General features: G+C 57.9%; 2 protein-coding genes and 3 long non-coding RNA genes across 10 annotated transcripts; 3 read left to right on the top strand and 2 right to left on the bottom strand.

Moving 5' to 3' along the window:
* Positions 1 to 9,330: 9,330 nt before the first annotated feature.
* Positions 9,331 to 16,411, bottom strand: LOC123381297. The gene is made up of 3 exons (XR_006588138.1): positions 12,928 to 16,411; positions 11,982 to 12,031; positions 9,331 to 10,079 (listed from the first exon to the last, which is right to left on the bottom strand). It is a non-coding gene; the product is annotated as an uncharacterized LOC123381297 (long non-coding RNA).
* Positions 16,412 to 20,346: 3,935 nt separating this feature from the next.
* Positions 20,347 to 27,049, top strand: LOC109493139. 2 transcript variants are annotated; one of them, XR_002147205.3, is made up of 3 exons: positions 20,347 to 21,022; positions 21,255 to 21,536; positions 24,899 to 27,049. It is a non-coding gene; the product is annotated as an uncharacterized LOC109493139 (long non-coding RNA). The 2 variants fall into 2 exon arrangements; XR_006588137.1 differs by having other exon boundaries at positions 21,251 to 21,536.
* A 19,328-nt stretch (positions 27,050 to 46,377) lies between these two features.
* Positions 46,378 to 130,762, bottom strand: SCARB1 (scavenger receptor class B member 1). 5 transcript variants are annotated; one of them, XM_023241289.2, is made up of 13 exons: positions 130,503 to 130,762; positions 96,487 to 96,644; positions 94,690 to 94,831; positions 92,282 to 92,485; positions 90,288 to 90,383; positions 88,706 to 88,821; positions 86,200 to 86,366; positions 80,858 to 80,976; positions 77,605 to 77,678; positions 74,494 to 74,545; positions 73,298 to 73,444; positions 70,234 to 70,362; positions 65,395 to 66,382 (listed from the first exon to the last, which is right to left on the bottom strand). In XM_023241289.2, the coding sequence occupies exons 1-12, from the start codon at positions 130,626 to 130,628 to the stop codon at positions 70,234 to 70,236; spliced, it is 1,530 nt and encodes a 509-aa protein (XP_023097057.1). In that variant the 5' UTR covers positions 130,629 to 130,762; the 3' UTR covers positions 65,395 to 66,382. The 5 variants fall into 5 exon arrangements, with proteins under 5 accessions (XP_023097054.1, XP_023097057.1, XP_023097053.1 ...); XM_023241286.2 differs by lacking the exons at positions 65,395 to 66,382; positions 70,234 to 70,362 and adding an exon at positions 46,378 to 46,576; XM_023241285.2 differs by lacking the exon at positions 70,234 to 70,362.
* LOC102902437 lies at positions 122,543 to 126,977 on the top strand. The gene is made up of 2 exons (XM_045041875.1): positions 122,543 to 123,916; positions 124,558 to 126,977. Exons 1-2 carry the CDS (start codon positions 123,586 to 123,588, stop codon positions 124,965 to 124,967), a joined length of 741 nt encoding a protein of 246 aa, XP_044897810.1. The 5' UTR covers positions 122,543 to 123,585; the 3' UTR covers positions 124,968 to 126,977.
* A 115-nt stretch (positions 130,763 to 130,877) lies between the features above and the next one.
* On the top strand, positions 130,878 to 134,364 carry LOC105261046. The gene is made up of 2 exons (XR_890889.3): positions 130,878 to 131,959; positions 133,004 to 134,364. It is a non-coding gene; the product is annotated as an uncharacterized LOC105261046 (long non-coding RNA).
* The last annotated feature ends 1,414 nt before the right edge of the window (positions 134,365 to 135,778 follow it).

Raw genomic sequence — 135,778 nt, 5'->3', positions numbered from 1 at the left:
ACCTTGGAAGTTTAGGTCAGGTCACTAGCGCCTTTGGAGTCCCTAGGACCCGGCACATGGCCCCATAAACAGTGGGCATTCTAGGGATTTTGCGAGTGACCGTGGTGACGGTGACGGTGATGACGATGATGGAGAAAATGTCATTTGAGACCAGCCAGGTCTCCTCAGTTCCGCTTCCAATTTCATCTCAGCTAACGTGTCTCCAGAAGTGTTTTCAAATCCTCTTTTGCCAGGATGTGGGTCTAAACAGATTCATAAACCCCGGGATCTGCTATGCGCCCAGCTCTGTGTCAGGTAAGCCTCTTTTTTGCCAATCTATAATGGCATCTTGCCTTTAACAGTGAAGTTTTCATTCGAGCAGGGTTTCGTCACCTGCAGGATGATTTGGAGGGCACACACAGCTGAACGCTTTTTAAAAAAAAAAAAAAAAGAATCATTTGTGGGGTGCCTGGGTGGCTCAGTGGGTTAAGCATCCTACTTCGGCTCAGGCCACGATCTCCCGGTTGGTGGGTTCGAGCCCCACGTCGGGCTCTGTGCTGACGGCTCGGAGCCTGGAGCCCGCTTCCGATTCTGCGTCCCCCTCTTTCTCTGCCCCTCCCCCACTCACGTTCTGTCTCTGTCTCTCAAAAATGAATAAACGTTAAAAAAATTAAAAGAATCAGGAATATTTTTAAGCCTATTTATTTCTGAGAGAGAGGAGAGGAAATGAGTGGTGGAAGGGCAGAGAGAGAGGGAGACACCGAATCCAAAGCGGGCTCCAGGCTCCGAGCCGTCAGCACAGAGTCCCACGCGGGGCTCAAACCCACCAACCGTGAGATCGTGACCTGAGCCGAAGTCAGACAGGTGCCCCTAAAGTCTTTCATTCTAATGGTCACCTGTGGTCACAAAGTGGCTGCTCCACCTCCAGCATTGCATCTTAATTCCAGGCAGAAAGACGGAAAAGAACAAAGGGCAAAAGGTCTGTACCAGGTCCTGCTGCTCCCCACCCCCACTCTCCACTTTTTAAAGAGTTTTCACCGAAGTGCCACATCTCACTGGCCGGGACTGCCTCATGGGCAACCCCTATGTGCAGAGGAAGCTGGAAAGGTGGAGTTTAAACTGGGCACACTGCTGTCCCATACAAAATTATTGTTTTATTAGTACCAAAAAGAGAGAGAGAGAATAGATACTCGGAAGGCAACCACCAGTGCGACTCAGGCACACCAAACCTATGATTGGCAGGAACTATTAAGGTCGCGGTTCTTGGCTCGGGCAGGAGTCGAGAAAGTCCCCTGCAGGGATCTGGGGAAACTCAGGTAGCTGGGTGGAGCCTGAGACTCTGCATTTCTTTTTTCTTTTTCAACGTTTTTTTTTTTTTTTTTTTTTTTTTTGGGACAGAGAGAGACATAGCCTGAACGGGGGAGGGGCAGAGAGAGAGGGAGACACAGAATCGGAAACAGGCTCCAGGCTCTGAGCCATCAGCCCAGAGCCCGACGCGGGGCTCGAACTCACGGACCGCGAGATCGTGACCTGGCTGAAGTCGGACGCTTAACCGACTGCGCCACCCAGGCGCCCCAAGACTCTGCATTTCTAATAAGCTCCCAGGCCATCCCGGGGCTGCCGGTCCAACACCACACTTTGAGAACTGCTGAGAACTGCCCTACTTGCGGTAGGAAAGTCGGTACTTGAGCGAAAACACATGAACTTATTTTGAAAGGATAATCCTTAGGACGTAATGGCTTAGGTATGTTATCAGTTAAGATCCCCATAAGAGACAGAGGGCACCCTCAGATGGGAAATCAAGAAAAGCTAGCAAAGGGACTACTTGCAAAAGTATGGGCAGGGCAGGGTAAAGCCCCTCCCCCTCTCTCCCCCCGCCCCCCTCGTCCCCCCCCTCCACGGCAGCAAGGTGACAAGCTTTTGCTGCCCCGGGGAAGGGTGAGCATTACTGGAGCCGGAAGTGGGGCTCTAGGAGAGGACCACCACGGAGGAGGAGGAGGAGGGGCACAGTCAACCTGAGACAGGCAGGCAGAGAGCTGGGGAGTAAATACCCTGGCCTCTCTCTCCGCCCGCCTCCAGCCTCCAGCTGGCGCCTCCCATTGGCTGACTCCCCCTGGACGCCAGAGGGCTGAGGAGCCCAGGGGCCGCGGCCCACACGGGTCAGCCTGTACCGGTCAGAATGGCAAAGAGGTGGAGAGAGACCTAGAGAGCCAAACAGAAGATGTCCAGCACAGACAGAGAAAATACCATGACATCATGATACCCAGGGGCAACCGAGTCTGGCCAGACACCGTTTAAAGTAAGCAACCCCCCCCCCCCCCCGCCCCAGCTCATTCATTTGTTCAATTATTCATTGAGCACCTGCTGTGTCCCAGGCACTGTGCCAGGAGCCAGGGACTTAGAGCTGAATTAATCATGACCCCCGCCCAGAGAAGATGCCATGTGATGGGGTGTGAGGCAGGGGGGCGGGGTCCTCTCCCCCCTCAGCTCCCCCCGCCCCACCTCACAGCCCACCCAGCCAGACTCACCGTGCCTTCTACTGATCTCATGTGCTTGTCACCCGCGAGAATTCCGGCGTGATTTAAGCTTTCATTAAAGTTTAACTACAGGGGAAAGACTGCAAAAAAAAAAAAGTCACCTGCTCTGTCACAAATCACAATGTTATTATGTGCTGAAATAGGGGACTGCGGGAATATGCCAAGGGGATTTGGCCGGGATTAGGGATAAAATGTATTTAAACCGCTGGGTGCCCGCACGCCCCGCGAGAGCGCCCCATAAACCTTTGTGCATATAGATTTATATCTGACGAACTGTTGATTATGATTTTTTTTTTCCCGGCTGCAAACAAAACCCCAGCCTTCACCAGCCCCCACGTCAGCCTCACACAAAATGTCTGTCTCCACGCTCAATAGCCAACAACAAAAATGATGGAGAATCTGAAGCCGACGTGGATAATTGCTCTGGCTTCCTCCCGAGAATTTAAATAGCTTTCTTGAATTATTGCCATTGACACGATCAATAAAATTGAGCTACTGCTGTATCAGGCCTTTCGGCAAGTACACGGGAAACCACGCTCCCTGGGGCTGGCATTTCAGCCCCCCCACGCCCCTGGCGGGCAGGGCAGGGGCCTGGAGAGGGTTGATGGAGTGAGGACAGGTATGGGCCGGACTGGCCAGCAGCCGAAACAGGCAAAGCAGGTGGACTGCAACATTCCGCCTCCCGGGTGCCCTCCCTTTTTCTAGATTTCTTTCCCAGAAACAGTTAAACAAGCGAAACTTACCTGTCTGGCACTCCACACCCCCCCCCCGCCCCCCGTGCTGGGGGCAGTGACAGGTGGCCCAGGGCACAGCCCAACCCCCGCTCCCGCGTTAGCTGGGAACCCTCTGCCCACCTCCCAGGAGACGTACTTGTGTTTCAACTGGGGGCCTCCTGGACACCGCGTCTCCAACAAAAGGACCCCAGTGGTGGCCTTCACGAGACCTCAAGAGCAAAGGCGAACTCGAGGGGTGAGATTTTAGTTAAAGGAAAAATACGAAGACAGGAAAAAAAAAAATTCTCGGTAAAACTCACGTACGATTCAGCGTGTTCAGGTGCACACTTCAGGGGCAGGAGCGCATCCGCGGCCCCCACCTCTGCCCCAGGACGGTTCGTCACCCCGGAGGAGACCTCGTGGCCGCTCGCAGGGACTCCTGTCGCCCCTCTCCCAGCCTGGCCCCTGCCGCTCTGGGCCGTCTCCACAGATCTGCCCAGATAGTCCCCTGTGCTCCCGGCATGGGCTGGTCGGATCCGTCTGCCTGGAAGGGGGTTCTAGAAACAAGTGGCCCCCAGGAGGGAGCTCGCAAGCCGGAAGCTTCTCCCTCGGGTTAAGTGCTTGGAAGGCCAGACGCCGCAGAGATTCCAACAGAGCCAGAAAGCTCCAGAGTCCGGCTGACCGGAGCCCCGATCGCAGCTTCGTTGTTCTTCCAGCCGCGTGGCCGCGGCCACTTGTCGCTTGACCGCTCAGAGCCTCCGCTTCCTCAACCGTGCAATGGGAACGTTAGCTGTGCCCGCATCCGTGGGCTGCCGTGGGGGGCAACACAGGAAGCCCAGCCCAGTGCAGGCCCGCGGAGAGCAGACTGGGTTGAATAGTAAACGCGCCCCCTCCCCCCCAAATCAGTGTCCACCCAGGACCTGTGCGTGTGGTCTTACTTGGAAACAGGGTGTTACAGGTGGATGGTGTGAAGTCTGGTCGAGATCCTGCTGGCTCAGGGCAGGCCCCGAATCCCTCCGACGACGGGTGAATTTGTAAGAAGGCCGCACGGAGACAAAGAGACCCGGAGAGAAGACAGCCAGCCACGTAGCCACAAGGCAAGGGTGCCACGGGCTGCTGGGAGCCTCCAAAGCCAGGCAGAGGCAAGGGAAGATTGTCCCCTGGAGCCCTCAGCGAGTGGGACCCTGGCTGCCACATGGATTTCGGGTTCGCCACGTGGGGGTTCTGTGACAGCAGCTGTACTCATCCATCACCTCGCTGCGGGGTGACGCTGGCATGGCTCAGGGGACCCAAGCAGGGCTGAGGGGCCACGGGGACACTTGGGGCAGTCCCCAGGAGAGCCAACCTTCACCTCCAGCTGCCCAGGCCTCACGGGAGGGTAACGTTAGGCTTAAGGATGGGTTTTGGTGGGTTCGGGCCAGTCCGAGCCTCGGTTGACTTTTGGGGTTTTTTTTTGTTTTTTTTTTTAATGATATTTTGGATGTTTAGTTACTTATTTTGAGGAGGGGGAGGGGAGAGAGAATCCCAAGCAGGCCCCACACTGTCAGCACAGAGCTCGACACGGGGCTCGAACTCACGAACCGTGAGATCATGACCCGAGCCGAAATCAGGAGTCTGACGCTTAACCGACTGAGCCACCCGGGCGCCCCGAGAATTCTTGATTAGAGAAAGCCTTTTGGGGGGGGCATTGGGAGGGGTGGTGATGATGCTGTCACGTCTCAGGGCTTGCAGAGAACGGCACATGATTCTTCCGTCTCAGCCCGAATTTTACACGGTCTCCAAGTCTCCGGCCACCTGACGGCTGGGCGACGAGCAGGCAGGGTGGGTAACCTCGTCCTTGGCCGAGCTCGGCGGTGCCCAAGCCAGTCACTCGGCCGCGCCCCCCGGACGGCTCGGGCTGGACACACGTTTCTGCAGAGCTGCTCCCGGACCAGGGGAGACACCAGCCCGGCGATGCTCGAGGCCGGAGCGCTCTGGGAAAAAAACGGAAAAAAAACGCAGGCTGGAATTTCTGAAGCCAAACGAAACACTGGCTCGAAAAAGCTTTCTTATTATCTCATTCCCCGAATATGGAACAGTCACCCCATTGAGAAGCCATGAGCCCGCCCAAGTTTTAAATTAAACCTCTTGAGTTTTCCCTCTGAGAGCAGATAACATCCTTCCAGCTTATGTTTTGAGGAAAGAATGTGGGGTGTGTGTGTGTGTGTGTGTGTGTGTGTGTGTGTGTGTGTTTCCCCTAAAACTCATCTTCTTTCGTTGGATTCCTTGAAGCTATGTTTGAATATTTCACTTAAGAAAATAATTACATCTGATGAAGGTGGAAATACCCTCCCAGGAGCGACCCCTCCATGCCGCCCGGACTCCAGAATGAAGTTCTTTCTGAACAAGAAGTGAGGCCCCTTTCTAGGAGGTGAGCCACTCAGAGTGGCCTTGAAGGGCCTTGCCGAGCGGTGACAAGAGACATCTACTCCCCACCCATCTGTTTAGTCACTGGGAGTCAACCAGAGGCGCTGAAACTCGGCTGTGTGAGAAAACAGCTCCGGGTGCATGCTGGAGAGGAAACGCGGGAGGGAGAGGAAGCCGCCTTCCGCGTCTGGCCCCAGCCCCAGCGGCTGGTCAACCCGGCCGCCGTCCTCGCCTCTCAGATGCCCCCTCCCAAAACGAAGGATAACGATAAGAGCTTTGGAGGAATTCGCAGCAGCAAATGTATGGAAAGACGCTGCCGGGACGCTGGTCTTCATTCAACGAGCATTTGCTGAGCACCTACTGTGCGCCAGAGAATGTTCTAGATGGGGGGAGCCGGCGGGGAATAAGACAGCCGACAGCCCTGCCCTCTTGGAGCTGACGCTCGAGAAGGTGGGAGAACTCATCTCGTTTAGACTCTAGGAGTCACTCGTGGGGGCGCCTGGGTGGCTCGGTCGGTTGGGCGTCCGACTCTTGATTTCGGCTCAGGTCCTGATCTCGCGGTTCGTGGGACTGAGCCCCACGTCTGGCTCCACGCTGACAGTGCAGGGCCTGCTTGGGATTCTCTCTCCCCCCCTCTCTCTGCCTCTCCCCTGTTTATGCTCTCTCAATCAATCAGTCAAACTTCAATCAATCAATCAATCGAACTTAAAGACTGAAACATTTCTCTCGAAAAGGAGTAACTTCTGATCTCATTCTGGAAGCTACACAGGGCCTTGTGTGGGGCCTGTACGTAGTGAGTGGTCAATACTTTTTCTTTGGTTAGAAATGAGTGGTAAATACCCAAACACCGCAGGGAAGGGCCAGCGGCAGTGTCCGTGTAAGGGAGAGTGGGTGGTGATTCTGCATCTGGAGGGTGTAGACTGTACCTTGTCAGTCCTGGGGACATCAGGGGCGCTGCCAAAGATTCTCAGTCCGGCCCTGACCACGGCCCCGGGGCATCCAGCCGCCGCGCCCACTGTGACCCACGGAAGGGCTTTATTTACCTCGCAACGCGCGCACGACGCTGACCGATGGCGATATTGCACGCACGGATCCAGACGTCTGGCTTCTCTTGAGACATGAGAAATCCCGCCAGGCTGGGCCACGTTCCTGCCTGGCCATGCCGGGCTGGGACCTCTGCTCAGGTCCCCCCATCCTCTCCTTTGTGTCCCCCTGTGGGCAACTGAGTTTTTAATCCCCCCTCGACGTGGAGCGGGCAGGAATTCTGACCAGGATGTAGGTGGCATTTTAAGTAAAAAGAAGCTTTCGGGGCGCCTGGGGGGCTCAGTCGGTTGAGCGTCCGACTTCGACTCGGGTCACGATCTCGCGGTTCGTGGGTTCGAGCCCCGCGTCGGCTCTGTGCTGACAGCTGGGAGCCTGGAGCCTGCTTCGGATCCTGTGTCTCCCTCTTTCTCTGCCCTTCCCCTGCTCACACTCTCTCTCTCTCTGTGTCTCTCAAAAATAAATAAATATTTTACAAAGTTAAATAAAAAAAGAAAGGAGAAGTTTTTCTCCATCCTTGTTGGTGCAGGCTTGGGATGCAGCGAAGGGACCCCGTGTCCCGGAACCAGATCGTCAGTGGTCCAAATCCCCGCTCTGCCACATGCTTCCTGTGTGATATTGGAAAGGATGTTTTCTCGTCTTAAAAATGTGGATGTCTGTCCCACCAGGTTGCTTCGAGGGTTGACAGTCCGAGGCCAGGACACGAGGAGTCGACAAGGGGTTGGAACACGCAACTTAGGAAGGTCAGACGAGCAATGTCAACTGGCCAGGCAGCTTGGCTGTGGGCGATAGGGGCTGGTAGGGAGTGGGGCAAAGTGCACCCGCCCTGTTTAAAGGCCAGTTCCCGCCAACCGTCCTCATGAAGGGACGTAGGCCCTAAGGTTACCAAATCTGTTCTTTTCCTTTTGTTTTAACGGAGGCCAAAAATCCAGATTTTCATGTGAAATCTAACTTGAGTTTTTTTTAATGTTTATTTATTTTTGAGAGAGAGAGAGAGAGAGAGCATGAGCAGGGAGGGGCAGAGAGAGAGGGAGACACAGAATCCGAAGCAGGTTCCAGGCTCCGAGCCGTCAGCACGGAGCCCGGCGCGGGGCTCGAACCCACGAACCGCGAGGTCGTGACCCGAGCCGAAGTCAGAGGCTTAACCGACTGAGCCCCCCGCGTGCCCCCAAACCTCCTACCTTTAAAATGGTGCCAATCAATTTGTTAAGAGTGCTAAAACTCTGTGTGAGGGCAGCTGAACGCGTTTGTGGAGCAGAGGGCGGCTCTGGGTGACAAACGTGGGCTTCCTCCTCCTCTAGTCAACCTCGCAGGCAGCCAGGCGGGGGCCGGGGGGAGCTGGGTGTGACGAGATAAGGTCACAATTCGGAATTCCTGTCTGTGGTTGAGTCGACCGAAGGGAAGAACCCAGAGCCGGGAGAGCAGACTCCAGGGAGAAGGGGAGGTTCCCCGAGGAGGAAGAGACTCGGCCCCTGGGCTCCTGGCGCCAAGGGGGAGCAGGCAGGAGGCAGCGAAAGGGCGGGCCCAGCGGACAAAGGGCACAGCGCGGACAAAGGCTTGGCAGTGAGACTTTGCTCTGTCCATCTGGGGATCTGAAAGGCATCCGGAGCGGCACAGAGACTCTGCCCACACAGTTGTTACATCGCTCACCCAAGTGGAGGAAAGGGGCAGCGGCCCTTCTAGAAAAGTCCGCCAGGCACAGAAACCACCCACCAGAATGCCAGCGGGTGGAGGAATAGGGCGTTCTGGAGAACCCCCCTCCCCACAGACTGGCTGGACACTGGACGTGGGGGGACCCTCCTATGGGGGCCGCTCCGTGCCTCCCAGGCCCAACCCGCTCTTGTCTGAAGGAGAGAACCCAGAAGCACACTTCAGATTCCTCCCGGATTCTGTGCTATTTGGGTGAGGCCTGGCACATTCCAGAACAAATGGATTAGCAGGTGGGCGGGACAGCCTCAGCAGGGAGCGTGGGGAGGGGGTACAGATGGAAACCCACCTGCCCAGCTATCACTCCTCTCTGTGGGGCTGGGGGCTGTCACTCCTCTCTCTGGGGCTGGGTCCGGCTTTGACCTTCCCCTCCCTTCCTCTCTTGCCCCCACCTGCTTCAGTTTGCTACGAGGTCCTGGAGAGGTGTGATTTGTCCTCAGGAGATTCTTCAGGGTCAAGCTCAAGATCAAACTGAGTTGCTCGTGAGCACTTACTTCGGTAGTCCCGGGGTTATAATTGGAGGTGGGGCCACAAGGAGGCAAAGTTAAGGGGACCCTCAGGGTCCCTACATCCTTCACAGCAACTATTCCAGAGACGCCCAGAAGCTTTTCTTCTTTCAGCCCTCCATGGGAACGTCAACATCCGGGGCTGTGCATACAGCCAGCGCTCGATAAATGCACACCCAAAGCAGGGTTATCTGCTAAGGAACAGGACGCGTCTGTCTGCCTTCTGAGAACACAGTCCACAGCACGTGGGAACGCGCACACTCTCAGCCGATCTCTCTCCAAAGACGACCGGGAAGGAAAAATATTAATATGTCCAACCCTAATCAAATCTGGATAATTTCACTAGAAACCTTTCCATAATTTCATCAGCGTTAAAGGATTACAATAGCAACAAATTAAACCAACAGGCATGAATTTAGTTGCTCAAGAGGAAAATGTAGCTTGATTTAGAAACGGATGTTACAGTTTATTAACCAATCTAAATTAATTTGATTTTGAGCCACTGTTAAATATACATTAGGATGTATCGCCCAATAGCATGGCTGGCAGGGGAAGAGGGGGAGAGGGGAGAGGAAGGGAAGCAAGGGAGGCTGACGGGAATTTGGCGCGTTCGTTCTGCAGTCTCGAGCTGGGTGTTCAAGATCGGAGAAGGGAGGACCGGTCAGGGCTCCGGGTCACGAGAACCACAAACTCAGTGTGAGGTGGCTCAAGCCAGAAGGGGGATTTATGATCTCAGCGTCTGAAAACGTCAGGACCTATTCGCTAGCTTCAGGTACAGCTGGATCCAGGTCTCAAGGTCGATAGCGATCGGCCCTTCTCTGGTTCTTAGTCTGCTTTCTTCTGCGCGGACTTTACTCTCAAGCAAGGTCCTCGTCCTTGGCGGAAGGAGGCCCGCCAGCCGCTCCAGAGTTTCATTCCATTGGTGTCGCCACCTCGCAGGAAAAGAGCCCTCCCCAAATCCTAGGCCAAGCTCTTCTCGTTGGCCTGGCCAAGGTCACGAGCCACTCTGATGAGCCAGGCTTGAGCGCCTCCAACTCATCCTCGAGGGGGAGAGGACAGGAGAATGCTCAGATCCGCAAGAAGTGCGTGGACGAAGACAGGAGAGGGGCGGCTCCCCCCAAACACGGACGAGCCAGTCCTAAAGGCGGAGGAAGAGCAGTGGTCGAAGGAACGCAGGCCTCCTCTAGAAGCTAGAAGACACAAGGAATGGCGGCTTCCAGAAGGAGCCAGCCCTGTGGACCCCATGATGTTAGACCCGTAAGGCTCCCTTCGGACTTCTGACCTCCAGAAGTACACGGGGAGCCCCCGGGTGCTCCCGCCCACGACCCAGCATGGAAGCGAAACGACGCAGGCCCCTTCTGCTAGGACGAGGGTCACCCCTGATGGCGCCTCTCGGCTCCGGCTGAACATCCGCCTGAACAACACTCCCTCGCGGCCGTGCAGAGCCCCTGCTACCCAACCTTTCTTCCGCGTCTTGATCCTCCACAGAGGTGAGGCCGGCATCTCAGCCTGAGGCCCTCCTGCCTCCTCCTCCCCCCCTTCTCCCCTCAGAGCTATTGCCCTCAAACTCTCACACATCTGGTCTCCCCTTGGAGCACCCAACCTGGTCCAGCACCACCGCGAGAGTTAGAAAATGGAGCTCCTCTGGGTGGGTGCGTTACGACAGGTGGTGGGTACTCCTTCCAGGACCAGCAGCCGAGCAAGCCAAGCGCGGCCTGAAATCACCCCTGATGACCTCTTCCTGGGCGCCCTCGTGCAGTGCGCAACATATACACTGTGCATGGCCGGGCTGCTACAGACCCGTTGGCTGTAAGGAGATCTTGGAGGGAACACTGATGTAGGCAGTCCAGGAAGATCCCACCTCACTACTCAGGGGACGACGAGGAGAAGCCAGTGCCTACCCTGCTGGGCCCTACACTCGCCCCTCCGCATCCGGCCTCTGGGCCGCCCACCCCGGGCGCTGCGATATCCGATATCCGAGTGCAGACATTGTTCCCGGCAAGGACCTCTTTGTTTGGCCTATACTGGGCTCTCTAGAACTTGGACTTATTATGTGGCGTTCCTTACAAATGTGGATTTCAGCTTCTCTTGGAAACTCAGCTGACTTGGTCACACAGGCCCCCTGTCCCCCGCGTGGGTATGGTCCAGTGGGGCCTCACGGTGACCACACTCCCTGGCCAGGCCTTGGGTATCCCGGTATGCCACCATCCCCCACCTGGCTCATCCCCCCCCCCCACCCGCCGGGGTCCTGGGGCCCTGGCGGTCCCACCAACTCGCTGTGTGACCTTGGCCGGGCCACTGCCCCTCTCTGAATCCCCTCCTCCTGTTCTTGAAACTGGGGCGGGGGAGGGGGGAGGCAGTCTCCTCTCTCTCTCTCTCTCTCTCTCTCTCTCTCTCTCTCTCTCTCTCGGAGGGCCCTCCAGGCTCAGGAAGATGGAAAGGGAGATCAAGAGAAAATAGTTCTGCTTAATTGCCTCATTAAGCCCTCCTTGTTGGAAAGCCAGAGGGGGAGCAGCTTCCTCTGTTTTTCCGGGCCTGCGCCCTCCCCAGCTGAATTAAGCCGCTGAATGCTGGGAGGGGGTGTGGAGGGGGTGGGGGGGGCTGGAGATAGAGGACGATCCTTGGAAGGGGCAGGCTTCCGGCCGGCCTCAGGCACAAAGCCATGCATATCCCTGGCAGGCACTTACTCGGGTCTCACAGAACAGACCCGCCCCCCAGAAGCGACTTCTGTTTCTCCCGTGGAAGAACAACAGTGACAACTGGTGACTGAGGTGTCCGCGGTGCGCAGGTGCACAGAACCTTCTAAGCCCGCCGCACAGACCGACTCCCGCGAACCCTATGACCCGGGGCGGAGAGTGCCCCCCCCCGAATTTATGTCTGCCTAGAACCTGCGGATATGACCTTACAGGAGCGTGACCCCTCGGGGAGCCCCGTGTCAGTGCGATCACACAGCACGTGTCCTTTTGCGACCCGCTTCTGTCACTCAGCGCCACGTCCCCCAGGCTCATCCGTGCCGGAGCAGGTGTCAGGCCCTCCTTCCTTTTCAGGGCTGAGTAATACTCCGCCGCACGGATGGACCACATGGTACTTACCCATCTCTCCGTTGGCGGCCGGCTTCCTCGTTTCACTCTCGGGAGTAACGCTGCGAAGAAAACATTTTAGCGGTGATGTCATTCATTAGCAGCCTCGGCGCTGGATGTTCTCCGTTTGCCCCGGACACCCACACGCCCCTGGGCTCTAGGCACCGGGAGGCTGACCCGGGCTCCCTCTGGCTTCCAGCCGGGCTTCCCAGCGGGCGGAGGAGAGAGCGACTTGAACCCAGGCGGTCTGCTTCTAGAGTCCACCCTCTACGACCAGGGGGTCCGCAAACTACAGCCCTCGGGCCAGATCTGGCCCGCTGCTTGTTTTTGTCAATAAAGGTTTATCGGCACGCGGCCGGCCAGGCGCGATCGTTTACATATCGTCTGTGGCTCCTTTCATGCTAGGCCGGTAAAAGTTGAGAAGTTGCAGCCCGAGCCAGCGGTGGCCCACAAATCCAAAGATATTTACATCTGTCCCTTTACAGGAAAAGTTTGTCAGCCTCTGCTCTTAACTCGCTAAGTTACGCTGCCTCCTGGGGGGGGGGGCGGTGGGGTTGGAGCCTTCAAAGCCTCGCTCAGGAATCATTATTATTCTTTTCTGCTTTGACGACCCGAAAAGCTACGCTCTAATGTGGGGCTGCAAAACCACGTGCCTAACCTGGACCTAGCAGGTGCCAGATCGGTCACTCAACAAAGATTTCTGAGCGCTTGACTCTGTGTCAGGCACGGATCCAGGCTCCCCTCCTGGAGCTGACAGTCTCACGAGAGACAGTGAGCGTCCAGCCACAGGGACGGGAGATCCACAGGGCACGGTGGAGGCTGCGGAGCGCTGGAGGGCTCAGGCTCTGGCTCCAGACTCCCGGGCCACAGAAAGTTCTTACCGTCCGAGGATGCCGGGAGGAGGGGGAAGGAGGGGTGCGGCTGCTGGAGAAGCAACCCCCAGCCGGCTTCTGCTTACCTCTCACGAGCCGGAAGTGAGCCCCACGGCCACGGTTGCTGCCCGGAGGTCTGGAAAGGGGAACTTTTCGCTTTCCAGCGCTTGATAGGGGAAAGCAAGAGAGAGAGGATTGGAATAGGTTGTGCGAACGGACAACAGCGGGCCAGTGTTGGAGATCTGCCCGGGATAATCTCCCGAGTCCCCAGTGCATCCTCCTGGCCACCCCCTGGGCACACCCCACTTTGGTAACCGGGGCTGTAAGGGCTCCCAAAGCTCCAGAAAGTGACTCGGAGGCTATCCCGGCCATACGCCTTCCCTGAGGCAAAAGGCTTAAATGAGAGTCTGATAGACTAAGGAAGGGGGAAAAAGCCAGAGGACTGTCCCCGGGACCCCACCAAACCAAGAGACAGACGCCAGCTGGGACAGACGGCAGTCATTTCAAACAGAGCTGCAGGGGAGGGGGGGGGGTGGCCTGGGTGGCTCAGTCAGTTGAGCGTCCGACCTGGGCTCGGGCCACGATCTCTCGGTTTGTGAATCTGGGCCCCGGATCGTTGGGCTCGCCGCTGAGCCGGCTTCCGATTCCCTGTCCCCCTCTCGCTGTCCCTCCCCGGCTCACGCGTGCACGCGCGCTCTCCGTCTCTCAAAAATACATATCGTTTTAAAAAGATGAATCAACAAATACATTTAATTACATAAAAGACGAGGTTTCAAGGAGGCAGCAAAGCTCTTATGTGACACGGCTAAACGAAGAAACCAAATAAAACGCATAATACACCGTATGATTATTACCAGGCTAAAAAGAAACGTAGCAATTAGAGAGAGAGAGAGAAGTCTAGAAGGAAAAATCCCCACGGGTTACCACAGGTTAAGGGCACTGATTGCCTTTGGATGGTGAAACTTGGGGTAAAGCTTCTAGATTTCCACGTTTCAATTTTCTCCTTTCTGTTTAATATAATGACTACTTACTATTGTGACTCAGGTGTAAAAAAAAAAAAATTCTTTTGTTTCTATTGGAAAATCCCTGCATCAGCTCCATCCGCCCGGGGTCACCGAGCAAAACCCAACCGAAGGACTTAGCAAAGCACCGTGTGGCGGGCAAGGCAGGGTCGCCACGATGGCGCTCTGTGGCTACGGCCCCCAGGTCCTCACCTGAGCTCCGGGAGTGGAGGAAGCAGGGACACGGCCTCGGGCCCGGACCTTTCCTCCACCCCCCACAGCCCCGTGGCAAAGACTTCTCGAGTTGTTCCCCCGTACCTAATGGCCCCTCTTCCTCAGTAACAGAAACCCTGATTTTTAGCTGGGCACACAGCTGGCGAGAATGGGTGACATTTTCCAGGCTCCCTTGCAGACAGGTGTGGCTAAACCACGCGGCACGGGCTGCTGTAAATGGAAGTCGTTTATTCCTCCTTTCTGCTGGTTGGAAGGCAGATGAGATGGCCGGAGCCCCGGCAGCCTCTTAGACCACAAGATGAAAGCCAGGAGTCCCTCCTCACTTTGTTTACCTCTGAGAAGTCAACCTTTGGTTTTTTTTAAGCCCCATTACTGGGGTTCTCTGTCAAATATTTTCCTTACTCCTAACGGCAGTAAAGGGCCTGAGTAGTCACAGGTTTCCAAGGGAGGTTGGGAGAGCCTCCAGGTGGCCTTGTTTTGGTTGAGAGGAGGTGATCTTTTTTGAGGGTGTTCCCGAGGCCTTAGCGCTGATCACAGAGGTGACAGACAGAGCCTGCTACGCTTGTACGGTATATTTTGAACTCACGCGTACAGACGATGTGATTCAGACCCTTCTAACATGTCCAGCATGCCCCGCGTGGGGAAACATATTTCAAATAACAAACCAGACTCCCACAGTTATTACACCATCCCCGTTCCAAACTCACTTTCTCAATATCTTGAAAACCGCAAACTATTTCAAACAATCAAAGGGCAAAGTTAATAATGTAACAGATTGTGTATCCAACCGGCTCGGGTGACACACGTATTCACATTTTGCCAAATGTGCGTCAGATCTCTCTTTTTACAGAAATAAAAGGTTGCAGATCCAGCTAAAATCCTCCTTCTCCCACTGGTCCTCCCTCCCCTCTCAGCCTCTGAACCTTGGGGGGGGGGGGGGTTGGTGGTGAGTGTCTTAACACCTTCTCTTACACAGAAGGTCTCCATAAACAAGAGGCAGTCATAAAAACCACTTTCGTATTCTAACTAAATTCATTCCTCTGAATATTTGCTCGCACGGAGCTGAAGCCATCACTTGACGAGAATTCATGGATGACTGCTGGACCCACGGGGAGTATGCAGGTCTCTGGGGACACTTTTTTCCCACCACGATTGCCCAGAGACATACGTGCTATTTTATTTTTCTCGAGTACACATTACGATACACGTGTAACTATTCAACAACAACAACAAAAAATCTTTTTTTTTCAAAAAGCTGAACTGTGTCCCAGCCAAAATCGTGCTGTGTTTGCCTAAAGGTGTGCTACCAGTTGGGAACCCGCTCTAACACAGTCCCACGAGGACCGGGCTCTGTGACCCCCGCTCTCCTCGAAGGCCCGCCAAACCAGAGTGCTCCGGACACTTCTGATCATACCCCGTGACAACGAAAATAAGTTTTGAGCACCAGACCCCATGATGCGTTCCAGACACTTCTGGAAGACAATAAAAATAAGTTTTGAGCACCAGACCCCATGATATGAATAGTTCCTAGCTTGTAAATTCTGCACATGCCCTTCTGTATTACTCAGCTGTCTTCTCGCGGCTCCCCCGCACTCATGTTACTAGAATTATCTTCCGCCTGCCACTTCTCTGCAGGAAGACTGTTAAGCCACTTGTCCGTTTCGTGAGGGTTCCTTCAGTTAGTACCAAATATCCTCATCCTTAAAACTGCGGGCCTGGGCTCACGCAGAACGCGCTCGTGAGACTGGGAGCACCAACCCCAGGTGCTCCTGAAAGAAATGCAAACAAGCATTTATTGAGCGTTTACTGGGCGCCCGGCAGCGCCCCAGACTCAGGGGCTCCGCGGGCGCCTGCTCCTTCCGGCCCTGGTGTGTAAACCGTATTTGCCGGGCTGTCCAATCAGCGGGCTTCCACCCAGGGCCAGCCAATGGGAGGTGCCGGTTGGAATCCGAGGGTGGGAGGAAGGGAGCGCCCGGGGTGTTTCCCCAGCTCTTTCTCCCGAGGTCTTTTCTCTGGGTCTCTGACTCTCCTGCGTCTGCGGCTTCCGCTGAAACACTCTGCTGAGGCTCGGGGAGCCCTCACCTCTCGTTCTGGTACCACGGCCTCCTCCATTCGTCCCTCCAGCCTAGCGACGGCAGTGACTTCCTGCCTTTGCAGGTCACTGGGCTGACTCCTGGCTTCTCAGCTCCTCCGTCTCCTGTGCAACCAATTCCCTGCATTAAGTCCCTTTTGTTGGAACACCTACAGTGGCTTCTGTTTTCCTGATTGGACCCGGACGGATACACATTTTAACCATGTTTCAGTACCATGTTACATCAAAAATATGTAATGGGGCGCCTGGGTGGCTCAGTTGGTTAAGCATCTGACCCTCGATCTCAGCTCAGGTTTTGATCTCAGGCTCGTGAGTTCAAGCCCTGTATTGGACTCTGCGCTGGGCATGAAGCCTACTTAAAAATAAATAAAATGAGGGGCGCCTGGGTGGCGCAGTCGGTTAAGCGTCCGACTTCAGCCAGGTCACGATCTCGCGGTCTGTGAGTTCGAGCCCTGCGTCAGGCTCTGGGCTGATGGCTCGGAGCCTGGAGCCTGGTTCCGATTCTGTGTCTCCCTCTCTCTCTGCCCCTCCCCCGTTCATGCTCTGTCTCTCTCTGTCCCAAAAATAAATAAAAAACGTTGAAAAAAAAATTTTTTTTAATAAAATAAATAAAATGAAGTATAAAATAAAATATAAAATAAAATAAAAATAAATAGATGGGCACAAGGGAAATCAGCACCAACTACGGAAACCGCAGAAGTAGGTCTGCCCCTCAGCCCCGCTCGTTATGCGAGATGGCCTGGACGTTGAAATTTCTCTCTCCAGCTGCACAGCGGAATTAGCAGGAACGAGCACCCATTGACGAGTCCGCTCCATACCGTAAAGGGACCAAGTGTCTCAGCAAGCACTGGGGAGTGTGGCAGCCCTGGATTCATGTCCCCCCTCTGCCCCTTCATAGGCCCTGTGACCGTGGGGCATTCACTGCACATCCCCGGCCTCAGTGTGCCCTTCTGTGAAATAGGTATAATCGCCGAGCCGCCGTCGCAGACTTAGGGCAAGAATTCTGGGAGATCGCGTGCAGAACGTGCACACTCCTGGGCTCCTGACACTCACTTTCTAGGGGGAGAGCCAGACATCAGGGTGGTGAGTCCTCGAGAGGCCAAAGAGGCAGGTGAGGGGTGGGAGGTGCAGGGACACCCTTGGCGCCCCATCCCCGGGTCCCTTTCCCGGCCGGGGCTCCCTTTCCCCGGCTGCCGTGAGCATTGTCTGTGAGGGGCTCAGCCGCGGCCTTTTCCGGGGACTGGCCTCCACCCTGGCTGCTCACTCAGGTGTCCCCCGCCCTTCAGGGGGCCCATAACTGACCGATGTGGTGGATGGGGGGGGACAAAAGCCCGGGCCCCCTAACCCGGGACACGCACAGATACCTGCATGCCTCTGTTCATGGCACCACCATCCACAGCAGCCAAAAGGCTAGAGCAACCCGTGTCCATCAGGGGAACAACGGATGAACGAGACATGGCTTATATATACAGTAGACTACTGTTTGGCCATAAAAAGGAGTGCAGGTGCTGGGAACCTAAAACCAAAAATTCAAGTCTATTTAAAATATATAGGAAGGGGGGTGCCTGGGAGGCTCAGTGGGTGAAGCACCCAACTCTCGGTTTCGGCTCAGGTCACGATCTCACGGTTCGTGAGTTCGAGCCCCGCGTCGGGCTCTGTGCGGACCGCTCGGAGCCTGGAGCCTGCTTCGGATCCTGTGTCTCCCTCTCTCTCTGCCCCTCCCCCGCTCATGCTCTGTCTCTCTCTCTCTCTCTCTCTCTCTCTCAAGAATAAACATTAAAAAAATACTAAACAAAAGATTTAAAAAAATATATGGCAGAGTAAGCCAGACACAAAAGGACAAATACAGTGTAATTCCAACATATGGGTTTTGCAGGGGAAACAGTCTACGGCATGTATATTTTACCACAATAAAAAATAAAGCAAAAGGCCCACTATCGCACCCACACACACACACACACACAGACACTGACCCATTGGTTGAAGACGGTGGGTCCCTGGTGTAGCCTCTCCCTCCCGAGTCCAGGGCCCGTGTGTCCCCGGGCTGAGGCTGGTCATCAGCTGAGACCACTTGCTAACTTGACTTTTCCTGGCCTCAATCCTGCCTCTTCTTCCCCAACAAATCATCCCTCTCAGGATCCCTGTCTCAGCCGCTGCTTCTGGGAAAGTTGATCTAAGTCAGGAGGGCTGCAATTAAAAAAAAAAATGTTTTTTAACGCTTATTTATTTTTGAGAGAGAGAGAGAGAATGGGGGAGGGGGAGACACAGAGTCGGAAGCAGGTTCCAGGCTCCCAGCTGCCAGCACAGGGCCCCACGCGGGGCTCGAACCCGCGACCCGTGAGATCACGACCTGAACCGAAGCCGGACGCCCAACCGACCGGGCCACCCAGGCATCGCTGCGACTTGAAAAGAAACTGATCGGGGGCGCCTGGGTGGCTCGGTCGGTCGAGCGTCCGACTTCAGCCAGGTCACGATCTCGCGGTCCGTGAGTTCGAGCCCCGCGTCGGGCTCTGGGCTGACAGCTCAGAGCCTGGAGCCTGTTTCGGATTCTATGTCTCCCTCTCTCTGACCCTCCCCCATTCGTGCTCTGTCTCTCTCTCTATCTCAAAGATAAATAAACGTTAAAAAAATAAAAATTAAAAAAAATTTTTTTTGGTGGGGGGCGCCTGGGTGGCTCAGTCGGTTGGGCGTCCGACTTCAGCTCGGGTCATGATCTCACGGTCCGTGAGTTTGAGCCCCGCGTCGGGCTCTGTGCGGACCGCTCGGAGCCTGGAGCCTGCTTCGGATCCTGTGTCTCCCTCTCTCTCTGCCCCTCCCCTGTTCGTGCTCTGTCTCTCTCTGTCTCAAAAATAAATAAACGTTAAAAAAAATTTTTTTGAAAAGAAACTGATCGGAAGTCCTCGCTGCGAGGTGAGCCCTGGACGGGAGCCCGTGGGCACCAGCAGCTTTGACGAGCAGTCACCAGATCTCTTCTTTCAGAGGAGCGGGAACTCGGTGCACAAGGGCCGAGGTTACCCCCGAGGGAGGAGGGCACAGGGGGCCCCCACGGGGGGGCCCAGACCCACAGCCCGTGGCATCCTGCCTGGCCTAGCCAGCTAGGTGAGAGGTGAGGCTGCCAGCAGTGCTTCAGAAGCTTCTGGAAAATCTGGTTTGACAGCAATGGCCAGGGAACAGGAGGTGGCCCCTCACCTCCGGCCCAGCTCGGAGGAAGCCCTGAACCCATCGTTATGCGTGCCCGACCCAGACTCTGACCTGCGAGCCCTGAAAGCCACCAGGCTCTGAGCGCGCAGCCGGAAGCGGGACAGGAGCAAAGGGCCCGGCTTCGTGGGACCACTTCTCCGTGGCAAAGGCTGAGCAGACGCGGCCCAGAGACACGCGCAGCCCAGGTTTCTTCTCGGCCCTCTGCTGAAACAGTCACTGTGCACAAACGCGAACTACTGGGTCCCCGGACAGCATTAATTGTGTCTTCAGGTGACAGGGAATCGCACGCAGATAAGTATGGCTTTTGCACGTGAAAGGGGAGGGGGGAGGGGGCAGATCTCATTTGACTCTTTGCGGTAAATAGCAGGAGCCAAGTCAGACGGGGAGAACCTTCCAGATTTTCACATTGGGAGCCTCGTCGGGCTGTGGAGTGGCTTCTGCCGGAGCCACGCTTCTTCACCCCGGGGACAGGAGTCTCTGCCATAGCAGGTTGTGAGAAGCGACAGGCCCCGTTTGGCCAAAGGCAGCCGTGGGGTGGCTGCTGGGTCCGGGGTGACCCGTCGTGACAGTCCACCGCGGCCCGTGTGAAGGTTGCCGAGCCGTCCCGATATGGGCCTCCGTGACCCACCACTGTTGCGAGGAAGAAGCAGGGAGGAGGGAGCATGACCGAACACCTGTGTGACAGACACGGCGCTGAGTGCCTTATTCCGATGCCTGTCATCGCTCTCTGACTGTGTGTTCAAACACTCAACCAATATTCATTCGTTGAGCACCTACTATAAGCTTCATAACAAACAGCCACGGCAGCCCCGGGCGTCAAGGACCAGCGCCGCGTGAGCCCGTGTGTCTGCAAGGTGGCAGGACCAGCTGCGCGGGCTGGCTCTGTGGACACCACCTGGCCGGGCCTGGGGAGCCGCAGCTTGGCTGGGGGTGGGGGTGGGGGGGCCGCGGCTCGGCCTCACGCCTCCGTCTTCCTCCCTCTGGGACCGGCCGCAGCTCGGCGGCCCTCCTCGTGGCCGCGGACGAGCACCGAACCTCGAGCAGGGTCTCCGGGGACCCCGGCAGGCCTGGCACCGGGTCGAAGCCCAAGCCGAAGGCCGGGGAAGCAGCCCCGCCCCCGCGAGTGGGGGGAGCAGGGAAGGCGTGAAGACGGGGAGGGTGAAGGACGGAGCTGATCTGGCGCAGCCTGCGCCAGACGGTGCTATTTGCTTCAAGAAGCCATTGTTTACTAGACAGCGAGTGTGGGCTGCTTGCTCGTACATTCCGCAAATATTTACTGAGTGCCTGCCAGCCGGCGCTGTGCAACCGCACAGTGCGCGCTGCAGAAACAATCGGGAACAAAGGCAGAGAAGTCGCCGCCCCCGTAGACGGCGCGGGGCGTGGAGGGGGAGGGCGCGAAACGAGGCACTGCGCGCGATGTCAGCCGTGATTAGTGTTCCAAGCGAGAGGCGCTTTGTTGCGGGGGTCCCCCCCCCCCGTCATAAGGGAGCTGATCTAGCCTGGGGCGGGGGGGGGGGGTGAGGAAGGCTCCCCGCGGGCAAAGAATGTGGGAGCTGAAATGTGACGGATGGCAGTAATCGCGTCCCGGCGAAGAGGGAAGGGAAAAGCATCTTGGGAGGAGGGCTCAGCAGGTGCAAAGCCCTTACAACGAAGGTGGGGACTGCTGGCCGAAGGGGAGAGGCCTGGGGAGGCTGGCGGGGGAGGCACGGGGTCGGGGAGAGGCAGGGGGAGACGGAGGGGGGCCGGGCAGGCGGCTCGCGGGACCCCAGCCTCGGGGTCCGGGCCGCCCCGGGCCCCGCGGGCCTGGCCGTCAGCGCCTGCCAGCTGCAGGGGCCGGTGACGACGTCTGAGGCCCTCAAAACGGCATGTGCTGCCTCCGAGGTAGAGAAGCCGGTGGTAAAAATCGAAGCGAGTAGCTGTCGACCTGGATCCCGACAGAAGGTTAACCAGTCAACCGCCGCTCGGAGCGACTCAGGGGTTCCTGTGCCTCCGGGAAGGTGGAGGGGATTCACCGTGCCTTCTTCCTCGCACCAGTTCAGCGGAACGAGGTGACGCTGAACGCCTACCTACCCTCGACCGGGAGCAGGTGCCGCGCCAAGGCCGTTGCGCTCATGGCAGAGCAAGGCGGTGGGCGGGGGACGATCCATGGGGCGCCGCCGCTCCGCAGGTGAGGAAACAGAGGCCCCGGTCACGTGGGTTAGAACACTGGGGACCCATCTGCCTTCTCCCGACTCCGTCACTGGCCGGTGCGCACCAGGCTGCCTTTCTGCTGTGATCCCAGAGAGCCCACAGTAAATGCTGAACTGCCCTTTGGATGCACAAACGCGGTAAAAGTTTAGTGAGCACCTACTATGTACCGGGAGCTCTTCTAGGTAGAAGGGATACAGCTGTGAGCAGGATGGAAGGAATCCCCTTCCTATAGATGCCCGCATTCGAGTAACAGGGGGAGACGGGCAATTTCAACAATATATCCATAAACCTATATATGATGGATGATCTATATCAGACACCGGTAAGTGCTAAGGACAGAAAATAAACCAGGGCAGGGACAGGGAATGCCAGGGGGTACAAGTTTCTAAAAGAGGCGAGAGTGGGGCGCCTGGGTGGCCCCGTCGGTTGAGCATCCGACTTCGGCTCAGGTCACGATCTCATGGTTGGTGAGTTCGAGCCCCGCGTCGGGCTCTGGGCTGACAGCTCAGAGCCCGGAGCCTGCTTTGGACTCTGTGACCCCCTCTCTCTGCCCCCCTGCCCGCTCGTGCTCTGTCTCTCAAAAATAAATAAATGTAAAAAAAAATCTTTTTTTAACTAAAAGAGGTGAGAGAGTGAGCCACAAGAATCTGAGGGAGGAGGGCACAGCCCGTGCCAAGGCCAGGAGGCTGGCATGTATCCGACACATGTCAGGAACAGTAAGGAGGCCGGTGTGTCTGATGCTGAGTGAGCAGACAGGGCGACACTGGGAGGTGAGGGTAGAAAGGGAAGGGGGGTAGGGCACGCGGGCCTCTGGGGTCACAGTGAGGACTTTCATTCTTATCCTGAGGGAGGTGGGAGCCATGAGAGGCTTTTGAGCACAGGAGTGGCCAGCCATAACTAGGGTTTTCATAGGACCCCTCTGGCTGCCACGTGGGCATTAGACTCGGTGGGGCCAAGGTGTCCGCCCAGATTCCGGGAAGGAGACTACTGCACCAGTCCAAGCAAGAGACGACGGTGGGCAGGGGCGGGGGGGGGAGGGGGGCGAGCGGTGGAGGCGATGAAAGTGATTGGACTCTGGATCTGTTTTGAAGATAGAAACAACAGGGTGTCCCAGTGAAATGGCTATAGCGGCCGCGAGTACGAGAGGGGTCAGGGACGACTCCGAGGTTGCCGGGCTGGCGGCTAGCGTTCCTGGAGATGGGGAGATGGCTGCAGGGACAGGTCTGGGGTCGATTGTAAACGCAGTCTGCTCGGGATGTGCCCGTGAACCGTCTGCAGCCCCGCCGGGTTTTTCTCTAAGGACACAGCCGCAGGAAAATGTAACGCACTGTCTGGGTTGAGCTTCTGAAAATCTTCCCTTCTCAGGTTTGTTCCCCTCTGGGGATAAAACAAACCGACCAGATCCTTCTCTGCCGCCTCCCTGAGCGCGGCGAGCCTCCAACTGGGTCGGCCTCAACTGGCGGGGAAGCTGGCGCCATAAATCACCGAGCGATGATACCGGGGCCCTCAGAGGATGTCTCCCCGTATGAGGCTCAGACAATAGACCGGGATTCAGATGAGCTCATACAGCGGCGGGCACATTACATTTGCCATAAATTATTACAAAGTAACAGGAAATCGCAGTGATCTCAGCTGAGCTGCGGAGAGGAACAGGGGGACGCTGGAAGGGCCCTCACGCAGCCCAGCGTGCTCCAAACCACCGCCCACAGCGCAGCCTGTGTGTGTGTGTGTGTGTGTGTGTGTGTCCCCGAGTAGCCACTGAGCAGACCTGGAATGAGTGAGAAACGTGGCAGTTTTATCAAGGCCACGGGATGATGTCCTTGCTCAGCTGCTTAAAAGCTGTGTGTCCTTGAGCGAGTTGCCTCATGTCTCTGAGCCTCAATCTTCCCATCTGAGAAAGGTGGCTACAAATAACAGCTGTGGAGGGTTCAGGACAGTGATTAGCTGGCTCCCTAAGCCCGCGGCCCGCTTTCCGGTTCTGGCCCCGGGCGCACAGTGGGGTTGCAGTTCCCCACCCCCGTGGCACTCAGTGGAAGGGACATGTGTCCCTTTAAGAGCCTGTGCCTCACGCACCACGATTCGATTCGCTACATTCGCTTCCCTTCAAATGCTGACTGTCTCCCCAGGGTGCAGCTCTCTGCTCTGACCTACGGGGCGGGGTCATGGTGAAGCTGGGATTTAGGGGTCATTTGTTACTGCCAGGACTCAAGGAGTCATCGGAACACTGCCTAGGACGCAGCGGGCAGCACAGAACGTTAACTGTTGTTATTACTTGAACAATCTCTAAGGGTAATAAGCAAATCTGGACAGCAAGGGTAGCCGGCCGCTCTCGGGTGGCCCCTGTGGCCCTCCCCTCCCCCCAACACACACACCCTCCTCCCAGAGTGGGCACCGGGACCTGCGGCTTGTTGCTGGCCTTGACAAAGCACGTGACCCTATGTGTCTGGGGGGGCCCCGATGGTAGAGCAAAGGGCAGATTCCAGCCAACACCCGGCCAAGACCTCACAGCAGGCTCTGGAGGGCGGTCAGCAACAGCCAGGAGCCCTCAGCCCAGCAGCTGGGGTGGCCAACACTTTCCGATTTGCCCCCCACCCTTGGAAACCCCTCGCTTGCCCAGGACTATCCTGGTTTTAAAACTGGAGGTCCTGGGGCGCCTGGGTGGCTCGGTCGGTTAAGCGTCCGACTTCGGCTCAGGTCACGATCTCGTGGTCCGTGGGTTCGAGCCCCGCGTTGGGCTCTGTGCTGACCGCTCAGAGCCTGGAGCCTGTTTCAGATTCTGTGTCTCCCTCTCTCTCTGCTCCTCCCCTGTTCATGCTCTGTCTCTCTCTGTCTCAAAAATAAACGTTAAAAAAAATTAAAAATAAAATAAAATAAAATAAAATAAAACTGGAGGTCTGGTCTTCTTGCAAACTGGGACGGTCAGCACCAGTCGGCGCGGGCTATCGATCGTGACAAGTACCACAGACTAGAGAGGCTTAAGTAAACCAGTAAACGTTATTTCTCCGTTCTGGAGGCTGAAGGTGCACGATCGCGGTGATGGCAGGGTTAGTTTCTCCCGGGGCCTCTCTCCTTGGCGTGGAGACGGCCGTCTTCTCCCTCTGTCCTCACGGGCCTTTCCTCTGTGCGTGTCTGTGTCCTGATCTCCTCTTCTTGTAGGGACACCCGCCCTATGGGCTTAGCACCCACCCTAGTGGCCTCATTTTAACCAAATCCCCTCTTCAAAGACCCCGTGTCCGATTCCAGTCCCCTTCCGTGGTATCGAGGGTTACGACTCGAACGTATGAATTTGGGGGGGGGGACGCAATTCTGCCCGTAACTATCGGTTACGCTCTTCGGCAGGTTACAACCACCTGAATCGTGCCAAGGACCACGTGAGTGCGCAAGCAGACCCGTCCCCAGTCGGGCATCCGGATGAGCCAGCGCTTCACGGCAGCCTCGCCGAGGCACCAGCTGAGCCACATCCACACTCCTGAGCCGCTGAAACCTGGTGTGTCAGTTTAGGCTGCTCATTTGGTGGTACTTTGTTACACAACAACGACTAACGGATACATCGAGTCGTATCGGCAGGCTTGTCCGACTCCGCGGCTTTCCAGCACAGAACCCTCTGTTTCCAAATTCTCTGGATGTTCTTCTAGAAGAGCTTCAAGGACCCGTGTTGCTCTCCAAGTTCCCCTTCTGCTTCACCTGATAACTCATTCTAGGCGGTATAGAGTCTCGTCTTGGCAAAGTGTTTTCACATGCTCTGTTAGCCGAGCCACTCGCTTGCTTGCTGAGTTTTTACCTTCTTTCCAGCCACACCAGACGGCTGTTCTCTCCTAACTGCAGCTTGAGGGTGAGGGTCAGAGAGGTGACGTAATCAGTGCAGTAGACCCCATCCTGCGAATGCCTTCACGGCCCTCATCTTGAACCCAGAGTGAAGCAGACTCACTGAAGCACAGCGACGCCTCTGAGAAAGGGATTTCATGGAAAACTGCGTGTTCTCATCCCTGCTTAGAGAAGCACACTGGGCCTATTAAAAGCACTGATAAGTCCTGCATTGGGCGGGGGGGATGGAGAAACCACCTTGATGTCTCTTGAGGAACGTTGTTCTGATGCACACCCTAATGCTACAGGGTAAGTAAAATGATCTCCATTTTCCAGATGAGGATGTCGAGGCTTGTTCTCACGCCTTGCCCAAGGACACCCACTCTGACCCAGCCAGCCTGGGATTCAGACCCGGCTGGGGGACACCAAGGCCTGGAACGTCACTGACCCATAGGACCTCTCAAACCAAGCGAGGAAGTGAGTGAGATTTTGTTGGGTCTCAAGGGGCCGGTTAATGTCGAGAAGTCGCTAGAACGAGGGCAGGGGCCGACACGGGGGGCCTCGTTGATGTCGTTCTGCTAGAAACACGTGACATTCCAGCACCTCCTTTCTCCTTTGAGAACCACAGGTGCAGACACATTTTAATGTGCCGTTTTCTGTAAAATTATGGCACGAGGTGAAGGAACCAGCTGTCTGGGCCCCGGTGCCTCCTGGAACAGCACGAGCCCCGGCGTTTCTTCCCCTGAGACCTCGCTGGGGGTGGTGACACTGTTACTGAAAATGGCTCACGCGCCTTGCGTCCCACGGACGCGCGAGGTGCGCGCTGTGCTGAGCACGGCCTGGAGAATCCTGGCGGGGGCCCTGCTCACGCTCCACTCTGCCAGTGAGGAACCCGGGACAGACACAGCTTGACCAGGTAATGCTGGGCCAGAAGCAGGAGCCAAATGGTCTTCAGATATGTCGGGAGGGATTTCGGGAGATGCTGTAGAGACTTGCCAAGCGTGTGAGAGAGGGGTCACCGACAGCGCCAGCAGGGACACGGTCCGCCAGGTTTTTGTGCGCCCGGCGCTCTCCGAACGGCTCCGCTAGTCCCCGTGACAACTCTGAGATGCTGTCGCCATCCCCGTTTTCTAGGCGAGAAAACTGAGGCACGGGAAGGTGCAGTGACGTGCCCAGGGCCCCGCGGCCAAGCGGTGGCGGAGCCGGGACTCGAGCCCGGAGCCCTGTGCTCCCACCCCCTGCCCTCCGCGGCCTCTCCAGGCCTCGCCGAGAGCCGGGCCCTGGCATCGGCCCCCTCCTCCCCGCGCCAGCCCGTGGTGCCGAGGCAGCCACAGCCTCCGCGGGGCGCCGCGGGCCGCGCAGAAGAGCCACACGGCCGACCCGCAGCCCGTGTTCTAACCACCAGGCTGCCCGCCCTGCCCCTGGGGCACCTGGCGCCAGGCGGCGGACGAACGAACGGGTCTTGCCTTCGGAGGGCCGCGCCCAGCTTGGCAGGGCAGGCCCCGACGGACCCCAGCCGCCACCCCCCGGGCCCGTGGCCGCCCCTACGCCGACGTAACGTGGGCCCGAGAGGCCGGGGGCAGAAGACGGCTTGGTGCTCTCCTCGTCTGCCGTCTGCCGCTCGCTCCTCATTCTTGCTGAACTTTAACAAAATAAATAAAAATCCCAGAGAATGCCGGAACCAGAGCTTAGCTTGCTTAAAACGAAGAGAAGGAGGAGGGGGAGGGAGGAGGGAAGAGGAGGAGGGAGGAAGAGAAGGAGGAGGGAGGAGGGAGGAGGAGGGAGGAGGGAGGAGGAGGGAGGAGGGAGGAGGACGGAGGAGGAGGGAGGAGGAGGGAGGAGGGAGGAGGAGGGAGGAGGAGGGAGGAGGAGGGAGGAGGGAGGAGGAGGGAGGAGGGAGGAGGAGGGAGGAGGAGGGAGGAGGAGGGAGGAGGAGGAGGAGGGAGGAGGAGGGAGGAGGAGGAGGAGGGAGGAGGAGGGAGGAGGAGGGAGGAGGAGGGAGGGGGGAGGAGGGGGGGAGGAGGGGGGAGGAGGAGGGAGGAGGAGGAGGAGGGAGGAGGGAGGAGGAGGAGGGAGGAAGAGGAGGGAGGAGGAGGGAGGACGGAGGAAGAGGAGGAGAGAGGAGGGAAGAGGAGGGAGGAGAGAGGAGGAGGGAGGAGGAGGGAGGAGGAGGGAGGAAGAGGAGGAGGGAGGAGGAGGGAGGAAGAGGAGGAGGGAGGAGGAGGGAGGAGGGGGAGGAGGAGGGAGGAGGGAGGAGGAGGGAGGAAGAGGAGGAGGGAGGAAGAGGAGGAGGGAGGAGGAGGGGGGAGGACGGGGAGGAGGGGGAGGAGGAGGGAGGAGGGGGGAGGAGGAGGGGGGAAGAGGGGGAGGAGGGAGGAGGAGGGAGGAGGAGGAGGAGGGAGGAAGAGGAGGAGGGAAGAGGAGGAGGGAGGAGGGAGGAGGGAGGAGGGGGGAGGAGGGGGGAGGAGGAGGGAGGAGGAGGAGGAGGAGGGAGGAGGAGGGAGGAAGAGGGAGGAGGAGGAGGAGGGAGGAGGAGGGAGGAAGAGGGAGGAGGAGGGAGGAGGGAGGTGGAGGGGGAGGGAGGATGGAGGAGGAGGAGGGAGGAAGAGGGAGGGGGAGGGGGAGGAGGGAGGAAGAGGGAGGAGGAGGGAGGAGGGGGAGGGGGGAGGAGGAGGGAGGAGGGGGGGAAGAGGGAGGAGGGAGGAGGAGGGAGGAGGGAGGAGGAGGGAGGAGGGAGGAGGAGGGAGGAGGGAGGAGGAGGGAGGAGGGAGGAGGGAAGAGGAGGAGGGAGGAAGAGGAGGGAGGAGGAGGGAGGACGGAGGAAGAGGAGGAGAGAGGAGGGAAGAGGAGGGAGGAGAGAGGAGGAGGGAGGAGGAGGGAGGAGGAGGAGGGAGGAAGAGGAGGAGGGAGGAGGAGGGAGGAAGAGGAGGAGGGAGGAGGAGGGAGGAGGGGGAGGAGGAGGGAGGAGGGAGGAGGAGGGAGGAAGAGGAGGAGGGAGGAAGAGGAGGAGGGAGGAGGAGGGGGGGAGGACGGGGAGGAGGGGGAGGAGGAGGGAGGAGGGGGGAGGAGGAGGGGGAAGAGGGGGAGGAGGGAGGAGGAGGGAGGAGGAGGGGGAAGAGGGGGAGGAGGGAGGAAGAGGGAGGAGGAGGAAGGGGGAGGGGGAGGAGGAGGGAGGAGGAGGAAGAGGGAGGAGGAGGAAGGGGGAGGGGGAGGAGGAGGGAGGAGGAAGAGGAGGAGGAGAAAAGAAAAAAGTGGGGCTGGGGCGCCTGGGTGGCGCAGTCGGTTAAGCGTCCGACTTCAGCCAGGTCACGATCTCGCGGTCTGTGAGTTCGAGCCCCGCGTCGGGCTCTGGGCTGATGGCTCAGAGCCTGGAGCCTGTTTCCGATTCTGTGTCTCCCTCTCTCTCTGCCCCTCCCCCGTTCATGGTCTGTCTCTCTCTGTCCCAAAAATAAATAAACATTGAAAAAAAAAATTTAAAAAAAAGAAAAAAGTGGGGAACAAAAGAAAAAAAACTGATAACGTCAGGAATCTTTCTTGCAAGCCAGTGCGAATCAAACTGGCTTAAGCAAAAAGGGGATTTTTTAGCTCAAGTAACTAACATTCTAATAATAGTACAGCTTCAGGCAAAGCTGGATCCAGGGGCTTAGGTAATATCATCAGGCCTGAGTCTGTCCCTCCCCCTCTCTCTCTGGTCTGTTCTCTCCTCCACGTTGGTTTTATTCACAGAGGCTGCCCGTTGGCAAGATGGCTGCCAGGGGTTTTCTGCCACGTCCCGTCATTGTCCCTGGAGGTGACGGTGTGGCTACACTACACCGAGAAATGGAACAGCCCTCTGTCCCAGCTCTTTCTGTTTGCCCACCTCTCTCCTTCCGCCCCGGCTCTCTGCCCTGAGGCTGACCCACGCCATCCACAGCCTGCCACTGTCCACCTTCTGGATGGACTCCCCCAAGGGGAGCCCCTGCAGGGCCCTGGAGGCGAGTGCGGTCAAGGGGTCCCTGGGGCTGTTTCCCTCCCCCCCCCCGCACCCCTCCTCCTACATCCTCTCTCCTGCTGGGTTTCTGGAACTCTCCCTCCCCTCCCCTCTTCCAGCCCAGGGTGGGAACGTTTCCATTTCTAGCCCAGGATTTCCCCACACGCCTGCCCACATCTTTGCAAATAGCCTCTTTATAAGGCCTCCTGGAATTACCCTTACGTGACCGATGTGACATTTCCCGAGGTCTTGCCCCCAGAGAGATGCGGAGAGGAAACCCAGTCCGGGCTGAGACACTCGCCTTCTCCCATGACCCTCCGGCACCCGCCTGGCCCGCCTTGCCCTTCCCCGAGTCTGAGAGCCCATGAGTGGGGGAAGGATGGTCGCACCGTAATGTGAATGTGCTTACTACCACTGACCTGTGCATTTGAAAATGATGTAAAGGGGGCGCCTGGGGGGCTCAGTCGGCTAAGCGTCCGACTTTCGGCTCAGCTCATGATCTCGCGGTGCGTGGGTTCGAGCCCCGCGTGGGGCTCCTTGCTGACAGTTCAGAGCCTGGAGCCTGCTTCGGATTCTGTGTCTCCCTCTCTCTCTGCGCCCCCCCCCCCACCTTGTGCTCTGTCTCTCAAAAATAAATAAACATTAAAGAAGGTTTTTAAAAAATACAAACGATGAAAAGGGTAAATTTTACGTTACGGTTTCTTTCTCCCCATGATATTTTTTAATGTTGAAAAAAAAACCAAACCCAACAAGACCCACTGTGCCCCAAACCTCCTCCAAGCAGCGGCCCATCTCTGACCCCGCTCCCCCCACCCCGGGGTCTGGACCCTGCGGCTCAGAGGCACTTGGTAAGGAAGGCAGGCTTCTCTGGATCAATGCCGTATTGATTCGTGTTTCGCGGGGAGAACAAGGCACAGGCTGATCTCCTTCCAGCACATCTGAACTTCAGATGCCCTCGGGCCTCGGATACATAATGATACAAACCATTCCCAGGCCGGCCGGGGGCGGGCGGGGGAGAAAGGCGCTTGGCACACTCATGACCTGGGCAAGAGCAGACGCCCGAGGTCCCCCTCCCGGGGCAGGAACTGAGTCATCCTGCCCGGGCCCTCCCGGCAACTGGCATACCTCCCGTGTGGGTGGGAATGCCCCGGTTCCGTGCACAGAAGCCCACGCTCAGCAGATCGAGGATGATCCCTTCGACCGGCGGCCCCGGCGGGCCAGCTTCTAGGAGCCGTCGATGAAGTGCGCCCGGAGCGGGGCTGTGTGCGGTCTACGCGGGCTTGGCCGAGCTGGCGGTCCCCATCAGCATTCCGGATCAGCGCTGCTCCGGGAAGACACGAGTGAGCCGCGTGTGGAATTTTAAAATCTCCTCGGGACGCCCGGGTGGCTCGGTCGGGCGAAACTTCAACTCTCATTTTCGGCTCAGGTCCTGATCTCACGGTTTCGTGAGTTCGAGCCCCGCTCTGTGCTGGCAGCACGGAGCCTGCTTGGGATTCTCCGTCTCTCTCTCTCTCTCTCTCTCTCTCTCTCTCTCTGCCCTCCCCCACTCGCACTGTCTCTGTTTCTCTCAAAATAAATACATAAGCTTAAATTTTTTTAAATAAGTAAATAAATAGAATCTAGTAGCCACATTTAAAAAAACAAATGAAGGAAAAAGAAACAGATGAAATTAAGTGTCGTATTTTATTTAACCTACTCGGCCCAAAGCGTCATCGTTTCTAGCATCGTATCCACATGAAAAACCATCAGTGAGATATTTGCATTCTTTTTTTTTTTTTGCACACGCACGCCTCGAAATCCACTGTTTCTCTTAACGCCTGCAACCCGCCCCACGGTGGCTGCTAAATTCCCATCGGAAACACTTGATCTGTACTTAGATTTCATAAAGCCGACAGCGGGAAAGGTAGGCTGGCCTGCCCGAGTTAGTCCACAGAGACCCAGTCTTCCGGGCGCTGAACATCAAAAAAGCGTTTCCCTTTCATATTTGCATCCACACCTTCAAAGCCGCTTTGGTGTTTCGTTTTAAATTTAAATTAATTGAAATAAAGTAAAAATGGAAAATTCAGTTCCTCCGTCTCGCCGGCCACATTCCACACGTGGCTACTGGCTATCATTCGGAACGATGCAGGTCGGAACGCAGGCGAGAGGTGATCAAAATCTGTACGAATGAAATCGTCTCACGTAAACGGGGTCACGCGGGACGTCTCTTTCCTCTGACTTCTCTCATTTGAGCGTAATTATTCTGAGAGCCGTCCACGTTGCTGTTTGTGTGTGTGTGCGTGCCATTTCACCAGATGGAGGTAAGCGCCGACGAGGAAGTCAAGCATGAGGCAAGACTGACGAGGGGGTCTGAGCCATGTTTAGGTCTGGGGGACAGGGTCCCAGGCAGAGGGAGCAGCCAGGGCAAAGGCCTGCTTGGGAACCTGCCTGGTAGGTTTGGGAAGCAGGGCGGAGGCCGGGGGTGGGGGGCTGGAGTGGATGGGGGAGAGTCCTGTGGAGTGTGACGTGCTCCGGTTCCCGCAGGAGCCGGACATTTGTCAACTGCGAACTCCGGCGGCTTTACAGGCAAGGAGGCCGGATGGGAGCGTGAACCAGGAAGGTGGGATCTACTCTTGGTGGGCAGGAAATCAGGGCAGGCTCCTCTGAGGAAGCGGCATGTGAGCGAGGCTCTGCGGAATGACTGAGGACTACCTAGCTGAGTGGGGAGGACGCAGGGAAAAGAAGTCCACACACAGATGCCGACGAATGAGTGAAGACTCTGTGGGCCGCAGGTAACAGCCGTGCGGAAATTTATCTCATAAAATAAGAAGCCAGGAGAGCACCGATCTCCAGATGATCTGGGCTCCACAAACCTCGGAGCTCTTTGACTTCCCGCTCCACCATCCTCAATGGGTCAGCCGTGTTTTGCCTCATAGTCATAAAATGGTTGCTGTGGCTCCAGGCGACACTCCCTCACACGACAGTGAACCATGCAGAAAGGAAGGTGAGGCAGTAAGAGGGACTTTCTTCTCACTCTCTCTTACTAAAAGGGGGAAATCGGCCCCCAGCACCTTCCCTGAGCATCTCATTGGCTAGAGCTGTATCTCAGGCAGGCTCACCTTGGGTCGACCCAAAATAGGATTTCCTTAGACCTGATTAATCCCGCAGAACAAGGCAGCTCACCCTCCGAATAAAACCCAGGCTTTGCTGGAAAGAAAAGGCAGGGAACAGTGTCTGGCAAGGTGACCCCCAGGGCCTGCCCGGCGCACGGATTACTGTGTAACTGCATCGGCCACCATCTTGGGACTATCTAGGTGTGTCACCTGAGGTGACAGGGCAAAAGCCGAGCAGCAGTCTAGGGGGCCTCATCTCAAACTCCAAACCTTAGTTCTCAAATGTCCCTCTCCCTGCGAGAGGACCCAGTGGAAGCCACAGCTGGGAACAAGGCATGAGCTTGGGGAGGCCCACCCCTGAGGCTTTCTGAGTGAGGGTCCCGGGCCCCCTCTCCCCACCCCTACTGAGACATCCGGACCAGAGCTGGGGGCTGGTGACAGCCCCGATCCTCCCTGGCACCAGCCCCAGCCCAGCCGGCTGGCGTTGAACCAGCACCCCGCCCCCCCCAAGCCCTTCAAAGCCCTTTGTTTTTTCCCTCCCCTGTGGGAAACATCTCAGCGATCCCAGAAGCAGCCCTGAAGAGGAAAGCCAGCCTGGAACAGGATTAATCCAATGCCGGCTCCACCCTGCCCGAGGCGGAGCGTGGGCACAGCCGGGTTGGGGGGTGGGGTCAGTCTGCACCTGCGGCTACGCCGCTCAGCGGTGTGCGAGTGGGTCTGTGTCCGGGGGCATGGACACCTGTGACAGGTGTGTGCCTGTGCCTGCCCCCATTCACTGGGCCGGGATTGGAGAAGGACCCACCCACGCCTGGTGCCCCCGGAGGTCCCCAGCAGCTCCCCCATCTCAGGGCCTGCGCTCTGCAGGGGAGAGAGACAAGAAACAGGAACAAACACAGGGGCCGATTTTAGATAACGCCCCAGGCTGGGGCGAAAGCAAAGCCGGTGATGCGTGGATTCCTCTGCCCGAGCGGCGAGGGAAGGCCGTCCACACGGCCTCCATCGGAGCTGAAATCTGGGTAGGAAGGAGGCAGCCGGGCAGAGAGCTCGGGGAAGGTGGTTCCAGATAGAAAGCGTGCAAAAGCCCGGAAGTGCGAGCCCACCAACCAGCGCAAGGGAAAAAGGGCAGGCTGCAGCCGAGGCCGGCCGGACTCGGCTCTGTCTCAGTCTGGATATTAAGTCTAGGCCGGAAGGTTCTGTGGGCTTCGGTAGGGAAGTTTCACTTTTTTTCTCCAAGTCGTGGAGCCAGATAGAGCAGTTAAGAATCCGTCTAAATGTCTAAACAGCAAAATGAATCTGAGATTCACCCACGTGGTCGTATGCCGCGGTAACCTCGTTCTTATTTCATGCTGAATAATATTTCACTGCATGGATACGGATATATTTCGGTGTATTTATCCAGTCACCCATGGAATCTGCCCTTGCCCCCTTCCCCTTCCCCCCCACTTCCTGCCTGCATGTGGACACGATGACTGGAGCTACAGCAGCCATGTTGTAACCAAGAGACAAAGTTAGAAGCCGCGATAAGAATGGTATTGGAAAGGAAAAGGAAGAGCCTGGGTCCTCTCGCCAGCACCCTCGGGATGTGGGGATCCGCAGGGATTCCTAGTGGCTGCGGCCTTTGAATAGAAAGCAAACCCAGCTGCCCACAAAAGGGTACCTCCATTTTACAGATGAAGAAACTGGCATTCAGAGAGGTTAAGTGACGTGCCCAGGGTCACACAGCTAGTAAGAGGTGGGGCTGGGATTTGAACCCATTTGATTTGGCTTTTGTCATTTGCCGCCAGTAAGGCCTGATTAAGGTGCCATGGGACCGTGTGCGCCCACTCTGAGTCATCCAGGGGATAAACTGGCCCCTTCCTTCTCAAAAAATGGGCTAAATCCCAGCCTTCCCCTGTCAGGAAGCCCTGCCCCTTGCTGTCACGGCTGCCACCGTGTCGGCAAGAGATACATGCACCCAGGTCGGGAGCCCCAAGACCACCACAGGAAGGAGCCACATTTCTTTCTCACACCCCACCCACAGAGCAGAGGGAGGATCTGCCCGGAAGTTCAATCTCCTTTGAAGTCTGAGTCACCAGCCGAAGATTCCATTAAATGTCCTAATAAAGCAAAACCAGCGGGAAAAACTCAAGGACCCCTCCACCCCCCACCCACCCTGGCGCGTGCGCGCGCGCGCTCACACGCACACACGCCCACCATCCATGATCCCGGGGTTAGCTTGACCCTAACTCAGGAGTGACTCAAAGCTGGCCTGTCACTCAAGGAAGATCCCAACCCCCCGGAAATTGCAAGGCCATGGCCATTAGCCCCATTTTACAGGTGAGGAAACAGAGGGCCGGAGAGGTAGCACCACGTGCCTGAAGTTCATGAGGCAGGAAATTGGGAATAACACCCAATCTCCCTATGCCCTTCAGCGCTCTTCCCTCCTTCCTTGGAGCTGAGTGAGGCTCCTCCCTCCTCTGCTGTACAGAACCGTGGCTATTTTTAGCTACATTGCATTCATTCCCCTCTGTAACCAGCTTAATCCTGGGATTTCCTCCACCTACCAAGACTCTCCACTCGGGAAGGTCAGGTGGGGCTCCACCCCCTCGAGGGGCGGAGCCCAGGTCTGGCCAATCATAGTGTTATCAGGACTTACGTAAGAGTTACCAGGGAGAAAACAGCCCGTCTTTTCCACTAGTCTGAACCCGGCCTCTACTGCGCTAAAATCGGAGAGGTCAGCAGGGTCGTGTTCCTCCCAGCGGGTCAAGGGAGAATCCGCGCCTTGCCTTTCCCAGCCCCTTCTGGAGGCTGTCCCCATTCTGTGGCTCGTGTCCCCTTCCCCCTGTGGAGCCCTTCGGTCTCTGCCTCTGTACTCACATCTCTCTCTGACCTGGATTCTCCTGCCTGTCTCACTGCTGGGGACCGCTGTGTTACGTTACCCTTACAACGACCCGAGATACGCGCGCCATTTCAAGATCCTTAACTGAATCACAACTGCCAAGTCCCTTTTGCCGTGGAAGGTCACAGATTCACGGGTCTGCTGGGATTGGGACAGAGGTATCTTTGGGACCATTATTCAGACATCCAAACCATGGAAAGCAGGTGCTGAGGCGGAGAAAAAGTAAATCCTGGTCAATGTTTTGAGCCCCTGAGTCAAACCGCACCTGAAGCGATCTACTTAGCTTTTCGATTGCGTGACAATTGCGTTACCTTTTCTTGCCCCAGCTACTTTGAGGCTTTTGTTTTATTACTCGCAGAAAGAGGGCCTGATACAAGTCTCAACGAGTAAGGATGTCACAATGAATAATTACCAGCCTGCGTGTCTCTGTCTCATGTGAAACCCTCGGAGAGCAGAGACAAGCCCTTATTTAACTCTGTGTCACCAGACCTAGCACAGCGCCTGGCCCATCGGAGGTGCTGAGCCAATGTGTGTTGATGGGATAACAATTGGCTGGGTGAACAATCCAGCAGACGCCCTCCCCCAGCGGCCATCGCTGGCACAAGAGGGCGCAGAGGAGCCTCAGCAGAATTTTCCAAGGGTGAAGCGCAGGCCAGTCGTTTCCTCTCCGGAGCTGGCCACTTCCTCAGAGCGAGGCCCCGAGAGTGACCCAGACAGGAGGCTCAGAGAAGGCCTGACCTCCGTGGGCAGCCAGCAGCCCCGCCGTCCTGAGCCAGCACTCTCCCAAATTAACCCCGGGATGGCAACAGCAGGCTTCCGCCAACAAATCTCTCTGAGTCATTTCTGGTCAGGGAGCACCTCGCTCTTACACGAGAGTCACGGCAGGCCCCTCTGCACACCGGAAGAGACAGACTCCTCATTTTTGCCGCTGCAAGGAGGGTTTCCGTGGCGGGAGGAGAGGCACTGAAGACAAATCTCCCAGGGACACCTGCGCCTCTTGGTCCCTAGAACTGAGCTACCATTTTAATCAACGGGATCCCCCGCGACCGTTGTCCGCACGCACCCGAGAAACGAGGCCCGAGGGAGGCTTCCTTCCCTCCCCTCTGCACCCACCCCAGACACGGCTACCTGTTCCTTTCCCGCCTCCCGTGAAAGGGCCTGATTTGCGGGCGCCTGGGGGGCTCCGTCGGTTAAGCGTCCTACTTACGGTCCGTGGGTTCGAGCCCCGCGTCGGGCTCTGTGCTGACCGCTCAGAGCCTGGAGCCTGCTTCTGATCTGTGTGTGTCTCTCTCTCTTTCTCTCTCTCTCTGCCCCGTATGTACCAGGCTCTGTTCTGTCTGCTCTAGATACGCATAAATTACTTAATCTTCACCCAAAGCCTAAAAAACTCGCACAACTGGCAAAGGGCAGCCGGAGCTGTCCACAAGGGTGGTTGCTTAACCCCCGAGCGGTGCCGACTTGGGACTTAGGGTCCTCGGGGCAGGCTTCCTGGACCCCCGGATTTTAACGAAGTTCCTGCTGTGCACCGCCCCCCGGCCCCTGGAAGCCCCTGTGCTCTGTGAGGATAGGGGTCGGGTGGGGTGGGGCCACCTCATTCACCTCCGACCCCCAGCACCATCGTGGAATGGATGCGTCAACGCCGCTGGGGGGCTGGGGGCGGATCTTCCAGGCATAAACCAGGTGCCCAGGGTGAGGGAGTTACTAGAACGGCTTGCTGATCTTGGAAGGCGGCTGCCAAGCCCAGAGAATACAGAAGGGAGCACCCTTGACTTCCCCACTCGGGGGGGGGGGGGACATTCTGAGGCCTGATCTCTGCCGGGCTCTGGCTTCTCCCCGACCCGGACTCAGGCAGTGGCCCTGTGAGCGGCAGGGGGATGGCTCAGGACGTTAGAAGCCTGGCTGCTGGAATTTCCCGAGCCCAGGCTCCCTCCCCCAGAGATCTGGGCTCAGAGAGGACTTCCGAACCCACGTGTCTCTCCGGCTCTGCTTGACAAGCGTGAGATCCCGGGCTGACTCCCGGCCACCACCTCATCCTAAGAAACAAATCTGGACCTCGGGAAATCAGAGCCAGGAGTTCTCGAGGAGGCCGAGGCGTCGTGGGCGTCTTCTGACAGAGGAGAGGCCTGCCTTTGGAGACGGGCATCCCATCTGCAAGCAGGCCCTGGCGGGCAGCTGGCTTCTTACCTCCAGGGACGGGGAGCTCACTCCTCCCCGAGTTCATGATACAGGGTGCTGGACTGAGTGTGTGCAGAGAGGACCCCCCCAGCAGCCACCTCCTTGCTCAGCTCTGCTCACACAGCAGAAAGCCAGCATCTCCGCTCTTGTCAGGTTCCCCACGCCTTCTGGCCCGGCCCCGGTCACTGAAATCAGTCCCAAATTGCCAGGAACCCAGACCCTGAGCCTCCCAGGGCTTTCCTTCTTCGTGGAGCCTATGTTCCATCCAGAACAAGGAGGCGGGGACCCCAAAATAATCAAAGAGATAAACTGTATAGTTACAAATTGTGATAAGTGCCGGAAGGAGGGAGGGAAGGAGGGAGAAGGGAGACCATAGGTCTCCATAACTATAATCTAATCCAGGAGCCGGCAAACTATCACCGTGGGCCATATCCACCCCGTGGCCTGTTTTTGTGCAGCCTATGTATGATTTCTTGCATTTTTTTTAAACTTCTTACATTTTTAAAGGGCTGTAAGAAAAGAAAACAAACAAACAGAACAAAGAAGAATGTGTAACAGGGACCTTTAGGGCCCACGACGCCTGACGCATTCACTATCCGGCCCTTCGCGGAGAAAGTCGGCGGCCTCGGAATCTCACCAGGTTTCGCTCACCGACAGCTTGCCTGGCCTGGCCTGGGCCGGCTGGGAAATGCAGCATGAAGGGACAGACCAGACAGCCGAGAATTTTCCATTTCTGCCCACAAGGCTGAGCGCCATCCATCACAAACCTTTCGAAGCCAAGGCCCAGGAGGTTAAGCGATTTCTGCTCTGGCTCAGCGAGGCGAGGTCGGGGGCCACGGGAGGATAGATGTCCTCACACACCAAAAAGAAAGGAGTGCTCGTGCGGCCTCTCTCGCTGCCCATTTCTCATCAGCTTTTTAGGAAGCAAGGGAATTAATTTTCCCTGTTCCGGTATGCCAGGATTAGTGGGATTTCTGTTTATGAAATAAGTGGGGGAGGAAAGGCCTACTTATGAGTCAGGGCTCTTGGTTTCGAGTGACAGAATCCCAATCCAAGGTGACTAAAGCAACAAAGAGTTTTGAGTGGCTCGTGTTACTGAAAAGTCCAGAATTTGCACCGCCTTCAGGCATAGCTGGATCCAGGGGCTCGAAACGGCACCATCAGGACTCATTGCCTCTGTTTCTTCTGGGTTGGTTTCGTTCTCAGGGAGGCTCTCCCCCTCATGAGGCAAGTGGCACCGGGGGCCCGCGTCTCCCCCCGCGTGCCAGCCTCAGCGGAAAGACGTGGTGTCCTCGATGGTTCCCAGACTGAGTCTCATTGCTCCCTTCCTGGATCACTGACCGCCCCTCTACCCGGCGACTGGGGCCAGGGGATGAAAGGATCTCATTGGCCAGGCTTAGTCACGTGCTCTCCCAGGAGTGCGGTGGGAGGAGTCAGCCCCACCTGGTCTGCAGGTGCTGAGAGGAAGGAAGAGAACTCTTCTCCCCCAACGAGATCAGGAGGCCACTGCCAGAAGGAGGAACACTGAGCCATCAAAGGCAGCCGCTGCCCCCACAGAAAACGGATGACATTTCGCAGGCCCCTTTGCTAAGCCTCCTTACCGCCCATTTCACGGGCGAGTAAACTGAGACCCTGGAGGTAAAATCAGTCTCTCAGGGGCGCCTGGGTGGCGCAGTCGGTTAAGCGTCCGACTTCAGCCAGGTCACGATCTCGCGGTCCGTGAGTTCGAGCCCCGCGTCGGGCTCTGGGCTGATGGCTCGGAGCCTGGAGCCTGCTTCCGATTCTGTGTCTCCCTCTCTCTCTGTCCCTCCCCCGTTCATGCTCTGTCTCTCTCTGTCCCAAAAATAAATAAACGTTGAAAAAAAAAATTAAAAAAAAAATCAGTCTCTCAAAGTTACAAACTTAGTTCATGATGGAGGCAGGGTTCCCGTCCTAAGTCGACTCATCCTACTGCTAGCCGCACTGACCGTCATGCGTTTACTTCCAATCCCGTCCTCCGAGAGCCTAGCAACACCGCACGCAGTCGGTGGGCAATAAACGCCCCTCGAGGCACACTGTTGTTGAGTGTCCGCCCCCCGGCGGACTGTAAGGTGCCCGAGACCACGTCTGTCTTGTTCACCGCGGCATCCCCAACGCCTGACGCATGGTAGGTGTTCCACAGACACTTGGCAGACGAATGCCCACGGCCTTAGCATTTAGCACATAGTAGGCGCTCCGCAAATAGTTGGTAAATGAGCATGGCCTTAGTGTCCACACATAGTAGGTGCTTAACAAATAGCTGGTGAAGAAATGAATGAATCTCAAGCGGGAGCCAAAGCCGCCTGATGGATCGACATTTCCAGATCATTAACAAGATAGATGGAGAAGGGGGGGGGGTGGGGGAAGGGGAGGGGCGACGAAGGAGCCTCGGTTCCTACGGAAGGTCCTAGAGAGGACCTACAGCGTCAGGGTTACTTGGAGGGGAGCACTCAGCTTTGGAAAGAGACGCTGGGTCTCTGTGAGCCAGGAGAGGGGGGAGGTGGGGCTGGCGGGAGGAAGCCAGGTCAGCCAGGGCGCAGCCAACTGGCTGTGCCAGGGACACTGTGCCCCGGGCAGGGCCCTGCCCCGCCCCGCCTGCCCCTGACCTTGCCTCATCCGACAATAGAGCATCCATTGTAAGGGGGTAATTGGGTTCCGGCACATCCCCTCCCTGGAAGCAAAGGGAAACACAATCTGCTTTCTATTTGTTACCGCGGCCAAGACTCCACTCCCTCCTCTGCCCAGCCCCCCTCCCCATCCTGGCCCTGCTGAGCCGCTGTGACATTCCTCGGCCGGATTAGAGCTGCCGGCCCAGGCTGCATAACCTGGGAGAATCTGCATGACCGAAACCTAAAAACAGCGTAAAGGGCCTTGTGGCCCGGGGTTCACATCCTCTCCTATGGGAGCCATAAATATGGCCCTAACTGGAGTCTCTCCGCCCACATCCGGGCTCCTCTGCAGCTGTGTGGCCTTGGACCAGTCTGTCACCCTCTCTGGGCCTCAGTTTCCTCACCTGTAAAACAGGAATGACAACAGATGAGAAAGGCTGTAGGCGGCTCAGGACTGTTCACCCAGGCAGGGTTCTGGGCACGGACGCCATTCGAGTCATTGTTTGGGGAGTTAGAGCCTCCTGGTCTCAGCTGACTCTGCAGAGTTGGGTGTCTCGGCCCCAGACCACTTTGAAGTGGGGAAGAAAAGGGGGGGGCCTTCTCATGAGCCCCAGGGCTGTGCCTACTCTGCCCACTCACATCCAGTGGACCCACTGAAGGTCTGGTGTGTGCCCATCTTGTGTTGATGGGGGAGAAGCAGGGAGGCAAGGGAAGAGACGTACAAAGCAGCGGAAGGTTTGGGCTCTGCCTGTGAGGGGCTGACAACCACCTGAGTTGTGTTAGAAGACAAACGGGCTCTGGGGATGTGTCCCTGAGCCCCCAAGTGGTGGAGGAGTTGAGGCAATGCAGCAGGCATGGAGGGCTTCCTGGAGGAGGTGAGGTAGGTGTGCCTCCTTCCTCTGCTGGGGATCTTGGGTGATGTATTCACCTCTCTGGGCCTTGTGACCTCATCTTTTGGAGACTTCAAGAAAACAACAGCCCCAGCCAGCCAGGCCTGTAATGGAGAGGATTAGGGCCATTCACAGAGAAACCAAAACGTCTTGAACTTGGCTTTTGTTGGAGTGAGACCTTGGCCTGGGTGTTCAGAGTGACCCTGCCCAAGGCCCTGAAGATCCAGGGAAAAGACAAACCTGCACCGAGGCTCCAGTTCCAAAAGCCGTTGGACACCCAGGCAAGTCAATTAATCTCTGAGACTTGGTTTCCCCATCTATAAAACGGGACACCATGAACTCCAGCGTGACTGTGTGTACTTAAGCCAACAGCGACTTGGCACGCAGTAGCTGCTCAATAAACCGTAGCAACTACTCCTGATTTCTAGAGCCGAGATGGTCTGAAAAGCTCACGGGGACCGGCCAGGCAGCAGAACCCAGGACTTACCCGTGGGGGCTGTTTGAGACCCCCACCCCCCCCTTTCAGCAAACGAACTTGGACGCAGCGGTAGGGCCCAGCATTGGTTCTTCCGGGGCGTCAGGGGCACACGATCAGGTCCATTCTAATCTCATGACTCACTCCCACCATGGATGGGTGCCTGGTCTTATTTCACAGCTTTGTGTCTGTCTTTCTCTTTGTACCTTTTTTTTTTTTTTTTTTTTTTTTTGGTACTTTTAAATTTCCTGTTCCATAATATAACGGACACTCCTGACTCTCCTCCCCCCATTCCGGAACACGAATACGACTCACGGAGGTACACGTGCGTCCCCCCACCCCCCAGAAGGGAGCACGATTCCTTGATTTACTACATATTTATATTGTCCTCACTCTGGGCCGGGAACACGATCCTGAATGGGTATTCATCATTCCCCTGCGTTTCTACATGCAGGTGTGTGTGTGTGTGTGTGTGTGTGTGTGTGCCTAACGTGGTTCTCACACGCGTGTGCTCAGAAACACTGGGAAGCCTGTGGGAACAGATTCCAGGCCCCACCCCCCGGAGGGCCCGGGAATCTGCATTTCTGACACGTTTCCCCAGAGGATGCTGCTGCTTTGGGACCACACTTTGCGAACCATTGCCCTAAATACCGCAGCACCCGAGCTGTGATTGTTTTCAAATTCCTACCAAGGGTGTGGTGTCCCTTGTAGCCTTCCGTGACCAGATTTTCTCATCCTGCCCCAGTGATTCTCAAGCAGGGGCCATTTCACCTCCCGGGGGGAACACTGGGCAATGTCTGGAGACGGTTTTGATGGTCACCAGTGGCGGGGGCGGGGGGCGGGGGGAGGATGTGCTCCTGGCACCTGGTGGGTGAGAGCCTGGGGTGCTGATGAACATCCTGCAGGACAGCCCCCCCGCACCAGGGAACAAGTGTGAACCTGTCCCAGGAGAAACGGAAGCATATGTCCGCGCAAAACTCCGTACGCAAATATTCACAGTATAGCACTATTCGCAAAAGCCAAAACATGGAAACAACCCCAGGGGCGCCTGGGTGGCTCACTTGGTTGAGCATCCAGCTTTGGCTCAGGTCCTGATCTCGCGGTTCGTGGGTTCGAGCCCCGCGTCGGGCTCTGTGCTGACGGCTCGGAGCCTGGAGCCTGCTTCCGATTCTGTGTCTCCCTCTCTCTCTCTCTGCCCCTCCCCGACTCCCCTCCTCTGTCTCCCTCTCGCTCTCGAAAAACATGAAAAAAAAACAAAAAAAAGCGGGAACAACCCAAACGCCCATCGACCGACGAGCACCTAAACAGACTGTGGTCTCTCCATGCGGGCGGAAAACGGTGCGAGAGGGCTCGGCGTTTTGGGGGTTTCCTTTCAGGGTTTTGAACATGTTCCACAAGTGATGGCAGGGCTCTGTGAAGACAGTAAAACCCATCGAACTGTACGCTCTAGAAGGGTGAATTGCATCACACGCGAATTACATCTCACTAAAGCTATTATTGGAAAAGGACAACGGGGGAAAAATAATAGCGTCAAAGTTTGGAAACTCCGCCCTACGCTCTGCCCTCGAGCGAGACGACGCGTGTTCACTTCCACTGCTGTGTAATATTCCTCTGTGTGAACGAGCCACGATTTGCTTACCCGTTTTCTTTCCAGTGAGCGGAACGGTTGGCTCCAGATGTTGCTACGGTGAACGGGGCTGCGACGCACCTCCTTGTACGCGTGGCCTGGGGCACGTGCGCGAGTGTCACTTTGGCATGTCCCTGAGAGAAGAGCCTGAGTCCCTGAGTCCCTGAGTCGCGCGGAACAGGAAGAGTCCCTGAGTCGCGCGGAACAGGAAGATTCGCCGTTGCGAGAAGATGCCAGCATTACATCGAGCTTTTTCTGTTTGCTCCAGGGCCCGGGGCTAAGTCCCCACCGGTCTTCTCACCGAACTGTACCTGCAACCGTGTCGTGGGGTCCGTTTCAGAGACGAGGACACTGAGGCTCAGAGAGGTGAATTAACCGGCCTGGCCTAAAAGCGCTGGGTAATTCACGGCCTCTTCCCGCCCAGCCTGGGGTGGGGAGATGACAGGGGGTGACAACTTGTTCGGAAAATAGCCGTTACTTGTGGAGCCTCCGAGAGGCTTCCCGGGGGGCAGCCTGCTGAACTTTCTAGAACTCCTGGCAAACCTACATCACACATCACAGCCATCGGGCGCCCGGAATCCTCCCCCGCCCCGGTTTCTCCCTGCTGCCCTACACCCAAGCCCCAAGCGGTACTTGCACCCCGAGCAGGGCCGGAAGGTGCGCGAATGGTGTGCGGGGGAGGGGTGCAAACCTCAGGCTCCGTTCCAAATCCCACCGTTACCATGGACGTGCTGTGCGACCAGGGGCCGGTGACTTGGCATCTCGGAGCAGATGTCCTCACTCAGTGAAACAGGGACATCCGATTTTTATTTCCTTCCAATCAACATACAAGCCCATTCCAAGCCCTCATTCTTCCAAGATGATAGAAAGTTCCGTCTCCGCTGCAAGACTCGGGCTCCTCCACGCTGGGTGACATCGGACACCGAACGGCTGAGAGGTCCCTCTGGCCGCCGCACCCCACCGAGGACCCTGAGACGCTTGGGATCCAGGACCACGCGGCCCCATCTGGGGTGGAACTCCTGTTGCATGGGAGGAAGGGGCTTGTCTACACTGGGACCGCTTCGCTTAGGGCACCCCCTCCCTGGTGCATGATGCGGCTTCTAGATCCTGACGCCTCCCTGGGGCAGCCCCGCGGAATGAGGTCGCAAGGGCTGCCTCCCTCCTGCCGACCCCAGCCCCCAGCGTGTGGAAATCTCTCTCCCGCCCTCGCTCCCCCCTCCAGAACCAGCTCAGGACGCCGCCTGTCCCGCTGTGAGAAAACTTCCACGGGGCCATCGCCGCTGAGCCGGGGGCACCCCTCCCTGGCCCCCTTGCTCCACGGTGGAGTGGGGGGTGGGTAGAGGATTAAGGGGTTAATGCACGCAGGGCGGACGGCTCAGGAGGCCTGGCGCACGGCGAATCCCCAGTGAATGGCAGTGACCCGTGGGGACAGCAGCACCGAGCACTGAGGATCCTGCCTCTGACCTTCTCCAGGGCACGTGATCGCTTGGTCACTGCAGCGAGTAATTACTGAGCGCTTTGTGCACCAGGCACCGCTCCCGATTCTGAGGGTACAGTCAGAAGTCAAGGCCTGGTCCCAGCCCCCTCTGGGCCAGAGTGGGGTCCCTGGAGAGTGGCCACCCCGGGGGCCCTTTGCCTGCGAGCCTGACCCGCTTTAAAATTTAGCGGTAGACACAGGGCGACTGCTGTTCACTGAAGTCTGTAGCAGAGAGAGTGAGGGGGCCGAGTCGGGGAGGGGGGATTAGAGGCAGAAATCAGCGTCTCCGGGAGGGAGAAAAAAAGTCCTGACTTCTAGGATGGCTCCCTGATCAACAATAACGCCTCTGGCGTTCCTGCTTAGAGTCGCACAGTAGGATTTTTCTGTCCTCCCAGCCCCGCCCCCAGAAGTGAGGCGAGGCCACGTGACTGGCCCGGACCCAGGAGACAGGAGCGGAAGTGAGTTCCGTTGCTCCGGAGAAGACACTGTAAGAACCGGGGCACAATTCGGCCCGTGCCCAGGGACGCTGCACGTCGTGGACGGGGTGCTTGCTCCGTCAGCCTGGGCCCCCCGGGTGAGGAAACGCGGAGCCCACAGCCGACCCCCGGAACACACGCAGCAGCAGGGAGAACTGAGTTGTGGCTGTGTCAAAAGCCACGAGAGTTGAAGGGTGGGGGGGGGTGCTTGTTACTACCACGTAACTGAGCTGGTGCCGACCAGTACGTGCCCATTTCACAGATGCGGAAACCGAGTCTGGGAGCGGTCACGCAGCCTGCCCAGAGTCAAACGTGGAGGCACGGCCAGGACTCACAGCCTGGTCTGCCCATCGCAACCTTTCTGGAGACGAGGTGGCTCCAGCCTGAACAAAGCCAGCCACACCCCTCTCTGCTAACCCCTTCAATTAAAGCCAATTTCAAGGTCTCCTGGTTTCTAAATGAACAGCCCTGATCGTGTTCGTTAAAGGCCCTGCCTGCTCGGGCTGTGCATTTTATCAGAAGCCGCCAACAAGATAAATGGCCCTGTAACTTATTGTTCCACTGCAAAGCACCTCACAGCGAGTGGCGGTACAGATGCCAGGAATAAATCACATCTGATCTTCCGAGAGCCGGGCAGAGCTCCCGTGAGGACGTCAGAGGCAGGGGGAGGCCTGGAGCAGCTGTGGACCCGGGGGTGGAGGGGGCGGTCTTCACTGAGGACCACAGACCTGCTGGGGGGGGGGCGGGTCTTGGTCGGGACCCCAGATGTCTGGGGTGAGCGTTGCTTTCTTCTCTACCCAGCATCTCCTTCCTCTCCTTAAGGGTGAACAGCACCCACTTTTTCTTTGGGAAAAAACCCCCCTCCTGGGCTCTCAGGCCATATGGTTCAGGTCAGGCCATCCCTTCCCCCAGCAACAGAGGGTGAACACGTGATCCCGCCTGGCCAGTTGGAGCCCCGCACCCCGGCCCGGCCGTGAGCGGTTCCGGGTGGGTATACGTACCACGTGATGGGGCTTATCAAGTCTCTACTTCTGTTGAAACCCTAAGACAAGAGTAGTCGGGTTTTTTTCAAAATGTTTATCTATTTTGAGAGAGGGAGAGAGAGAGAGAGAGAGAGAAACAGCGCAAGTGGGGGAGGGGCAGAGAGCGGGAGGGAGAGGGAGAGGGAGAATCCCAAGCAGGTTCCACACCGTCAGCGCAGAGCCCAGTGCGGGGCTCGAACTCATGACCCGTGAGATCATGACCTGAGGCGAAATCAAGAGTCGGACGCTTACCCGACTGGCCACCCAGGCGCCCCAGGAGAAGTTCTTCTAAACCAACGTTGCTTGCAGAAGGGATGTCCTTTTCACTGTGGTATCTCCAGCTCCCAATACAATTATACACTCATAGTAGGTGCTCCATAAAAACGTGCTGAAGGAATGAATAAGCCAGCTGAGTCAAGGCAGCCGGGTTCTTGTCCGGGCTTAGACGCGTGAACTGTAATGTTGAGAAGCTCTTCTCCCCGCTCTGGGCCTCAGCGTCCTTGTCTACAGAATGAGGTTAATAACAGCACTTAGCAATAGCAGGTTTCGTCAGCCAGCCACCGTCACCAGTATGCTGCGTAACAAGCGGCCCCTCAACTCAGTGGCTTCAAACAACAATCACGCGGGGCACCTGGCTGGCTCAGTTGGCAGAGCGTGTGGCTCTTGTCTTGGGGTTCGAGCCCCACGTGGGGGGTAGAGATTACTTTAAAATACAATTGTAAAATAAACCGTCACGCATTATCAGTTACACCCCTACCCGGGGCTGATCCAGGCCCGGCTTGGCTGGCCCACCTGTGTCTCAACCCCCGTGGATCAGCGTTTGTCCCGCACGATGGCAAAGGTGCAGAAAAGGACAAGGTCCCTTGAGGGCCAGGCACAGCATCAGGGACACTTCATTCGTTCGGCCAAAGCAGGTCAGAGCAGGGGACTTACGCTCTTGTGGGGAAGGGAGAAGAGCGGAGGCCAGCCGTGCGCCCTCCACGCGGGCGCGACGTGTTTCCTTGCTGCGCACCTGCCTTTTCCCCCAGAACGGAACCTCCCGGGGTGCACGGCCCTTTACCTGCTGTGCTCACTGCGGAAGCTCCAGCACCTGGAACAGGCCTGGGACAGAGTAGGTGCTCAGCAAATACTTGTGCAAAGACTGAGCTCCCCGCACCGTCGTGAGGACAAACCCAGGTCAGGGACGCGAACGACGTGTCGAGAATTACAAGATCCCTCCGAGAGTCCGTCCCGATCCTGTACCCCATACCCTGGCCCGGAATCCGCTCCCCCTACTCGGGGATTGTCCCAGCTCAGGCCCCTGGTAAACAACAGAGCCAATTGCGGGTGGGGGTGTCACATCTGGGGACCTGCCTCCTGACCTCGGCCAGTCTGTGCTCAGTTGTGTCTCTCGTTCTCCTCGGCCTGGGGATCCTGGGGAGGCCCCCCCGTGGCGGCTCAAACCCATCCCCCTGGATCAGGAAGTTCAGGTTCGGCTGAGACCTGCTGAGGTCACAGGTCTCTTGGGCTGAGGAGGAAGTGTCCCGAAGGGCCCCAGGACAGAGGGACAGCCTACCACGGCTGCGTGCTTGTCCGAGAGTCCCCGAGGCCACAGTGCTGCCCCGTGTGGTTTCCCCGGAGCGCTCTCTCCTATCTCTTGAAAACAGCAAAGTCGCAGAGCCCCCGGCCCCCTCCCTGTCTGCTCTTCCCCGAGGAAGCCTCCCCACACCCCCCCCACGTCCATCTGGCCCTCAGCACAGCCCTCCCTCCTGGTGGCCCGGCCTCCCCCACGGCCGCCCAGCACGCAGGAAACCTCTCCAGTCTGCCCCCGCGCTCAGCACAAAAACCTTCCCCCTCTCCAGGCCCAGCCGAAAGAACCAAATGTTCCTCTATTCTCTTCCTGTCGCAATTGCGATCTGCACAGGGGAGGAGGAGGCCTGGCTGGGGAGGCCTCTGAATCAGGAAGCTGAACATCTGTGAAGGCAGGAAACCTCCCTCCTGCCCTGCCCACGGCCACACTGTCACCAGCCCTCACCCTTCCCGCAGCCCAGCCCGGCCGGGCTGGCCACCAAACTCCAACCCAGCCCACCCCTCGGGCTGCTTCCCCGGGGCAGAAAAACTCAGGGTGTGTTCCTATAGAGCTTAAAGGCCGGTCAGCTACAACGCATTCCTCCTCCCCACCCCCCACCCCGCCCCGGGGTCGTCGGGGGAGAGGGGGGAGAGGTGTCACAGGCATGCTCATCAGACAAGAACTTTGCCTAAAACAACACGTGGGTTTTATCTGCTGAGCGTGGGCTCTGTGCCAGGCACTGCTCTCACTCTCTCTTCTCCCTTCATGGATCCGTACTATTCTTATCCCCATTTCACAGAGGAGAACCCTGAGGCTCAGCGCAGGCAACTCATGTGCGAAAACACAACTAGGAATCAACAGAGCTGGGATCCAAACCAGGCCCCGGGACCCTGAGCTTGCCCAGTTGACGCCTGTCAAACGTGTGATCACGGTTCTTGCCTCAGAGGCTTTGCCCGCCAGGGGACAACATACTACGTCTTGTCCGGCAGTCCTGCTTCTGGGCGTATACCCAGAAGGGTCGGGGCAGGATCTTGAAGAGGTATCTGTACGCTCTATGTTCGTGGCAGCGCGATTCGCGGTAGCTAAAACACGGGAGCCGTCCAAGTGCCCAGCTGCGGACGGATGGATAAGCAAAATGTGGTCTAGCCACACGGTGGAGTATTATTCAGCCTTGAAAAAGGAGACCTGTTGAAAAAAAAAAAAGGAAAGAAAAAGAAAGGAAAGGAAAGGAAAGAAAAGGAGACCTTTTTCTGACCCCTGCTCCCCCATGGACGAGCCTGGAGGACACGATGCTGAGTGAACGAAGCCAGCCGCCGAAGGACGGATACGGCCTGACCGCACTTACACGAGGCGCCCAGAGGAGCCACGTTAGAGACAGAAAGCAGGATGGTGGGCGCCGGGGGCCGGGGAGGGGGCCGGGGAGTCAGTGCTTCTCAGGGACAGAAGGTGGGTTTGACAGCTGAGAGTTCCGGAGACTCATGTGACAATGATGCGAACATACCGAACGCCACGAGACCGTTCGCACACCGTGAGAGGTGAGCAGCCGACTGGATGTCGTAAGAACTTAGTCTGTGCCAGATTGCCCTGAAGGTCCCAATTCCACACCCCGACCCGTCTCCGTGCCCTTCATGGGCCTCGAGGCTGGTTCCAGCCAATGAGAGTAGGGGTGTGTTCCTGCCTGCCCTCCCACCCCTCTGCTGTCACCGAGGCTCTCGCCCCGGGCAAGGTGGCTGGAGGAGAGACCAGGGGACACAGAGCCCCTCCAGCAGCCACCGGCCGGCCACCCCAGACACGTGCATATGCCCAGTTGAGACAGGAGACCTCCACCCTCGCCCAGCCTCAGCTGCGGGCCCGCAGACTCACGGCTCGAATACATGCTTCCTGGTTGAGGTCACTGATATTCGGGGCCACTTGTTACGCGGCGTTATTCTGCCAGTAGGTAACTCATACGGACTCACATGAAAGGCCTCCAACCACCCAACTGTTCCAGCACATACCTATCATTAAACACCTACTCTCTGTATGCAGGAACAGAGCTGCCTCCGCGGCACCCGCAGTTGAGAAGCGGGGGGAGACAGACTCGACCCAAGTACTCATGTTCGTATGATCCGGGGAAGGGCTGAAGCCTAGAGACCGCAGGGAAAGCGCATGTCCCAGGTTGGGAAGTCAGGGAAGGCTTCCTGGAGGAGGAGGCGGTGAAACGGAGGCCTGGAGAAGTGAGAGACAGCCAGGCTAGGGGTTGTGTGTAGGCAGGAGCGGGGAGGGGAGCCCCAGGTGGAAGGAAAGGGTGAAGGCCTGGGCCAGGGGTGGGGGGACAGAGCCGGGCTGCTCAGACGGTAGGCAAGGACGTTGGGAAGGCTGTGCTGAAATCCTCAGGGGGGCGAGACTGTCCCGAGGGCCCACGGGGAGTTCAGCCTCATGCTGCAGGACCGGCCGTGCACTTGGGAAAGATCCCTCGGGGCAGCCGTGGAGGCCGACTTCAGTTAGAGGTCCCCTTCAGTTAGAGGTCCCCGTGGCAAAGTGTGGCGGGGCGGGTCCCCGATCATCAGTGGTGGCCGGTGGCCGCCTGCCTTGGCTAGCCCTTGCCGCCCCGGGCCCCCTCGTGGGCAGCGATGGGGAGAAGGAGGCTGCCCCGGGGTAGGCCTCTGCGTCATCGAGCCCACTCCCCAGGGACCGGCGTGGTGGCAGGAAGGAGGATCCCCGCCAAATGTCCGTCCTCTGCCTACCCAATGAGCAGGCCGCCGCCAGCAGCAGGAGACGCACCTGCCCAATCGGGAGCCAGGTCCGCGCCCCGTGAGTTTGCGGATTCTGGGCAGCGGCTGGGGACAGCCAGCCAGCACCCTCCCGCCAGCCGCACCCGGCCAGGCAGCCGGCACCTCTGTCCCCAGCCAGCCTCCCCCCACCCCCCCACCCACCGGCAAGACCCTACATCCATCAGCCGGGGCCGTCCCCTGGCATCCATCACTCCGGAAAAGAGAAATCAAGACATGGCCATATCGTTGTCCCGGGATTAATGTCCCTGCTGTGAAAACAAACGTCGCGTCTTCCCGCCAACATTTATTTTTGATAAATGCTGTGACTTTGCCTTGACATTTCGGAAGCAGCGGGAGACCATTACCCGGTGACAATGTTCTATTCCACTGACATTATCTCTTAATTATAATATGCAAGTAATGCTGAAAAAAATGGCCCATAAATAGCTCGTTGGGAGTTGCTGCATTCTGCCCTGTCGGGAAATGCTGAAGGATTTCATTCAGGGCTTGCAAATGAGGGAGACAGATGGATATCTTGGGGCCCCGTATGTGTCCTGCCTCTTCAATGACAAAGCTCAAAGCTCACAGGGTGGCAGGACGTGGCAGGGAGGCGAGGACTCCAGGGCAGGCAGCCGGGCTTCCTGCCGACCCCGAGCCCCCTCCCCCCGCCCCTCCCCCAAATCAGGGGGCCTCCACCCCCCCCCCACACCCAGTGACACCCACTAACTCCAGTCTTGCAAAGACGGTGTGTGGTTAGCACAGAGGAGACAGGCAGTGATCCCCCCCCCCCCCCCCCGCCCCGGGGAAATTAATTCCCTTCGGGGCAGGGAGGTCGAGGGAAGGGCATCTGGAGGAAATCCCCCCTTGCAGCTCCTCTGGGGCCTCAAGAACAGAAGAAACATTTGCCAGAGTTCCCGGGGAACGGGGTTCCGGGAGGGGTCCCAGGGGCTCTGGAACGGGCGGAGAAAGAGACAGCAGACACCGACAGAAAGGGCTTTCGGAGACTCGAGGGGCAACCACAAGTGGGGTTCACGCGATGGGCATTTCTGGGGACACTTTGGGGCGAGACGGGCCACGTTGAGTCCCATCTTGAAAAGCCTCCTCGCTCCAAACACAGTCAAAACTCAAACAGTCGAAACTCAGAAACAGTCAAAGCTCAGACTCAAACCGATGGTTCCCAAGCAGGGGTGATTTTGCCCCCAGGGGACACCCGGCTCGGTGTGGTACTGGCATACAATCCATAGTTTCTAGATGGGTGGAGGAAAGCGGGGGGCGGGTAAGTACAAAACCAGACCCTGTATCTACAGCTGAGAAGGAGAAAAATCTTCCCATCCACCCTTTGGGGCAGTTACTAGACTTTCTCTTCATTTTACAGGGGAGGAAACCCAGGGCTGGCGGGGAGGGGACATGCCCAGTCACAGCCACAGTTAGGGAGACGGGGTGCAGGGCAGAGGGCGGCCTGGGCTCAGATCCTGGCCGTATCACTAGCCAGCTGGTCAGCTTGGGGGAGCAACTCAACCTCTCTGGGCCTTTTTCTGCCTCTGCTGTAAAACGGGCTCTTAAACCCACTCCACGGGGCGGCATGTGGACCGGCCGCGGTGGCCCCCGAACACGGAGCGAGACGTGGAATCCGGGACCAGTGGTTGGAGAGGTTTGAATCAAGGGAACTATTGGCAGAGAGGCGGGCAGGGCCGGGCAGGCGCAGTGTGAGCCGGGAGGGCCCTGGAGGCTGCAGGGCCCTCCTCCTCCCACCGCCTCCCACCTCCTCCCACCGCCACCAGTGCCGCCCATGGGCTGAACCCCGCCGGTAGCCCAAGAAGGGGCCGCCACCCGGTCGCCCTCCAGGACAAGGGCAAAGTGGAGAGGGACGGGGTGGGACCGGAGGACGACTGAAGAATGCCCAGCACAGCAGGAAAGGCAGACCTGAAGCCCCACGGGCTCCAAGTGCACACTGAGCCCTCACGGGCTGTGTGACCCGGGGCCAGTGGCTCGCCCTCTCTGAGCCTCACTTTCTCATCGCGTTGCCGGGGCCGAATGACTTCGCGGAGAGAGGCACGTACACTAGGCCAGGGCGGGGACCTGTCGGAGCCACACGGCCCCGCGTCACCGTGTTCGTTTCCCGTCGCTGCCGCAGCCAGCGAGCACACGGTCAGCGGCTTCGAGCGGCCGCCCTTTGTTCTCTTAGGGTTCTGGAGGCCAGACGTCAAAATCAGGACGTCGGCAGGACTGCGCTCCTTCGGGAGGCTCTGGGGGGGGGGGGGGGGGAGGGGAGTCTGGTCCTTGTTGCAATTTCTCGAGATGCCCACACCCCCTGGCTCCCATGCATCCCGGCATCCTCTGCTTCCGTCCTCTCAGGCCTCCGTCTCAGACTCAGACCCTCCGGCCTCCGTCTCGTAAGGACCCTCGTGACTACAGAGGGCCACCCGCATGACCCGGGTTGAGCTACCTGCTTCGTGATGCTTCCCTGAGCCGCGTCTTCGAAGCCGCTTTGCCCCGTGAGGTCACACGTTCTCAGGGTCTGCGGGTCAGGTCCTCGCCCCCCCAGGCTTCGGTGGAGGGGAGGGGAATGCAGTCATCACCGTCACGATTTCCGTCTCCCCCTCTCCATGCGGTTTGCGCCTCGCCGCTCAACGCTGTTCCTCCAGATACAGCGCTGGGACCCGAGGGGTAACGTTCGAGCGGCAGCAGGGAGGACAGCAGCTGGGCCGTGGGACAGTCCGGGGTGGTCCACACACTGCTGATGTGTTTGCCGTGGCCAGGACAGCCCTCCGCCAGCTTCTGGAAGTCTGTTCCCGAGAGGTCAGGCTCGGCGCAGGGTCGCGGGCTCCAATGCCACCAGGGCGTGGCAGCATTTCGGCAGCGAGGGCAGCCCGGCGGTGACACAGAATGTTCGTCCTTTCTCGAAGCAGCAGTCACCCAGGGCACCGCGGACAGGCAGGCGCGAGGCCCCGGGTGCCCAGATCTTCTGATTCTGCAAAAGTAGCCGAAGCGCAGGTTTTGTACGAACTCCCTCGAGTTTGAAATTTTGGCCGCTAGTTTAGTTTTTGTTTCCCCCCTGCACGCGGTGTAAGCCAAAGTCAACATGTCTGTGGGCCACTGGCTTGCACCCCCTGGTCTGGTCCAAGGCCATCCTTTCCCCCCGGGACACGACCTGGAGTTACCCTAGAACTTGCACTGCCCTGGGGTCACGGCCAGAGACAACAAGCCACGGCAGGTCCCTGCCCATGGGCCCCCAGGGGACACGCACCTGAAGCTCGATGACCCTCCGCCTCCCGCTGACCCCGCTCTTCGCCTCCAGAGCCCTGTGTCGCGTCAGTGCCACAGAACTGCCCTAGACCAGCTGGCCACTGGCTAGATAGGTCATATCCCCGAGCCTCGAGGGCTTCTCCTGTACGATGGGGATAAGGATAGTTTCCGTCACGGGCCATGGTGAGCGCGGGACGAGGGGACGCAGGTAGGGTTAGTTTAGCGGGGCCGGGCACACAGTAGGTCCTCAGCCAACAGGGTGAAGATAATCAAACCCAGAAAGCACAAAGCTCGCCTTGGCCGGAAGTCGCCTTGAGGAGGGAAGGAAGCCCGGGACGGCACTGTGTGTTTCTTCCTCTGGTTCCCAAGCGCGTCACGAGAGATCAGCACAGGGGACGCACACAGGATTTGGGGGAGAAGAGCTGCATTGGAATCCCGGCTCCCGCGCTACCTGGCTGTGCAGCTTGGAGCGGCTCGCTCAACCTCTCTGAGCCTCAACTTCCTCATCTGTAAAATGCAGGGAATTCTTCCTCCCAGGAGAAATGTGTAGGGACTCGCAGACATAAGGGACTCGCAAAAAGGCATTTGAAAAACGTTGGTGGCCTTTCAGAAATGCCCGAGACCCCCCCCTTTTCAGTGCAGTCTCTGATTTAGGTGCACATGTGCTCCCCAGGCAAAGTCAATACTGGCTTCTGCCCAAGGCCTGGCGCCGTTACTGACGTCACCGCGGGCCGCCCGGGGTGACCTGGCCTGAAACGGTCACAATCTGCCTGCTGCCTCCTTCGGAGGGAGGGGCTCCCCCAGTCCCTGTCTGCCTGCCACCAATGGTATCTCCAGACCTGCTTTCCATCCCCCGTGGGCCCAGAACAAAGCGAATGGCCCCATTTTCCTCGCGCACCCAGCCGAGGGAGGAGACGACGCCACGTCAGAAGCACGGGAGCCCAGGGGGTCAGGAATCTGGGTCTGCTTTGCTCGCTACTCTGTCCCCCGTGCCTCGAACAGGACCCGGCAAGACGTGAGCACTCGACAAATATTTGTTGACTTAAGAGAGAAAACTCTACCAGTTCCCGCCTGGTCACTGTGTGCCAGGTGCCGTGTTAAGTCCCTCCGATCCGTGCTTTCGTTGAACCCCCCACGACATTCCCGGAGGCGGGTCGTGACAGTCGAGATGGTCTAGGTTATGGATGCCGCGGTAACAGTCCCCCGGATCTTCGCAGCTTCCGACAACCGAGGTTTATTTTGTGTTCATTCTACACCAGTCAGCTCGGGGCTGTGTCCTGGGGAAGTCCTCATCCTGGGACCCACGCTGATGGAAGCGTCCGCATCTCAGACGCCGCCCGCCGTCGGGGCAGAGGGAAGAGGAGTTCTGAAGGTTGTCAGAGCAGCAGTTAAATGCCACAGTCCACAGAGTGTTACAGATAACCGTCCGCTCTCGTGAGAATCTCACGACCCCCTCCAACCACGGAGGCTTCCGTGTGCCCGGAAGGTCACAGTTAGAAATCTGTGGTGGACACGCGACTCGGGGCTACGATACTGGGATTTTTATGGCCCCCGTTTTTACAGATGAGGATGTTGAGGTTCAGAGAGGTCAAGTGACTTGCCCAAGGTCACACAGCTAGCAGCTCGCAGATCCGGGATTCGTACCCGGTTCTGACTCCCAAAACCAGGGTCTCAGCTGTTACCACTTACAAACGCCAGAGTATGATCTATTTTCCCCGGTTTGTGCAGAAGATAAACGCATCCCATGACTTCAGCTGATGGAAGGCACCCACCTACACGCCTCCAGAAAGGGGTTTATAGCCACAGACACGCATGCCTAAATTATACAACTAACACACAAAGGCAAGTCCTGCTCGGAAACCGACAGACTGAGTCTTGTCCAAGTTGTGTTTCGTTTGGCCCACGTAGTACTTTATTTAATTGGGATTCGTTGCCAATAATTAAAACTCGGGAAATTTCACCTCCTTCAAAGCCGTCTCCTTTTGAAAATTAAACCAAAAATTAGACGACTTGGCCACAAAAGCCTGCATCCAGCCTAACAAGGCGGCCGCGGGCGCGACTGAAGGCAAAGCCAAGTTCTCAGGTGACAGGAAGGCAGCCTGGGCCCGCGGGCGGAGGGAGGGGCGTCACTGGCCCAGAGCGCAGCCCGCAAAATACCGCTCTCTTCCACCTCGGGTCTGTATCCCGGCCGTCTTGCTTTCGGGAAACGTCATCCGTCTTCCATAATGGTGTCGCCTGCATCACTTCAGAAGTGTTAGGGGAGCCTGGCGACTCAGTCGGTTAAGCGTCCGGCTCTCGGTCTTGGCTGCGGTCATGATCTCTCATGGTTCAGGAGTCCGAGCCCCGCATCGGGCTCTGGGCCGATGGTGCAGAGCCCGCTTGGGATTCTCTCTCTCCCCTCTCTCTCTGCCCCTCCCCTGCTTGCTCCCTCTCTCGAAAATAAATAAGTAAATAAACTTAAAAAAAATTTTGGGGGGCGCCTGGGTGGCTCCGTCGGTTGAACGTCCGACTTCGGCTCAGGTCACGATCTTGCGGTCCGTAGGTTCGAGCCCCGCGTGGGGCTCTGTGCTGACCGCTCAGAGCCTGGATCCTGCTTCGGATTCTGTGTCTCCCTCTCTCTCTGCCCCTCCCCCGTTCATGCTCTGTCTCTCTCTGTCTCAAAAATAAATTAAAAAAAAAAATTTTTTTTAAGTGTTGTCAAAATGTTGCTCTGAGGGAGGCCAAGCATCCACTGCTGCGTGGTTCTGTGGGCATTTGAACTTGCCTGCGCTGACCTCCATCATCTAAAGAAGTCGGGTTTACACACAAAGCCGCCCAAAGACACAGCGGTGTGAGGATGCCCAGGGCGTGTTTGACAGTGACACCTCCTGGTGGCGCCCGGTATTACAGCTCAGCCCCGCGAGACCTGGCGCTCGTGAAGGTGAACTGCATTCTGGGTGCTAGGGTCGGTTCCCAGACTGCTTCGCGAACGCTATGTCCAGCCCCAAGTGCGTAAAACTCCTTCTTTACAGCCCTCGTGAGGAGCTGCGAAATGAACGGGGGCAGGAGTTCTAATTCCTGTTGGCAGGGACACAGAGGGGTCCCAGCGACTTGCCCGAGGGACACGGTGAATCAGGCCTGTGCCGCAAACAGCTCCAAACCCTGCCGCCTGCCTGATCCCCAAGGCTGAGCTCACGGAAGAAATCATGTCCCTCCGTCAGACGGCTGCCGTGGCCACCGCCTGAGACCACAGAGCTGAACGTACCACGAAGCAGGCCCAGACACGTGAGTGTCTCCTCAGAGAGCCTCCGTCCCCCAAGATGGGAGACATCCTGCAGCCCGGGGACAAGGAGACGGGGTGGGTCATGGAAGCAGACAGAAGACTCCAGGGACCAGAAGAATGTTCCAGAGCTCTGGAAAACTGCCGCGGGCCCGGCCGCCACTTTTCGTGCCTTCCACAGCAACGTGGTTCGAACCCATCTGCCGGAATGTTTTCCCAGGGGAGAGGAAGTCCTATTCCGTGATGGAAATTGAGGAGGTAAATGAGACCTAGTTTGCAGAAATGTGCCTCCTGGCCAGCGTTGTTCGGACATCTGTTCCTTAGAGCCGAATTCAAACGGCTCCCTTACAAAAGCCCCGCCTTTCTCAGCCTGGAACTTGTCAGGTCAGCCGTGCCTAAGGCTTTGTGGCTTTGTGGCCAAGGTGCCGTGAAATCTGGACGCGTCCGTGACTCCAGACTCCAAGATATTGCCACTTGGCCTTCACCCTCTGGGAGAAACACCGGGCCCGGAACCTTCTGGAGCTAGCTCCTGAACCACAGGGAGGAAGGTCCGCGACGCGGGACCCCAGCCAAAAACGAAATGGTGGACCTTATTCAAAAGTCCTGGGGTGCCTGGGTGGCTCAGTCAGTTGAGCGTCCGACTTTGGCTCAGGTCATGATCTCGCGGTCTGTGAGTTCGAGCCCTGCGTCGGGCTCTGTGCTGATAGCTCAGAGCCTGGAGCCTGCTTCAGATTCTGGGTCTCCCTCTCTCTCTCTGACCTCTCCCGCTCATGCTGTCTCTCTCTGTCTCTCAAAAATAAATAAACACTAAAAAAAAAAATTTTTTTTCAAAAGTCCCAGCTGCTTCCCCACCCCCCATCTGCTGCCCTCTCGTTCAAGTTTTGTTGTGGGGGTTGGAGACCATGCACTGTTTCTAGAAATGTTAACTCTTACTCCCCATCTTTCCCTTCCATCCTCAACCTCTTTTGGAAGGAGCCTGGATGTTCCCCCCCTGGGAGCCTTTCCACGGAGGCTCGGGCACATCCGCGGCATACAGAGCCTCCTTCTAGACGGACTTGGGGTTGTCTCTGTGGGGAGTGCGCCTTGCCATCCGCCCCGCCCCCCGGCTTCTCAGAGCCTCCAGAACCGGGACCTGTGTGTCCCTTGGGTCAGAAACGAAGCCGGTTCCCCAGTGCGATTCCAGGAGGGATACGAAAAAAGCGGTCTCTGGCTACAGGCACCGATATGAGTCCTGGTCAACCGGACGACAAGGAGGCGTGTAGGGCAGCGGCCGAGCACGTAGGCCTTGGATCCAGCTGCCCGGGGTTCCAATCTGGGCTCTGAGGATTCCCAGCCGTAAGACCTTGGACATTGACTTCACCTCTCTGGGCTCAGTTTCCTCGTCGGTAAAAAAAGCAGAGTGATGATGAGCGGGGCACCTACCTGGATCGTGAGGAAAATGAAGGCAGCGCACGCTGAGGGTTTAAAGTAACACACGGCACCCTCTGAACGCTCACCCACCGTTAGCAACAGGCAGAGCCCAGCTCTGGTCTGACATTTTATTTCAGTTATTTTATTTTATTAATGTTTACTTATTTTTGAGAGAGCAGGGGGAGGGGCAGAGAGAGAGGGAGACACAGAATCCGAAGCAGGCTCCAGGCTCCGAGCTGTCCGCACAGAGCCCGACGCGGGGCTCGAACCCACGGACCGTGAGATCGTGACCCGAGCCGGAGTCGGACGCTTAACCCAAGAGCCCCCAGTTTTTAATTTTTTTAAGTTTATTTGTTTTGAGAGAGAGACAGAGAGAGAGCATGTGTGCAGAACAGGGGCAGAGAGAGGGAGAGAGAAAGAATCCCAAGCAGGTGCTGCCTGTCAGCCCAGAGCCCCATGCGGGGCTCGAACCCACAAACCCTGAGATCATGACCTGAGCTGAAACCAAGAGCCAGACGCTTAACCAGCTCAGCCACCCAGGCGCCCCTCTGGTCTGACACTTTGTATCTGCTGGGCAGCCAAAGTTTTGATCTTGCTGGCGTCAGTCCCTGGGGGACCAAGGGCGGCCGGGCGGGGCTGGGCCCTGAGTTCGCCAGAGGTCCACAGTCAGACTCAGGGGCCGCTGTGGAAGCCAGGTCCCGACACCCAGAGCCAAAGACCCATACTCATTTCCCGTTACCCAAACCTGCCTTCTGCCCACAGGACTAATTCGTATTTTCAGCCTCCCCCACTAAGTTCACACAGGTAGATTGCAGGGCATGTTTAGGTGTGGAAACGGTTGGCTTGTTCAACGTGAACGTACAGAGGGACACGGATTGTGCAGCCCCGGCCCGTCAACTTTTCATTTTTTACGTGTGATTTATCCAGAACCTCACAATACAGACGTGGCGGGGTGCCGCGGGCGGCCGGAGACGCCCGGGTGCGGGAACTGGGGCCGCCAGGCGCACGGCGGTCCCGCAGCGCCCCCTGGTGGCCGCGGCCGGCACTCGCTCGCTCTCTCCGGCCACTAAGCACACGCGCCTGACCAGGGGCTGCGGACGCAGCGGGGACCCCCACAGACCCGGTGCCCACCCTCCGCTCGGGAGCGCGGAGTCTAAGGAAGGAGGTCCAGTGCTCTTCGTGAGAGTGAGGGCATGCACCCTCCCCTAGAGGAGTCACCTGGGAAGCTAGAGGGCAGGAGAGGCGTGGAACATGCCTCAGTTTCCTCTCCTGTAAAACCGGCCGAGTTCTCCTGCCCCAGACATCGCAGGGGTGCTTTGAGGGCCCCCGGGCACGAGCAGGGGGCAGGGGAGGTGTTACTGTATAGAGTGCCTCCTGCTGGATCCCTCTGCACCCACACCTGTCCCCACTGCAACTCCCACGCAGCAGAAACAGCAATCCTGTCGCTTCCCAACTTAAACCCCGCCAGTGGTTCCCATTGTGCTTAAAATCCGAACTACAGGGCCCCGCCTGGTTGCCTGGTTGAGTCCCTGCCTAACTCGCCATCTCATCTCCCTCCCCACCCCTCACCCGCACAGCTGACCAAGCGGCAGCCACAGCCCACTGGTCTCTGGTCTGCAGGTCGCTGCCTCAGGGCCTTTGCACATGCGGTCCCCAGTTCCTAAAGTGCTCTTTTCGCGAGTCCTTCAAATCCCTCGGGAATTAGCATCAGTGGCACTTCTCAGGGGACACTTCTAAAACACTTCTCATCATGCCACCTTGTTTTTATGTCTTTCCTGGCGTTCGTCACTCTCTGGAGGTATCTTGCTTTTTCCTTTACTTGTTTGCTGCCCCTCCCCCACCCCCACCAGAATGCGCACCTGGGAGGGCAGGGACCGCTCCCGCTTTATTTGCCCCCACACTTCTGAGGCAGAGCACATCGGTGCTCTGACAGATCCAAATAGGTCCCTCTTGACTGCTTTTGTGCACCGCTGGAGTCCGTGTACTTCCACGCCCAAACCCTTGGGCTGCGAGAGCCCCCTGTGTCCTCCTGGGACGCCCCGTGGCTCGGGACACCCCTTTGTCTCAGCCGCTCCAACTGAGGGACCCAACCAAAGACAACTCCCAGGAGACACATGAGTGCAATGTTCCCGCGTCACTTCTATTCCACCCTCGCGGGGGTTCCCAGACAGTCACGGCGCGGGAACCTGTACCTCCCCTTTCACGGGTGGGAAACCCAAGGCTCAGAGAGGCCACAGGTTTTCTCTAAGGCCGCCCCGCCGCTGGAGCACGACAGAGGTTGGCTCACGGTTGGGCTGCCTCCAAGGCCAGTGCCCCCTGCAGTACGTACAAAGGAAAAGCAAACGTCACGTGACTCCGGCTTTCGTTTTAGGGGTGACGCTCGCCTCCAACACCCCTGGCAAGGGTCAAGGCCCCGCTGAAAATGTGAAGAATATTAAGGAAAAGCTTCCTAGGAAAAAAAGAAAAAAGAAAAAGGCCCTTATTAATTAATTAATTTATTTATTTATTTACTTATTTTTAAGTAATCTCCATGCCCAATGTGAGGCTCAAACTCACAACCCCAAGGTCAGGAGTCGCATGCTCCATCAACTGAGCCAGCTAGGCGCCCCCAAATGCCCATTTTCATAAAATGCAACTTCTTGAGGTTACAAGTTTCTTTTCTTTGTTTTTTAATTTTTCTTATGTTTATTTATTTTTAAGAGAACGAGAGAGGGAGCGTCAGCGAGGGAGGGGCAGAGAGCGAGAGGGAGACACAGAATCCGAAGCAGGCACAGAGCCTGGCGCGGGGCTCGAACCCACGAACCACGAGACAATAACCTGAGCTGAAGTCAGAGGTTTAACCGACCGAACCACCCAGGCGCCCCGAGGTTACAAGCTTCGGAAGCCAGGCTGTGGCCCCAGGTAACACTCCCCCAATTTAAGGAACACCCTGAGAACCGATCCGATGGCCTCCGAACCACCTGTGTGCACAGCTCGCCCCCCAGTGGCAGATCCTGGAATTGCCCAGAAGCCGGCGCCACTGCAGGAGGAGAGAAGGGATTTTCCCCGGCAGCCCCCAGCAAGAGGGGACTTGATCCTCAGTGTGGAGAACAGTCCAGGCTTAAGCAAGGGATGAACCTTCTGATAGTTCACACCTCAGAAAGACCTCTCGAGCCACTGCATGGAGAAAGGACCTCACAGGACCTGCATGGGAGCCAGGACCCGGCCGGCCCAGCCTCCAGGTGAGGGACCGACCCCGATGGCATCCTTCAGGTTGGCCCCAAAACAGTGGGCTTGAGTGCAGCGTCCCCAGCCCTGAGCCTTTCACGTGACGCCACCAACTCTTTTGAGATCCACACTTGACCCCGCAGGGCAAGTATTAAATTATCCCCATTTTTTTTTCAGATGAGGGAAGCCCCCCTCGGGATTTTATTCACAAGAACATTGCGAGCACTCAATAAATTGTGGTTGAAAGAAGGACCGTCTGAGCAAACAAAGGAATTGCAGAGGAGTGCAACCATCTCAGTGAAGAATATTCCCGTTCCTGCACGATTGTAGGGACCGGGGGTTACACCACAGCCCGTTGGCGTTGGGGTTTGGGGCTACAGCAAGTAGAATCGGGACTTCTACTATTCTAGAACATTCTAGCATCATCTAGGGTACAGACACAGCGTCCCCGGAATTCCAAGGCGGGGGATAGCTGAGTGAGCAGAAGTGATCGGGGAGGCTTCCTGGAGGAGAGGGCCTGGCTGGAATGGAGCCTTGGGTGATGCCAGGAGTGAGCGAGACAGGAGAGAAAGCTTCCATACAAGCCATACAAGGGTAACGTTTATTCCATGAGCAGAGTGGGCAGAGGGGGGAAGGCAGGACACAGTAAGGAACGGTAAGGAACAGTAAGGAACAGTGCAGAGTTCCCACATACGGCAGGTCTCGTGGTACCTGGAGGAACATCTTTTCTTTTCTTTAAATTTTTTTAACGTTTATTTATTTTTGAGACAGAGAGACAGAGCACGAACAGGGGAGGGGCAGAGAGAGAGGGAGACACAGAATCGGAAGCAGGCTCCAGGCTCTGAGCCGTCAGCACAGAGCCCAACGCGGGGCTCGAACTCACGGACCGCGAGATCGTGACCTGAGCCACGGTCGGCCGCTTAACCGACTGAACCACCCAGGCGCCCCTGGAGGGACATCTTTAAACTTCAGTAGTTGTGTGATTTGTTTTCCTGGATCCTGGAAAACAGGTAACTTGCCCATTGGACCCGCAAGTTGAGATACAATCGCTTTTTTTATTTCAAAAGAGAATTCGTTTTTAAAAGATGAGCCAAATTTTAGAAAAGCATGAAGCTAACAGGGTCACATGGTAGGTGGGGGTTAGGGTGTCGAGTGTGCGCGTGAGGGAAAAGTCTGAGCCAGGGGCGCTTTTGGGGATTCCTTAGACCAAGGCCACCCTGAAGGCTGGCAAAGGGTCAGGGGCATTTCCCTCGCGGAGCCCTGGATGAAGTCATCGGATGTGTTTGGACTCCACGGCTGCACCCCAAAAACGAATCGGCCGAAACGTGACAAAGACATTCAGAAGGAAGTTGTTCACACGATGAGCCACGTGGAGGGCAAATCATCCCGTGTTCCCTTGGGACACACACACACACACACACACACACACACACACACACACACACCCCGGAATGCCCTCTGGATGTTGCCTTTTTTTTTTTTTTTCCTTTTTTACAAGCATGTAGAGCTCCGTGCACACGTGTAAAACAACGCGTCTGTGTTGAGGCTCAGGCCCAAGTGTCCGGTCCTCAAAGGTCATCGCACTCCGGTTCGGGAGTCCTTGAACTCTGCTTCCCAAGGAGAATAAATGGGGGTTTGAAGGGAACCATCTCGGAAGCCTGGACTCCCCGCGAGCTTTCGGCCTGCAGGTCTACCCGAGAGCAGGCCCAGGCCGTGGAGAACATTCTCTCCGCCCCTTTGTGAGCGCCCCGCCCCCCACCGCCCACGCTGCGGCGGGCAGAGCCCCCCGCTGCCCTCGGGTCCCCACCGGAGGGACACCCGAATGCTGGTTTACAGGACTAATCTAAAGGTTGAGCAATCCTGCTGCAAATGGGTGACCTCCTTTGTTGCCTTCTACACATGTGCAGGAAGGTCGAATGGACCGGTCAGCTGACACATCAGCAAAAATACTTTTTGATGACAGTCGGCTCTCTGACTTTTGCTCATTACTCAAGAGCATAAGAATTGAGTGACACCACCATCAGGACATTCCTTCTGCCCCCCGGCTGCTTATTCACGTAAACAGGGCTTCTCCGTCTTCCATCTCCGAAGATAAGAATGGAAATGATGATAAATGTGGTCCCCTTCTGGCAAAAAGTTTTTGTCAGTCAAGGACACATGAATTCATGGGGGAGGACGCAGAAGGTTTTAATGACTAAAAGGTTTTAAAATACCGAGGGGCTGGCCATTACGCAGAGCAGGTGACGCTCTCATGCCTTGCCGCTCCGAAAATTATCTGGCGGAAAGTCAAGAGGCTAACCCCAGAGTTGCCGTATGGCCCCTACCAACCCCACTCCTAGAGTGTTGTTCCTAATCGCCAAAAACTGGAAACACTTTTTTTTTTTTTTAATGTTTCTTTATTTTTGAGAGAGACAGAGACAGAGTGCGAGCGGGTTGGGGCAGCGAGAGAGGGGGACAGAGGACCCGAAGCGGGCTCTGCGCTGACAGCAGAGAGCCCGACGCGGGGCTCGAACCCGCAAACCGCAAGATCACGACCCGAGCCCAAGTCGGGCGCTCAACTGACTGAGTCATCCAAGCCGCCCCAAAACTGGAAACACGTCTAAATGCCCTGCGAGTCCTGACTCGCCCAAATCCCCGCGGCATATGCAAACGGCGGGATTCTGCTCCGCAGTAAAGAGAAACAGACCGCTGATCCGTGCAAGGCTTTGCGTGAATCCCACGACGTTGTGCCAAGTGGAAGCAGTGTTCTTAAAAGACCATATACTGTGCGATTCCATTTATAGGACATTCGCGAAAAGGCAAAAGTACCTGCTTGCCAGAGGTTAGGCCTCAGGGGAAGGTTTTACCGCAGAGGAGAAGCAGGAGGGAATCGGGAGGGAGAATGAAGTTGTTCGTTAAGCTGGTTGGTGGTAGTCACTCACATGTGTGTAGGCGTTACAATTCCTAGAGCTGCACACACACACGTCAATTCCACTCTGCACACTGAAAACGTCGTAAAACACGTATAAAAAAAGAGATGTGTTCCAATAAAGGTTTATGGCTTTGTGATAGGTAACAGATGTGACCCATCGATGTTGCTGGTCAGTTGTGTACCTACAATGGAATGGCGGTCCAGCCCCCCCAAATGTGAACCTTTGTGGTCACAAGAAGAAATTAGAACACCTGTTTGCATTTCCACAGACACTTGGGTTGCAGAGAAGTACAAGAGAATGGTTAAAGGCGTGTATTATATAATGTTTCGCTGAACTTCTGGGGGAGGAGGAGATACACATTAAAAAGGCATCTGACAAGGAGACCTCGTTTGTGAATGTTTTTCAGGGGGGAGTATCGTCTATAGATCCCATCCGGGGATACCTGGGTGGCTCAGTGGGTTCGGCAACTGATCCTTGGTTTCGGCTTCGGTCATGATCTCACAGTTCACGAGATCGAGCCCGAGTCGGGCTCTGTGTTAAGCATGGAGCCTGCCTGAGATTCTCTCTTTCTCTGCCCCTTTCCCCTGCTTGCGATCACTCTCTCTCTCTGTCTCTCTGTCTCTCAGATAAAAAAGTAAAGAGGGGCACCTGGGTGGCTCAGGGGGTTAAGCGTCCGAGTCTTGATTTTGGCTCAGGTCATGAGGTCACAGTAAGTGGGGCCCGAGCCCCACATGGGGCTCTGGGCTGGCAGTGCAGAGCCTGCTTGGAGTTCTCTCTCTCCACTCCCCCCACCAAACATAAATAAACACTGAAAGAAAAGGAGGAGGGAAGGAAGGAAGGAAGGAAGGGAGAAAGAGAAAGAGGCAGGCAGGTAGCAGCCCAGCCCCCAGAGAACAGCTTCCAGGAAGGGGCTATTGACTACGAAGAGCCCAGAATTTTCCAGAAGCCCCTCACTCCCCCACAAACAGGCTGTCACCGACGCCCACTTTAACTTTTAAAAAAGGTTTATTACTTCAATAGTGAATTACTTTTAAAAGATGATAAAACTCATTTCTCTGGCAGTAGAAAAGAGGCAGAGGCCTGCCCCGGACCAGACGGGACACCCACACTGACGGGGCGGAGGGCCCTCGTGGGGGGCGACTCGGGGCAGAGCCCCCCGCCACCCCCACCCGGGAGCGGCCGGCTCAGTACACAGGATGACGTCAGTTTAGGCGGGAGGAGGGGGCCCCAGGCCTCCCGGGCGGCACCCGCGGCAACTCTGGGGAGATCGGGGTCGGCCCGCGGAACAAGGACAGGCCGGTCCGGGTCACGCCGCTTGCTGGGGCCCGCGTGACGCCGCCTGGCCCCCAGCCCGGGGGACACGTGCGCGGCCAAAGCTCCGGGGCCCGGCCGGGCGCCCCCCCCCCCCCCCCCCCCCGGCCCGCACGGCTTTGGCACGAGAAGTCTGCCTTCCCGGGCTGGGTTTGGGGACAGTAGTGAAAGGCGTGTCCTGCAGGCGAGCCAGCCAGCAGGGACCGCGGCGTCTGTGTCGTGGCTGGTGGAGGGGGCCCCGGGGGGGAGGGGTGGTGGAGGGGGCCCCGGGGGGGGGGGGGGTTGGGGGAGGCGTGAGTGGTCAGGAGCCCGGGCCCTCAGGCCGCACAGGTCGGCCCGGGCTCACTCGGGGGAGGGGACCCGGTGCCCGCGGCACTGTGGGTCACCCGGACAGAAGGTTCCAGACGGCCCTGGTTGACGATGCCCTGAGTCTCCTCAGCGGCGGCTCCATCCCTGAGTGTGTCTGCGCACGCCTGCGTACTCGCGTGTGGACACGTGCTGGGGGTGTGCAGCGCGCGGACACGCATGTGGCAACTGGGGGGCTCAGGCTTTGGGACTGGTGGGCTGTCCGCCGAGGGAGTCCTGAAGAAGCGGGGTGCAGGGGCTGGGGAGCCGGTCCGGCTCAGTGGCCACGCTGGGTTGGCTGGCGACGTCCCTGGGACCCTGTGGAGAGAGGGGGGGCGGGGCTGGGTCACAAGCCCCGCCCACACCCCGGCCCCGCCCCCACACCCTCCCGCACGGAAACAGCCCCCTCCGCAGCGCCCACTTATCAAGCCGGAGAGGAGAAAAGCCCGGAGTGACATACAGCGCCCCCCCCGGAACGCGGTTACGAGGGCCCCCCTCTCTCACTGAACACTGCCCTCGGCCCATTTCAGAGGTGGGACAACCGAGGCCCAAAGGGACTTGCCTAACACAGTGAGAAGGCCAAGGCCAGGAACCCAGGGCTTATATGCGATACTGTTAACCCCAAACTGGAAACCACCTAAATGTCCACCGATAGAAGAAACGCACTTTTAAAACACAGTCACAGGACGGCATTGAGCCTGGACCGCTTTCACGAACAGAAACCCGAGGCAAGGAAAGCCAGCGGCAGAGTGACCCATGTGCCGTGACGGCAGGGGGACAACTTTGTCAATCACCTCTTGTTCGTGGATATATGTGTACAGACTTAGAGGCGAAAAGCCCACACACCAATTTCCCGGCAACGGCTGCCTCTGGGGGAAAAGGTGAACAACCAGGACGAGATGTTAACAATTAATGCTGTTGGGGCGCCTGCGTGGCTCAGTCAACCGGGTAAGCGTCCGACTCTTGAGTTCGGCTCAGGTCACGGTCCCACGGTCGTGAGTTCGAGCCCCGAATCAGGTTCTGCGTTGACAGCATGGGGCCTACTTGGGATTCTCTCTCTCAATCTCTCTCTCTCTCTGCCCCTCCCCTGCTCATGCTCGCCCTCTCTCTCAAAATAAATAAACTTAAAAAAAAAAAGGAATTGTTTTCAAAAAGTTAATATCGTTGAGTCTGGGTGAGAGGGAACATCACATACTATAATTTATCTACTTTTACGTTTTTAAAAGATTTCTCAACACATCTGTTAAAGACAACGATGTTGAGGGGCGCCTGGGTGGCTCCTCGGTTAAGCGTGGGACTTCAGCTCAGCTCAAAGCTTGTGGTTTGGAAGTTCGAGCCCCACCTCAGTGTCTCTGTGTCTCCCTCTCCCTCTGCCCCTCCCCTGCTCATGCTCTGTCTCTCAATAATAAATGGTAAAAAAAAAAAAAAAAAAAAAAAAAAAAAAAAAAAATTAATAAAAAAAAAAAAAAAAAAAAAAAAGACAGCAATGCTGAGGAGCGCTTGGGTGGCCCAGTCGCTTAAGCGTCTGACTCCAGCTCAGGTCATGATCTCATGGTTCGTGGGTTCGAGCCCGGCATCGGGCTCTGTGCTGACAGCTCGGAGCCTGAAGCCTGCTTCGGATTCTGTGTCTCCCTCTCGCTCTGCCCCTCCCCTGCTGGTGCTCTGTCTCTTTCTCTCTCTCTCAAAAACAAATAAACATTGAAAAGACAGCAACGTTGATAGGAGGCTTATCGTCCCTCTGAGCCCTGAAGAAGGGAGAGGCCTCGGGACCCAGCAGTGTGGCCAGGACACCCTGAGGGCCTGTGGCCACTTGTGCCTCATTCCCAAACCCCAAGGGCTTGCTTCTCCGGGCAGTGAAGAAAATCAACCCCTTCCGGCCCTCCCGTGACTACCACCCCCAGGTGGGCAGGACACAGGGAAGGCTTGGACCCCTGTCCCTCTCCCTCCCTCTGGGACGGATCTAAGGCTTCCAGGGTTGAGCCACATTCAAGCCAGGGGCAGGAATGGGGGGAGGGGCGGGGAGGCCAGGCCAGAGTGAGACCAGCCTTGCACCCCTCCCCTCCACCACAGAGAGACCGCATGGGGACACCCAGGGGTGCCCAGAACCTCAGCAACGTGGCCCAAAGAATCACAACTTAAGAAAGCCTTGCTCAGAAGTACAAAGGGAAACTAATCCCAGGCTGTGACAGGGGCCCTGGTCCATCCCAAGGAAGACACATGTAACAGATCCGCAAGGAACCAGAAGGTGAACCACATTCCTTCTCTTCCTATTTCCTTCCACTTTCATTTAGCTGAGGAATGAAGACTTAGAACGGGAGAGAAATCACTGAGAAGGTAGGACAGGTCCAGGAATATTTCCCTGAAGGGTTTCCATGTACGGTCGTCTAAGACGTTCACTGCACAAAGGCATGGCAAATGGGTTATCATGTTCCGTTTGCCAAGCCCTCTGCCCTAGAGCTGGCCAAGTCTGCCCAAGAGTGGCCATCTTCCTTCTCGACATGAGAACACCCTTCCGGGCTAGTGGAGGCCCCGTGTCCTGCTCTCTCCCAGGCAAGGCCACCCCTCGAGACCACTCCCATGCCCAGGTACGAGGCAAGGTGGGGGGCCTCCTCCAGGGACCCAGGCTGAGGCTCCGTGCAGGCTGGGGCCACCATGCCGGGGTTCCAGGTCTCCAGGACCATGGTCACTTCCCAGGTGCCTGGCCCCCAAACCAGAGCCTACAGGGCACTGCTTTCCCCAAGTACCCCACCGGGGGCAGAGGCAGCGTCATCCGGCCTGGAGGCCGAGCTGCCTTCCGCGAGGCAGGGCACTAGAATCTCTCTAAGTCAGAAACTTCCCTAACAACTTGGAAACTGGATTCTGGGGGCAAAATGCAGAGGAGACCCCAGTTTTGTTTCTGTGTTATTGGGAAGAGGGTGGGGGGACACTGGAAGGAAAGGGGGACTAGTCTCCAAGCCCGGGGGCCATGTTCTCAGGAGGACCCCGTGTCCTGGGTGTCCAGCCCCGGGACACCCTGACGTGCTCAGGCCCCGGCCTCCTATTCCCCAGTTGTCAGGAGGAGCCCCCCAGGGCCTGGCTGGGGACACAGCTGCCCCTCCCTCCGCCTCCTCGCACCTGTCAACCCAAACAGCCCTGCGCTCACGACTTCGCATTTTCTATTTTCTTTCCGCCTCCGGCCCTGGCAAATGACGCCGACTGGAGGCAGCCAACTGGCCCCAAAGAGCAGGGCGGCGGCCTCCCCCTCGTTCCGTGGCTCCCAAGAAGCCTACTTCAACCCGAGCCCGCGCAGCCCCAGAAGCTCGAGGGGGCGGTGCAGTTTTGAGAAGCCAAAGTGACAGCTGTTATCAGAGGTCCAAAACCCACGCGCGTCCCAGTAACTGCACGGGACACACCTACCCTAAACCCTAGTCACCGTTTACCGAACGTCCACCTCTCACCGGGACCCCTTCGTCTTCTTGTTTCCTGTGGGGGCGGGGGGGCGTGTCTGTGCGTCTGTGTTTGCTGTGTCTGGCCAAGCTACCCTCTCGGGCTGAATCCGGGGTACCCGGTCGGTGCCCACTTGGTGCTTAGATTCTTTCTCGGTCAGTCCTCCCAGATGTATTGAGACTCGTGTTTCTCAAACGTTGGATCGTCCACATCAGAAGCCCCTTGTTGTGGGGGGTGGGGGGGGCGGGGGGGGGTCCATGAAAATACAGATCCCCGGGCTCCTTCCGTGTGACTCTATTCCAGGGCAGGGGGGCGGGGGGGGGGGAGGTTCTAGAAGGATGTGCAGGGGTCTCAATGTCTCAATTTTGAGCCAACTGCTTACATTCCCAGAGGAGTCCACTGCACCAGAGGTCTGAGAAGCACCTGTGGCCTGAACCTGGACCCTACGTTTCTAAGACAACCTGGGCAACGAACACGTCAGCCCGCGGAACGCGACCGCCCTGCACCGTCCCCTGCCACGCCGGGGGCCAAAGAAACTGCCATGCACTGCTCCTCACGTCAGAAGGGCGGGTTCCCCACCAGCAAAATCTACAAGTACGAATTTACGGTCTGCAGACACCCCAGGAGAAGTTTAGGCTGAAGAAACGGGTGAGGTCCAAAGTGGGTCAAGCCGCCAGAGTTCTATTTGCTACGGGAGGGGAGGGGAGGGGAGGGGAAGGGAGGGGGCGTTACCTGGTACCCACCTACAATCTTGCTTCTTGCAGCACAGAGCCCTTGGGTGCTGATGTCATCAGGGATTCAGAATAGGCCTGAATGGCCTCCTTATCCTTTGAGCCCTTTTTACTACTACTCCAAAATAAAAAGCATTTCTCCTAGAAGATAACCAAGCTAATTTATAGTTGACTCTGCAGCCGAATGCAAAAGGTTCTTCAGTCGCCGAAAAGCAAAGAGCGGGGTGTTAAGTCCAACAACCGTTACCCACCAGAGAGGCTGAGATTGGGGGTGGGGGGCGGGGAGTGGGTGCCCTTCACCAGAGACAGAAATGCGGGTATCTTCGGGAAACACGCCTGGTCGGACAGACTAGCCACGCAGGAACGGCGGCTGTCGGCCCGAACATTCGGGCTTTGGACAGGAGCCAGGGTGGGGAGACGGGCCACGGTGGACGGGGCGTATTGGCCAAGAACCCGCGGGCTGAGCAGGTGGCGTTTTCAAGGGACCAGAAACAGCTTGGCTATTTGAAAAGAACAACTTGAGAAGAAAAATTTCTCGGCAATTAAAATGTGCTGAGTTCACCAGCATGTGATGATGATTGTTTTCTTAAAATCAGGACAAATCACATAAAACCACGGAAGGCCTAGGGGCGCCTGGGTGGCTCAGTCGGTTCAGCGTCCGACTTCGGCTCAGAGTCTGTGAGTTCGATCCCCGCATCAGGCTCTGTGCCGACGGCTCAGAGCCCGGAGCCTGCTTCGGATTCCATGTCTCCCTCTCTCTCTCTGCCCCTCCCCCGCTCATACTCTGTCTCTCTCTCCTTTGGAAATAAACATTAAAAAAATAAAAAAACACGTAAGGCCTAACGCCTGCTAAAAAATACATAATGGGATAAATTTCCATTATTTGGCCTCCAGTGACACCTGTAGGGACTGCGTCCTCGGTGAAAACAGACGTCCTTACTGGGTCCGAGGGCGGTGAGGCCTGGAGGCCTGGAGGGAAGGGGCCTTAGCCAGCGATTTCCCACGTGCTTCCTCACTCTCCTTCCCCCTCTGGCTTTCGACGGACACTTAGGAGACAGAGAGGACAGATCCAGCCAGTCCATTGGGTCCCCTGGCTGTGACAGTACACCTTCACTGCTGGAAGCACCCAAGGAGGGATCCACAGGCTGGGAGCCTTGGCTTCTGGTCCCCTCCACCCCCCTAGCGTAAATCAGTCAAAAAACTACAGGGAGTTTCCTCGCGCTCCCTAGAGCGCGAGGTCTGCTCAGCCCGGTCTCCCTGGGACCCCAACAGGCTGCTTACACCCCTCGATCACCAGGGACTCAAACACCAGAGCACTGGCATGATGAGAGCTCCGGGGCCTTGGCACCCTGGCACCAGGGCCAACCTTTCCCCCTAAAGGATGGGGAATTTGGAAGGCACATCGGGTTAAGGGTCCGAAACCTGTGTTAGGAGCTTGGGAAGGTTTATCGTTGCCCCCAGCGAGCAAGCAAGCGTGCAAGCCGCCCCCCAAAAAGAGGAGAAAGCAGAAGACTTGTTTGCCAAAGCTGAAGCAAGAAAGCAGGTGCTGCGGGGGCCCAAGGCCCCTCCCACACGGCTTGCCCACCCCCGCCTCAGGGCCTTTGCACTGGCTATCCCTGTGCTTGAAGCACTCCTTCTGTGACTCTGTGCTGACTGCCTCATTAGCATTCACATCTAAGCCTAAATTCTGCCTCTTCAGGGAAGGCTTTCCGGATGCTCTCTATAGCTGTCCCCAGCCCTCTTGAATACCATGCTCCCTGGTCCAGTAGCCACATAGGGCTGTTAGGTCTTTTAAGTGGGGTGAGTCTAGGGGCGCCCGAGTGGCACAGCCAGTTAAGTGTCCAAATCTTGATATCGGCTCAGTTCACGGTCTCACTGTCAAGAGATCGAGCCCCATGTCAGGCTCCATGCACTGGGCACAGAGCCTACTTGGGATTCTCTCTCTCTCTCTCTCTCTCGCTCTCGCTCTCGCTCTCGCTCTCTCCTATCCCTCCCCTGCTCTCTCTCTCTCTCTCTCAAAATAAATAAACATTTAAAAATAAATAAATAGGGATGCCTGGGTGGCTCAGTTGGTTAAGCGTCCGACTTCAGCTCAGGTCACGATCTCACAGTCGGTGAGTTCGAGCCCGGCGTCGGGCTCTGTGCTGACAGCTCAGAGCCTGGAGCCTGCTTCAGATTCTGTGTCTCCCTCTCTCTCTGCCCCTTCCCCGCTCATGCTCTGTCTCTCTGTGTCTCAAAAATAAATAAAAACATTAAAAAAAAAACATTAAAAAAAAGATTACACTTCAAGAGTCTTTAAAAAAATAAAAAAATAAAAAAAATAAATAAATAAATAAATAAATGGGGTGAGTCCGATTCAAGACCTGCCGTGTTAAAACACACAGCAGATTTTAAAGACTTAACGTAAAAAAAAAATAATGTAAAATAGAGTTAAATTTGTATTTTTTATATTGATTGCATGTTCATACGGCCTTATTTCGGGCCTATCCGGATTAAACAAAATCTAGGATTAAAATCGATTTTTTTTTTTACTGGATGTGGCGACTAAAAAAATCTAAGTTTCCAATCCCGGATGCGGCTCACGGATTTCTACCGGACAGCACTAACCTGTCACGTGTCCCGCCACCTTTATCATTGGCGGAGTGATCTTTTCTATTTACTTGGTCTTCTTCTGTCTCCCCAACAGGGAAGCCACGTGCCCCCAGAGCGGGGCCCTGTCTGTCTCGTTCACGGCCGTGAACCTGGCACCCAGCAGGTGCTGACTTGACGAGCAAACCATTCAAAGTCCAGGTCTCATTATCAGAGCCCACCCAAAGCCCCTCCAAGGGAGGGTCCCCAGGCCTCCCGGGACAGGCAGAAAAAAGTGGTAAATGCGGGACGCGAGTGAGGCAGAGACGCAGGGCAGCTCCCCTGCCCCAGGCAGTGACATGGCACCGCTGCCCAAGGCAGGCTCCAAGCTGAGGGCGTCTGCGGGAGCGACTGGAGGAACGGCCGGGCGAGCCCATCCGAATCCCGCTTACCCCGACAGGCGAGCAGGGGGCCGTTCGGCCCGGGCCTCCCTCCAGCCGCCACCTACCTGGCTCCGGATCTGGTGGATGATGGGGATGAGCAGCAGGACGCAGCCCAGCCCGACGAGGACGTACTGGGCATAGTGTAGCACACTGGGCACCAACACCAGCTGGGTGTAGAAGGTCTGCAGGGGCTCACCTTCCATTGCCCCGCTCTGGGGATGGAGAACAACAGACTAACAGGCTGGGCCGCACTCGGCAGGCCCCGGGACACGGAGGCCGCGCCACGCCACCTCCAGGTCCCCCGCCCCTTACCCGTCTCACGGCTGCCCCCCTCCCAGAGCTTGTGATGGAGCCTGTGGGGGCCTCCGTTCCCTCGGGGCCCCACGCGGGACTACATTTCCCAGACTCCCTTGCGGCCGGACAGGGCCACGTGATCGTGTTCCGGCCAACAGGAGGCGGGCCCGGTATGCTGCGACTTCCGGCCCGGCCCATAGACACCTGCCCGCGGATTCTCTAGTTCTCTGTCCTAATTCCCTGAAGGTGACGGGCTCTGAGGCTCCCCGGGAGGGCGGGGCCGTGAGGCAGAGCTCCGCCTCCCACAACCGGCCCCGCCTGAGAGGTGAGCTCTGCCTGATTGAAAACAAGCTGGCCAGAAGGAACCCTGAAAAGCTGGGAGGAAAGAAAGTTCGAGGGAAAAGCTGATACCCTGGGGGGGGCGGCTGGGGGGCTCAGCTGGTTAAGCATCCAACTTCGGCTCTCTGGGCACGATCTTAAGGTTCGTGGGTTCGAGACCCGACGAGGGCCTAAACCCTGGCGCTTGCTTCGAATTCTGTGTCCCTGTCTCTCTGCTCCTCCCCCCCTCGTCCTCTCTCTCTCTCTCAAAAATAAACATTAAAAAGTTTTTTTAAAAAAAGAAAAGCTGACACTCTGAAAAGCAACTTCCTCCCTCTCCGGAGAAGTGGTCAAGTGCATTTACAAAATTACACCCTGGGCCAGACAGAGCTTCACATTTTCATGCATCTTCTGTCTTTCTCACCTCAAGTGATCCTTTCAACTCCGTGGGATAATTGATATAAAGCGCTTGGACCTCAGGAAGCTTCTAACAGATGGTTTTATAGCCCCCCCCCCTTCCAGCTCCCAGCCCAGCCTCCCCTCCTCCACAAACAGCCCCCCTCCTGCAAAGCCCACACCGGCCCCTCCCTGGGGTCCCAGACACCACGCCCAACGGTTCCCGCGCAGGCAACGTGAGACAGCCTCTCACCTCCTCAAACCACATCAACGGCAGGACTACTGGCTCGATCTTCCCTGTTTGTCTGGAAATAAGAACAAAACATTGTGAGTTTTGTCAGCATGTTTTTTTATGTCAGGCAGCTTTGGACATGTGATCGTAGGGTCCAGATCAGCAGGGATTTGATTTTGCAAGCACTGGATTGGTGCCGGCTTGAGAGAGGGGTATTTCCTGGCAGGGAGCAACTCGGCGATCTGCTCACATCTTTTTGAATTAAAAACTCACGTCACCTACATGGTGGGGGGCCGGGGGGACCGCCAGCGACCTGGCTGATGCCCACTGGTTCCTTTTAGAAACAAAAGCCCACACTAATTCGGGATGGTAATGCACCCAGCACTATGCTCACCTCCTGCTTTTCTTTGGAGAGGCTGGAGGCTGGGTCCACGCCACAGGGTGTCTACGTGACCAGGCCCCAATAAATATCCTGGGCGCTGAGTCCCTAATGGACTTCCCTGGTAGGAGACACTTCGCATGCGTTGTCACAACTCAATGCTGGAGGAATTAAGGGCGTCCTATGTGACTGTCCCAGGAGAGGGTTCTGGAAGCTTCTGCCTGGCTCCCCCAGACTTCACCCCGCGCACCTTTTCCTTCGCTGATTTTGCTTGAATCCTTCCGCCGTAATCAATCACAGCCAGAGTACAACTATGTTCTGGGTCCTGGGTGTCTTCCCAGTGAATCATCGAACCACATGGTGGTCTGTCTTGGGGTCCCCCTGACACAAGACTAGCTGTGTGACCTTGGGCACGCGACCTACCCTCTCTGTGTCTCCTCCGCCAAGTGGGGACTGCACTGGCACTGAATGCAGCCCCATGAAAAGTGCTCAGAAGAACACCCACCCTATAGAAACTACTCCAAGCTCGTCACTGTTGTTCGTTACCAGCAAACAAACGGGCCAAAATAGTCTTCAGCTTCACCGTTTTGGGGTCTGCTTAAAGAAGGCACAGCCGGACGGAGGGGAAAGGGGACCCACCAGGGGGACAGAACCAGAGTCGGCACGAATGGCCCAAATCCTTCAATCACCACTCTCAGAACTCTCTCGGGCCGCCTGAGACACAGAGTGTCGTGCAGGGCAACGACTTTATACGGCACCCGCCGCGGAGGCGACACACAGAAAACACTACGGAAACACAACAGGAAGTCCACGCTGGCCCCTTCTTATTTGAGTTTGTAAGAACCGGTGTAAGTTCAGGGCAAAGAGCACGCAACCCAGCTGTCCGGATCTTGCGAGGATGGGGCGCCAGAGTCCCCCGGACGAGCCGCAGCGAAACAGCTCTCCGTGCGGGCAGCTGTGTCTCCGGCTTTTTCCCACGGCCACTGCTCACTGGCCCTCGGGGCTGGCGGGGGGCACCGCTGTTAGACCGGTTCCCTCGGGGCCAGAAGGAGTGGGGGGGTCAGACAGCTGTGTCGCCCTGTCGGGCCTGTCGCCTGGCACCCAGAGGCCCAGAGAGGTCAGGTCAGGGTAGAGGCCCGGGAGTCCCCACCACGCAGAATCCAGCGGCCCCCGGGGGTCCTGCTGACTTGAGCAACGTTCGTCGGGGATTCAAATTCACTTCCCACAGGTGAAAGTTAAGAGAGCGCTGGTTAAAATGCAGATTTTGAGAAACGCCTTTGAAAATGCACCCGATGGGGCCCACAGCCCCCTGGTGCTGGGGAGGGGTGGGTCCTGGGCCCCATCCCCACCCGGGCTTCTCCTAGTCACCTGCTGGCCCCCCACGAGGTGATGCAGGCCCCAGAGCCAGAGCTCCGGGGTCAGGGGGAGGGGGGGAAGGCAGGCGCCTGGTGAACCCCCTGTGCCATTTCACCACCTAGCACACCCTCCGACAGCCCCCAAACACACAGATAAAAAGCCAGGGCGGGAGCGGAAGAGACGAGCATGTTCTTTCCAGCTGAAAGGCATTTTACAAAGGCGGCGAGATAGATGCTCACATTCCTGCAGCCCAGGAATCTTTGTAGGGGAAGCTTTTTTTAATGAAACTATTCCAAGTATGCGTAAAGAAACAAAACAAAACACAACACAGAAGCCAGACCCCACCACCACGACTAAACCGGCGCAGCCCCTCGCCCAGCCCCCTCACGGCACCCCGTTCCAACCGCAGCTGGCGAGGATCGTGGGGGCCCGACGGCTCCCGCGCTGCTGGCGGGAAGGCCAACCGGGCAGCTGCCGTGCAAAACAGCAACTCCAACGCTGAACGCAGAGTTCCCGCGACGCCCGGCGAGGGATCCGCCCCCAGGTGTCTGCCCAAGGGAATCGACGGCGTGCACCCACCAGAAACATATACGGGCACGTTCGCTACTCACGACGGTCAAAAGCGACAGAGACCCAGATGCCCCTCAACTGAGCGAGAAGACACGCCGTGTGCGCCCAACGGAACAGGATTCGGCCATAAAACGGAAGACGCTCGGACACCTGCTACGCCTCCGATGAGCCCTGACGACACGACGCCGGACGGCAAAGGCCACGTCTCCTACGCTTCTATTTATGGGACGTTTCCGGCACAGGCAAATCCAGAGACACCGAAAGTAGATCAGGGCCTGCCAGGGGCTGGGGGAGGCGGGGGGCGGCTGCTAACGGACCCGGGGTATCTTTGGGGGTGACGGACTGCGACGGCCCTGCGCGACTCCACGGATCTGCCACCAATCACCGGGTTGTACGTTTGAAAAGGGTGAGCTTTACGGTATGTGAATTGTATCTCGGCAAGGCCACGATGCGACACGGAAATAAAGCAAAACACAAAGGAATAGCAGGGCTTAAAATATTCCTCCCACAAAGGGAAGAGTCACACTTTAAAATGCCCGTTGGGTGAGTTTCCATTTTCAAAGACTTGCTTTTGCCAGGATTTAATTTTTTTTTTTTTTCCAGTTTTCTGTTGAGTGGGAAACCGCTTGGACAGAAGAGTCTGCTGAATCTGGGGGACAGATGTTAAGACAGAAAAAGTGGGGGTTCCGGGCCGGGGACCAGCCGGCACATCCGGGAGGAGCGTCTCCCTCCCCACGTGCGGGTCCCTGGGGACATACCCCGCCCCCCAAGGCCCAAGTCCCCGCCCCCAAACAAGCCACGCGACCCCTCCTCCCGGACCCACTCACCCGATGCCTTTGATGGCCTTGACGTACAGGCTCAGCTGTAGTTTCACAGAGCAGTTCATGGGGATCCCGGTGACCTGTAGGAACAGCACGGTGAGGGGCCTGGGTTCGCGCCCCGGGAACGCCCCCAAACCCGCGTCCCTGGGCCCGCTCGGAGGGCAGGCCTCAGGGCTGAACTGCCGGGGCACCGGGGCCTCCCCGCTGGCTCCAGGCCCTTCCGGGGGGGGGGGGGGGGCGACACACGCTTCCCCGAAGGCTCTTCTGCCCACGACGCTTCTCTGAGTGCACAGTGACATTTGCCACTCGTTGCCCACCCCTCCCCCCCTCCTCCAGACCAAACAAAAGAGATTTGCATGTGAATAAAGTCGCTCTCCATCACACAACTTGCCCTGTCTCAAACCTAATGATGTTTTACCCTTGTGTTCACTTTTATGGCTGCCGCCTTGTTTTTTTCGAGAAATTTGTAATTTCCGACGCGAGGTGGTGACAGGAAACTTCCTTTGTGCCGAAACCTACCCTTTTCTTCTAAGAGAGGAGTTTTTAAAGCGGTAAGCAGACAGCAGGAGAAGCGACACACAGGTAGGCCCCAACTCAGGGAGGTGGCTCCCGAAGAGGAAAGGGACCGAGGTTGGAGGTCGGGAGGCCCGGAACTGTCGCCTCTTTTTTTTTTTTTTTTTTTTTTTTTTAATTTTTTTTCAACGTTTTTTATTTATTTTTGGGACAGAGAGAGACAGAGCATGAACGGGGGAGGGGCAGAGAGAGAGGGAGACACAGAATCGGAAACAGGCTCCAGGCTCCGAGCCATCAGCCCGGAGCCTGACGCGGGGCTCGAACTCACGGACCGCGAGATCGTGACCTGGGTGAAGTCGGACGCTTAACTGACTGCGCCACCCAGGCGCCCCCGGAACTGTCGCCTCTTAGCTGAGGCCTGTTTCTTCATCTGCAAAAGGGGCTCATTCCCGCCACCTGACTGCAGGGCGAAATAAGGGATGGAAAACAGCCACACTCAGGGCCATAAACGCTTGCGTGACGATCACGGGCATCGGGGGGAAAGGGCAAATATCTTCCACGAAAAGTCGGCCTTCTGGGCCCCGAGGCACAGAGGGACAGCGCAAAGGCCGTGCTCCCGAGACCAGGGAGAGCTTGGACCCAAGAACCAGCAGGCTGGGAGGGAGTCCACCCGCGGGTGGAAAAGTGATAAGGCAGCAGGCCGGAGTCTGTCCTCCTCAGAGAGGCCTGCTGGCCGGGCTGGTCGGCGGCTGGGGTCCGGGAACCTGGATTTCGGGAGCCCGGATTTCGGGAGCCCCCCCCTCACTCCCTAACTGATAAGGGGGGCTCACTGTGCCTGGACTGTTTGTACAAACATTGTGATTTATGCCGACCATCGGTCTTCCCGCGGGGAGTCTGGAAGTTTGGAAGGTACCAGGCAGAGGGTGCCGCTGGGAACAGCCCCGGTGAGCACCCAGGGCGCTGTCTCTAACGGGCTTCCCTGGGGGATGATTCACCGCACTGCTGGGGGAACTAAGTGTGTCCTGTGCGGCCCCCCTGGGAGACGGTACTCCGTGTCCTTTCTCTGCAACAAATCACAGCCGTGATTTCCACCATATGCTGAGTCTGGGAGTCCTGCTAGCAAATCGTCAGACTCGGGGGTGGTCTCGGAGACCCCGAAATGTTAAGACGATGTGGAAAAGCCTTAGCATTTTTTTTTTTTACATTTTTTAAAATGTTTATTTTCGAGACAGAGAGAGACAGAACGTGAGCGGGGAAGGGGCGGAGACAGAGGGAGACCCAGAATCCGAAGCAGGCTCCAGGCTCCGAGCGGTCCGCACGGGGCCCGACGCGGGGCTCGAACTCGAGAACCGTGGGATCGTGACCTGAGCCAAAGTCGGACGCTTAACCGACTGAGCCATCCAGACGCCCCGAGCCTTAACATTTCTAACAAGAACGAACGAACTTCAATGGAACACATAATATATTAATATTAATTACTACCAATTTAATTAATGAATACCATTAAATTAACCTCATTAAAATTCACTAGATATTAGCACAGGACATGAGGTGGGGGCGTCAGAAGGCCTGTGTTTGAACTCAGCTTTGCCACTTCCTTATGCCCACTTATCAAACCTGTACCTACTGAGTTCCTCTATGCGAACGGCTAGAAGTCAAGCGATGAATGGAACAGAATGGATCTTTCCTCTGTGGAGCCAACGATCCCATTTATTAGTTGCATCACGTGACCTATCTGGGCCAGTTTCCCCATCTGTACAATGGGAGGACCAGTGCTCACTGCCCAGATAATTGTGCAAATTTACTGCGTTACTGCATGTGAAAGTCTCCGGCTGGTGTCTGGACCATAGTGAGTGTGCAAGCACCATTTGCTGGAGCTGAAGTGCATGTAGTCACAGTTGACTTAACTAGCCTGGGTTCCTAGTGAAAAGAGAGAGAGAGAGAGACGACTTAACCAGCCTGGGTTCTTAGTGAAAAGAGAGAGACAGTTGACTTAACCAGCCTGGGTTCCTAGTGAAAAGAGAGGGGGGCGGGGCAGGGGGAGAAGGTGGAGTGCCAGGGGCTGGTGAACGGAGTCAGGAGCTCCGAAAATCTGAGGGGTACGCAGAGAAATGACGTGGAACGGTGTCAGGCAGAAGAGGTTTGAAAAAGGCCTGTGCGGAAGGCCACGAGTGTCCATGCAGGAGACAGAACCCCGCAGGATTTTTAATCAACAGTGAAGGCCGCCAGGTCCAAATGGGCACCTTTTACAGTGCCAGCGATACTAGGAGATAAGGAAGTCGGGTAAAGATAGGCCCACAGGAGGGCCACCTCTGTGGGCCTGCTACCCTCTTCTCTTGGTTCCCGCCTACAGACAGAATGTGACAGAGGACAAATTCCCCAGAACCCAATTTATCTACAAGATATTCCAGGCTCTTGTCGGGACCTAGAGATCTTTATGATATATTGGCACAGTCAGAGGGCTCTTCTGGCTAACTGGTATGCTGATAATTCTAACTGATTTACTGTCTTATGGTCCTTTCAGAAAGACAATTCCCTTGTGACGAAATAATGAATCCCTTGAACTATGGAGTCAGGGCAAAGTAGGGACCTCTGACAGCTTGACATTCCAGAAGCTATCAACGCCAAGGAAAGCCAGGCTTCCCATCACCCCCCTACCCACCACCAGAACAGCTCAGTGCCTGGGGGGAGGGAAGGGGGAGAAGCTGGCATCCCGCCCCCCACAGGCTGACAGGCAAGGGCTCACCGGGTGTACGTCCAGGAATAAGGAATGTTCCTCTGGGTTGGGGTGGAGGCCAAGCACCGCCTCTGCCAGCATCGGGTCGGCGTTGTAGAAGTGAGGGTGGGAGAGAAACAAGGGTGCATCTAGAAGGCAGAGGGGCGGAGAGAAGGGGGGGCATCAGACAAGGGAGAGCGTCGGCACGTCCAAGGCTTGCTTCGTGCCAGGCTCACGGGATGAAACAGAGCCGCTGCCTGCAGAGCCCGCGGATGATGACACAATGCAAACGACAATAACTAGACAGAGAGAATCCCTTCATCCGGCCTGTAAATGCCTGTCAAGTGCCCAAGAGATGCCAGGCACTGGGAAGAGACGAGGGATGGGAACGGAATTGCTGCTGACACGGGTGAGGAGATCACAGGAAGGAAAGGAAGATGGCTAAAATACGCCAGGCAGGGAAGGCCAGGGCACGACATTTCAGGGGGAGGGTTTGGCAGAAGCAAAGGCAGGGAGGTGGGGAAATGCACGGTGCACGTGGAGCAGACAGGGCATGGAGGAGAAATACAGGAGTTGAGGAGAGAAAGGTAAGTCGAGGCCAGATCTGGACTTGGGTGGGGAAGGGGTATCTCGATCGCCAAGCCAAGCAGCCCAGGCTGTATTCCGCAGGCAATGCGGCAATCTTCGGAGACGCTGAGGGGTGCACGCCTGCGGCCAGGTCTCCCTAACGTAATGGGAAGGAAGGAGACGCACCTGCTTTGCCTCTCCTCTCCCAGCAGCCGGTGTGGGGGACGGACGCCAGCAAGCGTGAACAGGGACTGACTCGGGCCCCTCCGTGTGAGCAATTCGCACCCAGAAACATGAGGCTGAGCCTCCCCATCAACTGAGCGAGCAAGGCAAACACCAACGCATCCTCGTATGCTCAGGACAACGTACAAAGGGCCTGACGGACAATGAGTTGACGAGGAAAAGAATGAGTGTCTCTCAAAAACCCACGAGGATCCAGAAGAGGCAAATCCTAGAGACAGAATGCAGACTGAACTCACCAGGGGCCGGGGGAGGGGAGATGGAGAGTGGCTGGTGACGGGTATGGGTCTCTTTTCGGAAGGATGAGGACATTCGGGAACTAGACAGAGACGGTAGGGGCACAATATTGTAAATGTGCTAAATGCCACTGAACTGCATTTTTTTTTACATTTTTAAAAATGTTCATTAATTTGACAGGGGGTTGGGGACAGGCAGAGAGAGGGAGACAGAGAATCTCCGTGCTGATAGCAGAGAGCCCGATGCGGGGCTCGAACTCACGAAACGTGAGATCATGGCCTGAACCGAAGTCGGACACTTAACCGACTCACCCAGGCAGCCCTGGACTGAACATTTTTAAATGGTTAATTTTAGGGGCTCCTGGGTGGCTGAGTTAGTGACGTGTCTGACTCTTGATTTTGGCTCTGGTCATGATCTCGTGGTTCGTGAGTTTGAGCCCCAAAGTGGGCTCTGTCCGGACACAGCAGAGGCTGCTTGGGATTCTCTCTCCCCCTCTCTCTGCCCCTCCCCTGCTGGTGCACTCTCTCTCTCAATATAAATAAATAAACTTTTAAAAAATAAAAAAATAAATAAAAATCTTTTAAAAAGACAGATGGGCGAGGGGCGCCTGGGTGGCTCAGTCGGTTGAGCGTCCGACTTCGGCTCAGGTCATGATCTCACGGTTCATGAGTTCGAGCGCGCGTCGGGCTCTGTGCGGACAGCTCAGAGCCTGGAGCCTGCTTCACATTCTGTGTCTCCTTCTCTCTCTGCCCCTCCCTGACTTGTGCTCTGTCTCTCAAAAATAAATGATTTAATTAAATAATTATAATAATAACTAAATTAAAAAATAATAATAATAATAATTAAATTAAAAAAAAAAAAAAGATGGGCGCTGGAAGGGCCTCTTAACACCGACAGAGACTCTGCTGGGGGTACCTGGAAGGAGGGTAAGGGACTGGGAAAACACTAAGCCTCTCTCCCAAGTGGGTCAATGTCACTTAAAGCCACCTCCCGGGACCTTCGAAGCTACCTTGAGCACCCCAGCCCCCGAGACAACGTCCCACAGTTCGGAAAACCTCATTTCCCATTCTCCCGTCTCTGCCGTGAAAGGAGACCACCAGAGCAAACACGAGGACCCCATGTTTACAGACGGCAGAAGCGAGACCCTCAGTAAGGAGGGGCAGTCACCTCGTCAGGCCCTTGAGGGTCGCCAATCTCAAACAAGCCCCCGCGTGCGTCCAAGCCTGGGGAAACCTAAAGTGGGTGGGACCAACGTGCCATCACTTGCTTCGGACGCTACGCACGCTTGATTTTTCCTAGCAAGCACACATGCACGTGCCCTTTTCTATTTGATTTCCAAACGGCACAGGCAATGGGTGGTCAGCCATTTACAGCTTTGTGGTGCCCCCAGCCAGACCGAAGCCCAGGATCGCCACAGATTATGACTAAGAGGCTCTGCTGAGCAAGTCTGAGGACCTTACACAGCACGGAAGTCTGAGGAGCCGAGAGTCATGATCCGGGTGCCGGTCACACGGGTCCGTGCGCTTTGTGGAATTTCAAACTGCACGTGTTGCTTGGGGACCTCTCGGCACACGTGTTCATTTCAACACAAAAGGGAAACATCTTATTTATACCTATGTTTTAATTCCCTTGCGCTTTTTTTTTTAAGTTTATTTATTTATTGGGTGGGGGGGTGGGGGGGTGGGGCGGAGGAAGAGAGAGAATTCCAAGCAGGCTCCACATTGTCAGCACAGAGCCCCACCTGGGGCCGGGACGCACGAACTGGGAGATCATGACCTGAGCCCGTATCAAGACTGCGACACTCAACCCACTGAGCCACCCGGATGCCCCTAAAATTCCCTTGCACTTTTGAGGTCGTTTGGGCAGATGTGCTAAGATGAGACAGTGCCAACCTCGTCCCTAGCCTTCCCGAGCGGATGGACATACGGTCTGCGCCTGCCGGGCACCCACTCTTTTTTCTGCAACCTAGACCCCAACCCTGGAACCAGCCCGCCCCTCACAGGCTGGGCGAGTGCTGGCCCCACCCACGGAATCAGGGGCTGAGCATGTGACCCAGCCTGGCCAATCGGCATAACCCTTGGCCACGGTGATTGGCCGTGGCTCTAAGGTGGACCAATCAGGGTGAACCCTGGGAGCTTTTGCAGGATGAGGAGGTCTTATGTGGCCCCCTTTGTGCAGGACCCCAGAGGAGAGCAGGGGAGCCTGGGGCCCGAGGGGCTTTTGCCTGCCAGCAAAGCCAGCCTGGAAGAAGACCGAGCTGGCACACGGGGCGGAAGGCGGCTTCCGACGACAGCTGATCTCTGGAGCCACGCCCACAGACCCCACTGAAGGAAGAATTCAACAGAGGGCAAGGCCAGGGGGGCTCACACAAGGCCACGACAGAGGGCATTTCCAGCCCCCAGCTCTAAACCCGTCACCTACCGAGCACCCCATTCTGCCTGAGCTTGGGGACGTCGTCCAAGCCGCAGACAGTCCTTCTCCCCCACAAACCCTGCTGCAGACCACCCCTCTCGGATCCCCATCTCCAGCTGGAAATGCGGCTTCGGCCCCCCACAGGCCCCCACGAGGCAAGACCCAGTCATGTGAGGAGTGGTTTCTTGTCCCACCCACCGTGTGACCTCGGGCATGTCCCAGCCCTGAGCCCCGATGTCCTAAGTGCAGGATACACCCACACACCCATACCTTCAAATGCTCCATACCAGCCACAGGTCTAGAAGCTGAGGACAGAGCCCTGCCGAGAACACTTACAGTCTAGTGAAGGACACAGACCATAAATAAAACAAAACACACAGTCAGGGATTTCAGGGAGTGCCGAGCACCAAGAACGCAATCAAGGGTGAAGTGACAGAGAGCGGCTGGCGGGGGCAACTTCAGCATGGAAATCAGGGCAGGCCACCTGGAGGAGGTGGCATCTGAACAGACCAAAAGGAAAGGAGGGAATGATCCACCTAGATCCACATGGATATCTAGGGAAAGGACTCTGCAGGCAGGGGGACAGCTGATGCAAAGGGCCTGAGGTAGGACGAAGCTTGACAGACTCTAGAAACAGGGAGAAGACGATGGGGCTGAAGACTAGCTGGTGGGGGAAGCAGAGGAAGAAACGATGTCAGGGAAGCTGGCACGGGCCAGATCCCGCAGAGCACGGAGACCAGGGTCAGGGCTCCGGCATACGTCCGGGGGAGCTGTTAGACATTTGAAGCAACGGGCTGGCTGGCAATCCGTGTTTTGGAAAGGTCCCTCGGGCTGCTGTCTAGAACAGCATCCAACACGACTTTCTACAACGATGAACATGTTGTCCTTCTGTGCTGGCCGTCCTGTACGGAGGTCACCAGGCACATGTGGGTGGTAAACATCTGAAAGGCGGCCAGTGCGACTAAGGCATCACCTTTTCAACCTGGTTGCATTCAACCCGTTTCGATTTACGTAGCCCCGTGGGGCCAGTGGTGAGTGACCGCATCGGGCAGACTGGGGAACAGACGGTACGTGGGGTGACGGCAGTGCGACGTGGCGGGGGCCAAAGGGAGGGGCCCGGACCGCGAGGAGGCGGGGTCCCGGAGGGAGACGGACCCCCTTCACTGCTCCATCCACAAGCAGAGGCTTCCTCTCCTCCCAACTTGGGACAAAGGGCCCTTCCCACGAGGCCGCATCCTCAAGGCACGTCTCCTGGTGTGGCAGGCACAACGAGGCCCTCCCCAAAGACGTCCGTGGAGCCCGTGAAAACGTTAGCCTCCCCACGGCCAAGGGGACCGAAGGACGCAGGTGGAATTAAGGCTGCTAATCGGCTAGCCTTTAACTCAGGGCGTGTGGCCCGGATTACCCCCGGGGGGCCCGGGATGGTCTCCGGGGTCTTCAAACTGGAAGAGGGAAGCAGGAGAGATGTGGGATCAGAGAGGATCGTGGACGTGAGGCCAGAGAGACGTGGTGTCGCTGGCAGCGAGGCTGGAGACAGGGGCCAGGAACCAAGGGATTCCGGGGGCCTCCCAAGGGCACAGCGGCCTGTGGATCTGCCCTCGAGCGTCCAGCCAGGAAGGTGTCAGCTCACGGGCATCTGAGCCCTTGCCTGGGGAGGCCTGCGTCGCACGCTGTCGCTCTCGGCCCCTAAGGTTGTGGGAATTCGTGCCGACAGCCACTAATCTACGCGGCGTATTGCTTTTTCAGATCATCGGTCCGCTGCCCTCCTTATCTCTGGCCAATTAAAGGAATTATCAAGAGTAAAGAGGCCAGAGATTAGACAGACGGCGGGGGCGGCGCGTAGGGACAGAGAGATGCCTGGTCGTTTCCGGCTACACCCTCCCGCCCACCCTCCCGGGGGGACGAGAGGCACGTACTGAACCTGCAGGTGCTGATGTTCTGAATCCCAGACTCCAGGCAGGGGCAGAAGCCCTCGTTGGGCGGGTAGGTGGAGCCGTTGGCAAACAAGGTGCTGGGGGCCACGAAGCGATAGGTGGGGATGCCTTCGAACACCCCTGACTCCTTGTAGACCAGGTTCATGGACCTGTGGGGGGCAGACGGGGTACAGGATGACGTCGCGCACATGGCGGCCTGACCGGTCCCGCTGAAGGCGGCCCCAGCTGAGCCCCTCCTCACTGCACTGTCTCCACCTGCACTGCCACCCCACCCCCACCCCCCACCGCCCCCAGGTCCCAGCAGCTGCCTCCGTCTCTCAGCCGGGGGATTGCCAATCGCTCTGCCTGCCTCCCCGCCCACACCCATCTGGTCTCCACAAGCAGATGGCAGTTTAAAATAAGAACACAGTATGTCGTGTCCCCACGTGAAGTCGCAATTGCTTCCCGGGGCGCCCGGGTGGCTCAGTCGGTTGAGCGTCCGACTTTCGGCTCAGGTCACGATCTCGCGGTTCGTGGGTTCGAGCCCCGCGTCGGGCCCTGTGCTGACAGCTAGGAGCCTGGAGCCTGCTTCGGATTCTGTGTCTCCCCCTCTGTCTGCCCCTCCCCCTCTCACACTCTCTCTCAAAAATAAATAATAAACATTTTAAAAAGTGCAATTGCTTCCAGTATTTTTTTTTCTAATTTTTTTTAACATTTATTTATTTTTGAGAGACAGAGAGAGACAGAGCATGAGCAGGGGAAGGGCAGAGAGAGAGGGAGACACAGAATCCCAAGCAGGTTCCAGGCTCCGAGCTGTCAGCACAGGGCCCCCCGTGGGGCTCGAACTCACGGACCGCGAGACCATGACCTGAGCCGAAATCGGACATTTAACCACCTGAGCCGCCCAGGCGCCCCATCAATTGCTTCCAGTCTTATCTAGAATAAGATCCATTGTCCTCACCACGGCCCAAAAGCCTCTTTGGGGTCCAGCCCCTTTGCAGCACCCCACGGGCCCCCTGGCTGTGGCTCAGACGTGCTCCCTCCTGCCCCTGGTCCTTTTTCTCCATCGGCCTCCCCGGGCTGATCACACATCCAGCTTCAGTTCTGCACACACGTGGTGACTGAGCCGCCACCGCCTCAGCCAGCGGCACCGTGTCCCCCACCTGTTCACCCTGCCATGTTTCTCAAAGGCACTTCTGAACTTGAATATGGACTTTGGATTACAACCGTGCCGTCCACGGAGGCCACCTGTCACACACGCCCCTCCGATGGGGCGAGTCTGGGTGTGGCCCGCCGTAAGCTAAAACACATCCCACATTTCTACAGCTTGATACAAAAAAATTTTTTTTTAAAAAGTGACACATCTCAACAACATTTGACGTTGCTTACAGGCCAATGTGGTAATGTTTTGGATACAGTTGGGTCAAATAAAACCTATCGTTAAAATTAACTTCGTGTACGTCTTGTTACTTTTTTTAGCGCAGCCACTAGAAAATCTAAAATTGCAGGGGCGCCTGGGTGGCTCAGTCGGTTAAGCATCCGACTTCAGCTCAGGTCATGATCTCGCGGTCCAGGAGTTCGAGCCCCGCGTCGGGCTCTGGGCTGACGGCTCGGAGCCTGGAGCCTGCTTCCGATTCTGTGTCTCCCTCTCTCTCTGCCCCTCCCCCGTTCATGCTCTGTCTCTCTCTGTCTCAAAAATAAATAAACGTTTAAAAAAAAAAATTTTTTTTAATTGCAGACAGGACTCGCGTTCTTAGTTAGGGGACAGCAGCGGCCCAGACAACAGTGTTAAGGTGGACGCTAGATTTCTTCATTTTCATGACGGTAATGTGCTCGTGCAAGAAAACGTCCTTGTTTTTAGAAAACGCTCCCTGAGGTATTCAGGCGTCCAACCTACTCTCGGGCGGTCCCGGGGGCCGAGCAGTGACGAGAGAGCGGATGGGGCAGGAGAGAAATGACCTCCAAAACTGAGGGAAGTGGCACCTGCCATTTTCTCTGGGTTGAAATTTCTCACTTTAGAAGGTAAACAGAGGCACGGCAAAGGCGGCTCCCGCAGAGGGGTCTCTCAGAGGAGAGCTCTGTCTATTCTCACCCTCACTGGGGCCTCCAGAATCCACCGGGCCTCCAAGGCCACACTCTGGAGCCCAAAGAGGCTGTTGGACCCGCGGCTAGAGATCTCAGCATCCAAATGGACAATAGGGCAGCTGGACGGATGCAGCAGGGAGCCGGTGCTCACCCCATTCCCAGCCCTCGGGACCCGATGCTTCCTTCCCCTTACCAGCATGCCGACCCCTTCCCGCAGCCTCTCTGGGTGCAGGAGGGCTGTGGCCCTTCACGTTGTAACCAAAGAGAGTTCCGGACCGTGCCAAGGGCCCACGAACACACCAAGAGCCAAACATGCTTCCCAAGCACACGCGAAAAGCCACTCGGTTAGGCCGTGAGCGTCCATAAAGCCAACTTCCGCGGCCCGGGGAAGGCCCAGGATGACCCAGGATGTCCCAGCAATTACCGGCAGGCCTCGGGGCTGTAGAATTCCAGTGAGGTCTCAGGAGTCATGAACGGCGCCCACATCTGTCCAGACGTCCCATTGATCATGTTGCACTGGTCAGAATGCCAGTATTTGACCTGCGGGGAAGCGTTCGGACGCGCCCATTGAGCTCCGCGACGGCTCTCGGCGATGACCACACGCGATCTGGGGCGGCGACCGCACGGGGCCCCGGGGAGAAAGGCACCCACCACTCCATTCCAGAAGCCGGTCCCCTCAGGGAGGCGAGCGGCGGCCACGCGGACAGCCAGAGAGCGTCGGCTGTGGCTCCCCGCTCGCTAACACAGACCCTCGAACGGGCACCTTTGCCCCGGGGACTCGGTGACTTTATCTGTAAAATCACCCCATCTCCAAGGGGCACAGTGAGCAGGAGAGGAGGGAGGTGAGAGGTGAGACTCTGGCATCCTCACCATTCAGAGAGGACGTCACCAGAACACAGGTAAGGGAGGGGGTGAGTGAAACATTTGCCGTATTTACTGTAAAACATCTACGGTAAGCAAAATATTTAAAATCATAATGGTGCCCCCGTCCCCCAGGGGGCGATCTCAACCCAGCAGCTGCCTCTGGGAAGTGAGGCCCGGAAAGAACAAAACAGACCCCTCCCCTTCTGGCTCTCTGTTGTGTGCACGCGCGTTATCTGTGCGTTGAAAACACAAGCCAGAGAAGGCGGAGAGCCTCCGCTGGGAAGGGTTGTTACCGGCTGCAAAGGGTGATCTGGCCGTTCCGGGCACGGATGGCGGGGGCGGGGGGGGGGGGTGGATCGCTGGGGCCCCCAGGTCACGGTGAGCGCTTGGCAGGTGTGAACAACATTTGCATCCGTAACAAGAAAAGGCAAGTAAGGTGGAAAACAGCAAGTTGCAGGGCCACGCATTTCGTCACGTTCGAAGGAGCACACCCACCTCGCACGCGGGCGTGGAAGGGACAGAGGAGGACAGGAAGGCCCCACACTGCACACCGCGGACTCCCCGCTGTGCCCCAGTGCAGGGGGGCCGGCGTGTGGAGCGGTGCAAGGGGCACTTAATCTGTCTCTACTGGTTTTTTGTTTCTTTGTTTTAATTTTTATAGCCGGCTCCCAGCTGCCAGCCCAGAGCCCGACGCGGGGCTCGAACTCACAAACCGTGAGATCCTGACCGGAGCCGAAGTCGGACGCTTAACCGACCGAGCCACCCAGGCGCCCCTGTTGTCTTATCCTTTGAATGTGAGCGTCTTCCTGTGTTCCTAGTGTAATTACATCTTTCGATGCAATGGGCGGTTATAGGATCAGCGTAGTCTTTTTGAAGTGGTTTTGTAAATTCGACAAAAGGAAAGAAAGAACTCGCTTCCTGGTATACACTAGGTGCTACAGAAGTAAAGCTTCTATTCCCCACCCGCCCGTTCAGAACCAAGAGCTAGCTGAACCGCGACCACAGGCAAAATCCCCGACTTCGAGAACGGAGGGGAACACCCTCCGGAGTTCCAAGAGAAACAAGGGGCCCAGCACAGGTGGCCTCTGTGGCTCCCGCCCGGCCCCCCCCCCCAGCAGGAGGGCACCGCCCCTTGCCCTCACCTTGCTAAGCCCGTTCCACTTGTCCACGAGATGGATCCTGCTGAAGTCTTTGACCCCCGTGAACACGGTGAAGAGCCCGGAATTGGAGTTGTTCAGCTGCGGACAACGACAGAGAACGGCGTCTTTAAGCCTGGCGACAGGGGCAGAGGCCCCGGGGCCCGGCCCTCGAGCACACCCGTTTATTTAGAGGCCGTTCCCCGCTTCACCCAGAGGACAGGGGCCTCGCTATCTTGTTCACCGCTGCATCCCGGTGCCTGGGGACCGAGAGGAGGGAGCATTTCCAGAAGAGGGCTTTCTAGAAGAGGCACTCGATTCCAGCGTCCCTCCTAGAAAGCGTCCCACCTTCCCTTCCTGACTCAAGCAGAGTCTGCTCTTCCTCCCCGGGGGGGAATAGCAGAATGCCCCCCTCCCCCCAGACCTAAAATAAAGCAAGGTCACGGGACCTCTCCAATCAACGGAAACGCCACTTCCGGGTGGAAGTTTTAGGAGCTAGCACATGCACATGTCACCGTGCTCTCTGCCGCTGCTGCAGGGGTCGTGGAAGCGTGTGTCAAGCTGCCGCCTCCCTCAGTCCCTGAAGTGGCCAAAAAGAGCAGACGGCCCCCTGGTCACCCACACTGGACGCAGCATACAAGCCAGGAGCGAACTTACCGTTTCGAGCCTCTGAGGTTCTGGGGCTGCTTATTACACAGCATAACCTGGTCTATCCTAACAGATACAGGACCTAATGTTTGTTATCGAGCAGGTTCTGGACAGAAAGCCCCAGGCTCTGGCACTCTGAGGAGATTTCCTAGAAACAGATTTCTAATTCACAGCAAAGACACGCAAAGCACACAAAGAAATGAGTGACCGTGGGGTGAAATCTAGAAGCCTCCCCTTCCTCCTTCGTCACAAAACCCAAACCTTACTCAGGGCATCAGCACAGCAGCTGCGGCCTTTAGCCTTCTCGGCTGCATTTCCCCACTTCCCTTGCAGTTAGGCGCGGCCACTTGACTAAGTTCTGGCCAAGGGAAAGCAAGTGGAAATTGGTTTCCTCCCTCCCAAAGAAGGAGACGGCTGGGTCATGTTGCTTCGTCCTCCACTCCCTTGCCTGCCTCTCCATCCCCAACCGCTCCTTCCTTCCCATTCTGCTTCCCGGAAGGTGGGTGCGGCCGCGGGCGCTCCGGCAGCCACACGGGACCATGTGGTAATCTGGAGTACGAAAACCACACCGTAAGGATAGCAGAGCAGAGTAGTAGAAAAACACTCTGGATCCCTGAAGGATATGAAGACACCACACCAACACTGACCCGTCACTGCTGGGATGTTATTTTGGGGTTTCCGTTATACGCAAACATAGATTACGCGGCTCCTACTCGCTTTGCAAGAATTCTCACTTGTTTACGAGTCTGTAAGACGCTTTGAAAGGAATCACGTCACTTAACCCCAAACTTGCCAGCTTACCCACCCACTCAGAACCTGCCAAAACGTAGTGGGTGTCTATCACGTGCCAGGGGCGGAATCCCAGCCTGCCTCCCCCGCGCCCCCCAACACAGAGCAGCAGCGCCCAAAGGGGAGGCCGAGGCTGGAGCCACTCGGAGGGCTCGCTGAAACCTGCGGTTGAGGGAGCCAAGGTCAGGCTGTCCGTCGGCCCAGGACTCAGGAGCCCAATCCCTACTGGACTATCAGGGGTCGAGATCAAGAGGAAGCAGGCAGCCCGGGGCAACGTCGGGGTCAACACTCGTGACCCGCCTGCCCGGCCACCGGTCTCCGTTCGTCTACCGGCAGCCGCAAGCGTCCAGCCGCACCTGAGCACAGGCCTGGAGTTTCCACTCTGATGAGCCAGCAAACTCTCTACTTGTCCTAAGCCACTTTGAGTTAGGTTTTCAGCCCTTGACCACCCAATGCCCCCAGGTCCCCGGCCAGCCCGAAAAGCAGGCCGCTGACCCATCTTCCAGGCCGTGGCAACGAGGACACGACCCAGGCCCCTGGACTGCTCGACGAGCCGCACTTACCTCCGCAAAGAGCCCAAACTTGCCCTTGAAGGGAAACATGTTTGGCAGGTACTTGTTGACGAGGTGCACCAGAGGGTCCTCGTAGCCCCACATGATCTCGCCCACGGTGCGGTTCATGAAGGCACGCTCTCCGAGGGTGCTGAACGCCAAGGTCATGATCAGCTTCAGGCTCATGGGCTTGTTCTCCATCATCATCGCCGCGCCCTGCAGAGCCCGGGGACACGACAGGCTAGATGCCACGGGTCCGTCCACCCTGGACGTCACGCCGGGCCCAGGCCAGCGCACTACCCGTTCCCGTACGGTCTGAGAGCCAAGAACATTTTTGTATATTTTTCACGTTTACTCAATTTTGAGAGAAAGACCGCAGGGCAGGGGCAGAGAGAGAGAGAGAGAGAGAGAGAGAGAGAGGGAGAGGGAGACAGAGACTCCAAAGCAGGCTCTGTGCTGACCGCAGGGAGCCCGGCGCGGGGCTCGAACTCACAAACCGCGAGACCACGGCCCGAGCTGGAGTCGGGAGACTCGACCTGCGGAGCCACCCGGGCACCCCATAATTTTACGTTTTCAAACGGTTGAAGAAAAGGGCATTCAAAACAATGAACATGATAGGAAACGCACATTCAGTGTCCATATGAAACAAAGTTTCATTGGCACGTAGCCACGTCTACCCATTTGTGTTGTCTTTGGCTGTTTGTGGATTGGCAGGCAGAGCTGGACGGTTGCAACAGAGACTACGTGGCCCTCGGAGCCTAAAATATTTACTATGTGGCCCCTTACAGGAGTTTGCTCCCCCGTTCAAAACACGTAAAAGCACACGTGTGTACGTGGGGCGTGCACGCAAGGACCGCTCCTTTATAAATGGTGATAGCCTTCTGCTTGTGTTCTGTACCCGCCTTTCTCCCCCTTGGATGTACCTTAGGGACTGTTCTGAGCCACCACCTACGGCCCCGCCCCCCGCCCCCCGGTCCCCGTCCCCGCCCACCGCGCGCATCCCCGCCCCCTACTGCCGGGCCAGGTCCTAGCACCGCCTGGCTGCAATAAACCACCGCAACGAAACTGCACACAGTAGAACAATATTTAGGTTGTTTCTGAAATCTGCTCTGACGCGGTTGCCAAAATGAATATCCGCGGGTACAAACATCTTCTGTGTGTGTTAGGCTATCAGGAGGACACATTCCTACCCGTGGAGTTTCTGAGGTCGGAAGCAAGGTGCAATTTCTATTTAAAGTCACTACCCTCCGACGGCCCCTCCCAGTTCCTCCCCGCAGGACGTGAGCGTGTCCGTTTCCACCAATGCTCACGAACCCTGGGAGTTCTCGGGAGGGCTGTGCCCTCCTGATCGGTGGGGCAAAGCGTCTTCGCTGCCAAAGCTTAAGGATCGAACTCTGGGGGAGGCAGCTGTGAAGCTTCGGGATGCATTCGTTCCCCTGTCCCGGCCGGCCAACGGACTCAGCAGGTGAGTTCGCCTCGGATCCAGGGCCCAGCCGAGGGCCGGCCCCGGATCACCGACAAGTAGACAAGGTAACGTGTGTAAGGCCCATCAACACTAAGCGTGTTAGCAGAGCATTAACACGACGGGCGTGAGCCCCCTGTCTCTAGAAAGGCCTGCTGGCAAGACTGGCCCTTGGCCGCCATCTGGGAACTTGGGTTTGCAGGGGTTCCCACCCCTCTCTGACTGATAAGGGGTGGGGGTGGGGGGCTCTCTGTGCCTGGACTCCTTGTACAAACAGTAGGATTTATGCCGACCACTGCTTTCCTTCCGGGGATCTGGATTTCGGTGGGTGCCAGGCAGAAGGTGCCTCCGTGACCAGCCCCCGATTAAAGCCCTGGGGACGGAGTGTCTAGAGGTCTCCCGGGGGATAAGCCTTCACTCGCGTGTGCTGTCACAGCCTGTTGCCGGGGGACGTGGGGGAGTCCTGGCCTCCACCCCACACGCCTTTTTCCCTTTGCTGATTTTGTGCCACACCCTTCCCTCCCTCCGTAACAGATCACAGTGGGGGCCCGCGAGCCCTCCCAGGGAGTCGGCGAGCCTGAAGGCGGGCTCGGGGACCCCAGCCCACGGGCACACAGTCTGCAAGCCCAGCGACGACTGTGGCCCAGCTGCAGAAGACGGAGGCCCCGCCTGCAAACGCTGCAGACAGTGACACGACCTGGGGGCGCCCGAGGACGTCCCCCACCAGCACCTCCGTTTGGAGATGTTAGATTTGCGGACGAAGAAAGGACACACAAGGACTTGGGCCGGGCCCCCCAAGCCAGTAAGAAAGGACGCACCTGGGAAACTCAATGGGCTGAGAGCCGGGCCCCACGCAGGACGGCCCTGCGAGGGGGGCGGGCGAGAAGAGAGACGGAGACCCGCAGGGACCGGGATGAGGGCTGGGGGGGGGGGGGGGCACGGCCCGGGGCAGCCTTACCAAGACCAAGATGTTGGGCATGACGATGTAGTCACTCTCCAGGCCGTGGGACCTGTCAGGCTGGAACTGGAAACTGCGGTACTCGAGGAATGACACGGTGTCATTGTCATTGAAGGTGATGTTACTCTTGTGCCTGAACTCCCTGTGGGCGGGGAAGTCGGGGTCAGCGGGTCCCGGCCGCACAGGGACGCAGCACCCGCCAGGAGCCAAGGGCCCCCAGCCGCCTTCCCTGAGCCCACCGTGAGAACGGGCGCCCAAGCCTCCGCGGGGCTCCTCGGGGCCACCCCGAAGAGCACCCGGATCCCAACACACCCCCCCGCCTGGCCGACTGCCACCTCCTTCACAGCTTCCCCCACCGCCCCCGGCAGGCGGCTGCTTTTCCGAGGGACGCAGTGTGGCACGGTGGTTAGGAATGTGCACTCTGGGGACACGGGGTCCAGGCTCGAACCCTGCCTCTGTCACTCACTACCGGGGCCTCGGTTTTCCCATCTATAAAATGGGAGCGATGACAAGACCCGCTTCATAGGGCTGTGTGAGGGCTGAGTGGGTCGGTGCACATCAAGCCACCCGACAGCGGCCCAAAGCACAGGAGACGCTACGTAAGTCTCAGCCGCTTCGATCCGTTATTGTCCCGTTTAACCCATTCTCTACAAGGCACCTGGACACAGTCTGAAAAGTGGAAACTCTCTCCCCAACAAGCCTTCTTTGAGGACAAGATAAAATCAAGCCCCTAGTGTGGCCCCTGAGGTCCCCGACACCCAACCCCATCCAATGCTCTGGCCTTGTCTCTGCCACTCTCCCCCCCCTCACTCACACCAGGCCAGCCACACAGGCCTTCTCCTTCCCGGACTACCAGACTCTGCCTGCCTCAGGGCCTTTGCACCTGCCGCCGCCTCTGCTTGGGGCCCTCCTCTCCCCAGATCTTCAGATAGCGGCACCCCCTTCTCACCACCCAGGCCTCGGGAAGTGCTCCACTGGTAGAGGTCCCCCCGTGACCCTCCAGTTAGACCTCCCGCCCACACCCATCCCTCCAGCACTTCTCCGGGCTTCCCCTGCGTGCCTCTCACCACACTTATGGCCACCTGATTGGCCTGCATGTTTACTCTCGTTGGACGTCAGCTCTGCGAGGCAGGGGCTTGGGTCTGCCTCTCACAGCGACTGGCACGGTGCCCAGCACGCAGGGGCTGCTCAATAAATGCTTCCGGAAGGAAGAAATCAGTAGGAACTTTGGCAAAGCGGGCCCAACCCCGAAGCCTTTCACGGACCAGCCCGGTCGGCAGTTCTGCGACGTGACTCGTCCCAGAAGGCAGAACGGGCAGGAGCCGGGAACTGGGTCTCACGCTGGAACAGCCCTCCCTCGTCTGTCGGAAAACCGCTCCGGCCGATTCAACAAGCCGCCCTCTCCCAAAGACCATGACCCATGGAAGAGGGTCACGCAGCAACCGTAATAATACGCCAGCAACTAACGTTTACTGGGCAGACGCCGTCCGAAGGGCCCCCGCGATCTCATCCGGTCCTCATAACCTCACAGCCACCCCAGGGTGGATACGGTTACCGTCCACTTACAGACGGCAAAACTGAGGCACGAGGAAAGACCGCCCCGTCCTGCAATCAGAAAGCCGGTTTTTAAAGCCGGGAGGTCTCTCCCCAGAGTCCACGGTCTCAACCACGAGGGCACGGACTGGAGAAAGCCAGACTGACCTTAAGCAAGCCTCTCCGCTCCCGGGGGCCTCGGTTTCCTCAACTGTAAAATGGGGTGACGACCCGGACCCCCCCCCCAGTCCCCTCCGTCCTCACCTGTACACGTAGGGTCCGCGCTCCCGCACCTGCGGCTTCTCGCCCAGGAGGACGGCGCTGGGGTTGACCACGTCGAAGAAGTAGACGGACAGGTAGAAGGGGACCGGGATCTCCTTCCACATGTTGAAGGACAGGCTGCTGGGGTCGATGCGCACATTCTGTGGGGGCAAAACGAACGCGTCCGTGAGGAGCGTGACCCGGGTCCCCACAGGTGCCCACCCCACCGGGCGGCTAGGACCGCGGCCCGGAGCCAGGCTGCACCGCCGGGCCGCACCCGGGCACCCGGAGGGCGCTCTCCACACACGCACTGCTCCGGAGTGTCCGTTCACCGGCGAGATACTCCTACTTGTTTTTTCCTTTTTTAAAGATTTTTTTTTAACGTTTACTTATTTGTTTTTGAGAGAGAGGAAGAGCAAACACAAGTGGGGGAAGGGCAGAGCGAGCGAGCAAGAGAGAGAGAGAGAGAGAGAGAGACGCACACACACACACACACTCACACACAGACACAGAATCCGAAGCAGGCTCAGGCTCCGAGCTGTCAGCACAGAGCCCAACGCGGGGCTCGAACCCATGAACCGTTAAGATCGTGACCTGAGCCCAAGTCGAAGGCGTAACCGACTGAGCTCCCCAGGAAGCCCCTGCGGGTATTTTTCCATACGTGTTTTAGTAACAGGCCAGGAGGGGCCTGCTGCTGGACTCCAGACTCGTGGGCTCCATGTGGCCAAAGGCATCATTCATTCACTCAACAAACTTTTCCTGAGCACCTGCTACATACCAGCCACTCTTCTAAGAGCTGGGGATACCAGAGAGAACAAGACAGACCCCAATGCCCAGCGTCGTGGGCTCTTTAACCTAGCCGGGGAAAGGCAGGTACTGCACACGAAGGTAAAAGGTGGGCCGTGTGAGAGGCGGCGATAGGGAAGGGGATTGCAACTTTAAACGGAGTAGACAGGTGAAACGCCAGCAAAAATAGAACAAAAACAAACACAGAATAAAAACAAAGGGCAGCGAGGGGAACGCGTGGATTTGGTGGGAGGAGGACGGCACACAGATGCAATGTCCAGTGCAAAGGCCCTGAGGCAGGGAGGTGCTGAGACAGAGCCGAAGAGAACAGGTCTGCAGTCTGTCTGTCAGATACAGTGGCCTCTAATCCCTGCCTCCCTCCTCAGCTCTGCAAGCCCTGCTCTAGTGTCACAGGGAGGTCCCCCCAGGACCACCCAACCCGCCCCCCAACGTGGCCCGGCCACATCACGGGCCCCTGAAGGCTCAGAGCCTGGGTCTGTCACAGGGAGCCAGCCCATGAGACAGATGCCCAATATCACAAAGTTAGGTACAACACAGCATGGGTCACCTTCCACGTTCCTTTGAACATGGCCTTCCAGAACAAGGACAGCCACCCCCCGACTGTGCCCAGACAGCCAGAACCAACAGGCAGAGGCTACAGCCGCACGTTCGGGTCCAGGAGGCAGAAGGCAGGAGTTGGCCAGCCAGGCCCCGCCCTCTGTCCCCAACAGGCAGACTCGGGAGAGGAGCGGATTTGAAGGCAGCCGGATCCCAGGACCACGCGGGCAAGACGGTCATCTCTGAGCCTCGGTTTTCCCATCTGTACAATGGGCGCCAGTGACTCAGCTGTGTCGCGTTTGACCGACATGGCAATGAAATGAAGACGGGTTGAATTCATTGCCAAGAAGAAAAAACTGGAAGACTGACCACAAAAGCTGGATTTCAGGGTGTCGTACTCACTTGTTGACAAACACATCTTCCCTACCAGCCGCGGAAGCCACAGGGACCATGTTTATAACGCGACACCTGATACACGCAAATAGAGCTGACTCACAAACGTGATCTGAGCGAAGGATTCTGTGGAATCTCCGAACTGCTTCAATAGCGACAATTTCTTTTTCAAAATCAAACGCTCCTGGGAGCCAAATCACACACCTCGGGCCACCGCTGGCTCACGGGCCACCCCTGTGCCACGCCCGCCAGGGCACCATCTGGAGGAGGGTGGCCCCACAGCTCCTGTGGGCGCGGGCTGGGCGAGAGGCTGCTGGGGGGGGTGGGGGGGAGCAGGGGGTCGCCCAGCGTGGAAATCCTCAAATCTGCAACAGGCCCACAGGGAGGGAGTCCCGACGCGGCCGTCTCAGCCATCGCCTCCCCCACGCGGAAAAGACACACACGGGGCTAGTGACCGGGGGTCCCTGCCTGTCCTGGCTTCCGCCGGGAGAGAACGCGACGTCGGTCCCAGCTCCTTCCTCCTGTGGCGTGTGTGTGTGATAAAAACACGTAACACCAGAGCTACCCTCTTGGCAAATATTTAAGGAGACGACGCAGTCCTGTTAACTGCAAACGCTGTGGCCTATGGGAGATCGCCGGGCTTGCTGGGCTTGCGAAACAGAAACAGGAAGAGCAGCCACGCGCAAAGTTGTGGAGGGGGGGTCTTTCCACACACACCGCGGCGACGGGCTGGAGGGCGATCACTTCCCGCAAACTCCTCGAGTTGTACACACTGAATATGTACAGCTCTTCAGAACGTCAATCATACCTCAATCGAGGGGGTTTAAATCTTTTTTTTCTTTTTTTTTTTCAACGTTTATTTTTATTTTGGGGACGGAGAGAGACAGAGCATGAACGGGGGAGGGGCAGAGAGAGAGGGAGACACAGAATCGGAAACAGGCTCCAGGCTCTGAGCCATCAGCCCAGAGCCCGACGCGGGGCTCGAACTCACGGACCGCGAGATCGTGACCTGGCTGAAGGCGGACGCTTAACCGACGGCGCCACCCAGGCGCCCCAGTCGAGGGGGTTTAAAAAACGAAGAGTGTTTCCGGTCCCTGCCTCCCCTCCCTCCCCAGCCCTGTTTCTCAGCCGGACCCGGAGAAGCCCTGGGAACTCCAGCATCCCAGAAGCCCACCGCACGTTCCTCGTCCGCTGCCCAGCTCACCCTGCCCTGGGGACAAATCACGACCCAAGAAATGAGCCTCCAGGCAAAGCCACGTGTCCCTGCCTCTCTCTCTCCAGCAGAACGGGCTTCCAGGTTCTGGGGTTCCACCCCATTCACCCGCTCACTCACAGGGAACGTTCGATGACCCAGCTCTGCCTTCTGGCTGGGTGACGGGGGGTAAGTCATTGCTCCGCTGTGAACCCTCAACCTCCACATCCATACAATGGGTCCACCTCGCAGAGCTGGGGTGAGGTTTACGTGCGTCTGTAGAGGTAGAGTGCTCAGAACAGGGTATGGCAGAGCCCGGGGCATCTGGAAGGTCAGGCAAGTAGTCACCCGGCATGAAGTGACCGACCCTTCTTCCTCCCCGGCACTGTCGCTGCCCCGCCCCCCACCCTCAGGAGGGGGCAGACTTTGCACTGGTTTTGATCGGCATCGGGACAGAGGCATCTGGACCCAGCAGCTGATTAGACAGCAGCGCTAGCCAAGCTCACGGCCTTTTGCCTGATACGACAGAGTCTAGCCCCCTCCCCCTCCCCCCAAGGTCAAAGATCACAGCCCGGAACACAAAGACTTGGGAGAGAGGGCCAAGGTGAGCCCTTGCCGGGCACCAGTGCCTCTCACCGAACCAGACCCGCCAGGAGCCCGTTCCTGGACGGTCAGAGAGGCCGCCCGGAACAGGGGACAGACACGTGAGCCCAGTACCGAAAGAGTGAGCTGGGCTTTGCCGGGAAAGGAAGACGGGAGAGGGCATTCCTAGCAGAGGACGCAGCCCGTGTACAGGCAGGACGCCTTGAGGACCACAGTTTACCTGAACGTCCATCGACAGCGAATATGTTTTTAAAACATATGTTTCTTTAATTTTTTTAATGTTTGCTTATCTCTGAGAGACAGAGCACGAACAGATCGACTTGGGAAAAAAAGACGAGCCGCAGAAAGATACAGTCGGTTGGGACCTTTGCACAGCGGTTTGTCAAACGTACGACATACTGTGTAAGCTTTTATTTCCTGAAAATAAAATGAACCTAAAAGCTGTCGTGTTCACCCCAGCCGGCAAGTCCCTCCACCTGGTCTGGCCCCTGTGGCCTCTCCAGGACTCACGTCCTGTCCTGTCCCTGTCATTTACTCAACCCTGTCATGCTGGCCGACTGGCAGACACTTCTGCCCCAGGGCCTTTGCACGGGCTATTCTGCCTCTAATGTTCTTCCTAAGGTGACCACATAGTCAGATCTCTCGCCTGATCTCCCTGAAACTGTGTTTCCCATGGCCCTTGTCGCCTTCCAGCATACTCTATGTCCACTGTTCTTTCTCCGTCTCCCCTGCTAGGTCATGAACTCACAGGGACAGGATCCTCGTCTGCTTTGTTCATGGATTCACTGACGTATCCCCAGGGCCTAGGACAGTGCTTGGCACCCAGCGGGCACTCAGCAAATTTTTGTGAGTCAACAAGCAACATGAGCCCTGGAACACGGAAATGTCTACCAGAGAGCGGCTATCTGCTTCCTCCTTTGTACGTACACCTATTTTTTAAGTTTATTTATTTATTTTGAAGGGGGGGGCATAGAGAGAGGGAGAGAGAAAATCCCAAGCAGGCTCTGAGCCGTCAGCGCACAGCCTGAGGCGTGGCTCGATCCCACGAAGCGTGAGATCACGACCAGAGCCGAAATCAAGAGTCAGATCCTTAACGGACTGAGCCAGCCAGGCGCCCCTCCTTTGTATATATTTCAAATAGCTCCTACTTAAGGAGATTTTTTTTTTTTTTAAGTACACAGCACGGCCTCCTTGGGGCCCAGCTTGGGCCGGGACAGCGGCCCAGGGGATGCGGGATGGCAAAAAGGAACGTTTCGTTCACGCTGACTTTCGGCCATCGGTCTCTGTTTCGGTGAAGTCAATCTGTTAAATCAGAGTCGTGATCGCATTCTGAGGCTTAGCCAGCCGCCACCTCAGGGGCCAGGCCGCAGCGCCGGGACCGAGGCCGACGGAGGTCACACGTGGATGTCACACACCGCGAGGGTGGTCTCCACGGGCTCCTCCATTGGCCCCCATCGCCTCCCCAGGCCAGGAGGGGAGGTGCTCCAGACGCTGCCCAGGGAGGGACAGCCGGGCAGGGGATGGGCTGGGGGGTCCTGGGCCAGCCCCGTGCTTCACAGAGAGGCCTGGGAGGTGGGGGGCCCTGGGCCAGCCCCGGGCATCACCAGAGGGGCCTGGGAGGTGGGGGGTCCTGGGCCAGCCCCGGGCATCACCAGAGGGGCCTGGGAGGTGGGGGGTCCTGGGTCAGCCCCGGGCATCACCAGAGGGGCCTGGGAGGTGGGGGGTCCTGGGCCAGCCCCGGGCATCACCAGAGGGGCCTGGGAGGTGGGGGGTCCTGGGCCAGCCCCGGGCATCACCAGAGGGGCCTGGGAGGTGGGAGGCCCTGGGCCAGCCCCGCGCGTCACTGGAGGCCCAAGGAAGGCAGGAAGAGGCCAGGGGCCGCATGGCTGTTGTTCCAGGGCCTCAGACCTCCAGCCTGGCCTCGAGCGCGCGGCCGGGATGAGCTCTGAGCTGAGGAGTGGGCAGAGGCCGAGAGGGCCCCACGGCTCCCGGGGACTTCACCGTCACCCTTAGCCGGCGGTGGCGAAAGCTCGGGACCTCAGTCCAGAGGCCGGAAAAGCATCGCTCGCCAGATCCCAAGAGCCAGGGAATCCAAGACCCCCGGCGAAACCACACTCTGAAAGCCTCAGCTGGCCCCCCTCCCCCCGACCGGGCTGCTCGGACGAAGTCACTCCAGGGGCGGGAGGGGGGACTTGAAGCAACACACATTTGTTCTCTCACAGGTGGGGGGGGTGGGTGGCCAAAGTCTGACCCCAAGGTGTGGGCAGGGCCACGCTGCCCCTGAGCGCTCTGGAATCTGGAAGGAGGGCCCCGACTTGCTCCCCAGCCTCCGGTGGCCGCGATCCTCCAACCTCTGCCTCCGTTGTGGCCTCGCCTTCCTGTGTGTCCTCTCCTCTTAAAAAAAAAACTCGCGTTGGATTTAGGGCCCATCTGGTCCTTACCTTAATTTCATCGGCAAAAATCCTATTTTCAAATAAGGTCACATTCACAGGTAACTGGGGTTAGAACTCACATGTCTTTGGTGGGGGGGTGGGGGGGGGACACTTACGGAGCCCAATACAGGGGCCAAGGCCAAGCTAAGCGACCAGAGTGTCACCGGAACCCACACCCAGCCAGATGGCATCCTGGCCCAAAGCTCACATCCTCGGTCCCCTGGCACCGGGGAGAACGGGGACAGCATCCGGCAGGGAGGCTGTGGGCCCACCTCCACGCCCCTCGGCACACCCAGCGGACCCCACGGCGCTCCTCAGGCTCGACGTCGGGGCTCCCGGACGATCGTGGAAAGATGCACCACGCGCCCCAACCATTCACCAGCACCCCCCAAAACTCCCGGGGCACCTGCGGGGGCCCCTCGGCATCCTGAGCGCGGAGAATAAGCCGGCAAGGTCCCCGCACTGGCGGAGGTGATGGCCCCGGGGCAGAGGGCACTGGTGAGCACCAGATAAACAAATCCTTGCAGGAAATACTTCAGGCCCTGACGCTTACTGGGGAAAAATAAAGCCAGGTGGAGAGTGACAGGGCCGTCACGTCAAACAGGGCAGTCCAGGAAGGCCTCTCGGAGGAGGCCATATTCTCCTTCCTCTGAAGGAGAAATTACAGTTTCCAGAAGCACCTGGCGTGTTAAGAAAAAAAAATTTTTTTTTTGAAAAAAATATTTTTTTTAATGTTTATTTATCTTTGAAAGAGAGAGAGAGATCGAGCACGAGCAGGGGAGGGGCAGAGAGAGACAGGGAGACACAGAATCCGAAGCAAGCTCCAGGTTCTAAACTGTCAGCACAGAGCCCAATGTGGGGCTCGAACCCACCAACCCTGAGATCATGACCTGGGCCGAAGTCGGACGCTTAACCGACTGAGCCACCCAGGCGCCCCATGTGGCTCTTTTTTAACGTGGCTCCCAGAAAATTTCAAATCACACAAGGCGTTCACATTCACGATTTGCAGCGCTGGTGTGGACGGACCTCACTGGACCCCACGTCCGTCGCTTCCTAGCCGTGCGGCCTCCAGCGACATCTCGGTGCCTCGGCTTGCTCAGCTGTCCAATGGGAACAGTTAACAGCCCCTCCTGGGCAGAGCCGCGGATGAGATTTAGACCCAGTGCACGGCAAGCGCATCCAGGAGGCGCTCAGCGTGAGCGTGACCATCGCTGGGTTCCCGACCACCTTCAGATACGAATTCCTGCCCTTGGCACTCGAGGCCTCGCCGTGTTCTCCCACACACGAGTGCACTCCGGGAAGGCAGATCAGCTCACCGCCTCCCACGGCCCTTGCCCCGGTGCCCAGGGTGCCCTTGCCACCCAAATCCAAAACCCCGCTCCCTAGGTGCCACCTCCTCCAGGAAGTCTTTGGAACTGCCGAAAACAAGCCCGCTCTGACCTGCCCAGGACCCCATTCGTCCCGTGCACAACCACCCACCCCGCGCCGCCCCCCAGGAGGCGGGGCAAGCGGAGAGCAGGCGAATCGTATCAACCCTCCCCGTGAGGCCCCATTCGGGTAACAACAGCCTTCTGCCTGCTTCACCCCGTTACGTTCTCGAAGGCTCACTTAACAGACGCAGACATCGAGGCGGGGAGGCCGAGCGCGTCCCCCAAGTCCCGGGGGGGGCGGGGGAGACCCATCGGCCGCGGGGCCCGTATCACATCCCCGCGGCACCCTTACGCCTTCTCACCCACTGGGCTCCGGGCAGCCCTGCAGAATAACCATTAACTTGACCTGGCCCCCGAGTTGCAAAATCGAATCCCTCCCCTGGCCAGAAGAGAGGAAACAGGCTCCAGAGGAAACACACCTCGGAGCCCAGTCCTGCGACGGGACCGGCCCCTGCACGCTCCGGATCGGCCCGGCCGGCGAGCCTCTTGCCACCTCCGCACCCCGGGCTCGCAGGCGCGCCCTGCCCCAGGCGGCCTGGGGGCTCAGGGAGGACCCCGGCGCAGGCTGAGTCAGCGCGGAACCCGGGAGCGCCGCACCCTTGGCTCGGGTTCCGACCTCCTTTGATTCTCAAGGTGCTTTTCGGAGGAAAGCCGAGCGGTTTGCCAAGACCACGGCCGGGTTTCTTCAGCCGGGAAGTTGAGCCATCTCTGACGCCTCCGCTTGCCTCCCACCCAGCGCCCTTGCGCCAGCGTATCTCGGCCGCGCTCGCCCCGCGACGCGCCCCGGAGACCCTCGGCTTCTCCCCAACACCACCCCGCGCCCCCCACGGACCGTCGGCACCGCCGCACTCACTTGGTCACCGGCTCTCCTGCCTCAGCTCTTGCCGCTGCTCCGCTCTCCCCACGGGCTCAGGGTTCCGCTCCTAAAAGACAGGTCGGCTCGCGGCACTGCCCTGCTCAAACGCCTCCAAGTGGCTCCCGGTTTACCCCGGAACGAGAATCCAAATCCCTGGCGGCGACCTACGAGATCTCGAGCAACCGGGCTCCCCACAGCTATCCCTTTATGAACTCCCTCCAGCCACACTGGCCTCGCTGCCCCTCCGCCGACCGGGCAAGCTTCTGCCACAGGGCCTTTGCACTGACTGCTTGCTCCTTCCCTTCCACGGCTTCCCTGGTGACCCCCTCGCTTCTTAAGTCTAAACTCACGCTCTCCGTGCAACCTTCCCTGAGGGCTCTACATCCCTCAACAATATCTACTGAGCTCCCCCACCACATGTCAGGCTCTAAGTCTGGGGACTATATAGCAGTGAATGAAAAGGAGAAGAAGGCCATCCTTTCTAACATAGTCACATTCTATCCATCACCCTGTTTTGCCTTCCTGGCATTATCGACGTCAGAAATTCCCCTGTATTTGGTGACAAGTCCCCCTGCTGCCTGGACTGCAGTCGTGAGGGAAGGAGCCAGAGCAGCCACCTTGGATCGTGAGGCTGCCCTGAGGATGGAAGCCACAAAGAAAGCACGGCGGAGCGGAAAGATGGGAGACTGGATCCCCACGACTTCATGGAGGCACCCCACCAGTCCCGGGCAGCCTGGTCATCAGAGAAGGTATCCATTAGCCTCACGGTGGGGTCCGACAGCCTCCCCCAGAACGGCTAACACAAAAAAGACGGCGATAACGATGCTGATGAGGACCGGAGCACCCAGAACGCTCACACCCCGCTGGGGGAACTCTAATAGGCACGGCCGACCGTCGCTGGGACACGGGTGGCATTATCTGCTAACGCGGAACAGACTCTTACCCCCCGATACAGCGACCCACTCTAGAGCTCTCCCCAGAGAAACGAAAACCCACGTCCGTCCGCACACGAATGAGCATCGGCAAGCGCTCACAGCAGCGTCTCTCAGAAAAGCCCCAAACCGGAAACATAGACGTCTGCAAACGAGGGAAGGGATGACAAGAGGGGGCACGTTCACACAGTGGGATGCCACCGCCAGGGAAAAGGAGCGGACGCTGGATGCCCGCGACAACACAGATGAACCACAAACACAGCGCCGACCGGCAGAAGCTCAACACGCAGGAGGAGCGCCCCGGGAGCCCGCGTCGGCGACGTTCTGGCGGACGTGCAAAGCTGAGCTGCGGTGACAGAGGCGGGGGCACCGCGGGGAGGGGGGGTGCGGACACGGAGGGTGCAGGAGAACCTCCCGCGGGTGCTGGGCGAGCTCGACAAGTGTGCAGACCCGAGTAAAAATTCACCCACAGCGGCTCCGTCGGTGGAGCGTGCGGCTCTTGATTTCCGCTCAGGTCACGATCTCACGGTTCGTGGGTTCGAGCCCCGCGTCGGGCTCTGTGCTGAGAGCGGAGAACCTGGAACCCGCTTCGGATTGTGTCTCCCTCTCTCTCTCTGCCCCTCCCTTGCTCACACTCTGCGTCTCTCAAAACTAAACATTAGTTTAGTCTCTGCGTCTCTCAAAAACTAAACATTAAAAAACTTCGTTAATAAATACAATAAGTAAAAAAATTAAAATCGCCCCAAATGTCTTAGCTGCCCTCTCCCACCCGCCTCCCCACCCCCAAAACACCCCACAGCCTGGCCCCAGGGCTGTCTTCCCGAAGCCAGCTGTCCACCCACGGGCCAGCTTCGGCCAGAGGCTGCCTTTCGGATCATCACGCGGGATTTCAAAACGTGTGAAGGGGTCAACAGTGTTTTTTAAATGGCAAAGTAAGTTCTGGACTTCCGGCAACTTCTGACAACCTGGGAGATGGGCCAGCCCGGCGCCTGTATCCCTACGAGGCGGCGGCCCGTCGGGACAGAACTCCTCAGACGGGTTTGCGCTCCCGCCCGCGGCTCCCAAATCAGTTCACACCAGGCTGTCCCCCCACCCGCCCCAACCCCGCCTCTGGTACCTGCAGGGCTCCCGTGGGGATCTGAATCTACCCACAATCCCCGTCCTATCCACAGCAGCAGCGGATAACAAAACAGCCTTCGTTCGTTCATTCATTCATTCACTCACTCCGACCCCGTCTGAGCGTCTCGTATGCTCAAAGCTGGTGCTTAGTTATGGGGGGGGGACGTTCATCAATCAGGAGCCGAGCACAAAGTGAGAGAGAAGGTCTGTCGATCAGAAAGGGCTCAGACAGCCAGTCCGAGGAGCTCAGGGTCCTCGAACGTCGCTCCCTACGCGTCGGGCTCTGCGCTGCCAGCTCAGAGCCTGGCGCCTGCTTCCGATTGTGTCTCGCCCTCTCTCTACCCCTCCCCAGCTCGTGCTCTCTCTCTCAAAAATACACATTAAACCATTAAAATGAAAAAAAAATAAAGGGAAGAAAAGAAGCCAGCGGGCAGGATTATCTGCTGGGTGATTTCATTTTGATAAAGTACAAAACCAGAGAAAACCAATCGACGCGCTAAGAAATCAGGGTGGTGGTCACGCTTGGGGTGGGGTGGCGACTAGAGGGGAAACACAGGGGGATTCTGGGCGCTGCTGTTTCTTGATCTGGGTGCTGGGCCATGTGCTAAATAAGAGCGTGTTACTGCTCACCCAAAGCCCACCTCTCTCTCCTCCCTCAACTAAGAGAACTCTGACTTGCTTCCAGTTTGGGGTACACGGCCCTGAATTTCAGGAAGGTGGGTCCAGCTCTGGTCCGGACCCATGACCTTATGCTAGTCAATGAGAAAGAAAGGGGGCCTTCTGGGGAAAAAATCCCACTCCCAATAAAAGAACAGAACCCTGCCACTGCCCCATCCCTCCTTCTGGCTCTGAGTGACGTAGGTACCTGCGTGATGTATGGTGCTGTGGCAGCCATCATGAGACCATGAGGTCAAGGCTTAAGAAATCACACAGACACTGACCTAGTGCCCTGACATTACTGAACTGCCAAACACATCTAGAAACACCTACCATCTCTAGTCTCTTATGAAGCACAATAACAAACATCTGTATTACACCAGCCACTAGGAAGCAGGTTCGATGTTGCTACAGGCCAGGGCATCCCATCTGAATCAACACTCTTTCATTTAAACCTGACAACTGGTCTGTGAGGTAGATACCATTACGTGTTCTGTCTTATGGATGAGGAAACTGAGGCACAGTGAGATTTTTTTTTTAAGCTATTTAGTTGCCCAAGGGCACAAACCCAGCAGTGGCAAGGGGTCTTGAACTCCAGTCCGCCTGAAAGCCTGTGGTCTGACCACTACACCCACTGTCCTCAGGGCAGGCTCCCCCCCTCCAGGTGTGGGGGAGTAAGGATCACAGCTGAGTGGGGACAGTGCTGGGAGGCACGCACCGTCCTGACCCCTGTCCCCGGGGTGGGGGTGGGGGGATCGAGCCCAATCCCACTTCCCAGGACCTCATCCGGGCCCCCTAATTCCGCCGCCGTGATGGAATCTGGCCGTCCCATCCACACTCTTTCTGGCAGGCAGAGACCAGCCCAGGGCCCCGCTCTTCCACCGAGTCAGGCAGAGGACAACGATTCCTTCCATTCCGTAACTTCACTCCCATAACAAAGCAGGGTGTTTTCAAGTAAACTGCGGCCCAAGAGCCAAATCTGTCCCGATGCCTCCTTCCATGCATCCCAGGAGCTAACGATGCTTTTACATTTCCTAATAGTGTTTGGGTGTTTGGAGGAGGAAGGAAAGAAAGAAAGGAAGAAAGGAAAGGAAAGGAAAGGAAAGGAAAGGAAAGGAAAGGAAAGGAAAGGAAAGGAAAGGAAAGGAAAGGAAAGGAAAGGAAGAAAGAAAGGAGAGAGAGAGAGAGAGAGAGAGAGAGAGAAAGAAAGAAAGAAAGAAAGAAAGAAAGAAAGAAAGAAAGAAAGAAAGAAAAAGGAAGGAAGGAAGGAAGGAAGGAAGGAAGGAAGGAAGGAAGGAAGGAAGGAAGGAAGGAAGAAAAGCAGAAAGAACTCTGTTTCAGGCAGGACGCATGAAATTTACACAAAATCCCCATCTCAGGCCCGCAAATAAAGCTTCATGCACACGGCCTCACCCGCTCAGGGGCGGGCCATCCCTGGTGACGGCTTCTGAGCCCCAGTGGCAGGACGGGGGTTGACCCAGAACCTGTTTGGCCTGCCGAGCCCCGTCTTCCCCACCCCGGGCCCCCTCCCTGGCCACAGGGATCCCTCCCCCCGCTTCCTTGGAGCTGGCAGTGTGCAGAGAGAATACAGTGACCCAGGACGTGCTCTGGAGAAGGCAGCCGGTGTCCACGTGTCCCAAGGACTATTACTAAATGAGCCTTCCTTCAGCCCGCCTTGGCCGCGATTCAAGCACACATGGTGAGACTTGCCAAGGCCTCATAAAATGGGGTAACAGTGGTTTGAATCAGGAGCTCAGGACTGTCTCCTTCAAAGGCTCCAGCGGTTGCAAGAGGCTCAGCATGTTGTAACCTGACCGCGGCCGGTGGGCTGGGCCATCTGGCCACAGCTACAAACCCGCTCCCCCTCGGGTTAAACCCCACCACGATTTTTTGCGTGAACAGCGTAAAATTTGCCATCTCAGCCATGTTGAAGGGTACGAGTCTCGGTGACGTGAAGCGCATTCACGTCCTTGCGTAACCACGCCCACCGTCGACCTCCAGGGCTTTCTCATCCTCCTGATCGGAGACTCCGTGCCCCTGAAACACTGACCCCCCGGTCCCCTCCCCCAGCCCCCGAGGCCCACCACCCCCCTTGCCGTCTCTGCGGACGCGACTCCTCCGGGCGCCGCACACACGTGGGATCATCCCGTATCCGTCCTTGGGCGGCCGGCGCAGCACAAATGTCCTCACGTTGCGTCCCGGGCGTAGCGGGGGGTCGGCACTGCCCTTGTTTTGAAGGCTGAATCATCTTCCACTGCACGTTTGTCCTTCCTCTGTCGATGGACGCTCGGAGCGTTCCCACCCCTTGGCTCGCGATGCCGTGGACACGGGTGGGCCAGTGTCACTTCTCTCCAAGCCCCGGCTCCCAGCTCCTCGGGGGATAGGCCCACAGGCAGAGGTGCTGGGTCACAGGGCAACGCTGTCTTCGGTTCTCTCAGGAGCCTCCGCACTGTTTTCCACGGCGGCTGTACCATTTCACGTCCCCACCAACAGCGCACAGGGTTCCGATTTCTCCGCATCCTCGTCAACACTGGCTATTCTCTGCTTCTTTGGTAGCACGTCCCGATGGGCGGGAGGTGGGATCTCTGTGGTTTTGATGTGCATTCCCCTAGGGATCAGTGATGCCGAGCTTTTGGTCATTTGTACGTTTTTTCCGGAGAAATCTCTATTAAGTCCTTGGCCCATTTTATTTGATTTTTGTCGCACCAGGAACTTGAGGCCGGATTGCAGGCCGACGCTCTCCATCTGGTCTTGGTTGCCCCTCCCCCCCCCCAAACCCAGTCTTTCTGTTTTGGAAGACAGCCCCGCACTCACAGTCCCTCCCACAGAAAAGTCTGAGAGCTATCCTGGACTCCTTCCCTCACACGCCTAGAACAGCCCGTCGGCACAACCCAGTGGCTCTCCCTGCAGAAGAAATCTCGAATCTGTTTCTGTCTTCCAAAGGCATCCCAATGAACTGAGAACCAAATCTAAACCCCTCACCATGTCCTACAAAGCCCCAGCCTGCCTCATCACTGCCCCCTCCCCCCCCCCCCCGCCCCCGCACCCCAGCCCCACTGGCCTGTTTGCTGTCCCCCACTAAGGAAGCAACTTCCCATCTCTGGGCCTTTGCACGTGCTGTGTCCTCTGCCTGGGAAGCCACTCCAGCACCCGACTCCTTCCTCCTCGGAAAGGCCCGCCCGACCACCCAGGCAGTCTCCGATGTCAACTGCCCCACCTTGCTCCCTTCGGACGCCTCTCGTGAGCGTCTCTATTTGCTTACTCACGGGCCACCCCTCCCGCCACGATGTCAGACGTTGAGATGGGGCCTGGTCAGCTCCGTCCAGAACCGCAGCCCCCACCCCGCACAGCACCCCGCACACGGTGCACGCTGAAGGAACGAGCAACCTTCCTGGCCACCCGGGAGCCCGGCCCCCTCCCGTCGGTACCGCTCCCTCGGGCCGGGCTGCCCGGAGCCGATTCTCCACCCGCCTGTCCCACGTGCCCACGGGGACTGCAACCACCCGAATCCTTCGGGGTGTCTAAGCGAGCAGCCGGTGATGAATTGCAAAGCATCCCCCGCCCCCGGCTGGAGGAGGGGGCCCTCTGCCGCTCCTGACCACGTGGCAGAGACACCCGGGACTTTCCCAGCCTGCCCCGCGGCGGGTCAACCAGACCACAAGTGTGGGAGCTCCCCGAAAAGTCAGAGAAGCTGCAGAAACGCAAAGCTGCTTGCTGTCACGTCCAAAACCATCGAGAGGGTTCAAGAAGCCCCTCCCGGCACTGACCCCCAGGGTTGAAGGACGCCTCGGGCCTCAGCTGGACTCTGTCCCAGACCCCGGCCTTCCTTCCTTTCCGACCAGGACACAAGTGGCCGTGACGGCCGACAGCCCCACCACACTTATCTCCACTCCCCGGCCACAAGGGAGCGTGGAGGTCAGCAATGTCAGTCCTTGCGTCTTGCGGGAGAGGCTGCTGAGGGCCAGGCTGCCCCCCAAGGACAGCCTCCCGGCCCCCCCCCCCGCCCCTCCGCTCCCACCTCCCGGGGCCGTGTGGACACGCCCTGCATCGCCCGCCTCTCCCGTCACCATCCCCGGGCTCCCGCCGGGAGCACTTTGCTCCCCGCCTCTCCGTCCTCACGACAGCTCACATCCCCATCCCACCTCACAGCTGGGGAAACTGAGGCTCGAGGAGGATCTGAGGTCACTGCCCACATACGGCCAGGAATTGGGGCCACTTTCTGAATCCCCCCATACTTGCCCAGGGAGACAGAAAGGTGCTGTCCCAGATGAGGAAACTGAGGCAGGGGGCTCACGCCTAAGACCTTAGGCGGCATCAGAACCCCCAGCGGCTGCCGATGGCCCGGATGTCCTCTGGGAACCCTTGCATCACCCGGGACCCCGGTGGCCTCTGAATTTATTCCAGAAAGAGCCTGGGAATTGATCACAACGATGCCAGCCTGATGCAGCCACTGCTCAGTTGCACACGCACGGGGCAGGGCAAACCCGCGCCCTATTTACCAACCTGTTTATCCCTCGAAGCAACACCTGCGTGGCCAGGCCTACTGCTAGCCCCATTTTACGGATGAGGAAACCGAGGCCCGGAGAAGCCAAGTCACTCGCCCGCGGCCACACAGCCGGAAAGCATCGTCCTGGCGAGGTGAGGCTGCTTATAGAACAGACGTCAACTAACTACCACGAGTGTCCAGAAACCTGGATTCCCGTATAAACCTGCCCGTCTTTAAATGCTGGCGACCAATTTATTTAAATAATTGTTTTTTGACTGCCGTGTGGGCCCCATAAAACACCTCTCCAGCCGGGTCCGGGTCCGTGAGCGGCTGGGCTACAAAAGTAGACAGCCCATTCCCACCACCAGCTGTGTGACCTCAGGCAGGTCCGGCAACCTCTCTGAGCCCCTGTGCCTCCACTTGGAAAACACGGATAACCGCACCCCTGAGGGGTCGTGAGGATGTGACAAGCTGTTGTGCGGCTTTGGAGCCTGGCTCACAGGGGGCATCCCATCGACGCCGCTGCCGTTAACATCGGGCTCCCTGCAGCCACTTGAACGGGGGCCCCTCCGAAGACCTGTCCACCTGGAACCTTAACGTGACCCTGTTTGGAAGAAAAGGTCTTTGCAGAGGCCATCACGGATCTTAAAATGAGATTACCCTGGGTCACGCGGGTGGGTCCTAAATCCAATGGTGAGCGTCCTCGTCACAGAAGAGAAGTTACAAAAAAGGGCCGTGTGGAAAGGTAGGCAAAGACTGGAGTGACGTGGCCACCAGCCAAGGGCCACACGGAGCCACCAGGAGAACGAGGCAGGCTCCTCCCCGAGAGACTCGGGATGGAAGGCGGTCCAGCCAACACCTTGGTTTCAGGCTTCCGGCCTCCAGAGCTGTGACAGAATGTATTTCTGTTGCTTTATTTTTTTTTAATGTTTATTTACTTTTGAGAGAGAGACAGAGACAGAGCACGAGCAGGGGAGGGGCAGAGAGAGAGGAGGGAGGATGTGCCGGTCCCTGGGGACACAAACATTGTTTTTCAGGAAGCAACTACTGACCCAAGTCAGCAAGTCACCAAAGCAGCGAGGACCCACCGTCGGCCCTGGGAGTGGCGGCTTGCACGTTGTGCCTTCGTTTTGAGGCTGTGCCGGTGTTTTGTACGCTTTCGCTTCGTTTTTAATCGTCCCCTTCTTTTTAAATTCGCTTCTTTCTCTATCTTCTTTCCGATGCCAGCAGGGGCTTTCTGGGCAAGCGTGGGCCCTGCAGGGCACGGCCAGTCCAGCTGTCGCGAGGAACATGACGGTCGGGGGCCACGCGAGCTGACAAAATCACCCCCACCGCACGGGTGGAAAGTGGCTTTCAGGGGAAAATCGAGTTCCCAGAGAACCCGAGACCCAGGGGCTGCCTGTGAACTGGGCATCTGCAGGTCTGGGGCATCGGGCACACACACACTGCGGTGGGGTAAATAAATGGTGTTCCCCCCGCCCCCCGCATTCACGTCCGGCCGGAACCTCAGAACGTGACCTTCTTTGGAAATAGCGTCTTTGCAGGTGGAATCAAGTTGAGGGTCTGGAGATGAGGTCGTCCTGGATTGGGGGGGGGCCCTAAATCCAATGACGGGTGCCCTTGAAAGAAGAGGAAAGGACACAGAGACACGGAGGGGATGGCCGTGTAGGAACAAAGGCGCTAGAAAATAAATACACCCATACACAGGTGCACAGCATTATCAGCAGGCAAGGAACGCCCAAGCTGGTTTGGGGAGGCGGGGGGGGGGGGGGGGGGGGGGGGGGGGGATCGGGGGGTAAGGGGGGGTCACCCACATTCTCTCCCCGTCCTGGATACGCGCTGGCCTCGCGCTCAGAGCTCCCACCGGAGAAGAACCTCACGTTCTCTGCCACTCCAGGGTTAGCTGCCCTTAGTCATCAGGGGCCCGAGACTTTTTTGTTGTTGTTGATGATTTATTTTGACAGGAACAGAGAGAGCGCAAGCAGGGGAGGGGCAGAGAGAGAGGGAGAATCATCAGCAGGCTCCTCGCTGTCAGCGCAGAGCCCGACGCGGGGCTCGAACTCACGAAAACGCGAGGTCACGACCCGAGCCGAAACCCAGAGTCAGGCGCTTAACCCAGCGAGCCACCCGGGCACCCCCAGGGGCCCCAGACTTCTGATTAAACCGAGCCCGAGTCCCAGCTTGCTGCGTGACCCCCCTCCCCAACAGGCCCCTCGAACCCTGAGCCTTGGACTCTGCACGCCCACTGACGCACAAAAGCAAGGCAAGTCAACCTTGCAAGTCACAGATGCGAATCAAAACAGCAGCCGTTGCAACCACAGCCACCGGAGAAGGCCTGGAGGGATGGGGCGCTGGCGTGGCCGCGGGACGGACCTCGAAGCACAGCTAAGGAAGCTGGCTCCCGCTGCCCCACGACCCCGCACGTCCCGGCAGAGGCCCCGAGAACCGGAGGCAGAGACAGGATTTGAACCCGCACCTCCTGCCTGGCTCCAGAAACGTGCTCCTGACCCCTGCTGTGCGTGCGGACGCCCAGCGCTACGCGTGACTATGTACCAGTGCGCACGCTCTCCCGCGGATGCACGGTCACGCGCACATCCCCGCACAGGCACGTGGGCAAGTCCGTGGACCCAGAAAGCGGACTGGTGGCTCCAGGGGCTGGGGGGAGAGAACGGGGAGTGACGGCCCAGGGGGAGCAGGCTTCCCTTTGGAGGGACGGAAATGTTCTAGAAGCCGACAGAGGTCACGGCCGCACAACTCCGTGAAGGTACTAAATGCCACCGAATGGATCGCTTTAAAGCGACTAATCGGGGGCGTCTGGGTGGCTCAGTCGCTTGAACGTCCGACTCTTGATTGCTGCGCACGATCCCAGGGTCATGGGATCCCAGGGTCATGATCCCAGGGTCGTGGGATTCGGCCCCGTGTCCGGCCCTGCAGCAAGCACGTAGCCTGCTTGGAAGGCTCTCTCTCTCCCTCTGCACCTCTCTTCCTGTGCACATGCTCGCTCTCTCTCTCTCTCTCTCTCTCTCTCTCTCAAATTAAAAAAAAATTTTTTAATAAATGAAGTGACTAATTATACGTTATGTGAATTTCGCCTCCATAAATAATTAAGTAAAAAATTAACGAGGGCGTGAGAGCTGGTGCAATCGCTCCAGAAATGAGTGCGGCACGTCCGGGCAAAACTGAGGCCGCACACACCTGGACCCTCAGCGACCTCGGTGTGTACACCCTGGGGGCGGGGGCCGCGAGCGTGCACGACCCAGCACTGCAGGGACTCACGGCTGTCACGAGTAGACCAACACCCCAGGATGGCCTCGTGGAATATTACACGGCTGCGAAAAAGGAAGTGTGCTTCTTGCAACCACAAGGGCATATCCCGGGGCGCCCGGGGGGCTCAGTCCGTTGAGCGTCCAACTTGGGCCGAGGTCACGCTCTCACGGCTCGTGAGTTCGAGCCCCGCGTCGGGCTCTGTGCTGACGGCTCGGAGACTGGAGCCTGCTTCGAACTCTGTTGTCTCCCTCTCTCTCACTGCTCCTCCCCCGCTCATGCTCTGTCTGTCTCGAGAATAAATAAAAAAATTTTAAAATAAAAGAAAAAAAAGGTCAGATCTCACAAACATAATGAGAAGAAAAACCGACCAAAAAAAAAAAAAAAAACCCTCTGTGTGTCTCGGTCCGCCTGGGCGAGGCTGCTGTCACAAAACGCCACAGCCAGGGTGGCTTATAGCCAACAGACACTCGCTTCTCAGAGTAGGGAACCTGGAAGTCTGAGGGCGTCACTGCGGTCAGGGAAGAGCCCCCCTCTGAAGCGGCAGGGAACTCCCTGGGGTCTCTTTTTTTTTTTTTTTTCAACGTTTATTTATTTTTGGGACAGAGAGAGACAGAGCATGAACGGGGGAGGGGCAGAGAGAGAGGGAGACACAGAATCGGAAACAGGCTCCAGGCTCCGAGCCATCAGCCCAGAGCCCGACGCGGGGCTCGAACTCCCGGACCGCGAGATCGTGACCTGGCTGAAGTCGGACGCGCAACCGACTGCGCCACCCAGGCGCCCCTGGGGTCTCTTTTTTAAAGGCACCAATCCCATCCGTGGCGCCTCATGGCTCTGCCCTCGTGATCAAATCACCTCCAGCACCGTCACCCTGGGCATCAGGTTTTCAATGTACGAATTTGGCGGGGGACGGGGGAGGGGGGGCGACGAACACGCCGACCACAGCATTGCGACCCTGGCCCCCCAAATCTACGCCCTTCTCACGTGGCATCCACCCACCAGTCTGAGCCCAAAGCCCCATCTAAGTATCTGAAATCAGGGGGGCGTCTGGGTGGTTCGGTCGGTTGAGCCTCCGACTCTTGATTTCGACCCAGGTCACGATCTCACGGTTGTGGGATCGAGCCCCACGTCCGGCTCTGTGCTGAGTGTGGAGCCTGCTTGGGGTTCTCTCTCTCCCTCTCTCTCTCTCTCTCTCTGCTTCCCCTGCTCTCTCTCTCTCTCTGTCTCAAAAAAATAATTAAAAATTTAAAAACAATTACATATCGAAATCAGGCAGGAGTAAGATTCCAGCTGTGCACCTGTGAAATCACAACCATCAAGGGCTTGTGACATCCCACCTGACACTCCCGGTCCGAAAGGGGGAAAAGGGGGAACAGGTCGAAGGGGAACCCAAAACCCAACGCGGCAAAGAACCCTGGGCCCCGAGCCTCAAGAAGAGGCCCCCTCGGCCGCCGCCCTGCCTCCCCGACCCACCGTGGCTGGGGTCGGGGTCCCCCCACACTCGCTGGGCACGGCCCACTCGGCGGTTCTCCCGGGCCGAGACGCGCGCCCCTGGCTCCACCCGCCTGGGGTCCGGGGCTGCCCCGTCCCCACGGCTCTGCCGGGCGTCACCCCAACAGGGCGTGGGCGGCCGCCTCACCTGGCGGCCGCCCTCTGCCCGGGGTGCGCGCCCACAGCTCCTGGGGCAGAAGCCAGCCGGGCCTGCTGAAACCCAGGTGGCGCCCCGCCCCGAGAAGGGAGCCCTGAGGACCTCCGGTCCTTCCCGGGGTCCTTCCCTTGTCCGAAGGATCGACGCGCGTGCCCCTGCAGGGCCCTAAAACCTAAGGGTGCCAGCCGCCTTCCCCCACTGCCCCGTCCTTCCCTTTCGGGTCAGGCTGGCTGCCTTCCCACGGGGCGAACGAAGTGGGGTTCACACCCACACGTATCTCCTTATCAAACGGTCACTGGCCACACCCGTGGCCTTCTCCTCCTTGGCTCTCTCGTTTCCAGTTCGGGGAGGCCGAGACGTTTCCAAATGTTTACCTTCTACTTCCCTTTGAGGAAGACGGTCCCTGTGTCATTTCTCTGCGCTCGCTCTCCTGTAAGGGCTCACACAAGCCACGCCTTCCACGCTGCGCTTACAGACCCCCCCCCCCCGGCCCTCCCAGGTACGCAGTTTCCTCACCCGCCAGCTCCGCCTTCCACACGACACGAGGACGCAAACACAATGCAACTGCTTCAGACCAAGGATCGCCCTTCCTCCAGCTTCGATCCAGGCCCCGGGGGGGAGAGCTGGGCAAAAATATGGGGGCTCCCTCCCCTCTTCTCCTTCTGAGCCCTCACCAGCACTGACCGGAACCGTCCGTTCGTGGCAGTGGGGGCTCCCTCCGGCGTGCACCCCAAACTCTCCCAGACTCTGCTCGCTACCCGGTTCCAAAGCCGCTTCCCCGGTTGTAGGCGTGTTTATACAGCAGCAGCCCACTCCGGGTACCGTTCCTGCCTTAGTCCATCCGGGCTGCGAGGACACGACGCCCCAGCTTACGAACGACGGACACGCGTCTCTCACCGTCTGGAGGCTGCAAGTCTGAGGTCCGGGTGCCGGCGTGGGCAGGCGAGAGCCCTCTCCTGGGTCGTAGGCTTTCTGCCGTGTCCTCGCGTGGCCGAAGTGGCAAGTGAGCTCTCTGGGGACTCTTTGACAAGGGCACTAACACTTTCCTAAAGGCCCCACCCTCACCTCCGGTCCCCTCCCAGAGGCCCCCGCTCCCACCAGCATTCTGGGCGCGAGGTTTGCGACACAGGAGTTTGGGGAAAACAGACATCCAGACCACGGCAGTGTGACCGATTTCAAGCAGCGTTCGGAATCGGAGGAAACCGAGCGTCGTGCTTAGGGGAGCAGAATAAAAAGCACGGCGGGCCGGCAACGAGCCCGGTTTCGCCCGCCGGGGGCTTCTGGAGGGCGTCCGAGGTCCCACGTTTCCGTCTGGGGGTGATCACACACGTGTTCGTCTTCGGCGTCTATTTAACCGCGTGTGTCTCCGGCACTTTCCTTGAAGCGCACGCTATTTCACAGCAGAAAGAAATCAAAGTCTCCGGGGCTGACACGAGGAAGCAGGAGGCTCTGATGGGTGGAATCCACGAAGCCTGGGAACGCGCAGTCGAAGGAAGTCCCGGGGACCGGAGAGGCTCTCGAGGCTGCCAAGGGATTCCGGCTGCAGGCGGCTCTCTGCCGAGTAACGCCCATGACCTCCACCGCCGGCCAACAGGCCAGATGGGGCCGGGCTGATGGGGCACGAGATTCCTGCAGGACTCAGACGGCTGGGGGAGGGGGGGCTCCCGAACAGAGGGGAGCCCCCATCCCCCACCCCAGCGTCCCGCTCTCCGGCCCAGAACAGGAGGAGGCGACCATCCGGCCGTCCCGCGGGCAGTCACCCGTCCGCAGTTCTGGGGTTAATCCGGAGGCGGGGAGGGGAGGGGGGGGCGTCGAGACACCCATCCCAGCTCGGCCAGAAGAGCCCTACTCCCATCGGATTCACACAAGGCCGCTTTTGTGTTGCTACACGACAAAATCTGTCGGAAGAGAATGCGTGCTCATGAGGAAACGATCAGACAAATCCAAACCGAGGGGCAAGCTGCCAAAAATGCTGGCCCGGTCCCCTCGCGGACAAACCGTAAGCCTTCAGGGGAGCTGGGGACAGGGCTCAGGCCCGTCCCCCGCACGGTCCTGGCAGTTTCTCCAAGCAAAACCTCGGCCGGGAACAGGGCGCACGGACCACGGTGTGGTTGTTTCACGAGGCCGAACGGCCCCTTTGTGGGGCCCGCTGGGACGTCCACGCTCCGGAACCTTCCCAGTCCTCCAGACAGACCGGCGAGAGCGACCCAGGTGAGCCGGGGAGGTTTAGAAAAGAGAGCGACGACGGAGTGAGAACAGCAAGACGCAGGAAAACGGCACGGCCCCACTCAGGGCAAATGAAGGCAGCCTGATCCTCTAGGCACGTGTCTATAAGGTCTAGAGGGAGGCAAGAGCAAACACTCATGTAACACTTGCTAAGCTGTTATCCTAAGTGCTCCTCCAGTGTTGAAGAGCCCCAGAGAGAAGATACTTTAGACTCCACTTCACAGAGGAGGAAGCAGGGCACAGAGCGGTTGAGTCGCTTGCCCAAAGGCACACCGCTGGGGGAAAGGCAGGATCTGAACCCGGACCGTCTGGCTCCAGAGGCCACGCCCTTGGGCCCACCTAAGCTCCTGGACGCCAAAACCCTGGCCAAGGGCTGGGGATTTGAGAACTGACCTTGACCGGCCTTGGCGGCCCGGGTACCACCTCCCAGCCCCCACACCGCACTCGGCCTCTCACCCAGATGGAAGGTGACCGTGTGGGCACGCAGGGCACTCCGTCAGAGATGCTCCCGGAGGCCCCCCCGGGCCTGGCCGCCCAGGCAGGCCCCTCCCACGCACACCCCCACACTGTCCTGGCTCAAGAAGGGTGTGCCCCAGGGCTCGGGGCAAGGGCCAGCAGGCTGCTAGTCACTCCTCTGGATGTTGCCGCTGACAGATGTGCCCGGCCACACTGCGGAATACACCTGCTGGCTACACGGATTTCACACCAACCACCCCTCGGACGGACGCGGGCAGACGGCGACACAGGCCACAGGGTCCCGGGCTCATCCCTCGCTCGCCACCCTCCATCTGGTGCACGCCCGGGGAGACGCCCACCTGTGGGGCAGGCCGTCTGAACTTCGGCACATTCCAGCTCTGACGTCTGTCCCAGTTTATAAGGCCTCGCTCCTGCAACCGTCTGGCCTCCCCCTGGCCCTGCCCCCCTGGCCCAGCTGGCCTCCACCCAGCACCCCCCCCCCCCTCTGCTCACCGGGGCCATCGGCCCCGCCGGCAGCCCTCGCTGCCAATTTGCTCCGTGGCTCTACGTAAATCCGTGCTCCCTCTGGATTTGGTTTTCCCCAAAGGAGAAATAAAAAACGTGCAATTGAGTAAAACCCAAGTTCCAGATCTAACGATCCGGGAGATTATGAAACCTTCCCCGATACAAACAATTAGCTGATAAGCTACCGCCTCCTCAAGAGGTCTTAGGTGGAGCCAAACAAAATAATCTCTAACACTGTAACAGCCAATGTCACTGAGGCAATGAGATGAAGTGGGGGCAGGGGGGCTATTCTGGGGCAAAGGGCCCTTCAATCATTTTTTGCTGCCTGTCTCCTTTTCCTCCTTCTGCTAACGCGTCCCCATCTTCCATGTCCCCTACTCCCTACCCAGCCTCCTTTTCATTTAGGGCACCACCTGCCCACCCCACTCCCTGCGGTTTGGGGGAAAAGGAAACTCCTTCCCCAGCTCCAGGGATGCGCATGTGATCCAAGCCACCGGGAAAATTCTCTGGTTGCCCTTAAAGGTCCCTCCACAAGGTTCCCTTGGGAGACCTCTGCAAAGCAGCCGCTCTCCCCCACTCCAGCCCCCCCCCCATAGTGCAGGAGACCAATCCCAAGCCCCCGACAAAGCTGTTGGTGAGTGAGAGGGATGCACACAGCAAAGACATCCACCTTGAACTCTGGGACTGCATGCAGCCTACCAGGTGCTCCGTGGTGAGACCCGCAGGAAGAAGGGTAGGGCCAGCAAAGCTTCCCTCCCTGCCCTCTCCCTGCGCCCTGAGGTGGCTCACCGGGTGCAGGCACGTGACTTTGCACGACAGTGACAGTGCCCGTGAGCCGCGCCTCCGGTCCCTTCAAAGTAAAATCAGCAGCAGAACAGGCCTGGCGCTTCCCCTCCCGCCTCACACAGTTTCTGCGGGTGAGGACCAGAGACGACACGCAAACGGTTCCACTTTCACGCTCAACTTCTGCTTAAATGCAGCAGGAAGGGAGCCCCCCCCCCCCATGCGAGCCGCCCGCTGGGGCCACGATGCCGGGACAGGTGCCGCGTGGTTACCCGCCGCTCACAGACAGCCCTGATGACCTCTGTGTAAATCTGTGTCCCTCCTGGCCACTCCGTCGTCGTGTTGGGACGGAGAAGGGGTCAACCAGAAGACATCGGCCGAGGGAAACACCCAGTCACTGGAATGAGAGAGAAGTCCCAGGGCCCCCGCCTGAATCCACGAACGCATCTCAGAGACCAGGCTCCCGGTGGCTCTTCGGGGCTCCTCTGTGCCAGGCACCGTGCTAATGAGGGCTTTTCCACAGCACTGTCTGTGGCACAGCCCTCAGAGGCGGGCCTGGGCAAAGTGAGGGACCGCAAGGTTAAGTCACTCGCCACGGTCGCACAGAAAGGAGTGGAGGAGAAGGTACCGGAATCTAAGGAGTCAGGCTCCAAAGCCCAGGCTTTTGAGGATCCCCACTAGGATCCCTTCCCTGACTCAGCCCAAAGTCCCGTGCCAGCCGGGTCCCCACCCTGGACCAGGGTCCCCAACCGTGGGATACGGTCAAGAACAAGACAGACGAGGTCCCTGCCTCACGGGACCTGAGGCAAATGAACACTGTAACTTGGGAGAATGGCAGAGGCCCGGAAGGGAATGACACGGGTGGCTCGAACGCAGACGGGGGACGCGGTGGGAGTGGGGCTCACAGGGAGGGCTGGTGGTCAGGGGGTATCTTCTTCGAGAGGTCACATTCGAGCCGAAACACAAAAGCACATGCAAAGGCCCAGGGGCAGGAAAGAACACAGTGCCCTGCGGGAAAAGCAAAGCCTGTGGGGCTGGAGCAAGGGCAAGAAATCTGAGAGTCGGAGCAGGCGGGGGCCCCGAAGGAGCGCCACCGTGGGGACAGACAGGCTTCCTAGCACCCCCGAGAAGTTTTGTTTTTAATCAGGGCAGTGAAATGATCCAACTTGCATTTTCCGAAGGGCATTCTGGCCGCAGCAGAAAGAGCTGCCCGCAGGGTGGACAGACGGGCAGGGGCGGGCGGCGCGGTGAGGAGGCAGGGGCAGCTCGGGCGACAGCAGGGGGCCGTGCAGGGGGGAAGGGCAGCCGACCCCACGTCCCCGCACGGGAGCACCAGCCGCCACTGGTCGCAAACCGCCCTGTGAACCACCCTTGTCTTCTAAACCCCCATTCAGTAAATACTTGAGAACCTGTGATTACGTGCTAGGCATCATTCCAGGTGCTGGGGACACAGCAAAAAACAAAACCAAGGTCCCTGCCCTCACGGGCCCCATGGTTTCCTGGGGAGACACAGACAATAAACAACACACAGGACGCACAGGTGAGTGGTGCGGCATCTCACGGGGTGACAGGGCTCCAGAAGTGACCGCAGGGGAAGGAGGGACCGGAGCACAGGGGATGGGGAGGGGGCTGGCAAATTCAAACAAGGGAGGTGGGGGGGAGGGGGATGAGCCAGGCCCCCTGCAGGGGGGGGGGTTTGGAACAGAGAACGGTGGTCCGGCTGCAGATTTCAGAGGCTCCGTGTGGCCGCTGCGTGGAGCAAACCCGGCCGGGGAGCAAAGGCAGAGACAGGGAGACGCGATGGAGCCTTGGACCGCGGCGGTGGCCACAGGCACGGCGAGAAGCCTGCCTGGGATCCCGGACGTATCGTGAAGATGAAACTATAACCGTCCCGCTGGTTCAATGTAGGAAGTAAGAGAGAGAAGGGGGAAGCCAGGCTGGGGCTCAGGCTCTCGGCCTGGACGGCCGTGGGAGAGAAAAACCACCGACAGAGATGGGGGTACGGCCTGAGGCCGGGGGGTGGGGGCAGCGATGAGGGGTCGGGCACCCCCCCCCCGGGGTAGTGCAAGCAGCCTCTGGCCACCCGAACTGAGATCCGCGGTTGGCCCCTGGCTGCCGGAGGCTGGAATCCGGGAGAAAGGTCTGGGCGTGGGGTATCAGCAGCCAGGACAGAGACGCCCCTCACTGCTTGAGACTGGCCGAGGCCCCAACACATAAGACAAAGGAGCAGCTGGCCAGGAGGTAAGGGAACAGACATTTCAAGTGTCTTAAGAGTCCTTCTGGGAGCTTCCAGAAAAGGTGGAAGGAACTTCGCCCAAAATGCCAGGAAGCAAACAAGGGTCGGGCCACTCCTGTTCCTTCCCCCTCCCCAGCAGGGACAGGAAGACATGGGGCGGGGGAGGGGAAGGGGCAAGAGACTGACAGCCAGGCCTCGGACCACCAGGGTCCCGGACCTCTGGGTTCAGGGAGGTTCTGGGCAGGCCGAGCAGCTTCACGTCAGGACCAGAAGCATCCGGGACGCCCCGTGATCGCCAGCTGCTGAGCCCTGTAAAGCCCCAAAGCCAAGAACGGACTGTTTTGTTCCTCTTTGCGTTTCTGCCCCTGCCAGCCATTCCCAGGGCCAGTGGAGGCCAAGGTCACGTTTGACAAGGGAAAACGAGGTACGGGAAAGAACTTCTTTTGTTTCTCGGGTGTTGTTGTTTTTTTTTTTTTTTTTTTGGCCCTAATCGTAAGACTGAATTCTGTGCACCATAAACATGTTTACGGGGCCAAAGCGACTAGATCTTTGTGGCAAAGGGCAGGGGCACCAACTCCTCCACGACTGGGAACCCGAAGCCTGTCCGCGGCAGCCTCGTGCGGGAAAGCAGCCCTGGGGGTGGCCGAAGAGCCAGGGGCCTCTGTGCCGCCGACCCAGGACAGCAGGTCGACCCACAGACTTTGATGGACCAGACGCGCTCGTGCGGGGTCTCCAGGGCGACCAGGAGGTGCCCCAGGGAGACGTGACGGAGCAAGCCTTCGACACCCACTCGGGACTGGCCTCTGCCTCGTTTGCTGTGCCCAACGAAGGCCGGCACAAGGCGGTTCCAGGTAACTGCACGTAACCACGTTCTGGCTAATCACACTGACTCACTGGGTGCAGGTATTGGCAGGTGTTAGTCATTCCAGGAAGGGACGGGGAACATTTCACGGAACGGGAAGAGCGAGGCCCGCGGAACATGCCCCTGGTGCCAGGCCGAGGGGAGGCCGGACTGCGGCGGGACGCGCGGCCACACGCGTATGCGTGCACCCAGCACGCGCGGACACGCGTTAACATGCGTGCGCGAGCGTGCCCGCACGCGTCGCGATACGGACGACACGACCGCGACGATGTGCGCACGTGCGGAGGCGTGAGGGCCGCGCGTGCCACGCCTCCTCATGCGCGCACACGTCAACACACGCGCGCACATCTATGCCAACACGGCGACACCGCGATCCCTGTGGACCCACGTGCTCCGGGACGGGCTGCACATGCCAACGCGTGTTCGCGCATCACCAGTCACGCGTGTGCCATCAGCGCACGCACGCACACGCCAGCATTTGCGCGTGCGCGCGCGCACACACACACACACACACACACACACCCTCGTGAAGCCAGAGCGGAAAACAAAAATAAATCAGACTCTGGGAGACTCAAAATAGCCCCCGGTTCCCAGCTGTCACCATGGAGTAAGAAGGTCTCTCGTGCGCAGGGAGAGAAACCGAGTTCCGCTGCGGGAAAGAGGAAGCAAAACAGGACAGACCCAGCGCGCACCTGCGATCCCAGCCACCCCGGGCGCCCGCCATCGGCCACCACAGATCAATTCCACCGCTTTGCCGCACGCGGCCAGGTGCACGGGGGGGGGCCTGCAGGAAACAGCCCAGGAGCGATCAGCCTGTGACACCACGATGCCCTCCAGGATTGACCTGCGGCCTCCCGGAGCTCCCGAGGGGGCACTGGCCGGCGGGCGAGGCTGGCCCAGCAGACCCCGGGGCAGAGGCACCAGCCCACCCTGAGGGTTGCTGGGACGACAGGCACCAGACGGGCCGCCCTCCCCAGCTGGCCTGGGCATCTGTGATTCTAGAACACAGCCCGCTCCATCAGACCGGCCTGCAAAAATAGCCATGAGGCGCCCTGTACCGACAGTTCAGGGGAGGTGCCGATAAGAAGGAAGGCCGGAGCGGACCCCGCTGCCCACCGGCCGCGCAGGCAAAGGCGACCCAAGCGGGGAATCCGGGAGGGGCCTGCCCTACCGCAAAATACTGACAGCAGTCAATACAGACAACAGGGAGGCCGGGCCTCCAGGCCGGAGGCCCTCTGGACTGAAATCCTGGTTCTGCCATTTCAGCCGTGTGACCTGGGGCAAGGGACTTCACGCCTCTGTGCTTCTCTTTCCCTCAGGAACCAGAGGCAACAGTCACTGTTCGGACGCGAAACGAAATGATTTAATACGTGCACACTTCACCTGGCGTGTGCCAAATACACTCACTGCCTGTCATCACCCCCCCCCCCACCTTTTAACTGATGGGCAGAGGACATTTGCCAAAGGGCACAAGGCCACCCAGGGGCAGGGCACGGCGTTCCTGAGGCTCTCCGGGTGGCTCTCGCTGAGGGCAGAAGGAGCAAACTAGAGTCTGGGTCCAAGTCCCGGGCGAGGGGAGAGGGCGAGGAAACACCCCAACCTCACGGCCCTGACCACCTCTCCGTCACCCACCGTACCACGAACCCACCGCTGCTCTGGCCCTCGGGACACTGCCGTGGGGGCAACAACGCGGCCCCTGCCCCAGCAGACGTCCACGCTCATGAGGGCGAAAGAGGACACACAAATAAACACACAGCATAACGGAGGCTACCTTCGGGGACGTGTGGGGCGAGCTACACAGATATCTCAGAGTGAGCCTTCCGGACAGAGAGGAGCGCGAGCCAGAGACTCTGTGGTGGCACCAGGCTCGGCAGGCTCGAGGACATCCAGGAGATGTGCATGGCAGGTGAGCTGCGGAGCCGAGAGCGGGTGAGGTGAGAGAGGGAAGGAGGGCCAGACTGCAGGGGCCTCTGGGCCACCGAGAGGACCCCGGTCTTCACTCAGAGTAACACAGGGAACCTTGCAGGGTTGTCAACGAGGGGACGTATGGTCTGCTGACTGTTTCATCAGGATCCCTCTGGCTGTCTACGGAGACCAGAGAGGAGACTACTGCACCAGTCCAAGCAGCGGACGGAGAAGGCTTTCGTGGTGATGTTGAGGAGTTGAAACACAGCTAGGTTTTGAAGATAAAGCCAATAGCATCTGCTGATAGACCATATCAGGCATGACCCAAGATTCTCAGCTCTGCACTCGGGGAAATGGAGGCGTCATTTACCGAGATGAATATACACACGGGGGAAGCCTTCAGCCTCAGCTGGAAAAATTCGTGCATAAAGCACCTGAGACTGATCCCAACCACAAAACCAACTTAAAGACAGCAGAGGGGACTCAGCTCCCCTCTGGGATGTGAAGAAGGCTAAGGGGCCCAGCAACACACACGGTGGCCCAGCAGGCGAGCCCTTCCCACCGCTGGGCCTTCCCCGTTGGACCAGAGACACCTGGAAATGTACCCTTAGGGACCTTGACCGTGCATTCCTCACCCATTCAAACTTGGGACGACCGCGCATGCCAGGGTCAGTTCTAGGCAGTGGATACAAGTGTCCCCATTCTCCTGGGGTTTTCTTCCAGGACATTTTCACGTGCGTGCATGCACACGCACACACACACACACACACACACACACGCACGCACCAGGCAAGGTCAGCTGGGGCAAATTGCTCTCCGAAGCTTCTGTTTCCCTAACTGTTGGTGATGAGAATGAGAAGTGTCACAGAATTCCCCAGGACCAAACAAGAGGACATTTACAAAGATGGCCTGAATACTGCCCGGCACTCGGTAATTCACGATCACGCCGTCCGGCCGAACGCCTCTTGTCCACTCCTGCCTGCCGTGGGGACGAAGGGACGAGTCTCACTTCCTTCCCTGGACCTCTCCCAGCGACCTCAATCCACAGGGCTCCTCTGCCATTTGTGTCTCTAATTTATTGGGCCATTCTCTGGGGAAAGTTGTGGGTTCGTTACTGATGTTTAATAAAACACATAATACACGAATATTCTCTTTGTTTAAAAAAAAAGAAAAAGTTGGGGCGCCTGGGCGGCTCAGTCGGCTGAGTGTCCGACTTCGGCGGTCACGATCTCACGGTTCGTGAGTTCGAGCCCTGCATCGGATGGGATGGAGGGCTCCCACTCGATGTCCTATGCCCCTCCAGAAGTGGATACCCCAACTCGGGGCTGGGGTGCCGGCCCACCACGGCCACAAGCCGTGTAAACCCCGGCAAGTTGCCGATCTTTGCTGTGCCTCCGTTTCCTTCTCTGTGGGAACAAAAGCACGGTCTCAGCCTGTTTCTCAAGGCAGTGGTCAGATTCAAGTAAGAAACCAGGCACATCCAGGGTATTTCCACACACATGTAATCACCTTTGCGCTTTGTGATCATGCCAGGAGGCAAACTACATCTGACCCCTGACTCAGAGGTGAAGTAACGCGCGAGGTCCCCAGCCAGCAAATGGCAGAGCCCAGGTCTACAACCCCCCGGGCTCCGGAAACCGTCACAGGTTTCAAAATGCATCGCATCCCGAACTCAACCCTATCGGCAGCCTGAGACACGTAAATCAAACCCATCAGATTAACAACAACATAACACGACGCTCAATTGGTGTGGATGTGGGGGGAGTGGGCACTGTCATGCTGTTGGTGGCCGTATGAATGCTAGAGCTTTTCAGAAAGGCAATTCGGAGGTAACTGTCAAAACTCAAGCTGAGCAGACTTCGCGGTCTAGAGGCTTCTATCCTGAAAATCCACCCGGCGGAGGCGTTGGTGCCTGGACGCCGAGAGGCACGTGCCAGGACGTTCACTGCTCGGTTACTCCGCGACAGGGAAAATCAGCCGTCAATAGAGAAACAGGGAAATAAGCCACTGGAAGGAAAGCCACACAGCAGTGAAACCAACCACAAAGACCAGATAGATCTACCTGTTCTGATAGGGAAACTTTTTCCAAGAGGTACGCAGGAAGTGAAAAGCAAACTGCGGAATATTTACACATAGCTTAGCTCACTATACGTAACAAGTACGTACCAACGTGTACAAATACGTGCTCATGATGCGTGCACTGATGAAAGTCTAGAAAGACACAGGCCAATGACGGTGGTATTATCGGAGGAAGGGAATAAAGTGGAGGGAACTTTTTTCCTCCATTTGAATGGTTTGGGGTTTTTTTGTTGTTGTTTTTTTTTTTTTTTTTTTTTTTTTGCAAGCAAGGGCTCATGCCTTTGACATGTGGACTTCTTCAGTGAACCAAAAAGCATAATAACATGGAAATCAAAAGCACAAGGCCCGCCATTCAAGCTGTCCAGGGGCCTGTGCAGCCAAAGAAAACACCGGCGGGCAGGAAGTTCCTCCCTCTCCTGGGGTCCCACCCGCCAGGTCCCCTGAACACAGACAGTCTTCTTCCACGGGAGGCACTTGGCCAGGGCTCAGCCGGGGCTGCCCAAGAAGTGGCTCTCACGGGCTGGGCGTTGCCTCCCTGCCCTCACGCCACTCAGTCCCAAACCAATCGCCTTTGGGAGAGTCACATAGGATGCTGGGTGGCTCTCGCTCAACTTTGAGCCCGGAAATTCTAGCTGCAGGACAAGGGAGGACAATGTCACTCTCCGCCTCGGAAGCCTAGCGTTCGAGTCGGGAATTAGGAGGCACACGCGTGTGAGCTGATACACGTGGAACCGACATCCCGAACCTGACCAACGTCCGCAGATGGAAATCACCCCGAAGTTCGGTCCGAGAAGGACGGGGCCGGTGAGGTTCTTCATCAGCTCTAAACCCCACCCGCCCTCACACTCCCCCCTCCACCACCGGGGTGACAGCGTCTCCAGGATGCACACCGTACAGGAACCGTAACATCGGCGGGCGTCTAGGGAAGGCTCGCGCTGAGCTAAAGCTCTCACGGCTACTCTGGAAAGCGTAGCCCCTTGGCCACTGCAGGAGAAAACAAAGCAATTTTAATGCTTCGAGGGGAGCTTCCCCTGCCATCCCCAGAGGCCAAAAAACACGAAGAGGAACTCGGCGTTCAGTGCCGCCGCCAGCCAGGATCGCCTTGGAATCAGGCTACGGGGCTTAATGGGAAAAGATCTGAAAACTAAAGAAAACAAAAACAAAAAACACAGTGTGGCCAGTATAACTCAGACAACTACTTCCCCAGAGACCGTGGTAAAAGCCAAACGTTGCAGCATGTTTGAAGATGGCCAGGTCCCAAGAAGGGACAGGCAGGTGTAGGCGGATTGTAGCCTTCATTCATCCACAGATTCATTCATTCCCAGGCATCCTGTGCTGGGCATGGGGCACACACACACGAAATGTGGACAAGTCTCATTCTTTTTTTTTTTTTTTTTTTGAGAGAGACAGACAGAGTGCAAGTGGGGGAGGGCCAGAGAGAAAGGGAGACACAGACTCTGAAGCAGGCTCCAGGCTCTGAGCTGTCAGCACAGAGCCCGACTCGGGGCTTGAACTCGTGGACCACGAGGCCATGACCTGAGCCCAAGTGGGACACTTAACCCACTGAGCCACCCAGCTGCCCTAAGGACAAGTCTCATTCTTAAGAATCCCACTTAAAGTAGCCGGCTAAGGGGAAAAGAGAAATCAACGAGCCAGTGACATTATCCACATCTGTATCCCCGCTCAGTGTCTGGGCAAAGCAAGCCTCAGTCTCCCCTCCCCACACTGCAGGTGCTGTCTCTGGCTTCGAAGCCCTGAACCGCTTTTAGCTCAGCTGCGATGCTCTCTGCGGTGTCCCTGGCCTTCCTTAACTCCAGCTCATTCAAACAGGCTGTCCAGACACCCAGGGCAGAGTCTAGTCCCAGGCCAGCTCATTTGTCTCCACGGTTGAAAGGGCAATGGTACCTAAGGTTATGAACAGAGGAAAACCCTCCGCGTCTGCAGCCTTGGGCTTGTGGCTGCCTCTGTGTCAATCTGGGGAGAAAGCGGCTTATCGCTCCCAATCTGCATCGGGAAGGCAATGCTGGCGGAGGACGGAGCATTCGGCCCCTGAGAAGGCCTTTCCGTGTGGATTCTCGACAGCAGAGAATGCTCTGCTGAGCACGGTAATGGGAGACCGGGGCGCCCATGTGAGTGTCACAGAAGCACATGAATGGAGGGTTCCTGTCCTCTTGGGCGCACAGGAAACAGGCAAAGTGCGGCCCTAATTTTAGTAGACGCGGCCTCAGGCTGCTGTAGTAAAGAGGCAGGAGGGTAGCACCATAATGTGGCCAGACTCCAGGCCCGTCCTGCGCCCCCGACCCCCTTAGGGTGAGGTCAGGCTCCGGGTGGTCTCTCATTCTGGCCTTCCGGACCCTGGCCCGCGCCTCCAGGAAAGTCCCTGGAAGCCTCCTTTGCCCCCCACCTCGGCCTGGGTCGCGGAGGGTACTGGGGAGGCGGCCAGCTGCCCCTGGCGATGTGCTCTGGGCTCCGCCGTGCTCGGGGGGGCCCGGAACCAGGGCGCCGATCCCGGCCGCAGCTCGCCGGGCCTCCGGCTGCGCGCCCTCCAGCCCCCGACCCGGCGCGGGCCCCGGCCGGCGCCCCTCACCCACCTTGAGCACCTGCTGCTTGATGAGCGTGGGCACCATCACGATCATGACGGCGCCCAGCACGGCGCACAGCAGCCCGAGGAAGCCCAGCATCGCGGCCGCCCGGCGCGCTCTGGCGCGGCTGCCCATGTCTGCGCGCCCTGGCGCCCGCCCGGAGCCCGCGCTGCTCCGCGCCTGGGTGGGGACGGGGACCGAGGCGACAGAGGCGCCGACTCCGGGGACGCGGCCCGCAGCGGCACGGCGGGGCCCGGAGCGCGGCGCGCGGAGGAGCGGCCCGGCAGGTGGCCCGCGGTCTTATGAGCCATCGCCGGCGCCGCTGGACCGCCCCCCGGGCCGCCCGGGGCACCGGGATTCGGGCGCGCGCCCACTGGCGGGGGCGGAGGGGCGGGGCCCGCGCGGCCAGGGGGCGGGGCCGGGGCGGGGCGCGGATCGGACGGTCCGGAGGACACGCCCCGCCGTGGGGTGGGGGGAGTCTCGCGCCCCACGCCCTCGCTTCCGTTTCCGCGGGTGGCGGCGGGGGAGTTCCGCCGTCCGCGTGCAGGGGCGTCGGCGGTGCCCGGCTCCCCCGCTCGCTTCCCTTCCCCTCTCCGCCCCGCGCCTCCCTTTGCCGGCTCCTCCTCCCCCCTTGACCTGCTCCTTCTCCTCTTCTGTCTCCCCCAGCTCCCCCTGCTCCCCTCCCCCTGCTGCTCCTTCCCCCATCCTGCGCCCCTGCCCGTCCTCCTCTCCCACTTCCTCTGTCACGGCCCACGTCTTTGGTCACATTGGGTAGGAGTTTCCCAACGCACCAGAAACACCAGAACCCTCCGCCACCCCCACCTCTGTCCCCGAGCCCCCCCCCCCCCCGTCCCATCCCCCAAGTCCCCACCACGCACACCTTCTATTTTAGCCTCCCTCTTCCCGGAACCAGCCTCGCAGACTCCCGCCTCAGTGCCCGGTACACCGCCCCACCCCCCCTCGCTTGGCATTTCTGTTCCCCCCGGATATCTGCCGGGCTCCTTCCTTCACGACTGCTCCGCCACCTTATCAGAAAGGCCTTCCCCCGCCACCTTGTGCGAAATAAAATAGCGCCTGCTCTCCCGGGCCGCGCTCCCCCTTATCGCGGAGCACCACCTGGCCTGTAACACGTTCATTTGTTCTTTGCGTTCTGAGCCCCCCCCCCACACACACACACCCCACCCCCCTGCGCCCCAACTGGGATGCTGTGGGGTGGACGCTTTGTCTCTCTGCCCCGTCCTGCCCCGTCCGGAGCAGCTAGAACACTGCCTGGCAGGTTATGGTTGCTCTCGGCAAGCACTTTCGAATGAACGGAGGCTGGGTGCTGTGCTAAGTGCCTGACACACGGGGCTCCGTTTCCCAGATACGGAAAGGCGCCCGGAGAAGTGAAGTCAACCGATCCACGTTTGTGCTTTCTAACGAAGACGGAGATGGATGACGAGCGAGTGAACGATGGATAATCGCAGGTAACGAGTTGGAGGAAATGAAACAGGTGGCCATGGGCTCCCCGGCAGTCCTCCGCAGCCCCCCACCCCCACCCCCACCCCGCCTGGCCTGCCTCCGGGTGCCTGCGACCCCCAACCCCCACCTCACGCTGAGTTCCGGAGCCCTGACGTAGGCCCAGCCCCTCATTCCCCGACTGGGCTGCTGAGAAGGCAAGGGCCGGGCAGGGGTTACACGGGATGGGAGGCAGTGTCCTCAGCACCCGCCTAAGGCAAGCCAGCCCCTGATGGCTCAGAAAGGGGCCTTCTGAAACCCCCGCTTGACCCTGGAGGGAAGCGGCCTTATCCCGGGCCCATCCTTAAGCAGCGTGGCCTGGCCTGAGCCCGTATTTATTGGGCACCCACTGCATACCGGCCAGAGAGCCTTGCCTGGAGACCTGCCCTTGTCCAGCATGCGTGCAGGAGGGGTGCCAGGGCAAGGCTGTGTTGTCCGATGGGCACAGGTCCAGGGAAACCCGTGCTCCGGGGTTCCCCACGGCAGAGTCCTGGGGGCAAGTGGCTTGGCCCTCTCTGGGCCTCAGTTTGCTCATTTGTCATATGGGATAAGAGCCTCTCTCCAAGGGCTGTTGTGAGGATTCAGTGATTTGGAAAACTGGTGGCACTTCATGCCAGCTCCCAGGAGGCGTGAACACAGCTATAAGCCCTGTGCCGTCCCTCGGTCTGCCCCACCTGGCTCCCGTCCGCGTTTCTGTCCCTATCTCCCAGCCTCTCCCCATGCTCACGCTACTCCCAGCCTCCTGGGCTTGCTTTCTGTTCCTTGAACGGCCCCAGCTTTCTTCTGCCACAGGGCCTTTGCACCTGCTGTACCTCAGGCCTACAACACTCTTCCCTCAGATCCTTCTGGGGCTCACTCCTCCTCCAGGCTTCAGCTCAAAGTCCACTCCTCAGAGGGGCCTTTACTGTTAAATATCCAAAATGGGAACACCAACCCACCGGTCGCTCTCCCAAGTCACCCCATTTTATCTGACATTGTTGTCTTCGTTTCTCTATTTACTTTGTCTCCCCCAGCTCTAGAGCAGAAGCCCTTCTGTTCTTGGTAACGGATGCACCCCCAGCACTGGGACAGTGTCCCGCACGTACTTCGTAGGCACTAAAGACAAAGTAATCAACTCGCTCGCTACAGCATTAAGTAATTAATCAAGTCTCTCATGGAGGAATGAATATACTCCGTCGAATTCCCAAAGGTCTTCAACAGCCATCAGCTTTGTGGACTGTCTTATTCCTATTGACTTTGTGGTTCTTGGCAACTGACCAGTTAACTAAAACCTGGGGTCTGCCCTGGCCGGATGCCCCCACCCACTTCCTTGACACCCCTCCTCCCTCAAAGAGGCTCATTCGCCTTGACCGTCTCACCCGATCTCACTTGCATTTATTACGAACTCCTCAAGGTCCAAATGTGCGTGATGCTTACCCAAGACAGGCCCAAGGACATGGCGGGAGTGACCTTGCGTCACGGCTGGCTGTCACCTGACCAGAGGCAGAGGAGATGAAAGGCTATCTGAGACCCGTGACCCGCGATCTCACCCGAAGGGAGTCACTTCCGGTGGGGGGGATGGCCGGGGGCAGGTTTGTGGGGGTGACCTAAGGCGACCTGAGAAGCGGGAGAAAAAGCTTCATCGCGCTGGAGAGAAAGATGAAAAGGAGTAAAATGTTTTCACCGTGGATGCCGGAGGGATCCCATGAAAACCAAGTCAAATGACGTTCGTGCTCCGCTCCACAGTCTCCCGTGACCAAAAGACGGAGAGTGAGTGTTGGCAAAGAGGCGGGGACACTGGTGGCCTCAGACACTGTTGGGGGCGGGGGGTGTAACATGGCGCGGCCCCCGAGGAAGCCATCCCTCAAAAGGCTGGACACAGACTCACCTTAAGACCCGGCTGTTCCAGTCTGGGGCACACACAAGAGAAATGAGATCCGCGTCCACACGAACACTCGTGCCCCAGTGGCCCCTACAGCGCTGCCCGCGACAGCCCCAAGGTGGAGGTGGCCCCCGCGTCCCTCAGCTGACGAATAGGTAAATGAAAGGGGCGGTCTCACCCCACGGAACGTTATTTGGCATGAAAACAGTGCTGCTACGAGCCGCAAGACCACATAGTGTTGGGTTCCGTTCGCAGGAAATTTCCAGAAGGGGCAACTCCACCAGACAGAAAGCAGATTCGTGGTGGTCTAGGATCGGGGGGTGGGGGGAGGAGGAGGTGTGGGGGGGGATGATGATATCTTTGGGATGATGACAATGTCCTAAGATTGACTGTGGTGGTGTTTGCACGACCCCGTGCAATAGACTAAAATCTGGTGAGTTGTGCCCATCAAATGAGTGCATTGTATGCTTTATGAGCTACCTGTCAATAAAGCTGTCACTTAAAAAAATCAAACATTTCCCGTGGCCCCCACCTCAGTCAGATTAAAAGCCAAAGTCCTGGGGCGCCTGGGTGGCACAGTGGGTTAAGCATCCGACTTCGGCTCAGGTCATGATCTCGCGGTGCGTGAGTTCAAGCCCCGTGTCCAGCTCTGTGCTGACAGCTCAGAGACTGGAGCCTGCTTCGGATTCTGTGTCTCCCTCTCTCTCTGCCCCTCCCCTGCTCATGCTCTGTCTCTCTCTGTCTCAAAAATAAATAAACATTAAGAAAAATAAAAATAAAAGCCGAAGTTCACATGACAGCCCACAAGGTCACCATCATCTCCCTGACCTCGTGTTCCTCAAACCCGCCACCTTGCTTCTGCCTCAGGGCCTTTGCACTTACCGGTCCCTTTCCTGGATTGCTCTTCTCTCAAACCCCCACAGAGCTCACCCTGCCTCCCTTCGAGTTCTTGCTCAAATGTCATCTCTGCAAGAACTTCCTTCCCATCCGCTCTTTTTAAATTACAAACCACACCCCACAATGCTCCCTATCTCCCTTCCCTGCTTTACTTCTGCACTTATCATCTCCAACACACTACATAATGCAGACTTCACAAGGGCAGGAATCTGTTTTGCCCATGACCGTGTCTCCAACTCCTACAACAGCGCCTGGCCCACAGTCGCTCCTTAATCAATATGTATCGGGGCGCCTCGGTGGCTCAGTTGGTTAAGTGTCCGATTCCGGCTCAGGTCATGCTCTCGCGGTTCGTGGGTTCGAGCCCCGCGTCGGGCTCTGCGCAGACAGCTCGGAGCCTGGAGCCCGTTTCGGATTCTGCGTCTCCCTCTCTCTCCGCCCCTCCCCTGCTCACGCTCTGTCTCTCTCGGTCTCTCAATAATAAATAAGCGTTAAAAAAGATTTTTTTTCAATCAATATGTGTTGATGAACCCTAGCTACCAGAGCCCGGTGGTTCAAAATCCACGTCTGCAGCCAGGCTGCGTAGCTGGGTGGCCTCGGGCAAGCCGTCGATCCTCGCTGCACCCTGGCCCCCTGACCTGTGCAATAGTGATGAGCTCAACTGCGCCCACCTCCGGGGGGTGGTCATGAGCTTGAAATGAGTTCATCCCGATTACACACTCAGCAAGGTGCCAGCGCCAGATGGAATCATCGCTCTGCGCAAGCGGCCACATGCCGTCTGCCCCGCCCCAGCCCAGGAAGTCTCGGTATTCTCAAGAGCGCTAACCGGATCGCGTGGAAGGAAAGGCCTTGACTTCACAGAGTCCTGGTTTCCAGCGGAGCAGGGGCTGAACCAAAGGCACTCGCCTCTCGAGCCCCCGAGGGATGAATAACGGGCGAGGCTCTTAGCTGAGGGAGAGGAACTCGTGGAGGAAGGGAAAAGAGAGGCAGTCGGCCGGAGACAAGACAGGGGTGAGGGCAAGGATGGGAGAAA

The sequence above is a fragment of the Felis catus genome, chromosome D3 (assembly GCF_018350175.1).
Source record: "Felis catus isolate Fca126 chromosome D3, F.catus_Fca126_mat1.0, whole genome shotgun sequence".
Taxonomy (NCBI): Eukaryota; Metazoa; Chordata; class Mammalia; order Carnivora; family Felidae; genus Felis; species Felis catus.
This window is presented reverse-complemented; position numbering and strand designations above follow the sequence as displayed.

Bases quoted from the DNA above. Each gene is read 5' to 3' on its own strand.
- LOC102902437 (XM_045041875.1), top strand. From the start codon at position 123,586: ATGTTTACGGGGCCAAAGCGACTAGATCTTTGTGGCAAAGGGCAGGGG. The intron at 123,917-124,557 runs GTAACTGCACGT...TCTCGTGCGCAG, and splicing joins CCGGCACAAGGCGGTTCCAG to GGAGAGAAACCGAGTTCCGC.
- SCARB1 (XM_023241289.2), bottom strand. From the start codon at position 130,628: ATGGGCAGCCGCGCCAGAGCGCGCCGGGCGGCCGCGATGCTGGGCTTC. The intron at 96,645-130,502 runs GTGGGTGAGGGG...TTGCCCCCACAG, and splicing joins TCAAGCAGCAGGTGCTCAAG to AATGTGCGCATCGACCCCAG. The intron at 73,445-74,493 runs GTGAGAGGCTGT...CTCCATCCCCAG, and splicing joins CGTTGATGTGGTTTGAGGAG to AGCGGGGCAATGGAAGGTGA.